This window comes from Thalassophryne amazonica, chromosome 20 (genome assembly GCF_902500255.1).
Source record: "Thalassophryne amazonica chromosome 20, fThaAma1.1, whole genome shotgun sequence".
Classification (NCBI taxonomy): Eukaryota; Metazoa; Chordata; class Actinopteri; order Batrachoidiformes; family Batrachoididae; genus Thalassophryne; species Thalassophryne amazonica.
Genome location: NC_047122.1, coordinates 25229612 through 25371249, shown reverse-complemented (window position 1 = coordinate 25371249; position 141638 = coordinate 25229612). Strand labels below are relative to the sequence as shown.

General features: G+C 41.1%; 1 protein-coding gene, 1 long non-coding RNA gene, 1 pseudogene and 8 gene segments (V, D, J or C); 1 reads left to right on the top strand and 10 right to left on the bottom strand.

The window, feature by feature from the left end:
- Nucleotides 1–38, bottom strand: part of LOC117502187 (zinc finger protein 2-like) — a 6818-nt gene extending 6780 nt beyond the window's left edge. Inside the window, exon 1 of the mRNA XM_034161231.1 lies at nt 1–38. This exon is cut by the window's left edge and continues 376 nt beyond it. The gene's annotated coding sequence lies outside the window, so the exon portion shown is untranslated.
- A 20286-nt stretch (nt 39–20324) lies between these two features.
- On the bottom strand, nt 20325–63651 carry LOC117501724. The segment is given in 4 exon segments: nt 20325–20690; nt 22159–22196; nt 63088–63406; nt 63489–63651. Coding segments are annotated over 4 exon segments (738 nt in total).
- LOC117501727 lies at nt 53003–69901 on the bottom strand. The segment is given in 4 exon segments: nt 53003–53437; nt 54697–54732; nt 69269–69589; nt 69672–69901. Coding segments are annotated over 4 exon segments (735 nt in total).
- On the top strand, nt 54699–63221 carry LOC117501735. The gene is made up of 3 exons (XR_004558074.1): nt 54699–54728; nt 62444–62451; nt 63090–63221. It is a non-coding gene; the product is annotated as an uncharacterized LOC117501735 (long non-coding RNA).
- LOC117501733 lies at nt 59194–59749 on the bottom strand. The segment is given in 2 exon segments: nt 59194–59501; nt 59647–59749. Coding segments are annotated over 2 exon segments (360 nt in total).
- Nucleotides 69902–71225: 1324 nt separating the features above from the next.
- Nucleotides 71226–71758, bottom strand: LOC117501732. The segment is given in 2 exon segments: nt 71226–71533; nt 71689–71758. Coding segments are annotated over 2 exon segments (360 nt in total).
- Nucleotides 71759–75255: 3497 nt separating this feature from the next.
- Nucleotides 75256–75997, bottom strand: LOC117501730. The segment is given in 2 exon segments: nt 75256–75676; nt 75759–75997. Coding segments are annotated over 2 exon segments (384 nt in total).
- Nucleotides 75998–77129: 1132 nt separating this feature from the next.
- On the bottom strand, nt 77130–93939 carry LOC117501729. The segment is given in 4 exon segments: nt 77130–77595; nt 78844–78881; nt 82634–82920; nt 93862–93939. Coding segments are annotated over 4 exon segments (706 nt in total).
- Nucleotides 88753–100460, bottom strand: LOC117501725 (annotated as a pseudogene).
- Nucleotides 100461–109291: 8831 nt separating this feature from the next.
- On the bottom strand, nt 109292–115062 carry LOC117501728. The segment is given in 4 exon segments: nt 109292–109751; nt 111297–111334; nt 114523–114817; nt 114962–115062. Coding segments are annotated over 4 exon segments (711 nt in total).
- A 25876-nt stretch (nt 115063–140938) lies between these two features.
- LOC117501734 lies at nt 140939–141445 on the bottom strand. The segment is given in 2 exon segments: nt 140939–141246; nt 141394–141445. Coding segments are annotated over 2 exon segments (360 nt in total).
- Nucleotides 141446–141638: the final 193 nt, after the last annotated feature.

The window sequence follows — 141638 nt, the reverse complement described above, 5'->3', positions numbered from 1 at the left end:
ACTACAGCATTTGTGACGAGGAAGTCTTTATTTTGATGCAGTATCGCCTCCTGATGGACAGGAGGAACCCGTGTGTGTATTTGTGGGCAGGAGACTGACATCAATCAGGAACCCCCCCCCCCCCCCCCCAAAAAAAAACATTAAAAATATATAATAAAATAATAACAAAACAATAAAATAATATTTTTAATTAATTAAATATTTGATATTAATTAATATGCCTACTGTACTCAGTTGAACAGGATTACACAGAACTTTGAAAGCACTAAAGAAGATGGATGTGTGATCGACATGACATTTCAACTATTACCATAAATAATAATAAGTCAGTTTTAATGAACTAATTTTGATGAGAACTGTCCACAGCAGTTCTCACATGACACTGTAGGAGCTGCAGTTTGCTGAACGAGGTGTTTCAGCAGAGATGATGAGAATTGAGCAGAAATACTGACATCATTCTTGAAACTCAGTGCACTCTGAATACAGCAGATAATGCCGCCACACACACACACCAGCAGGCACACTACGTGTTATTCACGTGAAATTCACATAACTCATGTACATGTCAATTACGTAAATATTTGGTAGAATATGTTAGTTGGGTTTGTTGTGACGTCATATTTACATGTTTTATGTATGCTGAATATAGGTGTTCAAAAACAGTTTTCACATAAAATGAACCCAACGTATATTTGATAATTTCATTTTGTTTTACAGATATACACTGAAAATTGAACTTAGTTTAGATAACATAACAGTATGGCAGCACGTTTTGTTTTCACATAATTGCAAAAGTAAAGAATTGTCAATCAAACATCCCTAACACAAGTACATAAATACACTCGATAAGTTACTGTTAAATACACATGCCAAAGAATTGGGTGTTGAGTGAACTACAGCTCTAACTTTTGAAATACAAGTTTATTTCTTCATCTTCATCTTCATCTTCTTCATTCAATGGCGGACGGCACCATCTTAAGGTGCATTTACGCCACCTACCGGGCTGGTGAGTGATCGCTATGATTTTACAAAATTCTCGCTCTTGGCAGGCAGCCACAGTCATGTTGCTTAGATGAATAATGCTTGCACGCAATGATACGAATTATGCCGATTATTCATCATAACACTTCACACTCATAGAATCTAAGCTGAAAACACGTGAACACTGTCATGAAAAATTTGTGGTAAGTTTTTTGCTTTACTCTATACGTAGAATTTACATATACAATCCCAATTCCAAATGAAGTTGGGACGTATGTAAAATGTAAATAAAAACAGTGTTGGGTTTGCACCCTGTTTTTAAAGAAATGAGAGGCACAAACACTGAAAAGAAACCAGTCAGAGAGAGAAAAATGTATATATTTTTTGCTCTGCGCAGAGGAGGAGAACAATGAAGCAGCTTGTAAGTGCTCAGCTACAAAGCTCTCCTAAAATCTCCTCCTCTGGCCCAGCCTTTTATTTAGTTCAACATGAGAAAAAAACAAACAAGGACAGTCGGGAGAGGTTACACATGAGTCATGTCTGCAAGAGGGTGATAGCAAAGCGAGGTAACAGCTGAAACCTTCCATTCCTGCAACATGAGCCTTGTGGCTCGTCAAAGCAGGATAAGGCAAAATGAAAAATAGTTTGCTCAATCATGAAGAATGCAGACAAGTCTTTCTTTCTAAAACCTCCTCTTCTCACAAAGAGGAAAAAATAATAAGCATAAACTATAAGAAAATAAATAATAATAATAATATAAGCATAAACTAAAGAAAATAAATGATAATAAGAGCATGAACTATATAAAATCCTTGACATAATCCTCCCTGTTTATCGTTTATTTACATAAGTTTGTCATGTCCAAAACACACTTCAATAGAAAATTTGTCCACTTTAACCACTTGTCTTATTACATTTTCAGCTAAAGCTTCATAGGTTAAGAGTGTGTTAACTCATCACGTCAACAGTTCAAGCTTGAACTGGAGTTGTGAGCTTTTCAATATTATCATAATTCTCAACACAGTCATTATAGTTTTCTCCACTAAGGTCTGACTGTTTCAATGCTTGATATTTTGGCATAGTTTGTTGGAAAGCCAGATTACACTGTACAAATGTATTTGACACCATTTTGCCAACCATTGTTTTGATACAAGGAATCACACAACACATGCAAAGTCCAATCAGAATTAGGACTATAATAACTGGTGTCACCATTTTCAATAGTAACTGCCACCATGGTCCTGAAGTCAACCAGGACCAGGGATTCCACCGGTTCACGGCTAGAGTGTCTTTATGCATTGCATCACAAAGTTTATTCAGCTCTTCCAATGCGTCCTGCACATCCACTGAATGAATGGAGTCTGGGATGAAAGTACAGCATGTTGTGTTCAGCAGAACACAAACTCCTCCCTGTGAACCAGTAAGCAAGTCGAAAACCATGCGATTTTGCATCACCATGGTACGTAAGGCATCTATTTCAGTGTTTTGAGCTGCTACTATTTTCTCAGTTACATTCATGAACAGACCCAATCGATAATTCAGAGTTTCAATCATTAATGAATTTTTTACCACTCCTATCCAGGGGAACAGTGAATGTGCTATTTTATCTCCTACAGACCACAATTTTTGGTCCTTTGGTACATCCGAGCCCCACATGTGATCATGTGGTAACACATCTGGGTATATCGATCTCCTCCGTCTGGTGCTGCCATTCTTCTCTGTGGAGGTCCTTGGCACTACCACATATGTATGGTCAGTCACCTGGGTAGGTGCACACACACCACCCCAATTTGGTGGGAGACTCATGTACAGTCTGGAACCACAAAGCCAATAGATGTCATCATACACCGGAGTACCATTTACAGGTGGTAGCAAAAACTTACTAACATAAGCACATGATTCATCCGTTCCCCATGGACAGGAGCCTGTATAATTACATCCCCGTCCAATGTGATGAAGATAAGTACCATCCACATATTATGTTTTGGTTAGGCTTAAATTATTTGATAAAACATACGTTTGGGTACACAGACGTTTCTTAATTTTACCTACAGTTTTATTCCCTGTCCCGTAAAAGCAAATCGGGAATGGCCGTTGTGATGACAATTTAACATGTGATGATATTTTTGCGTTTCCCTTCAGTCTAGTCAATGGAGCAGCACTTGGGCACGCTTGTACGTCCTCTGTTGAAATCCCTATCATATAAGTGGTTGCACTGAGGCAAGTGGTGTTACATCTTATCAGATTTGCTGAGAACTGCTGCCCCCGAAATACAGTTTGATTATGCATCCGTATGATAAGACATTCTGTCACCCTAGCAGGGTACGGTTTAGCCATCAGAGCTGGGTGTGTTGAGGATATAGGCATTTGCGAACAAACATAACAATTAGTAACATGTAATTCCATAGCCAATAAATGAACATATCTGTACCACATATTAGTATGGTATATATGAGGGTGTCCATCTGTCTCATTCACATTATGAATAAGCCTCTTCTGACGTTGCTTGCGTTGTTCTCTGGCTCGGTCCACAGTGAGCTGCAATTCTTGGGTCAACCACCAGGCCAGGAATCCGAGGAGCACGAAACACACTAAGATCACAATGCAACCGGCTGCCCTACCAACAGTCCGGCAGCGGCGGCGCTGAGCACGCCGCTCCGGGGTCTGCTGTAGTTCAGTCATGATTGCTAGGATACAGTGTTGTTAACCAACCTCACCTAATAGTGCAAGGATCTCCCTGCTTCACTGGCATTGAGACAATCTATTGCTAATTAAATAGACTCCCTTTGTAGCCAGACTTCTCCTTACACTGTGGAGGCAGCCAACACCCGCTGTATCTTACAGTGACTTAGATGTATCCACGTTGATCTCTCCGCTATCTTTACTGCAGTTGGTGTTGTTAACAGCACTTGGTATGGACCTTCCCAACGAGGACTGGACCAGTTCTTCCTCTTAATCACTCTGATGAACACCCAGTCTCCTGGCTGGACTACTGGAAGGCCGTCCTGTGGAAGATCAAAATTATTCAGCAGTAAATGTGTTTGAGTTATCTCTTTCTGTGTTAATGTCTTTTTCATAAAATCTGCTAATGTTTGTTCCTCATCTGCTGTTTTAGTATCCATGTCAAAAATTGGTAGACGATATGGTCGTCCATAAAGTATCTCAAATGGTGTTAAACCTGATGGTGTTGGTGTTATTCTCATATACAATTTTACTAGGTCCAAACATTCAATCCAGGTTCGTTTTGTCTCTTCCATACATTTCCTTAATCTTATTTTTATTGTGCCCTTTGTTCTTTCCACTAATCCTGCACTTTGTGGGTGGTAAGCACAATGATGTTTTAACTTAATTTTCATGTGTTCTCTTATGGGGTCTTATACTTCCCTGTGGGTTGTGTTTCAATCAGGTAACACAGGCTTTACAAAAAATTTTTGAGTATAACTTAAATCCATAGATAGTAAAGTATTGGCCTACCATATATACCATCCCCCCTGTTGACACATGCGTTAACCTATGCGTCGCAATTGCGGCTGCTTTGAATAAGCTTTTGGGTAGGATGGGTTTGTTATGTACACAATAAAGTCCTTTGGGGTTTGGGGTTGCCCCATTTTTCAACCACAAATGTCGTTCCTGCGCTGGTGCCTGTTTTTGCATATCCAATAAAAGGTCAGAATCTATTAATGGTTCATTGTCTGTCTGAGCTGTGTAAATAGAAGAAGTACCATATCGACCAGCTGCTGCTTCTTTCGCTATTTTGTCTGCGAGACAGTTTCCTCTGGAGACAAAATCTGTACCTCTGGTGTGGGCTGCGCATTTACATAATGCCAGGTGTGATGGTAATGTCACTGCTTCTAGCAAATTTGTGAGTAAGCCTGCATGTGTCACTGGTTTCCCTGTAGAGGTTATCATACCTCTTTGTTGCCATTGTTTTGCAAAGAACCAAATTGTTGAAAATGCATATTGACTATCTGTATAGACTGTCAGTTTCTGTCCTTTAGCCAAGATACAAGCTCTGGTTAATGCAATGAGTTCTGCAGCTTGGGCTGATTTAAAATGATCGATCTGTTTTGCTTCAATAACAGTATTTGGTAATTGAACAACAGCATAGCCTGTTAATGTCTGTCCTTTCTGATCTTTGAAACATGAGCCATCCACAAAGTAATGTAGTCCATCTGTAAATGGTTGTCTGTAAGTCTGGTTGAGGTAATTGTTGTTTCTGTGTGTCTGCCAAACAATCGTGCGGTTCACCATCTGTCTCAGTAGGTAGGAGTGTGGCGGGATTCAAGGTGTTGCATCTTTCAATGGTAATATATGGCTGAGACAATAGCATTGCTGTATAAGCTATCTGTCTAGCAGGCGATAAGAATGTATCCAAACGTTTGGAATAATAGCCAACTGGTTTATTTTTATTACCATGTTGTTGTAGCAAGACTGCACACATGAATCCCTGTTTTGTGTCCACCATGAGAGTGAATGGCTTGGCATAATTGGGCAGAGATAATACTGTGGAACTCACAAGTTCTTGTTTAAGAGCTGTAAACTGTTCTTCAGCTTCTTTATTCCACTGTATTTTGTCAGTCATATCCATTGGTATAGAGTGTATTAAATCCTGCAATTTCTGCACCTTCTCTGCATAACATGGAATCCAGGCTCTGCAATAATTACAGATACCTAAAAAAGTCATCATTTCCTTTTTCTGCTTCAGGTTTTAATGGATATTGTTTGATCCGTGGTCTCCAATCAGATCGTGGCTTAATTTTGACTGGCGGAATATTTTTCAACAGTCCTACATCTGTGGGTGCTTTCACCCAGAGATGAGGAGGCAGTTTGGCCAATAAAATCTCATCTTCCTGTGTCAACAACACAGATGTTGTTAAATTTCAATGGTCCAGATCTACTACATGTATCACCGGTGTCGTCCAAGCACTTACAAACATGTATTTCCGATACAAGCCTGTGGATGGACTGAAATCTCACACCGACACTGCATCTGCTTCGTGCCAATCAGTTGCTTCCTCAGCTATTTTAACAATTCCTCCAAGGTCCTTCCAGGACTGAGTGTCTGCCCTTGTCAGTGAAATATGCGGCACAGACTCAGGTTTTCCTCTGTACCATTTGTCTGCACTTTGGGTCAGCACTACACTACACACAGAGGTGGTTTTTCTGTCTGTGTATAGGTGTGCTACTGTCTGTAATTCTGATGGAATCTTCAGAAATCCTGCTCCATACCTTTCATCCTTTTGTGGAGTGAATAGCATAGTTATGTGTAGATCTTTTGGTGACATCATTACTACGTGTTCTCTGTTTTCACAGGTCATCAGACCTTCCTCCAATAATTGTTCAGTTTGTCTCAACTCCGACAGATCCAAAGAGTACTGCCAGGCCTGGGCCAAATTTGTATATACAGTAGCAGGCTGTCTCACAGCTCTCATACCACCTACTGTTGGCATGACTCCTATAGATAAGGCAGTCATCAAATCTCGTCCCAGTAAATTTACTGGACAATGGGGCGAATAAACCACAGAGACACAAGCAGTTTGGTTCGTTTCAGGATCTTCAAAATTGACAAACTTCAATATTTTCTCTGAATTCACCTGTCCATTTGCAGATTTTACCCAAACGACTTCTTTTGCTAATTTAGTTCCGGGAGGTCTGTCTGTTATCACTGTCCTACATGCTCCTGTGTCACAGAGAAAATCCATGTCCTGTCCATTTACCTTTAGAGTCACCCCAGGTCTTTCTTTCAGGAGTGGTAATGACCATGCTCCATGAATATCCACTGTGATTGTTATCTGTTTTTCTGGTAACTCATTAATGTTGTCACTTATTGGTGTGTTTGTTGTTACGTCCAGTATCTTAATCATATCATCTGAGTCAGTGGTCTCATTGTGCTTTCTAATCCATGCACTAATTTCTGGCTTCAAACCATTCAGGAGGGCTTGTTTCAGCTGATTTTGATATGCTCCCGCTTGATCATCATTATGCGGTATACCGCTGTTTGCACGGAAACCTGTCCCTAAACGCTGATTATAATCATCCACATCCTCATCTGCCTTTTGTTTACACGCATTTATTTTACCATAGTCCGCTTTCTGTTTAAACTTGTTTTTAACTCTGGTCATTAGATCGGTTATTTGAGCCTGTAACGCCACTGCCGAATCTTCCTCATTCCCGTATGGCAGGACCGTGCCGTCTGCAGCACGTCCTGTAAATGTCCCTCTCACGGCCGTCTCATTATCTTCAGGTTTTACAAACATTACTTTCCTCTCTGACTTTCCTTTCTCGTCTTTCTTCCTCTTTATGGCCTCTACTCTCATCTGTGCTTCACTGAGCCATACTTTTGCACTTTCTCTCTCTCCTTCTTTTCTTACTTTCCTGTTACCCTTTTTATTTGCTGCTGCTGCTGTAAGCTTTAACACCAAACCTTCACAATCTGGCATGACCAATTTACCTGAAAAGCCATATTTCTTTTTTCATTTAATTATGTACTTCAGATTTTCCGGATTGCATTTGTGCATGTATTTTTTGTCGCCCTGAAATAGGGGCTTATTTTCTGTGCATGTGTTTCCCATGTTGTTCACCTATTCCCCTTCACTCTGCAAAGTTCAGGTCAAGCTTCTACCCCGTGGGGCGGACCTTCCTTGGAATCCCCCTCTTTGCAGACTCGTCGGGAATATGTGAGTGTGGTGCATATGGACTTAAAATGACCTACTTTGCAGACAACGGCTCCACTTTTATCCCCTGATAAAATGGGATATCAAGCTGTCCGTGCTTCAGTCACTCACAGTCTCATTCTTTTATCATTACTAAGGAATACTCAGTCAAACAATACCACACATACAGTCCGACACTGTCACTCACACACACACACACACACACACACACACACACCACACACACACACACCACACACACACACACACACACACACACACCACACACACACACACACACACACACACACACACACACACACACACACACACACACACACACACACTCCCACAACCGCTCCAACTCTCACACATATACAAAATAAATTACAGATTACATCAATGATTGCAATTACAGACAAGCCCTCATCTAAAAAAAAATAAAATAAAAAATAATAATAATACATAAATAACACAACAAAATCCTTACAACAAAACAACAAAAACAGAATTTTCTCTCATTCATACCACAAACACACTTAGTTTCACTTTTGAAATAATCAATTAATTCGCATCTCTCTAACTGCTTCTCCTGAAATTTATTCTTACTCCTCCTGTATTTCTCAGCCTGATGGGGACTCTAACTCCTCCGTCACCTGTGCCGGCAGGACCGGAGACTCTAACTCCCTCCCCCGCACTTTATTCCGGATGGGGACTCTAACCCCTCCGCCACCTGTGCCGGCAGGACTGGAGACTCTAACGCCCTCCCCCGCACTTTATTCTGGATGGGGACTCGAACCCCTCCTCAACATATTTTCCTCACAGGCAGGCAGTAATTACTTACGTTAATTTGTTGCGCCCCTCATTTGGTTCGGAGGCATCGTCAATCTACTGCGGCGAGCGGAGGTGGACGTCTATAGTCACCGGCCCGACGGAGAATTCACTCCTCAGGACTTTCCTTCGATCCCTCTAGTGGAATCGGCCGTGCACAGTCTGCGGCGTGTCTCCCTCCGTTCGCTCGAGAAGATCTGTCGACGCCCCACGTTGGGCGCCAAGAAAAAACTGTTGGGTTTGCACCCTGTTTTTAAAGAAATGAGAGGCACAAACACTGAAAAGAAACCAGTCAGAGAGAGACAAATGTATATATTTTTTGCTCTGCGCAGAGGAGGAGAACAATGAAGCAGCTTGTAAGTGCTCAGCTACAAAGCTCTCCTAAAATCTCCTCCTCTGGCCCAGCCTTTTATTTAGTTCAACATGAGAAAAAAACAAACAAGGACAGTCGGGAGAGGTTACACATGAGTCATGTCTGCAAGAGGGTGATAGCAAAGCGAGGTAACAGCTGAAACCTTCCATTCCTGCAACATGAGCCTTGTGGCTCGTCAAAGCAGGATAAGGCAAAATGAAAAATAGTTTGCTCAATCATGAAGAATGCAGACAAGTCTTTCTTTCTAAAACCTCCTCTTCTCACAAAGAGGAAAAAATAATAAGCATAAACTATAAGAAAATAAATAATAATAATATAAGCATAAACTAAAGAAAATAAATAATAAGAGCATGAACTATATAAAATCCTTGACAACAGAATACAATGATTTGCAAATTCTCTTCAACACCACAAGAATGGGAAAGAATTCCACCTACAAAGCTTTGTTGTTAGAAGGAAAGGTGATGTAACACAGTGGTAAACATACCACTGTCCCAGCTTTTTTATATTATTATATACGAAAATATTATATTATTAAATGAAATATCATATTAATATTGCTAACGGTGGCTAACGCACTTTAGCAAGACAGCGCTGTGGCAAATAAACACTTCACGCCAAAGGCGATTTTCTTTATCTCATGCACAAAAAAGCGAGTATTTGTATGTACTTTATACATGTATGTGAATAAAAGTGTGGAAAGGTTTGTTGAAGTCCTGGTGGTTGGTGTAGTTCTATCTCATGGTCAGAAGGTGGCAGTAAAAGACCACGTAGCTCTGCAAAGTGCAGCTCTACAGAGAGCTATTCATTCATTCATTTAGTCACTCATTCATTAAGGGTCACGGTGGTGCTGGAGCCTATTCCAGCTGTCACGGAGCGATAAATGAGGACCCTGGACAGGACGCCACTCTGTTGCAGGGCTCATTTTGGTTTGAATTCATGAATCATATTTCTCAAAGCAGTTTGAGGAATACAACAGGTACATTACATTTTCAGAATGGGACAAATGCCATGTTGTCAAACTGTTTTTTTTTTTTTCCTCCTTCTTTCTGCATTAGTATGACAGCTGACGCTGTGGAATTGAAGTTTACATCAACTTCAGATTCAGTTTTCTTCAGGAATTGGTACGGTCCTCTAGTAAAGCAAAGGTGAAAAAGATCTAATTACAAACATGCAAAATTGCTGATGGCAGCGTACACTTGTAATATCTTTAAGAAGATGGAATTCTGTGCAAATATTTCATATTGACAGCCTGACAGAAGTTTCCTTGAAGCCTCATTTAACCATTCCAGCCAACTGCCATCTACTGGTGAAATAATGTATGGTACAATTGCAACAATACACTCAAAAAACCCAACATGGGTGTTGTTGCTTTTTATGTTACATGAACAAAAGTCTAACATGTAGCTTCTACGATATAGAATCAAGTTTTATGGGTGAACACATTCAAATCATGTCGTTTTAACATAACATGCAACAGCTTAAAATCTAACTTGCTCAGTTAACGTAATAAAATTATGGAAAGTATTTCCACCCAAGTCAAATGCGTTAACGTAGCAAGAAACAATTTTGCTGAGTGACCTAAATGTAAATTTGTTGGGTCAACATGATGAATTTGCGTTACTGTTACCTAATTACCATAAGGCAAACTAGATTTGTAAAGATAAATGGAAAAAAAAACAAAAAAAAACAGTGAGTCCCTTTGCCTGCGCGCTTGTTTGCACTTGCCTCAGCAAATCCAAAGTGGATCTGCATAAATTGTGCTGATCCAACCCAGCAAAGTTAAGCTGACATGTAACCGTACTATTTTAAAAGTAGTTGTAAGCACTTACAAGGCAGGGGTGGTGGCCAAGTGGTTTGTGCACTTGGTTTCAGTACAAAAGGTTCCTGGTTCAAATCCCACCCCTGCCACATTTCTCCATGTACATATAAGTATCACGTTATAACATGATAAATATCACATTATAACATGAAACTTTTCACGTAATTACATGATACTGAGCCAAATATATATTAGGGCTTGGCAGCTCAGAGCTTCCATACCACGTCGCCGTAGCAGGACAGTTCAACCATTCATAGATTGACACAAGCAGGAGCTGCAATAATGAATGTGTGAATTATTGCATGTGATAAATAATCAAATTAAACAAAGAGTTGATGCTTTCATGCCATTGTAGAATTTTTATTCAAAGAATTTACATTACATCAAAGCACGTAAATTATGTGAACTCAAGAGTCACATGATCAGCTGTAATGTCGCTTCTCATGGTTCAGATACATTAAAAAGTTACATTCCCACCCCTACATTCACACGCACACGCACACACACAAAAGGAATACCAATTGCTCAAAAGCAAATACATGCACACATGCAAATAAAACAAATCTGAACACTAAATGATGTAATAACACTAGCCTTTAAAATAAAGCCTTAAATTTGACATCAATTTGACAAGCCTTTTGAGAGGGCTTTATGACTCTTGATGCTGTGACGTCATAAAGAACGCCCAACAGGGCAAAGTCACAAAGGCTGCACAGCAGAGCAGATAAAGTCAGTTGGCGTTTTCCTTCCCTGGAGAGTAAACACACAAACAGAGACACAGAAGAATTAGTCATAATTCCAAAGAACCCGTTGATTTTTTGAGGCTACAACAGAAAATAAACATGGATGGACCACTGGAGAAGACGTTTCTGGACACTGTGAGCAGAATGATGAAACAGGGGGACACCCTCAGTGCTGCTGATGAAGTCCACATTAGAGTCCACAGAGATCAGGATGTGGACTGTCATTTGGAGGAGGTCCATAAAGTCCATGTGGGTCCAGAGAATTACCAAGACGAAGTGGAAATCATAAAGCAGGTGGAGCTGGAGTTTCACAGCAGCATGATGACCTGTGAGCTCCAGGCTGAAAAAGCTGGGAAGGCTGTGAACGAGCACTTCAACATCTTGAAGGACCAACTAATGAAGGTCCAGAGAAGCAAAGAACAGACATGAGCAGCCATGGAGGAGAGACAGGAGGCGATCATGGAAACTCGGAGAGCTGCGAATAAACGGATCCAGCAGCTGACTGATGAGATGGAAACTGATCTGATGGAAAAGGAGACGAAGGTAGAACAGCTGGAGCAACTGGTGGATGAGCTTCAGCAAAAAGCAGCTGAAGTTGAGTCAAAAAACAGGAGGTGGTGCAGGAGTAAGAGGCTGCTGATGACTGGAGGCTCCATCCTAGTTGGAGTAGTTCTGGGCTTCCTGGGTCCCCTAATGGTTGTCAGTGAGATGGTTTCTGAGTGTTCAACTCCACATTGTGTTTTTTTTTTAATTAAAGATCAAACTATTATGACTCATTGACTTTTTTTTTTCTTTCAAAAAAGCGACTGTGTAATCAATACAAACCATGACACATATCAATCCTGTGTGTGACTTTGCCACGTTTGTCTGCTACTGTAGGTTGAAGAGGATTTGCAAATATTGCATTCTGTTTTTATTTACATTCCACACAATGTCCCAACTTCATTGGAATTGGGGTTGTATCACGTGGGGATATGTAACTAGCTTATGATGCATCCTTTCTATGTATAGTTTACATACATGTGCCTGCTGGGACACACACACACATACACACACACACACACACACACACACACACACACACACACACACACACACGCTCAACTGCTTACTCCAATTCACATAGGTGGGGGGGCTGGAGCTAGTGTGCCTTAATTGAGAGAGTGGCGACATGAGGAGTTGAAAAAAACGTTCATGTGACTCATGGTGTCATCTTGGGTTCAAAATAATGTTCGCTGTTAATCTGTCTGCATGTAAATCCAGTTATTTTATTTATTTATTTGCTGAAAATTATGGGTTGTTGTGCATTTGGATGCACAAATAGACACAACAAGGGCTTGAAGATGTACAGATTCTCTTCAGATCCAAACAGAAGAAAAATTTGGGAAAATAAAGTCAGCTGTGTGGGATGGAAGCAACTTCATCAGCAAAGCTTTGAGAAGTAAATTTATTGTTCAGTCCCATGTACAGTAAAACTCACCTAAACTGTCATCGTATAAACCAGATATTCGCAGTCACTGGACAAATAAAGTCCCAAAGTTTTTGTATTGATTTCAATGTAATAAACACCGTATATATATATATATATGGATTTTGTACAATGGATTTTTTGCTCACATCGGATAAAATGTCCCATCTGATCGCAATGTATTCCCAATGTATAATTTCCATTAAACCCGGAGCAGTCTGGATGTGCACAGTAACAGAGATACAAATTAAAGTTTAGCGCTCTGACACTCGCTGATTTGAGTAAACTGTTTTTCATATTTCACTTCCCCCTTTCAGCTCAGTCACCATGACAACAGACAGAGTTTTACATTTAAGGAATGTAAATTAGCTTTTAAATTTGTTTGAATTTACAGTAAAAGTATTTTGGTTGTTTCTACTTTCAGATTTCTGGCTAAAGGAGAAACTGTGAACAGATGTGTCTTCCAAAATATGAGGTACTTTATTAAAACCCCAAAGAGAAATTGTTTATTTTAGCTATTTATTTATTAGTTTTATTTATTTATTGTGCCAGTATCACATAAAGAGAGAAATTGTTTATTTATTTTTATTATAATTTATTTATTCCAGCAGCATCACATAAAGATTTCACAAATTACAAAATGGAAAAGCTAAATTAGTCAGTTTGTTATGGAACCCCCCCCCCCCCCCCCCCCCCCCCCCCCCCCCCCCAAAAAAAAACAGAACCCATAAAAATTGTAATAAAATTTTGTACAATCATTCCCCAAAGTTTCAGTTATTTTGGTCGCTTTGCATAAAAGTCATGTTCTTTCCAAATTATGCTCCAAATGGTATGATTTGTTGGTGAAATAGGTCTCTAGGCAAAGTGTCTTTTCTATGGTTGACCAAGACATGTTGGGGAAGACGACTGGAACAATAGCTTCAAGCCATTTTCTGGACCTTTTTAGGATTTTTTTTTACAATTTTATGGGTTCTGTTTTTGTTTATGCATCAACCTGTAATACTTTAAATACACTTTATTTCATTTCAGATGAAAACCTCTTTGAAGCTTTTGTCATTTGAAGACATAAAGGATCAGAGGTTTCGATGAGTTTGAGTCCAGTCGACATTAATAAATCTAGACTCAACAGTTTCTTATAGTCAGTAGATTGAGCAAAACATAGGCAGCACCAAAATACGAGTGTGTTGTATGCAAATACTGAGTAAGACTCCCAGAGCAGATAATGTTGGCCTTCAAAATGACTCTTCCTATGGGTAAAGTTATGCAAGGTTTGTCCAGGATATATTTGGTGTATGGACAAAACTAAGGGAATGCCCATGTTTCACTTGGCTGCGGAAGGTGCTGTGCATCTGGCAAGTATTCACAGCGCTTCACGTTTTCCTAATTCCAAATGGGATGAAATTCATTTTTTACCTCAAAATTCTACACACAATACCTCATAAGGACAATGTGATTTTTTTTTCGTTTTTTTTGGAAATTTTTGCAAATTTATGAAAAAAAGAAAGAAACAAACAAACAAACAAAAAAAAAAAAACAGAAATCACATGTACATAAACATTCACACCATGAGAAACGAAATTCTCTCGTCTGATGAGACAAAGACTGAACTCTTTGGGGGGAATGCCAGGTGTCATGTTTGGAGGTAACAGTGAAGCATGTTGGTGGCAGCATCATGCTGTGAGGATGTTTTCAGCAGCAGGAACTGGGAGGCTAGTCAGGATTGAGGGAAAGATGAATACAGCAATGTACAGAGACATCCTGATATAAACATTACTCCAACATTTTGAATTTTTTGCTAAACCCTAATGTTGGGCCACTGTAAACCAGAAAATAGAACATTGCAGGAGTCCAATATACAACCCCTGGCAAAAATTATGGAATCACCGGCCTCGGAGGAGGTTCGTTCAGTTGTTTAATTTTGTAGAAAAAAAGCAGGACACAGACATGACACAAAACTAAAGTCATTTCAAATGGCAACTTTCAGGCTTTAAGATGTTATGTGTCGGACGCGGGCGGAGGACCGACCAGCGTTTGAAGTAAGACCCAGTATAAAATAAGCAGAGCACGGTACAAAGGATAACTGAATTTAATAACATAACAGTGATGTGCAGAATTACAAACAAATAAGTGCGCGGTCTGTCGAGGTGGAAAGACGGTGCGCTCCCAGCAGCACAAACGGTCCGGAGCCAGAACAGTTCGGACCCAAGGACCCTGCCGACACCCCCCAGGTGGCCGCGACAAACCGAGTCTGTGAAAGAAGAAACCATCATGTGAGTCCACACTCCACACACAGAGAGACCACTCAAAGGTGTACATAAACAGCAAACACTTCCTGGCTTAATCACTAATCAGCTTCCCACCCTGCAGGCATGGAACACCCAGTTCAATTCTCCACTGCAGTGGAAGCTGATTAAATGACTAACATAACAGCTCAATATAATAAGGTGTGAGGGACACCACATTTACTGACTGTACTCATGTTAGTCACAAAACCTAAAGTACCTCAGGAAGTGTGCTGACGAGCGTGAGACCTCACCCCCTCCTCTTTCACAGACCATGGCATCAAACCTGGACGGTCTCTGCATCCATGATGATGAGATGGCTCTCTAGACGACGATCTCACCCGTCTGGTCACAAGGTCGAGTCTCTGGCAAATACACACTGTGTACTCCAGACTTATACTCAACAAAAATATAAACACAACACTTTTGGTTTTGCTCCCATTTTGTATGAGATGAACTCAAAGATCTAAAACTTTTTCCACATACACAATATCACCATTTCCCTCAAATATTGTTCACAAACCAGTTGAAATCTGTGATAGTGAGCACTTCTCCTTTGCTGAGATAATCCATCCCATCTCACAGGTGTGCCATACCAAGATGCTGATTAGACACCATGATTAGTGCACAGGTGTGCCTTAGACTGCCCACAATAAAAGGCCACTCTGAAAGGTGCAGTTTTGTTTTATTGGGGGGGGATACCAGTCAGTATCTGGTGTGACCACCATTTGCCTCATGCAGTGCAACACATCTCCTTCGCATCATCCGTGAAGAGAACACCTCTCCAGTGTGCCAAACGCCAGCGAATGTGAGCATTTGACGAACTGGAGTCAGGTTGAGACCCCGATGAGGATGACGAGCATGCAGATGAGCTTCCCTGAGATGGTTTCTGACAGTTTGTGCAGATATTCTTTGGTTATGCAAACCGATTGTTTCAGCAGCTGTCCGAGTGGCTGGTCTCAGACGATCTTGGAGGTGAACATGCTGGATGTGGAGGTCCTGGGCTGGTGTGGTTACACGTGGTCTGTGGTTGTGAGGCTGGTTGGATGTACTGCCAAATTCTCTGAAACGCCTTTGGAGACGGCTTATGGTAGAGACATGAACATTCAATACACGAGCAACAGCTCTGGTTGACATTCCTGCTGTCAGCATGCCAACTGCACGCTCCCTCAAATCTTGCGACATCTGTGGCATTGTGCTGTGTGATAAAACTGCACCTTTCAGAGTGGCCTTTTATTGTGGGCAGTCTAAGGCACACCTGTGCACTAATCATGGTGTCTAATCAGCATCTTGATATGGCACACCTGTGAGGTGGGATGGATTATCTCAGCAAAGGAGAAGTGCTCACTATCACAGATTTAGACTGGTTTGTGAACAATATTGAGAGAAATGGTGATATTGTGTATGTGGAAAAAGTTTTAGATCTTTGAGTTCATCTCATACAAAATGGGAGCAAAACCAAAAGTGTTGCGTTTATATTTTTGTTAAGTGTAAATGCAACCATGCCCCAATCCATAAAGATGCACCACAGCTGTGAGTCCTGATGAGCTGCACATGACAAGCTTCAGGTGATCAGGGTGAGGTCCTGATAGCTCAGCCACACAGCCACTCAGTCCTGAACGCAAGCCACCTGGAAGGAAAAACAAAAGACAGAAAACAGAAGACAGAAACAAAAGGCAGCCAGGCACGCCAGCCATACAACATAAGAAACACTATAAGATATCAAGAAAAAAATTTGTGGCAGTCAGTAAAGGTTAATTTTTTAGACCATGCAGAGGGAAAAAATATGGGCTCACTCAGTTCTGAGGAATAACTTATGGAATCACCCTGTCAATTTTCATCCCCAAAACTAACACCTGCATCAAATCAGATCTGCTCGTTAGTCTGCATCTAAAAAGGAGTGATCACACCTTGGAGAGCTGTTCCACCAAGTGGACTGACATGAATCATGGCTACAACATGAGAGATGTCAATTGAAACAAAGGAGAGGATTATCAAACTCTTAAAAGAGGGTAAATCATCATGCAGTGTTGCAAAAGATGTTGGTTGTTCACAGTCAGTTGTGTCTAAACTCTGGACGAAATACAAACAACATGGGAAGGTTGTTAAAGGCAAACATACTGGTAGATCAAGGAAGACATCAAAGCGTCAAGACAGAAAACTTAAAGCAATATGTCTCAAAAATCGAAAATGCACAACAAAACAAATGAGGAACGAATGGGAGGAAACTGGAGTCAACGTCTGTGACCGAACTGTAAGAAACCGCCTAAAGGAAATGGGATTTACATACAGAAAAGCTAAACGAAAGCCATCATTAACACCTAAACAGAAAAAAACAAGGTTACAATGGGCTAAGGAAAACAATCATGGACTGTGGATGACTGGATGAAAGTCATATTCACTGATGAATCTCGAATCTGCATTGGGCAGATTATCCCATCAATTGAAAGGATGTTTGGGGATGATGAAATCATTTTTCAAGATGATAATACATCTTGCCATAGAGCGAAAACTGTGAAAACATTCCTTGCAAAAAGACACATAGGGTCAATGTCATGGCCTGCAAATAGTCCGGATCTTAATCCAATTGAAAATCTTTGGTGGAAGTTGAAGAAAATGGTCTATGACAAGGCTCCAACCTGCAAAGCTGATCTGGCAACAGCAATCAGAGAAAGTTGGAGCCAGATTGATGAAGAGTACTGTTTGTCACTCATTAAGTCCATGCCTCAGAGACTGCAAGCTGTTATAAAAGCCAGAGGTGGTGCAACAAAATACTAGTGATGTGTTGGAGTGTTCTTTTGTTTTTCATGATTCCATAATTTTTTCCTCAGAATTGAGTGATTCCATATTTTTTTCCCTCTGCTTGGTCTAAAAAAGTAACCGTTACTGACTGCCACAATTTTTTTTCCTGATTTCTTATAGTGTTTCTTAAAGCCAGAAAGTTGCCATTTGAAATGACTTTAGTTTTGTGTCATGTCTGTGATCTGCTTTTTTCTACAAAATTAAACAACTGAATAAACATCCTCCGAGGCCGGTGATTCCATAATTTTTGCCAGGAGTTGTACAATGTTTGAACCAATCCACATGAAAGCGCTCAGATGGATTTTTGATATTTCTTCCTGTTTTGCTGCAGGTGGTTGCCAGTTTGGGTGGGGATGGGTTAATTCACAAAAATCCACTGTCACTCCTGAATGAAATACTCTTTTGGAACCAAAATTGGTGGACATGTTTGCTATGGACATTGGCAAAAAGTGATGCCTTAACTGATCTGATGGGGTGGCGCTGCTGCTGTCCCCCTCCCAGACCAAAATCTAGTTTTAATTTAAGCAGTTTTTAGCTGTATGAGAATTACAAAAGTTCATCCAAAGTTAATTCAGAGAAGACTTCTGGTCCTGCTGATCTGGATCAGATCACTCTGCAGTGCGAAACCGGTAAACTGTTTTTTCATATTTCACTTCCCCCTCACAGCTTAGTCACCATGGCAACAGATCAGCATCACTACTAAACCATGACAACAGACAGGTTTCATTACTTAAAAATAAACCCTTCAAAGATTGGAAACTAACTTTTAAATTGCATTATTTGTTTAAATTGAGAGTAGGTTTTTTTTAACATTAAAATTTCTGGCTGAAGAAAAAAAATAGAATAGAAGGTACTTTATTAAAACTCCAAAGAGAAATTTCTTTATTCCAACAACATCAAATAAAGGTGTTCCACACAAATTCTACTCTATAAATACCTCTTAAGATTAAAATTTCTGGCTGAAGAAAAACATCTGAACAGATATGTTTGATCTTGACTCTTTTAGAATAGAAGGCACTTTATTAACACCCAAAACAGAAATTTCTTTATTCCAACAACATCAAATAAAGGTGTTCCACACAAAATTACAAAATCTACTCTATAAATACCTCTTAAAATCTCCCAAATACTCCTTTAAAAACCTGTCAAGATTGTTACTGAATCAATGAAAATGTTTTATGCTGATGTCATTTTTCATGTTTATAAATCAAATGACAAGATCAGATTTAGTTTTGTGATGAATTTAACATCACATTTACACCAACCACTCACACAAAAAAAATGTACCAACATCTTTGTTGCATTTTTAAAACACAACAAAACATTTTCAAATTTTATTTCAGGAATTTCATAAAAAATATAACTTGTTAGTTTGTCAAAATTAATAATAGTAATCACTTTCAAGGTGAACTTTATTTAGAATTAAAATACATTTAATCTCTTGCATTCAAATGTTTGACTGATGCTGTTTATGATTTAAACTCAATAAATATGTGAATATAGAATTTGTGGCAGCACATCTGACACTGGGACCTCTGTGAACATTTATTTTTTCAAATATTGAATAAAGGTTTTCCACACAAAAGTACACAATTTATTCCATAAATACCCCTTAAAACTCCAAAATACTCCTTAACAATTACTCAGTGTTGTTAGAAAATCAATTAAAATGTTGATTTATGCTGATGATATCATGGGTTGTGTTTATCATATTTAGATCAAAGTTTTATACAAAATTTTAAACTGATATCAAAAATCTATGTCCTTAGAAACATTAAAACATTGTCCCACATGTAGTCAGGAGGAAATTTCACAGCAACATTGTAGTTTAAGTTGCCTGTTTCCCCCCCCATTTCTGCTTTTTTAAAACACACTTAAACACAGTAAAGTCTAAAAGCCTAAAAGTTATATCATATTAAATAATTTTGATATCACTGTTTGATATATATAACACACACACAAAAAAATATTTTAAAATTTCATTTTAAAAAAGATATGTTTGTCATATTAAGTAATCACAAACAATTTCAACGTGAACTTTATTTAAAAATTAAATAGATTTAATTTCTTGTGTCTAAATGTTTGACTGATGCTGTTTATGATTTAAAATCTTAATAAATATGTAAATATAGAATTTGTGGCAGCACAGCTGACACTGGGGCCTTTGTGACCTCTTGGAGACACTAAAGAAGAAAAGTTGACCTCGTCTTGGCTGAAATGAACCGCTGTCACCACAAATAAGACAAATATTCAAAGAACAAAGCTGAAATGGTTTTGATGCTCTTTATTGTGTTGCAATGTTAAAATGTTCCACATAACGATGACTGAAAAAAACAAAACACACACATATTGTAGAATGAGTTCAGGATGAGGGTCAAACCAGTATCTGAGTCCCAGTGAGTGGGCTCAGGACTGGGAGCACTGGTCTCTCCTCAGTGTCTCTGACAGTGCAGTCTGGGAGCCCCGAGTGGCCTCACAGCTTACAGAGTTGACCTTCATCCACTGGTCTGCAGAAAGCCTCAGGGTGCTGCTCCAGCTGTAGAGGGCGCCGTCCTCCAGCACCGCGGGGCTCCTGGTCTCCTCCAATGAGATGCTGCTGCTGCCGTCCACCTTCCAGGCCAGAGTCCAGTCTGAGGGGAAGCCCTTGTTGGCCAGACACATGAGCGTGGCCGTCCCCTTTTGCACCTCCTCATCAGAGGGGGGCAGCACTGTCAGGGTGGGAGGGGCTGTGTCACCTAGGAGACAGCAAGGAGACAGTTGTCAATCAATCGTGTGAGTTTGTGTCAGATGGTTTTTCTGGTCCAACAGTCAGACTTTGTTTCACTTCCCTTTAAGACGTTTCAGGTGTAAATTAGGTGCACAGAGTCCAGACACGAGCTAAAATACAGCCAACGAGTTTATAAAAGCACCTGCAAGAATCAACCTCCTCACTGTGTCTGATTTTAAAATGTGAAGAAAAGCAGTTTGAACACATTGGAAGTTTTCTGAGTTTAATCCTAATCAGTCCACCTGGGGTCCAAGTGACCCAAAGGGGCACATTTATTGATAAATTTTATGAACCATCATACTTATTCAGCTGAAATTTAATATAACTGTCACTGATACAGTTATCTTCAGTTTCAGTTGTTTTCATCCAGTTAAATAAATAAATCAATAAATTCTGTGGGCTCCATCACAACTTTTTCTTATCATGCGACATTGAACCCCGGTTTGATATTTCAGAGTGTGTTCAGACTCCAAAGAATCATTTTGAGTTTAGTGTGAATTTTTCATAATGTCTAAACTGTTTTTATTGAATATATTGAAATGTTGTTTCACAAAAAAGAGATAACTTATCAAAATTCTCTGAAAATGAAATGTGGTTTACCAGCAAGATACTCATTTTTTAATAGCTGCAAAGTGACCTGTTATATCACAGATAACTGCAAGAACAGCATAAAGTTTAATGTATTAAAGACGGTTACATGATTACTGTGTCAAATGTAAAGAAATCAAATTTTAAATAACATCAAATCAGCAGTAAAGAAAACAGGCTAAACTGACCTCAACAACGTGTCAGGAAAAAAAATGTTAAAGAAAAAAATTTAAAATGTTAACATTTTAATATTTAAACAAGAATAAAATATTCAAAATAATAATGGTGTTTGAAAGATTTAAACTCATCACTGTATTCAAATTAAGTTCAAAATTCAAAGCAAATTATTCTGAAGTCTCATTTGGGGAAAAAATTGAATATTTTTTCTTCATTTAAGAAATCTGAAAATTTACATTTTAAGTATTTCAAATCAACATGTTCAATTTAAAATCTGCTGAAGCAAATCAGACACAGATTTAAATGTAACTAATGATAAAATCTTTATAATTTCTGCAGAAACTTACGTCCAACATGCAGTCTGGTTCCTCCACCGAACGTGAACCACAGTGATACAAACTGAAGAAGTCGTCGTACAAAAACCTCTGTGTGCACTCTGTGACTTTACCACACAAAACTAAAGCTACAAACCTTCCAACTCCAACTTTATAATTCTGAAAATAGGATTTATATTCTGGATCAAGCTGCTAAATTTGTATCTTTATTTGCAGAAAAATATTGAAAATATTTATGAAAATAATAAAAATATATTATTCTGTCTGTTCTTGACCTGATTAAGGAAAGGAAAGTTTGGGCATTAAAATGTAAAAGTCATCAAACTTTGTACTTACGTCCAACATGCAGTCTGGTTCCTCCACCGAACGTGAACCTCAGTGATACAAAGTGAAGAAGTGGTTGTACAAAAACCTCTGTGTGCACACAGACACAGTTCTGTCCTCAGTATCTTGTGAACTCCGTGAGCTCAGAGATGCCTCAGCGGTCACACAGTCCACCAGGTGCATGTTCTCAAACTTTATGCTGATGATACACTGATGTTTTTTTAATTTGATCTTTTCAGACTTCTTAAAGTCTGTTGATGACTCTGTGACTTTGGAAATAATAAACGAAAAACTCAAATAGGTTCTCAAATAGGTGCATTACACTCGGTGGTAATGCACATGTTCAAAACCCTCCGGGTGGGGTCAAGATGGGACACCTATCCGACAGCGGTCCATGTGCAGTCTGATGACCACCTGACCACAATTTACATATTCTGATGGCGGCAAAACGGGATCCAAAACGATTTGAGCGCATACAAGGGAATCTCAAGATGGATCTCGCACCGCAAAGCCTGCTGGTATGACCTGCACATGCCACGTATAATAATGCTCCCCCGGAGCGCAAAGGAACTGTTGAAATGTATGTGGCACGCTTCATCATGATAATAATTATGAATTATTATTATGTAAAGTGAATGTGAACAGCGGCTATCAAACCGAAAGCCTAATGCTACTGCGTGCACGTCGCTGCAAATCTGAACAGGCTGTTATATCCACAATAGACTTTACAGGACAGATATTTATCCATTCTTTCCCATGGGGGACTTAAATAATGTGAACTATTGTCTCCATCATAACACAGGCAGCTGCGTCTCTCCATGGTGCGCAGTAACATGTCATTGCACTCATCAGGCTTGGAGCTGAATGGATATCACGCTGTAATAAATGATCACTTCTAACTCTGGAGGAGATATGACATGGAACTTGTGCCAGGCTGTTACACCATTAATAAACATGAATCTTGTCTCCAACAGCAGTACAGGAGTGTTTCACAGCGCGGACATGGACATGAAGCCAGGACAGCAGACTGCAGTTAGAATCTTCTCACCCAAAAGAAAAACATTAATTCCATGTGATAATCCAACCACTGCGGTGTACAGAGTTGCGTTGAAGTGTGCAAACAAGAAAAAAGAAAGTTTCCTGGAAAGGTGCTCCATCTGAGGGACTGCATGGCCCAACTGGCAGCAAACTTTGAAGCAAAGCTGTCCAATGGCACCCACGCACGTGCACCCCACGCGCGCTTAGTGGCCCATGCAGCGTTATATGCACACACACACACACACACACACACACACACACACACACACACACACACACACACACACACACACACACACACACACACACACACACACACACACACACACACACACACAGCTGAGTGATAATTGCAGCCCCACGTGTATGTGCGGAGTGTCCGTGCGCCACGCGTTTGGAGCTCTTTGAACGAACGGAGGACAACTCTTGTTTCTTTCTTGCAATAAGAAAGGAGTCCCAGTTAATGACTTTAATCTGCACAAAAGTGACTCATGATTGACAATAAATGTGTGTCTGTCTGTGTGTGTATGTATATATATATCTCCTCCAGAGTTAGAACTTGATCATTTATTACAGCGTGAGATCTACTGAGCTCTGAGCATGACGAGTGCAATGACGTATTACTGCGCATCGCATGGTACCAAGTAAATTCAAATTTTATTAATTTGTATAGCTCCAATTCACGACGTGGTCACCTCAAGGTGCTTCACACAACACAAAAAAAAAAAACAGCGCAACATGAATCAAAAGATTAAAAAACCACAATAAAAGAATAAAAACATAAAAGATAAAAAGAATAAAAGAAAACATCCATCCATTTTCTTCTGCTTTATCCGGAGTCGGGTCGCGGGGGCAGCAGCTCAAGCAAAGCCGCCCAGACCTCCCGATCCACACACACCTCCTCCAGCTCCTCCGGGGGAACCCCAAGGCGTTCCCAAGCCAGCCGAGAGATGTAATCCCTCCAGCGTGTCGTGGGTCTTCCCCGGGGCCTCCTCCCAGGGGGCATCCGGAAAAGATGCCCGAGCCACCTCAACTGACTCCTTTCGACGTGGAGGAGCAGCGGCTCGACTCCGAGCTCCTCCCAATGCAATCCCACATGCAATCAAATAAAATACTAATGATAAAACAGGGTAAAAAAAAAAATGAGTCTTCAATCTGGATACCTTTCCAGATACCTTTGAAAACCATCAGCAGACCAATTAGCTTTAGACCGCGAACATATTTTTGCGTGCATAGTGAATAAAGGTTAACCATTAAAACATTTGTAAAGTCTGAAATCAAAGATTGTAGTGCCTGTCTGTTACATGTTTGGTAGTAGACAGACAGCCATGAATGGTAGAGCTCTATCCTCTGCAGGCAGAGAAGAGCTGACTACCAGAGAGAAAGGAAGAGGGAGAAAAGAAGAAAACAAAAAGATAATTTCTTGACACACCATACAGATCTGATGGTCATTTCACTGGAGTTTTGCACAGGCAGACAGTTTTGACTTATGGTTATAATTTTAAACAAACTAATTGAGGACAAGTTATTGAAATTAATGTCACATCTGTCATTTTACAAAGTAAAAATATCAGCTATATGTTTTAGTTTTAAAGTAATGTACTAATTGTGAAGGTTTTAGCATTTACATACCGCATTGCATTATGGGGACATTAATTTCCTGACGTCGGTGGTTGGCTGGTCGGTATAACATACAGTTACTGAAATGTGTGGTGGGTTTTACAAATAAATCTGTGTTTGTAAATATGTCATTTTTTTCATTTGTAAAAAAAGGCAATTTGAAAACTGAAAATTCTGTTTGCTAAGTGATTCATCACTTTTCGCGAATGTGTGGCTGCTTACACTACCATGAACACTACCATCTACTGGCGGTAGATGGCACTCACTTATTAGGTTTACATTTTAGCTGCCATGTTTAGTGGAACAACAACCCTGTCTATTACTGTGGCGGCGCATTAACTCCACGACTGTGGCTGAACTTGAAGGTAGACTGCCTGATATATTAGCTTCATGTTTGGAAAATGCCCAATCAGTAGACAGTCTTGTGAACAGTTTAAACTCAGCCCTCAAAACTACACTCAACATGAATGCACCACCTATATTAAAACCACGTCCCCCAAAACACAGTCGCCTTGGTTCAGTGATTACTTGCATGGCCTTAAGCATAAGGCCAGAGGTGTTATGGATAGACGCGGATTGAGGAGCGGTCCAGTATCTGACTGAACCCAGCATGAAATAATCAGAAGCAGTTCCAAAAAGAAAACATTTATTTTTCTCCCTTTGTGCTATACATGAAATACTAAATAATTTAAGTTCTGGTGAGGTGAAAAGGCGGCGCGCTCTCTCAGCGTCTCAACAGTCGGAGTCCGAACGTTCAGGACTCAGGAGTTCCGCCAACACCCCCCCCCCCAGGTGACTTTCCCAGACTGTACTCTGCGAAGGAGGAACAGAGATGAGATTATTCAACACTTATTACTACGAAATATTGTTTAGAGGCAAACTTATCAGCTACAAGTTTAGGTCTGGTTTCAAACTTAGTTCAAAGAGGCTGCTGCTCACAGCTAGTGGAGGATCATTAATCCGCACGCCACTGCCGTGAGGAGCACGCCAAACAATTTTCACCAATAATTACTTATAGCTGCATATAAACGCCAATTTACATTCACGGATAAACATTTCAGAATATTCACCTCTGTCGTGTGCTGACAATGTTTGCCTGTCACCCTTGTCCTCCTTCACAGGCGCAATGTCAGACTCTGAAACGGCCCTCAGTGTCCCCACACAGTCGTCACAAGGTCGTATTCTCCGGCAATCTTATCCAACTCACTGCTGGTTTAAATGTAGTTCTTCATCACTACATTGGTACCAGCTGGAAGTCCTCAGATCTGCACGTGAACATCACAGGTGTCGTGGATTGTCCTGATAGAGAGCCGCACGAGAATGCAACAGGTGCAGCCAATCATCGTAACAGAGGAGAGAGACTCTTCTGCAGCACATTTTCCTCAGAGAACAGCCCCAAATCACCTGGGAAGGAAAATAAACACAAAACAACCCAACCTTGTCCAGCCAACCCCCCCCCCCCCCCCCCCCCCCAACACACAACAAGAGGTCTAGAACAAAAATGGCGTAGTTCAAAATCAGAAGTATTCCACCTTGCATGGCATGATGCTATCTCAGACTGTAACCATGCACTACTGGCTACAAAGTGGACCTATTACTCTGATTTGATCAATAAAAACAAGCATAACTCAAAGTTCTTGTTTGACACGGTGGCAACACTTATTCATGAACAACCACCTGTGAGTCACTCTCCTTTTACAGCCCAATTTCTTAGATTAGTTCGAGAAGAAAATGGATGACATTAGGTTAAACATCCCAGCATGCCTTAATCCAGCCACTACATCTTGCTATTGAGGTAAGTGCCATTACTGAGGTTTTACCTAGATTTAAAGAATTTGATAATATCTCACTAGGTGTGCTGACGAAACTTGTAACATCTACTAAAAACACAACCTGGTTATTTGATCTTATACCAACAAAACTGTTTAAGGACCTGTCCCACTTTTGGGCCGACTGTGTTGGAAATTATTAATCTATTATTAATGTCTGGATCTGTTCCTAAATGTCTAAAATCTGCAGTGATTAAACCATTACTTAAGAAATTTAATCTTGACCCTAGTATATTGAAAAACTATAGGCCAATATCAAATCTATCATTTTGCTCTAAAATTTTGGAAAAAGTGGTTTCACAACAGCTCATGGACCACCTTAAGCCTGGTTCACATGGCAAGATTTTAAAATTATCTGTAGGCATCAATTTGACCATCTAACTCTTAGCCTAGGCTTGTGTGTCATAGATCACACTGACAAAGTGAGGAACCTTGGGGTAATTTTTGATCCCACGTTGTCTTTTGTCCTCCACATTAGAGCTATTACGAGAACTGCTTTCTTCCACCTGCAAAATATAGCGAAGATTCATCCCATCCTGTCTATGGCTGATGCTGAGACCCTGATTCATGCATTTGATTCTTCTACAACTCCTGGCAAAAATTATGGAATCACCGGCCTCGGAGGATGTTCATGCAGTTGTTTAATTTTGTAGAAAAAAAGCAGATCACAGACATGACACAAAACTAAAGTCATTTCAAATGGCAACTTTCTGGCTTTAAGAAACACTATAAGAAATCAGGAAAAAAAATTGTGGCAGTCAGTAACGGTTACTTTTTTAGACCAAGCAGAGGGAAAAAATATGGAATCACTCAATTCTGAGGAAAAAATTATGGAATCATGAAAAACAAAAGAACGCTCCAACACATCACTAGTATTTTGTTGCACCAGCTCTGGCTTTTATAACAGCTTGCAGTCTCTGAGGCATGGACTTAATGAGTGACAAACAGTACTCTTCATCAGTCTGGCTCCAACTTTCTCTGATTGCTGTTGCCAGATCAGCTTTGCAGGTTGGAGCCTTGTCATAGACCATTTTCTTCAACTTCCACCAAAGATTTTCAATTAGATTAAGATCCGGACTATTTGCAGGCCATGACATTGACCCTATGTGTCTTTTTGCAAGAAATGTTTTCACAGTTTTCGCTCTATGGCAAGATGCATTATCATCTTGAAAAATGATTTCATCATCCCCAAACATCCTTTCAATTAATGGGATAAGAAAAGTGTCCAAAATATCAACGTAAACTTGTGCATTTATTGATGATGTAATGACAGCCATCTCCCCAGTGCCTTTACCTGACATGTAGCCCCATATCATCAATGACTGTGGAAATTTACATGTTCTCTTCAGGCAGTCATCTTTATAAATCTCATTGGAACGGCACCAAACAAAAGTTCCAGCATCATCACCTTGCCCAATGCAGATTCGACATTCATCACTGAATCTGACTTTCATCCAGTCATCCACAGTCCACGATTGCTTTTCCTTAGCCCATTGTAACCTTGTTTTTTTCTGTTTAGGTGTTAATGATGGCTTTCGTTTAGCTTTTCTGTATGTAAATCCCATTTCCTTTAGGCGGTTTCTTACAGTTCGGTCACATTCGGTTCCTCATTTGTTTTGTTGTGCATTTTCAATTTTTGAGACATATTGCTTTAAGTTTTCTGTCTTGACACTTTGATGTCTTCCTTGGTCTACCAGTATGTTTGCCTTTAACAACCTTCCCATGTTGTTTGTATTTGGTCCAGAGTTTAGACACAGCTGACTGTGAACAACCAACATCTTTTGCAACACTGCCTGATGATTTACCCTCTTTTAAGAGTTTGATAATCCTCTCCTTTGTTTCAATTGACATCTCTCGTGTTGGAGCCATGATTCATGTCAGTCCACTTGGTGCAACAGCTCTCCAAGGTGTGATCACTCCTTTTTTTTAGATAATTGGCAAAGCTTCTGGGGAAACCTGGTCTTGTTAGGAGAGACGGCATCCATCCCACTTTGGATGGAGCAGCTCTCATTTCTAGAAATCTGGCCAATTTTATTAAACCCTCCAAACCGTGACTACCCAGGGTTGGGACCAGGAAGCAGAGTTGTAGTCTTACACACCTCTCTGCAGCTTCTCTCCCCCTGCCATCCCCCCAATACCCCATCCCCGTAGAGACGGTGCCTGCTCCCAGACCACCAATAACCAGTAAAAATCCATTTAAGCATAAAAATTCAAAAAGAAAAAATAATATAGCACCTTCAACTGCACCAGAGACTAAAACAGTTAAATGTGGTCTATTAAACATTAGATCTCTCTCTTCTAAGTCCCTGTTAGTAAATGATATAATAATTGATCAACATATTGATTTATTCTGCCTTACAGAAACCTGGTTACAGCAGGATGAATATGTTAGTTTAAATGAGTCAACACCCCCGAGTCACACTAACTGTCAGAACGCTCGTAGCACGGGCCGAGGGGGAGGATTAGCAGCAATCTTCCACTCCAGCTTATTAATTAATCAAAAACCCGGACAGAGCTTTAATTCATTTGAAAGCTTGACTCTTAGTCTTGTCCATCCAAATTGGAAGTCCTAAAAACCAGTTTTATTTGTTGTTATCTATCGTCCACCTGGTCGTTACTGTGAGTTTCTCTGTGAATTTTCGGACCTTTTGTCTGACTTAGTGCTTAGCTCAGATAAGATAATTATAGTGGTCGATTTTAACATCCACACAGATGCTGAGAATGACCGCCTCAACACTGCATTTAATCTATTGTTAGACTCGATTGGCTTTGCTCAAAATGTAAATGAGTCCACCCACCACTTTAATCATACCTTAGATCTTGTTCTGACTTATGATATGGAAATTGAAGACTTAACAGTATTCCCTGAAAACCCCCTTCTGTCTGATCATTTCTTAGTAACATTTACATTTACTCTGATGGACTACCCAGCAGTGGGGAATAAGTTTCATTACAGTAGAAGTTGTTCAGAAAGCACTGTAACTAGGTTTAAGGATATGATTCCTTCTTTATGTTCTCCAATGCCATATACCAACACTGGTCAGAGTAGCTACCTAAACTCTGTGAGTGAGATAGATTATCTCGTCAATAGTTTTATATCCTCACTGAGGACACCTTTGGATGCTGTAGCTCCTCTGAAAAAGAGAGCCTTAAATCAGAAGTGCCTGACTCCGTGGTATAACTCACAAACTCGCAGCTTAAAGCAGATAACCCGTACGTTGGAGAGGAAATGGCGTCTCACTAATTTAGAAGATCTTCACGTAGCCTGGAAAAAGAGTTTGTTGCTCTATAAAAAAGCCCTCCATAAAGCTAGGACATCTTACTACTCATCACTAATTAAAGAAAATAAGAACAACCCCAAGTTTCTTTTCAGCACTGTAGCCAGGCTGACTAAGATTCAGAGCTCTATTGAGCCGAGTATTCCTTTAACTTTAACTAGTAATGACTTCATGACTTTCTTTGCTAATAAAATTTTAACTATTAGAGAAAAAATTACTCATAACCATCCCAAAGACATATCGTTCTCTTTGGCTGCTTTCAGTGATGCCGGTATTTGGTTAGACTCTTTCTCTCCGATTGTTCTGTCTGAGTTATTTTCATTAGTTACTTCCTGCAAACCATCAACATGTCTATTAGCCCCCATTCCTACCAGGCTGCTCAAGGAAGCCCTATGACAGGGTTTTTCTCTTTATTGTCAATATATGTATTATCAAATATTAATGTCTTCACTTTGATGTACTCTCTGTAATCATGTCTTTGATTTCTGTTCTCTATTTTTCATATATGCATATATGCAGGTGTAAAAGCTTATGTATCATTATTCCTTTAAGTAATTACTTAGTGACAAAAGCAATCATATATGCTGAATGATTCAAATGCATTAAGACTGTCTAACAGTGAGCATATGACGTCTGACCATTCAGTGTGCAGGTCATCTATCTACAATGTCAGACTGGCTGGCTGGGGTCATGATTAACTTATCGCAGATATGTACTTTTGATTAATAGTTCATCCTTGGACAGGAACAGTGCAAACTGACATCGGCTCATATCAGAGTAAGACCAGACTTTCTGTCTTTTCATTGTTTTGTGATATCGTCATTCCTATATGCTGTATGTAACGATATTCAATAAAAAGGAGAGGCAAGGGGCGGGACCTTCAGGATGGATGACAGTTCTTTCTGAAGGAGCTTCTCGTTCCTCCTCTCCTGCAGGATAAAGAAATTCAGTCTCTCCTTGGTTATTATTTCTGTGTGTGTGTAAACTTTTCAGGTCTAACTTTGAAAAACTTTAACATCTTGGTCCTTCGAGCCGGATGCCAACAGACCGGAAACTCGTCAGCCCATGACGGAGAACGCCCGTGGAAGTCTGCAGCTGCAGCGCGGGAAATCAGTTCCTGCAGTTCCCTTTCTGGGTGTCAGGTCTCCTCCCTAATGGGTCGGCGCCTACCGGGGTGAAGGCATACGGACTGCAACAGAGTGTGATCACGGTGAGACTGTTTTTCTTTGAGTGAAAAATCCGTGCACGTAAGAGCGCGTGGCTGGGACCATCGCTGCAAGAGAAAAAAAAAAAACCCGTAATGTCTTTCTAAGTTCGTCTCTGGTCTTAACCACTGTAAAGTGTGAGGCTAAGGCCTGGCTGATAATAGCTGAAGCGCAGCGGTGTGAATGTGTTTGTGTGAATGTGTGTGTTTTTATGACTGAGGACGTGCACAACTGAAGCACGGGGGACCTGTCACCAGTATTAACCCACTGGCAGAAGTGAAGCCCTGTCTGTGAAGTAAGTTGTAAGCGTGCTATATGCACCACACCTGTTTGTGAACCTACAAGTCTGGAAAGAAGCCCTAAGCAAGGTCACCCACCTCTCAGAGGTCGAAGTGGTGACACTTTTCAGACTGATCGGTGACCAAACAGTGAAAAAAGAACAACAGCCTGTTCGTTTAGATCTCCCTATGAGATAACCCCACGAACAGCTAAAATGGGTAACTGCTGTTGTTCTCACAGCCAACATGACACACAGTCAAATGATGTTAGGTACATGAAGACAAAATATCCAGCATCACCTGAACACTTAAAAATGTGGCGAGAGACAGTTAATTTCTCGGGTAAAATTACAGTTAAATTCCACAACAAAGTCATTTGACACCATAAAAGAGAACACCAGTGATTTTACAAAAAGACAAGAGAGACGTGGAGTGAAAAATACACTACACCATGCTTTTGTACAAAACACAGCAGTTCTTAAACCTGCTGGAGAGGAAGAAGTGTATTTTGTAGGAAAGTGCAAAGGTCAGCGCTGCAGAGCAGCCAGAGGTAAATCCACATGTTGGAAGTGTGGAAATAAGGGACACTTTGCACGTGAATGTACACACTCGCAAAGATGAGTTCTCCGTTTTCAACATGAATTTTGTTTATGTACATAAGGTTGCAGAACCCTTTTTTCTTTCTAGCAGATTATAATTGTCAGTTTTTCTTACTTTTGTTCTGTTGTCGCTATATAGACTGATTGTATGTAATTATTGTGATAAAACTGTCAAGGTCACAGTTGTCGGCGCTCCAACATTTTAAAGTGTGGAGTTAAGAAACTGAGAAATAAGTGCACATTATTTTTGTACATGTATATGAGTGTGAGTTGGTGTCCAGGGTAAAAATAGAGTATTTTGAGGGAGAATTCTGAAATAGATCTGTTGATGAAATAGAACGTTTCAGCTTGGTTTGATGATAACTCAAAGACTATAAATACTATCGTCTTTCTACTTCCCATATTGAATGATTATGTAACTGGGATGAAGTGGTTAAAATATGGTTGATTCTTGTACACTGGATAAGGTGTAAAAGTTGATTAGTTTTGCCTATTTGATGGATTTTAAGCAAAGCTGATTAAAATTATATTTCATTAATGATTGGTTTATTGTTGTGTGATATATTTTTTGTGTGTTGTTTTGAAATGATTCTTTTCTGTCTGGAAAAAAAAAAGAGAGAAGAACATTCAGATTGACTGCTTCAATTGAACATTGCAGTATTTGGCTAATCTTGCCTCAGTAATTATGAATGAGCTCCTGTGGAACTGACCACTTAGATCAATGAGTTCCAGCGGGTATTCATAAACTCGTCTGGAAACAGGCTCATCTAGGCAATAAAGACTTTGGGTTATAAATCATTTCTATGAATCAGTTCCCCAGTATACATATTAAATACTGCTAAAAGATTGAAAAATTGTGATTGACTGATCCACTAATTTTTCTTTTGATGGCACATAACAGACAGAAGGGAGCAGTGGTTGTGGTAGATTCTCTGAGGACTATTAGGAAATTGATTGTGAGACCGTGATTGCATACCTGGTTCTTGACCTCCGGGTCCCAAACAACCTGACAGAAGGTTGGCGAAAGAAAAAAGAGAAAAAGTCTCCTATCAGTTCGCTGTACTTAATAGTTCCGTTGAGGTCTACGTGTCTACATGTGTGTAATATGCTGCGTGTAATGTAACACAGGTCTTCTTTGGACCTGTGGATTTTTTTTTTTTTTTTGGGGGGGGGGGGGTATTTGAGAAGAGTTGGCGTATTTTGCTTATTTGTTGTAAGCAGTTGTGATATTAAATAGATAGATAGATAGATAGTCTTTATTGTCATTGTTACTTTTTACAAAGTCACAACGAAATTGAAAGTGCTTTGGCTCGTGAGTTAAGAGTAATAAATAGTTTAAAAACATAAAAACATATTGCACTGACTATGAACAGGAATAAAACATCTAAAAAGAAAAAATATAAAACAAATTGCACTGTTTATGGACAGGAATGGTACGGTCACAGGTTGCACTGGGTGAAAAAGACTGCCACCAGATGTACTGCATACTGAACATACTATTTCACCTTGAAGAGTTAAGTTGTTGTATGGCTGGGGGGCCTGGCTGCCTTTTTGTTTCTGTCTTTTGTTTTTCCTTCCAGGTGGCTTGCATTTGGGACTGAGTGGCTGTGTAGCTGAGTTTATCAGGACCTCACCCTGATCACCTGCGGCTCGTCAGGACTCACAGCTGTGGTGCATCTACATGGATTGGAACATGGTGGCATTTAAGACTGGAGTACACAGTGTGTATTTGCCAGAGACTCGACCTTGTGACCAGACGGGTGAGATCGTCGTCTCGGGAGCCATCTCATCATCAGTGGATGCAGAGAACGTCCAGGTTTGATGCATGGTCTGTGAAAGAGGAGGGGGTGAGGTCTCACGCTCGTCAGCACACTTCCTGAGGTACGTTAGATTTTGTGACTAACATTTATACAGTCAGTAAATATGGTGTCCCTCACACCTTATTATATTGAGCTGTATGTTGGTCGTTTAAATCAGCTTCCGCTGCAGTGAGTTTGTGAACTGGATGTTCCATGCCTGCAGGGTGGGAAGCTGATTAGTAATTAAGCCAGGAAGTGTTTGCTGTTTGTACACCTTTGAGCGTTCTCTCTGTGTGTTGAGTGTGGACTCACATAATGATTCCTTCTTTCACAGACTCGGTTTGTCGCGGCCACCTGGGGGGTGTCGGCGGGGTCCTTGGGTCCGAACCAGTTCTGGCTCCGGACCGTTAGCGCTGCTGGGAGCGCACCGCAATCCACCACGCCAGACCGCGCACTTCTATATTTTTCACAGCACTGTTATGTTCATTAAACTCTGTTATCCCTTGTACCGTGCTCTGCTTATTTTATACTGGGTCCTTCAAACGCTGGTCGGTTCTCCGGGCTGCGTCCGACACATAACATAAGTGCCATGATTGCCTCTGGATAAAAACTATTTTTTAGAAGGTTTGTTCTGGTTTGTAATATTCTGTATCTCCTGCCTGATGGCATGAGCTGAAACTGACAATGTCCAGGGTGTGAGACGTCCTTTGAAATATCTATGCCTTCCTGCAGCATCTGGACGTGTAAATGTCTTCCAGTGTGGGGAGGGGGCAGCCTATGATCTTCTCTGCTGCCCTAATGACCCTATGTAGCACCTTCTTCTCTGAGGATGTGCAGCTGCCATACCAAACACACAGTCCATATGTGAGCACACTCTCTATGGAGCAGTGATAGAAGGCGAGAAGCAGATTCTGAGGAAGACTGTTCCTCCTGAGAATTCTCAAAAAGTACAGTCTCTGCTGCACCTTCTTCAGCAGCTCCTTGGTGTTGGCGCGCCATGTCAGGCTGTTCTCCAGCTCAATGCCGAGAAACCTGAACACCGGCACCCGCTCCACACAGACCCCCCCCGATAAAAAGTGGTTGGATGTCAGACTTGTTCCTTCTAAAGTCAACAACAAGCTCCTTTGTTTTTGTTGTGTTAAGGAGCAGGTTGTTGACTGAACACCACTCTGCCAGCCACTCCAATCAATCAATCAATCAATCAATTTTTTTTTATATAGCGCCAAATCACAACAAACAGTTGCCCCAAGGCGCTTTATATTGTAAGGCAAGGCCATACAATAATGATGTAAAACCCCAACGGTCAAAACGACCCCCTGTGAGCAAGCACTTGGCTACAGTGGGAAGGAAAAACTCCCTTTTAACAGGAAGAAACCTCCAGCAGAACCAGGCTCAGGGAGGGGCAGTCTTCTGTTGGGACTGGTTGGGGCTGAGGGAGAGAACCAGGAAAAAGACATGCTGTGGAGGGGAGCAGAGATCGATCACTAATGATTAAATGCAGAGTGGTGCATACAGAGCAAAAAGAGAAAGAAACAGTGCATCATGGGAACCCCCCAGCAGTCTACGTCTATAGCAGCATAACTAAGGGATGGTTCAGGGTCACCTGATCCAGCCCTAACTATAAGCTTTAGCAAAAAGGAAAGTTTTAAGCCTAATCTTAAAAGTAGAGAGGGTGTCTGTCTCCCTGATCTGAATTGGGAGCAGGTTCCACAGGAGAGGAGCCTGAAAGCTGAAGGCTCTGCCTCCCATTCTACTCTTACAAACCCTAGGAACTACAAGTAAGCCTGCAGTCTGAGAGTGAAGCGCTCTATTGGGGTGATATGGTACTACGAGGTCCCTAAGATAAGATGGGACCTGATTATTCAAAACCTTATAAGTAAGAAGAAGAATTTTAAATTCTATTCTAGAATTAACAGGAAGCCAATGAAGAGAGGCCAATATGGGTGAGATATGCTCTCTCCTTCTAGTCCCCGTCAGCACTCTAGCTGCAGCATTTTGAATTAACTGAAGGCTTTTTAGGGAACTTTTAGGACAACCTGATAATAATGAATTACAATAGTCCAGCCTAGAGGAAATAAATGCATGAATTAGTTTTTCAGCATCACTCTGAGACAAGACCTTTCTGATTTTAGAGATATTGCGTAAATGCAAAAAAGCAGTCCTACATATTTGTTTAATATGCGCTTTGAATGACATATCCTGATCAAAAATGACTCCAAGATTTCTCACAGTATTACTAGAGGTCAGGGTAATGCCATCCAGAGTAAGGATCTGGTTAGACACCATGTTTCTAAGATTTGTGGGGCCAAGTACAATAACTTCAGTTTTATCTGAGTTTAAAAGCAGGAAATTAGAGGTCATCCATGTCTTTATGTCTGTAAGACAATCCTGCAGTTTAGCTAATTGGTGTGTGTCGTCTGGCTTCATGGATAGATAAAGCTGGGTATCATCTGCGTAACAATGAAAATTTAAGCAATACCGTCTAATAATACTGCCTAAGGGATGCATATATAAAGTGAATAAAATTGGTCCTAGCACAGAACCTTGTGGAACTCCATAATTAACTTTAGTCTGTGAAGAAGATTCCCCATTTACATGAACAAATTGTAATCTATTAGACAAATATGATTCAAACCACCGCAGCGCAGTGCCTTTAATACCTATGGCATGCTCTAATCTCTGTAATAAAATTTTATGGTCAACAGTATCAAAAGCAGCACTGAGGTCTAACAGAACAAGCACAGAGATGAGTCCACTGTCCGAGGCCATAAGAAGATCATTTGTAACCTTCACTAATGCTGTTTCTGTACTATGATGAATTCTAAAACCTGACTGAAACTCTTCAAATAGACCATTCCTCTGCAGATGATCAGTTAGCTGTTTTACAACTACCCTTTCAAGAATTTTTGAGAGAAAAGGAAGGTTGGAGATTGGCCTATAATTAGCTAAGATAGCTGGGTCAAGTGATGGCTTTTTAAGTAATGGTTTAATTACTGCCACCTTAAAAGCCTGTGGTACATAGCCAACTAACAAAGATAGATTGATCATATTTAAGATCGACGCATTAAATAATGGTAGGGCTTCCTTGAGCAGCCTGGTAGGAATGGGGTCTAATAAACATGTTGATGGTTTGGATGAAGTAACTAATGAAAATAACTCAGACAGAACAATCGGAGAGAAAGAGTCTAACCAAATACCGGCATCACTGAAAGCAGCCAAAGATAACGATACGTCTTTGGGATGGTTATGAGTAATTTTTTCTCTAATAGTTAAAATTTTGTTAGCAAAGAAAGTCATGAACTCATTACTAGTTAAAGTTAATGGAATACTCAGCTCAATAGAGCTCTGACTCTTTGTCAGCCTGGCTACAGTGCTGAAAAGAAAGCTCGTCCCTGTAGGCTAGCTCTCCTATGTCGTCTGAGATGAGTCCGATTACTGTCGTGTCATGTGCAAACTTTATTATCTTATTACTAGGGTGGGTAGGGACACAGTCATAGGTTTAAAGAGTGTAGAGGAGCGGGCTAAGCAGACAGCCCTGTGGTGAGCCGGTGCTAAGACTAAGAGCAGTGGAGATGTTGGAACCCAGCCTGACCCTCTGGGAGCGGTCTGTCAAAAAGTCCAATATCCAGCTGCAGGTGAGTGGAGGGAGTCCAAGGTCTGCCAGTTTGGACACCAGACATTGTGGAAGGATGGTGTTAAACGCTGAGCTGAAATCCACAAAGAGCATTCTTGCGTAGCTCCCTCGTTGTTCCAAGTGGGTCAGCGCGGCATGAAGTGCTGTAGAAACAGCATCCTCCGTAGATCTCTTTGCTTTATAAGCAAATTGAAAAGGGTCCAAATCAGCTGGCAGGCAGGAAATGATATGACTCCGCACCAGTTTCTCAAAGCACTTCATATTAACTGGTGTTAGTGCCACTGGGCGGTAGTCATTCAGGGTGGTAATGCAAGGTTTCTTTGGTAATGGGACAATGATAGAGGACTTTAAACAGGAGGGGACAGTGGCCTGTGACAGGGACTGATTGAAAATCCTGGTAAAGATTCCAGCCAGTTGGTCCGCACAACCTTTCAGCACCCAACCCGCCACTCCATCAGGTCCTGCAGCTTTCCTCGGGTTCACCTTTCTCATCACCCGCCTCACCTCACACTCTTCTACCATGAGTGTGTGACTGCTGTGAGCAGGCGGCTGAGATGGAACTGATGTAGGTGTCACCTCAAAGCGGGCAAAGAAGATGTTAAGCTCCTCTGCCAGAGAAGATTCACCCTCGGCGGCCATGGAGTTGCTGGGTTTGTAGCTGGTGATGTGCTGGACACCCCGCCACACCTGTCTGGTATCGTTGCTCCTGATATAGTCCTCCATCTTCCTTCTGTATGCTGCCTTGGCCTTGCAGATACCTTTTTTCAGATTAGCTCTGGCGGTGCTGTAGAGTACCACGTCCCCAGACCTAAAGGCTGTGTTCCTGGCTGCCAACAGGCTCTGCACCTCCTTCTTCATCCAGGGCTTTCTGTTGGGATAAATCCTTATACGTCTGTCCCTGGTGACGCTGTCCGTGCAGAACCTGATGTAGTCCAGAACCACTGTAGTGTGGTTCTCCAGGTCCTGGTGGTTGAAAACCTCCCAGTCAATTCTCTGAAAGCAATCTTGCAGCTGGTAGGAGGCATCCTCAGGCCAAGTTGTAATAGTCCGGGTCATGGGCAGAGCTTGTTTCCGTAGGGGTGTGTATGCAGGGATAAGTAGCAGGGATGCATGATCAGATTGCCCAAGATGGGCTAATGATTTAGCCCTGTAAGACTGTCTGATGTTTGTATACAGTTTGTCCAATATATTTTCTCCTCTGGTTTTACACTTAATGTGCTGATGGAATTTGGGGAGAACTACTTTAAGATCTGCATGATTAAAGTCCCCAGAAATGATATGAACAGCCTCAGGGTATCTGTTCTGTTTGTCACTAATGCTGTCGTGCAAATGCCCCAGGGCAGAGTTAGCATTAGCGTCGGGTGCTACATACACGGCAGTAAGCAGCACGGCATTTAACTCCCGCGGGAGGTAGAAGGGTCTGCATTTAATCGTCATGAACTCCACATCTGGAGAGCAATGTCTAGTGACTACTGTAGAATTCGTGCACCAGCTGTTATTAACATAAATGCACAGCCCCCCTCCTCTTTTCTTTCCGGAGCTTTCTGACCTGTCTTGCCGGTATACTGTATAACCTGCTAACTCGATAGCCGTATCCGGTATAAGTGGATTTAACCACGTCTCCGTTAGCAGCAGAGTGCAGCAGTCCCGGATAGCCTTATCGGTTGCAATCAGCAGCTTCCACTCGTCCAATTTGTTTGTAAGAGACCATACATTTGAAAGAAAAATGCTTTGGAGCGATGGTCTATGTGGCCGCTTCCGTAGCCTCAGTAGCACACCACCCCGGCATCCCCTCTTCTGTTTGCGTTCACTACGCCGTCACCGGCTCCTCGATGCTGGGATCGTAATCCACGGAGAGCCCGGTGTCCGTGCAGTGTCATCCGGAATGTTGTGGACACGGAGAAACTCGTACGACACGCTTCCCTTAATCCGTTGTCCAATAGATAAAACATCCAGCCCGTTATAGATGTTTTTAACCGGGCAGGATGGAAAAACAAAACTCTGAGCCAAAGAACACAAAGCTGCTGCGACTACGCGCGCCGCCATATTGTGTTTTTGGTCTGGGGTGTTGGAGGAGGAGCGTGTGCACACAGCTCCTGAGGGAAGCTCTAAATGCTCACTTCCCTCCTCCTCCTCCTCCTCCTCCTCCCGCCGCTCCACACCTCCACAACTTGAGGGAGGATTTGAGAAACACTGCAGCAATGTTTTGTTGTGCTTTAACACATGAAATACAGTTGGTTTACATGTAATTGATACTAATGTTTTAAAAGTGCTTCTTACTGTTAAATTTAGAGATGTTGTTTATTTGATGTAATCATTTCCAGCTTTAATGTTGTTTTGCATTACATTGCATTGACCTTTCCAAATGCAAAGTTCTATTTTCTTTTTTTTTTTTTTTTGAAGTGTGATTTGTTTTGGGAACAAAGTGTAATTTATCACTCCAGCTTGAGAGCAGAGCAGAAGGTTGTACAGCGTGTGAACAGTAAAACTGGGCTCCTGTTAGACACATTAATGTTGGCGAGGGTAAATTGACAGCAATGTAGGAGCAACAAATCATGAGAACTCAATATTTTGACATATTGTGTGAATATATTGTGTCAATAATGTGAACTCGTAAGTGAGGCAACTAACCCCTGCTGCACATCAAACAAGAAGCGGCAGGCTTTCATAAGGCATTGATGACTGATGAAGTGCTTATTAATTATTATTTTTTTTGATACATGCAGATTAAGTTAGGCTTTAAAGGATAGAGATTGTTGGACAACTTTTCACTTTATTATTGTCCATTCTGACCCATAGTTACTCCTGCAAACCAAGTATTGTTTGAGTATCTGATTCTGTCATTATTTTTATCCTATTTATTGTTAGTGTTTAAGCATTGATTAATCCAACAGTTCTCTCTCTCTGGGATTAATAGAATAGAATAATCTATTCTGGGATAAATACCTAAAGGATACTTCAATTCACTTTCAGTGATCCTGTATGTTTAATGTTCTGTGCAATTAAAGCTGTTTTGACATGACACCCCTTAATGAGTGTTCCCCCACCCCTTGGAACCCCTGCCCAGTATGGAAGGCTGCGAGCCCATGATGGGTAAGATCCCATCTTAAACCCTGGGACAACCTAAGGCAGGCCCAGTCACGATTACTCGACCTTGTCTCTGTGACGCTCTGACTCACTAGGACATGAGGAGGTGGCACTGGGGTACTATGGTGGAATCAAATTTGTCCGTATGCCTACATGGTAAGGCGGTGTATTGATTTAATTGGAGTATTGGATCATTGTCAGGAATTGAATTGTCATATTAAGATCGGCCTGCATGTATTAATTGATGTTAATCAATGCTTATCATTCATCCAATCAATCAATTTTGAAATGGTTGGACTGGTTATTAATCATTTTGTGACATTTGGATTTCAGACATATGCAAAGCATTAATGCGGAGCATGTTTAATCTGTGCGAAGCACAATTCACAGGGTAATGAGACCAAAACAAGGGAAATTTCCAACACCTCAATCCCCGTTTCAAATGGATTTTATTGAATGTACCAACCAATGTGAAGGGAAAATATTGCCTAGTATTGATTGAAACATATAGCAAATGGGTAGAGGTGTTCCCTGTTAGACATGCAGATGCTCTAACAGTGGCGAAGATACTTTGTAGAGACATAATTCCAAGACATGGGCTACCCGAAACAATGTACAGTGATAATGGCACTCATTTTGCAAATGAAATCATCCAACAGTTGACAGAACATTTGGAAATAAATGCAAAAACACATTGTGCTAATCATCCTCAAAGTGCAGGTTTAGTGGGAAGAACAAATGGAACAATTAAAAGTGAGCTCAGGGATATGCATTGTGGAAGAAAAAAAAAATAAAACCTGGGTTTATTGTTTGTTTTTTTTTCTAATTTGGTGAAATTGTACATGCATATAATACCCAGCTCATGACTAGCTGCTAGCAAACTAGCGACTGGCCTTAAGTCATTCGAAATTTTGTATGGCAGGCCCTACAGAATACCAGATTTACAGAAGATAGCTGGGCCTGATAGCGAGGATGAGGAATTAATTGATTACATGAGACGAGTATTGTCCCATAAGAATGTTATACATTCTAACAGAATACCAGATGCTCCTATTTCTGTGCAGGACCCTGAGAGTCAGATCGAGATTGGCGACTGGGTGCTCATAAAGACCATTAAAAAGAAGAACTGGTCATCTCCAAGGTGGGAAGGTCTATTTCAAGTGCTGCTAACCACCCCCACTGCAGTGAAAATCGCAGAGAGGTCATCTTGGGTGCATCTATCCCACTGTAAAAGACAAAGATACCTGAAAGATCCCGAACAAGACAAGGGGAGCGACATGTAACAGTGTCGGCTGACGGCCTATGGGCCCAGTAACGGCTGGAAGCGCGTCACAACAAAGACAGAGCGTGACCAGGAGTGAACAAAGACAAAGACCAGAGATTGAAGCAGGTGCCAAGGTCCCAAGGCAGACGTACTACAAGCTTGAAATAAGAGCACTGACGTGACCGGAGCAGGAGAAAAGAAGCAAACAACATTGCATCTTGAGAACGGGAGACAATCCTGTTCTATTCCTGTGCACCTGTGTTTACAGAAACGTCAAGAACAGGGCACAGGACAGAGTACATAACACATTATTTTGATTCCATTTGCAACATGCTTTACACATACTGATGATAGCATAGATTATACACTACAGCTGGGGGAGAGCGGGACATAGCAACTGGTTGTTCAGAATATTGTTTTAATTATGGAGAGCTTTGCCGCCAGAGCAGGCTGCAAACTTCACACCCTGATGATGATTTTGACAATTATTGCTGTAATTGTGGCGTTTACTGTGTGGTGGTATGAAAACATATATGAACCCCGTTACAAGTCAGACCAGAAGAAAGTGAAACCACGAAGTTTTGAATGGATGTTTGATACGCCTCACAACCCATATCAAACAAACATGTGGTACAGATATGCTAAGTTTTTGGCTGACGGAGTGAAGGTGAACAACTGTTTTGTATGTTCCTTAATGCCTGTCTCTGCCATGCACCCACGTATAAAACCACTGCCGCTGTTGAATGTTAGTCTTTTGTTTCCACACGTGGTAGCATCAGCAGTGGATGCCATGGTACTCAATGACTCTGTTCATGAACATACAGGCTCTTACATCACAATCAAGGCACCAAAGAACATTTCATTAAAAAATTTCCTAGCAGCAGAAGGGTCACTGACAGTGCCTATTCATACTAATCTTTTCCTTGATCCCAGAGCTCAACTCATCTGTTATGCAAATGACCAGCCTTTGTTCTCTGGTCCAATTACTGATATGGGCAAGGTTGCTGAGCCATATTGTAAGGTGATATTGGGGCCATGCACTCACCTACCGGGTTGAAGCTTTAACCACACTCAAGCTCCCTATGGGGGCAAGTGTGTAGATTACTTCCAAGCACCGGACCCTACGGGGACTTATGCTCAGGTGAGCATGTACTGGTTGTGTGGCCATAATGCCTTCATAGCCCTCCCCGCAGGATGGACAGGCAGATGCGCTCCAATAACCACGGCTCAGTACTCCTACGTCGTAGCCGCTCACCCCTCGACCAGTCATCGCTTCAAGCGAGACTTGGCTCCCCATGACCCTATATGGGGAACGGATGTGCCTCAAGACGCCAAGCTGTGGTCTACAGACCAGAAGATCCTACTCTCACTCTTTCCTTGGGTGGGCATGGGCAAGGTGATGCTGCGTGTGGAGACACTAAATTATCGATTTAGTTACTTTGTGAACTCCACAGTTGAGGCTCTAAAAGGCATAAGGGCAGAGCTGACCGCTCTGCGGATCATGGAAATGCAGGATAGAATGGTTTTAGATCAATTAACCGCGGCTGCGGGTGGGGTATGCGCCATGGTGGGTGAAAGCTGTTACACTTTTATTCCTGACAATGATGACGATGGGGGTTCCATTGGCTTAGCTATTCAAAATTTGACATTGCTAGAACGCACTGTAGTTAAAGACTTTGTCCCAGACAATGGCTGGGCTACGTGGCTCTTTTCAGGATCATGGTACCACATCCTGTTGAGAATGATCACCCCACTCGCGATTTTTCTAGGCGTATTGAGTGTCATGATTTGTTGCGTGATCCTTATTGTACGGTCTTTGGTTCGTCAGATGATTTCTGCTACAGTAGATGGGTTGCTGTTGGACCGTGACTACATTTTCTTGTTGCAATCACATGATACTTCAAATGGCCTCGTTTAGACTGGGCATCTTGTGTACATTATTCTTCCTGAGTGTAAGGGTTTGATGCTTCTGCGCAAATGATCGGGCCACTGAAAGTCCACAGTCGGAGGTGGTGGTTTTGTGATATTGACAATGCAGACATTGAAATTTGATAAACAGGGAGGAAGAATGACAGGGTTTTTCTCTTTATTGTCGATATATGTATTATCAAATATTAATGTCTTCACTTTGATGTGCTCTCTGTAATCATGTCTTTGATTTCTGTTCTCTATTTTTCATATATGCATATATGCAGGTGAAAAAGCTTATGTATCATTATTCCTTTAAGTAATTACTTAGTGACAAAAGCAATCATATACGCTGAATGATTCAAATGTATTAAGACTGTCTAACAGTGAGCATATGATGTCTGACCATTCAATGTGCAGGTCATCTATCTACAATGTCAGACTGGCTGGCTGGGGTCATGATTAACTAATCGCAGATATGTACTTTTGATTAATAGTTCATCCTTGGACAGGAACAGTACAAACTGACATCGGCTCATATCAGAGTAAGACCAGACTTTCTGTCTTTTCATTGTTTTGTGATATCGTCATTCCTATATGCTGTATGTAACGATATTCAATAAAAAGGAGAGGCAAGGGGTGGGACCTTCAGGACAGACGACAGTTCTTTCTGAAGGAGCTTCTCGTTCCTCCTCTCCTGCAGGATAAAGAAATTCAGTCTCTCCTTGGTTATTATTTCTGTGTGTAAACTTTTCAGGTCTAACTTTGAAAAACTCTAACACCCTACCATTAATTAATGCTTCGATCTTAAATATGATCAATCTGTCTTTATTTGTTGGCTATGTACCACAGGCTTTTAAGGTGGCAGTAATTAAACCATTACTTAAAAAGCCATCACTTGACTCAGCTATCTTAGCTAATTATAGGCCAATCTCCAACCTTCCTTTTCTCTCAAAAATTCTTGAAAGGGTAGTTGTAAAACAGCTAACTGATCATCTACAGAGGAATGGTCTATTTGAAAAGTTTCAGTCAGGGTTTAGAATTCATCATAGTACAGAAACAGCATTAGTGAAGGTTACAAATGATCTTCTTATGGCCTCAGACAGTGGACTCATCTCTGTGCTTGTTCTGTTAGACCTCAGTGCTGCTAGACCTCAGTGCTGCTTTTGATACTGTTGACCATAAAATTTTATTACAGAGATTAGAGCATGTCATAGGTATTAAAGGCACTGCGCTGCGGTGGTTTGAATCATATTTATCTAATAGATTACAATTTGTTCATGTAAATGGGGAATCTTCTTCACATACTAAGGTTAATTATGGAGTTCCACAAGGTTCTGTGCTAGGACCAATTTTATTCACTTTATACATGCTTCCCATAGGCAGTATTTTAGACAGCATTGCTTAAATTTTCATTGTTACGCAGATGATACCCAGTTTTATCTTACCATGAAGCCAGAGGACACACACCAATTAGTTAAACTGCAGGATTGTCTTACAGACATAAAGACATGGATGACCTCTAATTTCCTGATAAAACAGAAGTTATTGTACTTGGCTCCACAAATCTTAGAAACATGGTGTCTAACCAGATCCTTACTCTGGATGGCATTACCCTGACCTCTAGTAATACTGTGAGAAATCTTGGAGTCATTTTTGATCAGGATATGTCATTCAGTGCGCATATTAAACAAATATGTAGTACTGCTTTTTTGCATTTGCGCAATATCTCTAAAATTAGAAAGTTCTTGTCTCAGAGTGATGCTGAAAAACTAATTCATGCATTTATTTCCTCTAGGCTGGACTATTGTAATTCATTATTATCAGGTTGTCCTAAAAGTTCTCTGAAAAGCCTTCAGTTAATTCAAAATGTTGCAGCTAGAGTACTGACGGGGACTAGAAGGAGAGAGCATATCTCACCCATATTGGCCTCTCTTCATTGGCTTCCTGTTAATTCTAGAACAGAATTTAAAATTCTTCTTCTTACTTATAAGGTTTTGAATAATCAGGTCCCATCTTATCTTAGGGACCTCATAGTACCATATCACCCCAATAGAGCGCTTCGCTCTCAGACTGCAGGCTTACTTGTAGTTCCTAGGGTTTGTAAGAGTAGAATGGGAGGCAGAGCCTTCAGCTTTCTGGCTCCTCTCCTCTGGAACCAGCTCCCAATTCGGATCAGGGAGACAGACACCCTCTCTACTTTTAAGATTAGGCTTAAAACTTTCCTTTTTGCTAAAGCTTATAGTTAGGGCTGGATCAGGTGACCCTGAACCATCCCTTAGTTATGCTGCTATAGACTTAGACTGCTGGGGGGTTCCCATGATGCACTGAGTGTTTCTTTCTCTTTTTGCTCTGTATGCACCACTCTGCATTTAATCATTAGTGATTGATCTCTGCTCCCCTCCACAGCATGTCTTTTTCCTGGTTCTCTCCCTCAGCCCCAACCAGCCCCAGCAGAAGACTGCCCCTCCCTGAGCCTGGTTCTGCTGGAGGTTTCTTCCTGTTAAAAGGGAGTTTTTCCTTCCCACTGTCGCCAAGTGCTTGCTCACAGGGGGTCGTTTTGACCGTTGGGGTTTTTCCATAATTATTGTATGGCTTTGCCTTACATTATAAAGCGCTTTGGGGCAACTGTTTGTTGTGATTTGGCACTATATAAATAAAATTTATTTGATTTGATTTGATTTTTAGATGCAGACTAATGAGCAGATCTGATTTGATACAGGTGTTAGTTTTGGGGATGAAAATTTACAGGGTGATTCCATAATTTATTCCTCAGAATTGAGTGAGTCCATATTTTTTTTCCCTCTGCTTGGTCTAAAAAAGTAATCGTTACTGATTACCACAATTTTTTTTCCTGATTTCTTATAGTGTTTCTTAAAGCCAGAAAGTTGCCATTTGAAATGACTTTAGTTTCGTGTCATGTCTGTGATCTGCTTTTTTTCTACAAAATTAAACAACTGAATGAACATCCTCCGAGGCCGGTGATTCCATAATTATTGCCAGGGGTTGTATACTGGACTCCTGCAATGTTCTTTTTTCTGGTTTACAGTGGCCCAACATTAGGGGTCTCCAATTGGTTCAAATTGCTGATGCCAGACTTTTGACAGGAAAAAGAAAGTTTGACCACATTACACCCATTACACGCCTCGCTTCACTGGCTTTGTGTCTTTGTGAGATCAGATTTTAATGTTCTGCTATCAACCCTCTGGGGTCTGAGGGCATTTTTTGGTCAGTTCACCCGCCTGGCATAAATGATTTATTATTGCTGTTAACAACTCTCCTTGCATCCCACAATCAACTTTTATGTCTCTTTTTTCAGGACAACCTGTTCTTTCATAATATATATGCTTTTGTTGTGTTTTATAGGTGTAATAAAGGTTTACAATCAAAAATAACAAAGACAAAAATAAAGCGAAAAATAATTTTCCTCACACATTTATTCAAAACACACAGCAAACTATAATAAACAACTGTTTTGACACTTTATAAAGGTAATTTGAGGTCTTGTGTGAAAGACTGTACAACAAAAAAGTTCAAACAATAAACACAGATGCACATTTTGAACAATATATACAAAATGGTCTATGCGTTTATGCTCCAGTCTGAGGAGCGGCCCCTCTCCCTCACCCCATTGATATGGCAAACAGTGCTTTACGCCAGAGGGAGAGAGCCACAGAGTAATCCAGTAACATTCAAATGCAAACTTGTAGAGCAATCCTGATAGTTACACACTATTTGTTTGAGCATGTGAGATTACCATTGCAAGGTTCTCCGTCTGCTTTCACTTTTGCTGTGCGTAATGGAGCAGGGCGCATTGGAAGAGTTAGAGGACTATTCAAACGGGCAAACTAGTAAGATATCACTCCTGAAAACGATCTTTGGTTTATCACGTGAGGTAAATCTGCCCTACAATTGGATTTTGGAAAACCATGTGATGGTGAACCAATTCCGATTGGACACTCACATTGCGCACGTCACCACACAGCTTCTATGAGGAGTACAAAGATGACCGACGGTGGATCGAAAGTCTGTGGAGCTAACTTTTCAGCAAAAAAAAAAAAAGTAAGTTTCTATCTCATATCATTAAAAGGTTATTTATAATATAGTAAAGCTTGGTCCCAGCCATCGTATACAACTGTGTCGGCCCCAGAGAGTTAACCTATAAAATTATTCAGGACTACAACCTCCCTACTTAGCTGACCTCATTAAACCATACGAACTGCCCAGGCTCTGTGTTCTCAGGGTGCAGGGCTGCTTTGTGTCCCTAGGGTGAATAAAAAGTCTGTGGGTCACAGAGCGTTCTCTTATCGTGCCCCTGTTCTGTGGAATGATGATCTGGTGATCACCTTAGTATTTCTTCTGCTTTTCTTGTGGCTTATTGCTGACAAATTATACCTTATTTGTTATCTTTCTGCCACCCGATTCTGTTTTTTCTCTCTGTCTGAGGTGCAGCTCCATCCAGAAGTGGGAGGAGGTGTCTTCTTCTGTAATGGTCATGAAATAGACAGGATCTGTGGACCCAAACCATCTCCCCCGCCTCCCCAGCCAGCTTCCCATCCTGAACACCAGCATGGACTCCCAAAATTTCCTGTATATTTGTGCTGTCAAGTATGTTGGTCGAATGCCCCAAGCAGAGGGTCACCCCTTTGAGTCTGGTCTGCTTGAGGTTTCTTTGTCAAATCGTCAGAGGGAGTTTTTCCTTACTACTGTTGCCTGTGTGCTTGCTCTAGGGGTTGGTAAGGTTCGACATTACTCGTGTGAAGCGCCTTGAGGCAGCTTTGCTGTGAGTTGGCATGATATAAATGAAATAAATAATATGAATAAAATAAGTCCCAATTACTGGACCCCAAGTGAACAGACCTACACGAAATGTGGAAAAGTACCAAGAGAACTCTTGCAGTTCCAGCACTCATTATTCTGAGGGAAACCAAACCTTTTAAGTCCGATAATGTTTGAATTTGCTAATAATGTCCACTACTAGCCAACTGAAGTTATGCACAACAATCTCCAAACCCTCTTGATCTCTTTCAATGCTCAAATTCTTTGGACATATGAACCTCAGATTTTCACTTTTGCCACATAAAGCATTTGAAGCCATTTTATTTGGGCCCTTGTAAGGTCCTGGCCCCATATTTGAGACCATTACATTGTTAAACAATCAAGAAACCAATTCTGTTAATTGGTTCAAAAACCTGCATTGATTTTCACATACACATGAGGGGAGGATCATCTCAAAATGACCCGTATTGCAGTGGTTAACACTCAGGAACAATAACAGGTAAGGTGCATCTGGGAAGTATTCATAGAGCTTAACTTTTTCAAGTTTTTTTTTTTTTTTTTTTTTTACATTAAATACTTATTCCAGAATACATTGAATTAATTTTTTTCCTCAAAATTGCACACACAATACTAAATAATGACAACGTGAAAGATTTTTTTCAGATTTGTTCAAATTTCTTATAATTAAAAATCTAAGAAATCACATGTACGTAAGTATATTCACAGCCTTTGCCATGAAGCTCAAAATTGAGCTCAGGTGCATCCTGTTTCCACTGATCATCCTGGAGATGTTTCTACAGCTTATTTGAAGTCCACCTGGCATAAATTCAGCTGACTGGACATGATTTAGAAAGGCACACACCTGTCTACATATAATAATACCCACAGTTGACAGTGCATGTCAGAGCACAAACCAAGCATGAAGTCAGAGGAATTGTTGGATTGGCAAAAGATTGGGACAAATCTGGGGAAGGGCACAGAAACATTTTTGCTGATTTGAAGGTCCCAATGAGCACAGTGAGTGGCCTCCATCATCTGAAAATGGAAGAAGTTTCGATCCATCAGGACTCTTCCTTGAGCTGGCCACCTGTCTAAACTGAGCAATCAGGGGAGATGGATCTTAGTCATAGAAGTGACTCCATGCAACACAGATGTGAAGCAGTTCTCAGAAACAGTGGTTATACAACTAAATATTAGTTCAGTGATTTACAAGAAAGATAAATCTTCAAGCATTTTTCAGTTTATATGGCAAATGTTTGAATTTACTTTTCCTTTTTCCACATATTCCAAAATGGATGAAATTTGTTTTTCCCCCTCTCAATTCTACACACAATACCCCATAATGACAGTGTGAAAAAAGTTTTTTGAGATTTTTGCAAATGTATTAAAAACAAACAAACAAAGAAACCACTTGTACATAAGTATTCACAGCCTTTGCCATGAAGATCAAAACTGAGCTCAGGTGTATCCTGTTTCCACTGATCATCCTTGAGATGTTTCTAGAGCTTAATTGTTCACTTCAGATCCACCAGGACTCTTCCTAAAGCTGGCCACCCATCTAAACTGAGTGATTGGGGAAGAAGGGCCTTAAGTCAGGAAGGGCTCGTAGCATGGGAACGTGTACAGATTCTGGGCACCATATGGTAGAAAATGAAGTACCTTGAAATATGTAATGTAATATACCATTTTAAAGGGTACTGTCTGGAGTTTTAACCTGTGAGGTTTCAGAGCTTAATACCTGCTGAGTATTTTTGATTCTTGGACCATACTTTGACTGGTCTACTTCCTTAAACCTAATACTTTTCCAGCGGTATGTCTGTATTTCTGGTCCATTACGAGATACACAAAAACGTGACATACAGCAACTGACAGAGATTTTCTGGAACTGTTTGGAACTGTTGTATACAAGAGTGGCCAGATTTAAGCCACTCCTTAGTAAAAGCAATATGGCAGCCCACCTGGAGTTTGCCAAAAGGCACCTGAAGGACAACATCCCTACAGTGAAGCATGTTGGTGGCAGAATCATGCTGTGGGGATGTTTGTCAGCAGCAGGAACTGGGAGACGAGTCAGGATTGAGAGACAACCATGGATGAAAACCTGCTCCAGAGTGCTCTTGACCTCAGACTGTCTTGCATATCTACAAGGAAGGGGTGGGGAGTGTTTGGAAACTACTTTCATAATGTATGAAATATGTATTGAATATGAATTCCATAATTTACTTGTGATTACTGTTTTAATTGATTAATGTTTTGTTAAATTTTACTGATTTATTCTTTGAGGCAGTTCATTTCATTTGAAATGGTATCATTTGCTATCAAATGGTATCAAGTCCTCACAGTGAGTTTTAAAGTCTTTGAGTTTGTGCAGAAGCTTCCAGCTGCAGCAGAAACTTCAGTTCCTCTTCAGTCTGAGGGAGGTTTTTGTACGATGCTTTTTCACTGTGTGAGCAGCTCGTACTTGCTGCTATCAAAAGCACCCAGACAGTAATAAACTGCAGCATCTTCAGCCTGGACTCCACTGATGGTCAGACTGAAGTCAGAGTTTGATCCACTGCCTGAAAAACGGTTTGGGGTCCCTGATGCTCGGGTGCTAGTATCATAAATGAGGAGTTTAGGAGTTTCTCCGTCTCTCTGTTGGTACCAGGATAACAAATAATATGATGAATAATAGTAAACATTGTGACTGGTTGTACATGTGATGGTGGTGGAGCCTCCTGGAGCAGATGTGACTGCTTCAGGTTGAGTCACTGTGACCTGGATTTTGGACTCTGAGGAGACAAAAACTGAAATCAGCCTCGTGGATTCATCAGCTTCATTTCAAACAGACGACTTTGGTTGTGTGGACTTTACCTGTGAAGCAGCAGCAGAGCAGAGTCCAGATGAGGACGGAGATCAGAGTCATGTTGGTGTTGATTGACAGCTGTCAGTCATCCAGTGTTCAGCTGTCAGGACTATAAAGTGTCTCAGAGCACTGGAGCGTGATGCTGCTGATGCAAAGTGGCTCCGACTGTCCAACAGCAACTTGATCACTTTGATGACGCTGCTGATCAGTGACTTGATCAGGGTATTGATTAAGTAAGTCGTAGTTCTAATATGGAAATTTGAAACTTTCTGTCAAAATTCAAATTTTTATTTTGCAGGCTGCAACTGATTTCACTTTTTAGTTTATTATTTCCAAACTCACAGATTCATCAACAGAATTGTTGAAGTCTACAAAGAGTTTTAAAAAAACTAAAAAGAAAAATCAAAGGATCATATGATGTTTTCAGTTTGATTTGATTCTGGTTGTGGTTCTCGACAGACCTTGTTCCTGCAGCAGCCTCAGGGTGGCGCTGCTGTTGTCCTCCTCCAAGACTAGAATCCAGTCTGACGTTTTTATCTGCCTGAAAATTTCAAAAGTTCATACAAAATTGATTCAGAAAAGACTTCTGGTCATGCTGATCTGGATCAGATGACTCAACAGTGGAAACTGTTGTTTCTTGTTTAATATTTCACTTCCCCCTCTCAGCTCAGTCACCATGGCAACAGATGTGCATCATTGCTGAACGACAACAAACAAGTTTCAGTCTGAAAGACAAAACATTTAAATAATGTAAATGAGCTGTTAATTATTCCATTGAATAGACAGGAAATGTGTTCTGTTGTTTCTACTTTCAGATTTCTGACTGAAGAAAAAAACTCTGAACTCTGAACAGCTTTCTTTCATCTTTACTCTTCCAGAATAGAAGATACTCTATTCAAACCCCAAAGAGAAATATCTGTATACCAAAATTACATAAAGGTGTTTCACACAAAATTACACAATTAGCTCTATAAATAGCTCTTAAAACTCCAAAATACTCTTTAAGGATTACTCGTTGTTATAGAATCAATTAAAATGTTGATTTATGCTGATGATATCATGTTTTGTGCTTATCAATCAAACTGAGATCAAAGTTTTGTACAAAATTTTTAAACAACTAAAATGAATAAGATATGACATTAACAACATTAAAAATTGTTGCACATTTAGTCATGAGTTAATTTCACATCACAATTATCCTTATTTTATGATATTAAGTTCAGATGCTTGTTCATTTTTAACATTTTTGCTTTTGTAAACACACTTAAACACAGTAAAGTGTGTAAAACCTACAAATTATATCATACTAAAGAATTTTGATATCTCTGATTGATATTTAACACACAAAACTATTTTAAAATTTCATTTAAAAAAGTCATAAGAATTAAATTTGTAAGTTCATAATATTAAGTAAATACAATCAATTTTAAAGTGAACTTTATTTAATAATTAAATAGATTTAATTCCTTGTGTCTAAATGTTTTAGCTCATGGTGTTTATGATTTAAATCTTAATAAATATGTGAATGTAGAATTTGTGGCAGCACAGCTGACATAGGGACCCCTGTGACTTCTTGGAGACACTAAAGAATAAAAGTTGACCTTGTTTTGGCTGAAATGAACCGCCATCACCACAAATTAGACAAATATTCAAAGAACAAAGCTGAAATGGTTTTGATGCTCTTTATTGTCTTGTAATGTTGAAATGTTCCACATAACGATGATTGAAAAAGACAAAACACACACATATTGTAGAGTGAGAGCAGGATGAGGGTCAAACCAGTATCAGAGTCCCAGTGAGTGGGCTCAGGACTGGGAGCACTGGTCTCTCCTCAGTGTCTCTGACAGTGCAGTCTGGGAGCCCCGAGTGGCCTCACAGCTCACAGAGTTGACCTTCATCCACTGGTCTGCAGAGAGCCTCAGGGTGCTGCTCCAGCTGTAGAGGGCGCCCTCCTCCAGCACCGCGGGGCTCCTGGTCTCCTCCCATGAGTTGCTGCTGCTGCCGTCCACCTTCCAGGCCAGAGTCCAGTCTGAGGGGAAGCCCTTGTTGGCCAGACACACGAGCGTGGCCGTCCCCTTTTGCACCTCCTCACCAGAGGGGGGCAGCACTGTCAGGGTGGGAGAGGTGCCAGCTAGGAGAAACCAAGGAGACAGCTGTCAATCAAACATGTTTGTGTCAGATGGTTTTTCTGCTCCAACCGTCAGACTTTGTTTCACTTCCCTTTAAGAAGTTTCAGGTGTAAATCAGACGCACAGAGTCCAGACATGAGCTAAAATACAGCCAACGAGTTTATAAAAGCATCTGCAAGAATCAACCTCCTCACTGTGTCTGATTTTAAAATGTGAAGAAAAGCAGTTTGAACACATGAGAAGTTTTCTGGTTTAATCCTAATCAGTCCACTTGTGGTCCAAGTGACCCATAGCGGTACATTTATTGTTAAATTTTCTGAACCATTTTACTCATTCAGCTGAAATTTAATAAAATTGTCACTGATACAGTTATCTTCAGTTTCACTTATTTTGAACCAGTTTGAGTAAATCCTGTGGATTCCCTCAAATTTTATTCTGATTGAGTGCCCTTTGACCTCAGTTTGATATAACGTGTTCAGACTCTCCCCCCAGCCCCCCCAAAAATTGTGCTTTTTTGTGAGTGTTTCACAACTGTCAGAGCAGCTTTTATTGAAAAAGTTATTGCAAGTGGAAAAAAAAAGAAATCAAAGTTCTTTGTTAGTCAAACTCTTGCCTTTTTTTTCTTCTTTTACAAATAGCTGCAAAGTGACCTGTTGTAGTTATATTTCAGATAACTGTAAGACCAACATAAAGTTAAAAGTATTAACGAACAATAAGTTCTGGTGGGTTTCACATGGACCCGGGATGCACAGATAAGTTTTGACATGTACGCTCAAGGAAAAAATCATTATTCCATCACTTTTAAAGAAATATAATTTTAGAAAGCATAAAATCAGCAGTTAACAAATCAGACTTTAATTTCAAAATTAAACATTCCTCAACAAAGTGTCAGAAAAAAAAAGTCAACAATTTAATATTTACACATGAATAAAATATTTAAAATTGAAAAGTGTTTGAAAATTTTAATCTCATCACTTTGGTCAAAGTAAGTAAAATATTAAAAGCCAGTCTTCTGAAATATAGAATTAAACTGTCATTTGTGATATTGAAAGTCTTCATAATTTTTTGTTCTACAAAAACAACTATGACAAAATGAATTTAATTTGTGCAAGTTTCACTTCAATGTAACAGAAAAACTGAAAACTTACATTTTAAGCACATAAAATCGAGATATTTTAAATTTAAAATCTACTGAAGCCAGTCAGACACAGTTTTAGGCAGAACAAATGATAAAACCTTTATAATTTGTGCAGCAACTTACATCCAACATGCAGTCTGGTTCCTCCACCAAACGTGAGCCACAGTGATACAAAGGGAAGAAGTCGTCATACAAAAACCTCTGTGTGCACTCTGTGACTTCACCACACAAAACTAAAGCTACAAACCTTCCAGTTCCAAATGTAAAAGTATTAAAATATGATTTATATTCTGCAACAAAAGGCTGCAATAATGAGATTGATTTTGTTTCACATTTCCATCCTTCTTTTGGAGAAAACTGTCCTATATATATATCTGAGGATTAAAATTTTATATATATATATTATTCCATCTGTTCTTGACGTTTTTAAGAAAAGGAAAGTTTGAGTATTAAAATGTAAAAGTCATCAAACTTTGTACTTACTTCCAACATGCAGTCTGGTTCCTCCACTGAATGTGTACCACAGTGATACAAAGTGAAGAAGTCGTCGTACAAAAACCTCTGTGTGCACACTGACACAGTTCTGTCCTCAGTGTCTTGTGAAGTCTGTGACCTAAGAGATGCCTCAGCGGTCACACAGTCCACCTGCTGCATGTTCTCAAACTTTATGCTGATGATAGACCGATTTTTCTGATTATTCTTTTCAAACACTTTACTTCTGCAAGTCTGGTGATGAGTCTCTGACTTTCCATTGCTTAAGAAATCTAGTCTTGACCCTTGTGTATTGAATAATTCTAGGCAAATATCAAATCTGCCATTCTGCTCTAAAATTCTGGAAAAAGTGGATTCATGGCATCTTGTGGACCATCTTACTGAGAATCATCTTTTTGAGCCACTTCAGTCGGCTTTTAGAAAACTTCACTTCACTTAGAGTGGTGAATGATTTTCTCTGTGCACTGGATTTGGACACCACAATGGTTTTGGTGCTTTTAGATCTTAGTGCTGTGTTTGATACTGTGGATCATCGTGTTTTACTTGATAGGATGAGAAATTACTTTGGGATTACTGGAAGTGTCCTTGCTTAGTTGACATCATACTTGTCCAGTGTTCTCATTGTGTTGTGTATAATCACACTACCTCTGGCCTTGGTGAAATGAAATTTGGGGTCCCACAGGAGTCTGTGTTAGGCCCCTTGCTTTTCTCACTTTATATAGCGTCCCTTGGGCATATTCTGTGGCATTATGGGATTGCCTTTCATTGCTATGCTGATGATACTCAGTTGTACGTGCAGATAACTGCTGGTAATCTTACCCATATAAAGTCCTTAGAAGATTTCCTTGTATCTGTGAGAAGTTGGTTGTCTAGTAACTTCCTACTCTTAAATTCTGATAAGCCTGAAATGATGGTTCTTGGTCCAGCCAGACATCTGCATCAATTTGACCAGCTGGCGCTTAGTTTTGGTTCATGTGTTATACATCATATGAACAAGATGAGGGATCATGGGTTCTTTTTGATCCTACGTTGTCCTTTGACCTCCACATTAGAGATATTACGAGGACTGCCTTCTTCCATCTGCGAAACATAGCGAGGATTCATCCCATCCTGTGTATGGCTGATGCTGAGACTCTGATACATGCATTTATCTCTTCCAGATCGGACTATTGTAATGCTTTATTTTCTGGTCTGCCGCTGTCCAGCATTAGGGGTCTACAGTTAGTGAAGAATGCTGCTGCCAGACTTTCGACACAAAGAAAAAAGTTTGACCACATTACATCCATTCTGGCGTCCCTTCACTGGCTTCCGGTTTCCGCCAAATCGGATTTTAAAGTCCTGTTGCTGGTCTATAAAATTGTTCATGGACTGGCTCCTTCCTACCTGGTGGACTTGATTAAGCCCTTCATACCTGCGTGGCCCTTGCGTTCGCAGGGCGCAGAGCTCCTGTGTGTTCCAAGGGTGAATAAGAAGTCTGTGGGCTTTAGAGCTTTCGTTTACCATGGCCCTACTCTCTGAAACGATCTACCTGCAGTTATAAGGCAGTCCGACACGGTGGAGATTTTTAAATCAAGACTGAAGACCCACTTTTTTAAACCGTCTTATCATTAATTTATTCTGTTTTTATGTTTGCCTTGTAATGTCTTTTTATTTTACTGTGTTTTACCTTTTTATTGTGGCCTTTTTGATTTTAATTTACTCTGTTATAAATTGTGTATTATGTGAAGTGCCTTTGAGCAACTCTGTCGTGAGATAGCGCTATAGCGTCGTGAGATGGCGCTATATAAATTAATAAATTGAAATTAAATTGAATTGACTTTGGAAATAATAAACTAAAAACACAAATAATTTCCAGTTTGTACGAATGAAAATTAGAACTTTGAGAGAAAGCAACAAATTTACACATCAAAACTTCAACTTACTTAATCAACACTGTGATCAAGTCATTGATCAGCAATGGATGACTGACAGCTGGGAACTGAAATGCTAGGTCTGACACCTCGCTGGCAGAGGAGCTGAACCACTTCTTTGCCCGCTTCGTAGCAGACAGACCAGCAGCAACTCCACACCCACCACTCTCCAACACTAGCATGCTAACACTTCAGGCACACGAAGTGAGACGTGTGCTGAAGGCGGTGAACCCCAGGAAGGCGGCCGGCCCCGATGGTGCACCTGGAAAGGTACTGAAAGCGTGTGCTGGCCAACTGGCTGGAGTTTTAAACTGCATCTTCAACCTGTCCCTGTCGCAGGCCATCATTCCACCCTGCCTCAAATCCTCCACCATCATTCCAGTCCCCAAGAAGTCAACAGTGGAGAGCATAAATGACTACAGGCCTGTTGCACTTACGCCTGTGGTCATGAAGTGCTTTGAAAGACTGGTCTCTCAGCACATCAGAGCCTGTCTGCCTCCCACTCTGGACCCCCACCAGTTTGCCTATAGGGCAAACTGCTCCACAGAGGACGCTATCACCACAGCTCTCCACACCGCGCTGAGCCACCTGGAGCACCAGGGGAGCTATGTGAGGATGCTCTTTGTGGACTTCAGCTCAGCCTTCAACCACATCATCCCGGAGATCCTGGTCCAGAAACTGACACATCTGGGCATCTCCACCCCCATCTGCCAGTGGATCATGGACTTCCTCACAGTCCGTGAAACTTGTCCCCCACCTTTCCTCCACCATCACACTCAGCACCGGTTCCCCTCAAGGCTGTGTACTGAGCCCCCTCCTGTTCACCCTTTACACACACGACTGCTCTCTGACCCATCCCACAAACAGCATCATAAAGTCTGCAGATGATACCACCGTGATCGGGCTCATTTCAGGGGGGAAATGAGACCGACTACAGAGACGAGGTCAATTGACTGACAGCTTGGTGTTCAACTAACAACCTGCCACTGAACACCACAAAAACAAAAGAAATAATCCTGGACTTCAGGAAGAACAGGGCTGACCCAGCCACACTCTACATCCAAGGAGACTGTGTGTAAAGGGTCAGCTCCATCAGGTTACTGGGAGTGCAGCTCTCTGGCAGCCTCTCCTGGACTGCCAACACCACAGTGGTGGTGAAGAAAGTCCAGCAGTGACTCCACTTCCTGAGGGTGCTCAGGAGAAACAATCTGGAGGAGAAGCTGCTGGTGTTGTTCTACAGAACCATCATCAAAAGCATCCTGATGTACGGTACCTCATCACAGCGTGGTACGGGGGTTTCTCAGCAGCAGACAGGAGAGCGCTGCAGAGGGTGATCAAAACAGCCCAGGGGATCACTGGCTGCTCTCTGCCCAGCCTGGAAGACATTGCCAGCTCTTGCTACCTCAGCAGAGCTGCCAGCATCAGCAAAGACACATCCCACCCCAGCAACCACCTGTTTGACCTACTACCCTCCGCCCGAAGGTATAGGTCAATCAAAACTAGGACAAACAGACTCAGGGACAGCTTTCTCCCCAGAGCGATCACTGCTCTGAACAAAAACAAATCACTCTAATCTGCACCTTCAAGTTTCTTGTGCAATATCTGTAAACCATGTGCAATATTCCCGTGCAATATGATTCCAGATTTGTATATAATTCTCATTTTACATTTTACTTGGTCCACATTTCATTTCATTTTATCTTATGTTTATATTAGTTGTACGTATACTCTGAATAATTTAGTGTTAAATTTCACTATCTTTTATTTGGCTAAAAATTACTCGCACCACGGAAAACACCTTCTTGGAGTTGCACTCAAATCTCGTAGTGCAAATTACAATGACAATAAAGGCGATTCTGATTCTGAAGAGGATTTGCAAATCATTGTATTCTGTTTTTATTTACATTTCACACAAAGTCCCAACTTCTTTGGAATTGAGGTTGTAGTTATTTTCACAACATTTAAAACTTTATCTTCTAAAGTAGATTTTTTAAAAGTTAGGTTAGTCACTGTGATTTCAGTAAATATTTTGTCAGCACACTGATTCATCTTTAAACCTTGGCTGACTAAAAATAATCTCTCAATAACCCTTGAATTTGAAGATCAAAATACAATAATTTCCTAATTTTGGTCTTCTTTGCAGTGTTTTATTTTCAGTGTGGTTGGTGACTGAGATCAGTTCCTCTCCAGCTGAGGGAGGTTTTTGTACGAAGTTAAATCACTGTGTGAACGGGAAGCTGTTACACTGCTGACAGTAATAAACGGCTGCATCTTCAATCTGGACTTCAGTGATTTTCAGACTGAAGTCAGTCCCAGACCCACTTCCACTGAAACGATCTGAAACTCCAGACTGACGGTTTGTAGCGTAATAAATCAGGAGTTTAGGAACTTTTCTGGGTTTCTGAAGGTACCAGTTGAGGCAACCACCAACACTTGAACTGGTTCTACATGTGATGGAGATGGTCTGTCCTGGACTGACAGACTGAGAGTCAGCAGACTGAGTCAGAATGATTTCCCCTGATGAACCTGAAAAACATGAAAGAGAAGAAAATCCAGCGTGGAGAAGATCAACATGAAACCTGAAGAACATCTTTTCATTCAATATTTTTTTCTGTATTTGTGCTCAAACTGGTTTTTGTCCTGAAGCAAAGTTTTCAGAGAAGACTCTCACCATGACCCAGAAGACCCAGAGAGCCCAGCAGGAGAACCAGGAACCTCATCATCACTGTGGACCTGAAAGACCTGGACAGAAACTGATCCCCACTGGACTCTTAACGGCTGGAAGCAGAGAGGCGGAACAGATATGCAAACACAAATGTACTGTTTCCTGCCGGCTAAATAGTGTTGCACGGTTCCTCACAAAATAAAACCACACTAACATCAGGCAGTGTTCTAGTCGAAGCCCAAACCCCCCAAACAAACGGAGATAAAAATGATAATGATCTTTCAAAACAGAAGTTACCACCCTTAAGAGACAAAGAGCACGACTTTTATATTCAGAATGTGATTTATTGTGAGAAAAATTCAAGAACAGCTGTTTTCAATACTACTAATAATAATCTCTGTTTTTCCCGGTTTCTCAGGAACAGAATCTGACTGGATCTTGAAGATTCAACCATGTCACTCCAGTGTTGGCTTCTCTTCACTGGCTGCCTTTGCACATCAGAGCAGATTTTAAAGTTCTACTGCTGACAGAAAAGATACTGAATGGTTGTATGTTGATATTTTTGCTGAGCTGGTCGAACCAAATGTGCCGGCACTTACACTTCAAAAACAAGGTCCACTATCTCCTGCAGGCCCCCAAATACCACATGTTGTGGAACAGTTCACCAACTTAGATTAGGCAGTTATGTTCATGTGAGATGTTTCAGAAGAGACTCAAGACTCATGTTCTCGACAGTGTGCACTCACTAAAGCTGTGATAATTTGTGTTTTAGGATATAAATTTAGCATCTATATGTTTATAAGTGAAGTGGCCACCGTGTAGGTGTGTGCTTGTGTGAGTAACTTCGATCACGGAGAAACTGTGGAGAGCTGATTTTTGCCGTTTGGTATGTGCATGTATTTTGGGTCATGGATGAACACCGCAAGTTGATACGACTAATATTTTTGGAGAAATTAGGGATATTAGGTAACAACAGTGAACAATGGCTGTTGATATAACCAATAATCAGTCCCTGATAACCAGACAAGCTCTGATTAAAGGAAATATCTCAAATTTGGCAGTTGTAAAACGTAACATCAACTAAATGTGCCAAATAATAAATACAATTATTAACAACGCTTTCTCATTTTAATTCACTGTACTTTCAGTTAAAACTATTATAGAAACTTTGCAGAATTTATGACCACCCTTGAAAAATGTCAGCTACTTATTTTATAAATACTACCCAATCGAGAACCCATGGATCCCCACAGACGAGTTAGTTTCATTGAATTTCTTTGTATCCATCTACTGCACTTTATTGTTTATTTTGTTTTTGTTGCTAAAGGTTTTGTGTAGCACTTTAAATTTTACTGTTGAAATGTGAATACAAATAGTTTTATTACAGAAAGGACTCAAACTACTTTGGAAATTTAACAGAAACCAAAACATTGTCGACCAAGACTTTAAACCCTCAAAGCCAAAATGTCAAAGAACAAGATCAAAGTCTGGAGAAAAAAATGCAGCTGAAGGCACCTGAAGGCTGAGAATCAAAACTCTACAATTTTGACACATAATCAGTTTTGACACATAATCAGGTGATTATGTGTCATACATTTACAATCATTCATGTAACCGTTAACAGTCTGACAGTTTCCCCAAAATTTAGAGAACAAAAACTAAATACTGTCAGAACAATTCAAATGTTTAAATGTTTATTGGAAAATGAACATCATTTAAGTGTAGCCATTAAAACAAAAGTCACCCTTCTGAAAATAAATTTTAAAAACAGCAGAAATAACTTAAAAGATGCCTTTGTCAGGGTCTCCAGGCCATCACAGACTGTCAGCTGCACCACCCTGTGAAGACAATACAGACTCTCTAAAGTAACCTGTGAGGGAAAATTATTCCACCTCCAGAAGAGCAAAAACTCAGTCGAAACACAGCTGATGTCCAGAAAACCCTGAGAAGAGTGAATATTTGGAAAGGAATAGACCCCAACAGCATACCATGATGGGTGCTCAGGTATTGCACTGACTAGCAGCTTTGTGTCTTCACTGACATCTTTCACACCTCACTGTGTCAGGCTGTTGTACTGACTGTTTCAAGTCCATCAAACCAGTGTCAAAAACAAAACGAAACAAAAAAACAAATCAAATTAACGATTCTCACTCCTATCACGGCAAAATGCTTTGAAAGGTGAGTAAAGGACACACTGTGTGCAAACTAGTGTGCCTTGATTAGAGAGAGTGGCAGCAACTCAGGACATGGTGCCATTTTGGTTCCAACTGCGCTGAACTACTGAATGGTAAATGGACTGCATTTATATAGCGCCTTTCCATCTGCATCAGATGCTCAAAGCGCTTTACAATAATGCTTCACATTCACCATGACATACAAGGTGCTCAGGACACACCTTAGTGATTTTCATTCAAACTGCTGAACTACTGAATGGTAAATGGACTGCATTTATATAGCGCTTTTACATCTGCATCACACTCTCAAAGCACTTTACAATAATGCCTCACATTCACCATCGCCATACAAGGCGCTCACTATACACTGGGAGAAATAGGGGATTAAAGACCTTGCCCAAGGGCCCTTAGTGATTTTCAAGTCAGGCTGGGATTTGAAAAGAGGATCTTCTGGTCTCAAGCCCAAAGCTTAACCACTAGACCATCACCTCCCCTATTTCTAAAATTGATTGTTTTATTTTTGATGTTAAGATGATCTGAAGATGATTCAGAATTCAGCTGCTTGAATTTTGTGTGGAATTGATCAAAGTGATGATTTTCCTCCTGGTTTCTTTCCAGGGCTGTTTCAGGTGAACGTGTCGGTGTGAACGCTGTGATCACAGGGGGTCGGCCTGCTGTGTGTTCAAAAGATCAGTGAGAAAACAGCAACTGCTCAAGTTTTTCCATATTGTTGAACATTCTGCCGGCTGAAGATCTGCAGCTGATTCAACTGACATTTTTAACTCTGGACATCAAACTTTTCTGTTCTTGGACAAATGTAATCAGTGATGATGGAAATTCTTATCTTGCTGTATGAAATATAAATTTTGAAAATTGTATTTCCTCATTTCTTTATTTTGTAATGTCTGTTTTATGTGATTTGGTGTTTTGTTGTTTTTACTGTTTCTGGAGCTCTTTGTATCATTTGAAAGAACAAAATAATTTTTTTTTTTTTTTTTTATAAAATTTTATAAATTTTTTATATTAATTTATTTTAATTAAGTTTGTCCTTCTAAAAATAATTTTCATGAACTTGAATTACAGCATTAAACATGTTTTTGTGTGTATTTTTCAACTTTGTGCTGTTTCTCTATAAAGTGTTTGATAAAAATGCTCACAGTGAGTTTTAAAGTCTTTGAGTTTGTGCAGAAGTTTCCAGCTGCAGCAGAAACTTCAGTTCCTGTTCAGTCTGACTGAGGGAGGTTTTTGTACGATGCTTTTTCACTGTGTGAACAGCTCGTACTTGCTGCTATCAAATTCACCCAGACAGTAATAAACTGCAGCATCTTCAGCCTGGACTCCACTGATGGTCAGACTGAAGTCAGAGTTTGATCCACTGCCTGAAAAACGGTTTGGGGTCCCTGATGCTCGGCTGCTGGCAGCATAAATGAGGAGTTTAGGAGTTTCTCCGTCTCTCTGTTGGTACCAGGATAAATAATGATATGATGAAGCATGGTAAACATTGTGACTGGTTGTACAAGTGATGGTGGTGGAGCCTCCTGGAGCAGATGTGACTGCTTCAGGTTGAGTCACTGTGACCTGGATTTTGGACTCTGAGGAGACAAAAATTGAAATCAGCCTCTGGGATTCATCAGCTTCATTTCAAACAGACGACTTTGGTTGTGTGGACTTTACCTGTGAAGCAGCGGCAGAGCAGAGTCCAGATGAGGACGGAGATCAGAGTCATGTTGGTGTTGATTGACAGCTGTCAGTCATCCAGTGTTCAGCTGTCAGGACTATAAAGTGTCTCAGAGCACTGGAGCGTGATGCTGCTGATGCAAAGTGGCTCCGACTGTCCAACAGCAACTTGATCACTTTGATGACCTTGTTTTTGCAGCAGCCTCAGGGTGGCGCTGCTGCTGTCTCCCTCCCAGACCAGAACCTTGTCTAACATGAAGCCGTTATTAGCTGCATGAGAATTACAGATGTTCATCCAAAATTAATTCAGAGAAGAATTCTGGTCCTGCTGATCTGGATCAGATGACTCTGCAGTGGGAAACCGTGAATAAAATGGTTTTTCATGTTTCACTTCCTCCACTCAGCTGCTGAACCACGACAACAGACAAGTTTCAGTGCTAAAGATAAAATATTTAGAGAATGTAAGTTAAACTTCAAATTTAAGTACATTGGTTTGAAGTGACTGTAAATGCCACTAATAATCTAAATAAAGAGAAATTTCTGCATTTCAGCAACATCACATCAATTTGTCCCATATTAATTATTTTATATTAAGTTTAGACACCAGATTTTTCTACATTTCCAGTTTTTTATACAACCTTAAAATAAAATTAGAGTCTATAAACCCTAAAAATAAAATCATATTTCTGTATTCTGAGAGAACAACCCCAATGTTAAATATTTAACAAACAACAAATTGCAAAAACCTTTACATAAAGATTTTCAACAAGTGCCCACATAAAACCAATTTTATCTTCATGAAGTGCTCTCATTATAACAGACTTTTTTGTTTTTGGAGAGCAACTGTTGTTGGTTGATTCCAATTTTTTTTATACCCAAAATTTCATTAAATTCTTTGTTAAAATTCAATGACTTTGTTTGCTTACGAAAAGATGTTATTTTTAAGAGAAAATAATTAAAACATAAATTTTGAAAAAAAATTATTTATTTTTAAATCGTTTTCACAACATTTAAAACTTTACCTATTTAAGAAGATTTATTTTAAGTTGTGATTAAGTGTGAGTTCAGTCAATTTTATGGCAGCACACTGGTGAATTTTTCAAACTTTAGTGACCAAAATAAACTCTCCTGAATTTCAAGATTGAAACATGATAATTTCCTAATTTTAGGTCTTGTTTGTAGTGTTTTATTTTCAGTGTGGTTGGTGACTGAGATCAGTTCCTCTCCAGCTGAGGGAGGTTTTTGTACGACGTTAAATCACTGTGTGAACGGGAAGCTGTTACTCTGCTGACAGTAATAAACTGCTGCATCTTCAGTCTGGACTTCATTGATTTTCAGACTGAAGTCAGTCCCAGATCCACTTCCACTGAAACGATCTGAAACTCCAGACTGACGGTTTGTAGCGTAATAAATCAGGAGTTTAGGAACTTCTCCGGGTTTCTGAAGGTACCAGTGGAGGTTGTTACTGATACTTGAACTGGATCTACATGTGATGGAGACGGTCTGTCTTGGACTGACAGACTGAGACTCAAGAGACTGAGTCAGGACGATTTCTCCTGATGAACCTGGAAAACATGAAAAGAGAAGAAGAGTGACTGAGACAAATCCAGTGTGGAGAAGATCAGCATAAAAGCTGAAGAGAATCTTTTCTTTCAATCTGTTTCTGTATTTGTGCTCAAACTGGTTTCATCTTGGAGCAAAGCTTTCAGAAGAGTCTCACCATGAATCAGAAGACCCACAGAGCCCAGCAGGAGAACCAGGAACCTCATCATCACTGTGGACCTGAAAGACCTGGACAGAAAGTGATCCCCACTGGACTCTTAACGGCTGGAAGCAGAGAGGCGGAACAGATATGCAAACACAAATGTGCTCTTTCCTGCTCATATCGATATAAAACAAAAACTGTGACAAAAAAAAAAACAAAACACCACAGATCACAGCACCTCCCCCCTCCCCAGAACACACCATGTGACACACATTAAGACCTTTAATGTGTTGTCCATGGGGATCCATGAGTTGTGGTTTGGGGAGTGTTTATAAAATAGGGAGCTGACATTTTTCAAGGGTGGTAATAAATTATGCAAAATTTCTATAATGAGTTGGAACGCTGTGTGAGTTGTTGACCCCCAAGACATGAATCTGCTACAAATCATGAATCTTCAGCAAACCATTAATGAAAATTCATGCATACCGTTAATATCTGTGAACCGTTAATAATTTTGCTCACAATAAAATATCACACAAAACATGATCACAGTTCTCGCAAAACAGAAGTCGCCAGTGGTTAATATCATTCATGATATATATTTTCTTTCACTTTAAGTAGTTTACGGATTTCAGTTTAAGGATCAATTACTTCAGGTTATTTTGAACGCAAATCCTATCTCTGCAAAAAAAAAAATTATATATATATATATATATATACGAGGTCTGTCCAAAAAAGTATCGGACCATTGGCTGGGAAAAAAAAACTGGCTTACCTGGAGGGTTGGAAACCTAATCACCCTCGAAGTACTCTCCTTGGGACTCCACACACTTCTCCCAGCGTTGTCGCCACTGTTGGAAGCATTCCAAAAACGCCTTTTTCGGGATGGCGCACAGCTCCGCCGTCATCGCAGCCATAATGTCCTCTCTTGTCTCAAATCGGGTTCCTTTTAATGGTATTTTAAGTTTTGGGAAGAGCCAAAAGTCACAAGGGGCCATGTCAGGGGAGTAAGGCACCACCGGAGTCTGGTTTTTGGTCAAATAAGTCTGAATTAAATGAGAGGAATGAGCTGGCGCGTTGTCGTGGTGGAGGCACCAATTTCCTCCGGCCCACAACTCCAGTCTCTTGCGCTGCACACTATCACGTAGACGACGGAGGACATCCCTGTAATACTCCTTTGTTACTGTTTGACCCTGTGGTGCGTACCACGGGAGTCAAAAAAAAAAACAGTCAGCATTACCTTGATGTTGCTGCGCACTTGGCGCGCCTTCTTCGGTCTTGGCGACGTGGAATGCTTCCACTGTGACGACTGAAATTTGGTTTCCGGGTCGTACCCGTACACCCAGGACTCATCTCCGGTGATTATGCTGTCCATAAAGCTGGGAGTCCAGTATGTCCTGTGAGACTTCCACACGGAGGTGCTTTTGCTCCGCCGTCAGCAACCTCGGCACGAACTACTTCGCCGCCACTCGTTTCATGCCCAAATCGTCCGTTATGATGGAATGTGCCGAAGTATTGCTAATGTGCACTTCCTCAGCAATTTCTTGGACAGTCAAGCGACGATCCCGCATAACCACAGCGTGCACTTTGGAAACGATCTCGTCATTTCGGCTCGTTGATGGCCGACCGGAGTGCGGCTCGCTCTCCACCATTACGCGCCCGTCTTTAAACCAGTTGTACCACTCCTTAATCCGTGTGCTGCTCATGGCTTCATCTCCGAAAGCTGTTTGGATTTTTCGAATAGTTTCTGCCTGGCTGTCGCCAAGTTTCTGGCAGAATTTAATGCAGTAACGCTGCTCCACGCGTTCGGCCATTTTCTCACAAGAAAAAAATCCGACGAGTGGGGTGGAGCGCTCCTCCCACAAGCTGTGCCCACAGGCGAATGACGTCACCGACAGGCGTGGGGAAACTCACGCATGCGCACGAGGGTTCAACCTTGGCTGATGCAATCACACGTGATTTAAATCCATATGGTTTTTGCAAAAAATAAAAAGGACCTATAGTTTACGGACAGACCTCGTATATATATTTTGGGGGGGGTGTCACTATGGTGAGGAGACAAGCCCTGAATGGGATCCTTCTTCTGGTGTTAAGCGCCAGTGTCCCGTAGAGATGAGGTGCGCTGCGCTATTGTGCATATCGCTGTACCCCGGACTTGAAGACGTTACCCGTCGAGATGAGGTGCCTCGTGCAACTGCACATGGGGAGATGATGTAACTCACTCGACGTGCAACTGAGCATGCGCATTTTGGTTTTTTTTTTTGTTTTTTTTTCCGTCAAAGTTTTTTTTTTTTTTATTAATTGTATTTAGTGTATTTATAGCCCAGTGAGTAAAACATTTTCTGTATTTTACGTTAGGAGCATAAATGTATGTATATGTATATTTTGCCTGTCGAAATAAGCTAACTCCAGGTTAAAAATACTTGTAATTTTATAGTGAGTGCAGGGGTGGTGGCCAAGTGGTTAATGCGCTTGGTTTCAGTTCAGAAGGTTCTGGGTTCACATCCCACCCCTGCCACATTTCTCCATGTGGAGTTGCGTCAGGAAGGGCATCCGGCGTCAAACCTGTGCCAATTCAACATGCAGATCCACCTTGGATTTGCTGTGGCGACCCCGAGTGCAAACAAGGGAGCAGCCGAAGGGACTTACTATCATTTTATAGTGAGTAGATTTCAGACATTACTACATTCGGATGAACAGTTTATACATTTACTTGCCCATTAAAATAAGCGAAGTTTGCAAGTAATTTTCTTCAGTGCACACATATGCAGTTACGCGAGGAACCTTATCTCGATGACGCACCTCATCTCGACAGAACACCGGCCCCGCTGGGTGTGACCTGCTCTGGGGACAGAGGCAGGAGGAGGATGATACACCTGTCAAATGCAGGTGTCTTAAGGTGAACTCAGGGGGGACAGAAACCTCCCGTGGAGCAGAAGGGCAGAAACTCACTTCCTCTTGATTTTCTTTGTGAGTACAGACTGTGAAAGTGGGGCCTCATGATCCTTCTGACATTTTGGGTTTTAAGCAAGAGGTGGTACCACAGGGATGATATAACTGGCTTGTGGCGGCCAAGCGTTCATAGCGACGTCGCTTTTGATCCTTCAGTGTTGACTCTTCCAGTTATCATGAAGCAGAATTCACCAAGCGTTGGATTGTTCACCCACTAATAATAGGGAACGTGAAAGGTCCCCCCCACTGCCACACAAATCATCATGCTAATGTGTCCCACGTTGTCCCGCTGGATGCCACACGATAGAAAATAATCATTTTGTAGCCAATAACACATTTGCTCTCAGAACTTGGCTGATGAAAGTGTCAATGTCCTGCACGTGAGTCGAGGGGCAGCGTGAAGCCTCGTGGTGCAATGAAAGTGAGAGGCGCGCCTTATCATATACACATTATTATTATTATTATTATTATTATTACTTCTATTTTATGATTGGATTTTAAAATGGATCACAGTAGAAATAAGTGTTTTTACTTTTTTGTGTCATCCATGTATTTTTAATGTATTTATGTACTTACATTGAACTTACTAAATAAAATCGCGTACTCATGCTTTAATATAAAGATGATTTACCGCTCCCTGCTGGAATGATGTGATAGTTCAGAATGAATTAATTAATTAATTCAGCACACAGAAGCAACAATACCTCAAAAATCTCATAAATAGGACAATGTTGGGCAGTTCAGCCCATGTAATTAGCAACATTAGCTCATATCTGCTTTGCTTATCTTGTAATTACTGTTTTAATTGATTTTTCCCTAAATTGTACTGATTTATTTCTTGTATCTATTCATGTAATTAGAAATGGTATCATTTGAATGTAAAGAAAAAAATCAGATTTTTAAATTTCTCCTTTTTAATTTTTTTCATGAACTTGAAGTGTTTCATTAAACATGTGAGTATTTTTCTAATTGTGCTGCTTCTCTATAAAGTGTTTGATAAAAATCCTCACAGTGAGTTTTAAAGTCTTTGAGTTTGTGCAGAAGTTTCCAGCTGCAGCAGAAACTTCAGTTCCTCTTCAGTCTGAGGGAGGTTTTTGTACGATGCTTTTTCACTGTGTGAACAGCTCGTACTTGCTGGAATCAAAAAGACCCAGACAGTAATAAACTGCAGCATCTTCAGCCTGGACTCCACTGATGGTCAGACTGAAGTCAGAGTTTGATCCACTGCCTGAAAAACGGTTTGGGGTCCCTGATGCTCGGGTGCTCGCACGATAAATGAGGAGTTTAGGAGTTTCTCCGTCTCTCTGTTGGTACCAGGATAAATAATGATATGATGAATCATGGTAAACATTGTGACTGGTTGTACATGTGATGGTGGTGGAGCCTCCTGGAGCAGATGTGACTGCTTCAGGTTGAGTCACTGTGACCTGGATTTTGGACTCTGAGGAGACAAAAACTGAAATCAGCCTCGTGGATTCATCAGCTTCATTTCAAACAGACGACTTTGGGTGTGTGGACTTTACCTGTGAAGCAGCAGCAGAGCAGAGTCCAGATGAGGACGGAGATCAGAGTCATGTTGGTGTTGATTGACAGCTGTCAGTCATCCAGTGTTCAGCTGTCAGGACTATAAAGTGTCTCAGAGCACTGGAGCGTGATGCTGCTGATGCAAAGTGGCTCCGACTGTCCAACAGCAACTTGATCACTTTGATGATGCTGCTGATCAATGACTTGATCAGAGTATTGATTAAGTAAGTCATAGTTCTGATGTGGAACTTTCTGTGAAGCTTTCTGTCAAAGTTTACAGACTGGAACTGATTTCAGTTTTTAGTTTATTATTTCCAGAGTCACAGATTCATCAACAGACTTGTTGAATTCTGTAAAGAGTTTTAAAAGATTAAACTGAAAATCAGCTGAACGATTTTCACTTCATGATGTTTGTCAGTTTCTTATCATTCTGGATGTGGTTCGGTGAACCAGAACATCAACATTCATAAGTGACCTGACCTTGTTTTTGCAGCAGCCTCAGGGTGGCGCTGCTGCTGTCTCCCTCCCAGACCAGAACCTTGTCTAACATGAAGCCGTTATTAGCTGCATGAGAATTACAGATGTTCATCCAAAATTAATTCAGAGAAGAATTCTGGTCCTGCTGATCTGGATCAGATGACTCTGCAGTGGGAAACCGTGAATAAAATGGTTTTTCATGTTTCACTTCCTCCTCTCAGCTGCTGAACCACGACAACAGACAAGTTTCAGTGCTAAAGATAAAATATTTAGAGAATGTAAGTTAAACTTCAAATTTAAGTACATTGGTTTGAAGTGACTGTAAATGCCACTAATAATCTAAATAAAGAGAAATTTCTGCATTTCAGCAACATCACATCAATTTGTCCCATATTAATTATTTTATATTAAGTTTAGACACCAGATTTTCTACATTTCCAGTTTTTTATACAACCTTAAAATAAAATTAGAGTCTATAAACCCTAAAAATAAAATCATATTTCTGAATTCTGAGAGAACAACCCCAATGTTAAATATTTAACAAACAACAAATTGCAAAAACCTTTACATAAAGATTTTCAACAAGTGCCCACATAAAAACAAATTTATCTTCATGAAGTGCTCTCATTATAACAGACTTTTTTGTTTTTGGAGAGCAACTGTTGTTGGTTGATTCCAATTTTTTTATACCCAAAATTTCATTAAATTCTTTGTTAAACTTCAATGAGTTTGTTTGCTTACGAAAAGATGTCATTTTTAAGAGAAAATAATTAAAACATAAATTTTGAAAAAATAATTATTTATTTTTAAATCATTGTTTTCACAACATTTAAAACTTTACCTATTTAAGAAGATTTATTTTAAGTTGTGATTAAGTGTGAGTTCAGTTAATTTTATGGCAGCACACTGGTGAATTTTTCAAACTTTAGTGACCAAAATAAACTCTCCTGAATTGGAAGATTGAAACATGATGAATTCCTAATTTTAGGTCTTGTTTGTAGTGTTTTATTTTCAGTGTGGTTGGTGACTGAGATCAGTTCCTCTCCAGCTGAGGGAGGTTTTTGTACAACGTTAAATCACTGTGTGAACGGGAAGCTGTTACTCTGCTGACAGTAATAAACTGCTGCATCTTCAGTCTGGACTTCAGTGATTTTCAGACTGAAGTCAGTCCCATACCCACTTCCACTGAAACGATCTGAAACTCCAGACTGACGGTTTGTAGCGTAATAAATCAGGAGTTTAGGAACTTCTCCAGGTTTCTGAAGGTACCAGTGGAGGTAGTTACTAACACTTGAACTAGTTCTACATGTGATGGAGATGGTCTGTCTTGGACTGACAGACTGAGACTCAGAAGACTGAGTCAGGACGATTTCTCCTGATGAACCTGGAAAACATGAAAAGAGAAGAAGAGTGACTGAGACAAATCCAGTGTGGAGAAGATCAGTATAAAAGCTGAAGAGAAGCTTTTCTTTCAATCTGTTTCTGTATTTGTGCTCAAACTGGTTTCATCTTGGAGCAAAGTTTTCAGAAGAGTCTCACCATGAACCAGAAGACCCACAGAGCCCAGCAGGAGAACCAGGAACCTCATCATCACTGTGGACCTGAAAGACCTGGACAGAAACTGGTCCCCACTGGACTCTTAACGGCTGGAGGCAGAGAGGTGGAACAGATATGCAAACACAAATGTACTGTTTCCTGTTCATATCGATATAAAACAAAAACTGTGACAAAAAAAACAAAAAAAAAACACCACAGATCACAGCACCTCCCCCCTCCCCAGAACACACCATGTGACACACATTAAGACCTTTAATGTGTTGTCCATGGGGATCCATGAGTTGTGGTTTGGGGAGTGTTTATAAAATAGGGAGCTGACATTTTTCAAGGGTGGTAATAAATTATGCAAAATTTCTATAATGAGTTGGAACGCTGTGTGAGTTGTTGACCCCCAAGACATGAATCTGCTACAAATCATGAATCTTCAGCAAACCATTAATGAAAATTCATGCAAACCGTTAATATCTGTGAACCGTTAATAATTTTGCTCACAATAAAATATCACACAAAACATGATCACAGTTCTCACAAAACGGAAGTCGCCAGTGGTTAATATCATTCATGATATATATTTTCTTTTACTTTAAGTAGTTTACGGATTTCAGTTTAAGGATCAATTACTTCAGGTTATTTTGAACGCAAATCCTATCTCTGCAAAAAAAAAAAAAAATAAATGGAGTCCAGCATGTCCTGTGAGACTTCCACACGGAGGTGCTTTTGCTCCGCCGTCAGCAACCTCTGCACGAACTTCGCCGCCACTCGTTTCATGCCCAAATCGTCCGTTATGATGGAATGTGCCGAAGTCTTGCTAATGTGCACTTCCTCAGCAATTTCTCGGACAGTCAAGCGACGATCCCGCATAACCACAGCGTGCACTTTGGAAACGATCTCGTCATTTCGGCTCGTTGATGGCCGACCGGAGCGCGGCTCGCTCTCCACCGTTACGCGCCCGTCTTTAAACCGGTTGTACCACTCCTTAATCCGTGTGCTGCTCATGGCTTCATCTCCGAAAGCTGTTTGGATTTTTCGAATAGTTTCTGCCTGGCTGTCGCCAAGTTTCTGGCAGAATTTAATGCAGTAACGCTGCTCCACGCGTTCGGCCATTTTCTCACAAGAAAAAAATCCGACGAGGGGGGTGGAGCGCTCCTCCCACAAGCTGTGCCCACAGGCGAATGACATCACCGACAGGCGTGGGGAAACTCACGCATGCGCACGAGGGTTCAACCTTGGCTGATGCAATCATACATGATTCAAATCCATATGGTTTTTGCAAAAAATAAAAAGGACCTATAGTTTACGGACAGACCTCGTATATATATTTTGGGGGGGTGTCACTATGGTGAGGAGACAAGCCCTGAATGGGCTCCTTCTTCTGGTGTTAAGCGCCAGTGTCCCGTAGAGATGAGGTGCGCTGCGCTATTGTGCATCCGCACATCGCTGTACCCCGGACTTGAAGACGTTACCCGTCGAGATGAGGTGCCTCACGCAACTGCACATGGGGAGATGATGTAATTCACTCGACGTGCAACTGCGCATGCGCATTTTGTTTTTTTTCCGTCAAAGTTTTTTTTTTTTATTAATTGTATTTAGTGTATTTATAGCCCAGTGAGTAAAACATTTTCTGTATTTTACGTTAGGAGCATAAATGTAATAATTTTATAGTGAGTGCAGGGGTGGTGGCCAAGTGGTTAATGCGCTTGGTTTCATTTCAGAAGGTTCTGGGTTCACATCCCACCCCTGCCACATTTCTCCATGTGGAGTTGCGTCAGGAAGGGCATCCGGTGTAAAACTTGTGCCAATTCAACATGCAGATCCACCTTGGATTTGCTGTGGCGACCCCGAGTGCAAACAAGGGAGCAGCCGAAGGGACTTACTATCATTTTATAGTGAGTAAATTTTAGACATTACTACATTCGGATGAACAGTTTATACATTTACTTGCCCATTAAAATAAGCGAACTTTGTCAAGTAATTTTCTTCAGTGCACACATATGCAGTTACGCGAGGAACCTTATCTCGACGACGCACCTCATCTCGACAGAACACCGGCCCCGCTGGGTGTGACCTGCTCTGGGGACAGTGGCAGGAGGAGGATGATACACCTGTCAAATGCAGGTGTCTTAAGGTGAACTCAGGGGGGACAGAAACCTCCCGTGGAGCAGGAGGGCAGAAACTCACTTCATCTTGATTTTCTTTGCGAGTACAGACTGTGAAAGTGGGGCCTCATGATCCTTCTTATGTTTTGTGTTTTAAGCAGAGGTGTCAGAAAAGGTACCACAGGGATGATATAACTGGCTTGTGGCGGCCAAGCGTTCATAGCGACGTCACTTTTTGATCCTTTGATGTCGACTCTTCCAGTTATCATGAAGCAGAATTCACCAGGCGTTGGATTGTTCACCCACTAATAATAGGGGACGTGAAAGGTCCCCCCCACTGCCACACAGTTTGTCATGCTAATGTGTCCCACGTTGTCCCGCTGGATGCCACACGATAGAAAATAATAATTTTGTAGCCAATAAGGCATTTGCTCTCAGAACTTGGCTGATGAAAGTGTCAATGTCCTGCACTTGAGTCGAGGGGCAGCGTGAAGCCTCGTGGTGCAATGAAAGTGAGAGGCGCGCCGTCATAATCCCACAGATATTTGCACCATTGACTCCTCAGCCAAGCACATACGACAAATTGGGAAGTAATTCACGTTTTTTGACCTGTGTTCACGTTTCAGGATATTTTTTTTTAGTATTCACATTTTTCAATTCACAGTTTGTGGATAATTCATGTTTTGTTTAGGGAGTCAACAGAGTCCAGAATGTTTTTTGAACCTTAGACCTTTAACCTCAACATAAGAACTCAACTTTTTTTGAAGTTAATTTGAATTTTGTTTATGTTAATTTACTCTGTTAATGTTTTAGGTTCTTGTTATCATATACACATTATTATTATTATTATTATTATTATTATTATTATTATTATTATTATTATTATTATTTCTATTTTATGATTGGATTTTAAAATGGACCACAATAGAAATAAGTGTTTTTACTTTTTTGTGTCATCCATGTATTTTTAATGTATTTATGTACTTACATTGAACTTACTAAATAAAATCGCGTACTCATGCTTTAATATAAAGATGATTTACCGCTCCCTGCTGGAATGATGTGATAGTTCAGAATGAATTAATTAATTTATTCAGCACACAGAAGCAACAATAACTCAAAAATCTCATAATTAGGACAATGTTGGGCAGTTCAGCCCATGTAATTAGCAACATTAGCTCATATCTGCTTTGCTTATCTTGTAATTACTGTTTTAATTGATTTTTCCCTAAATTTTTACTGATTTATTTCTTGTATCTATTCATTTAATTAGAAATGGTATCATTTGAATGTAAAAAAAAAAAAAAAAAAAAAAAAAATCAGATTTTTAATTTCTCCTTTTTACATTTTTTTTCATGAACTTGAAGTGTTTCATTAAACATGGGAGCATTTTTCAAATTGTGCTGTTTCTCTATAAAGTGTTTGATAAAAATCCTCACAGTGAGTTTTAAAGTCTTTGAGTTTGTGCAGAAGCTTCCAGCTGCAGCAGAAACTTCAGTTCCTGTTCAGTCTGACTGAGGGAGGTTTTTGTACGATGCTTTTTCACTGTGTGAGCAGCTCGTACTTGCTGCTATCAAAAACACCCAGACTGTAATAAACTGCAGCATCTTCAGCCTGGACTCCACTGATGGTCAGACTGAAGTCAGAGTTTGATCCACTGCCTGAAAAACGGTTTGGGGTCCCTGATGCTCGGCTGCTCGCAAGATAAATGAGCAGTTTAGGAGTTTCTCCGTCTCTCTGTTGGTACCAGGATAATCCAAAACCTGATGAATCATGGTAAACATTGTGACTGGTTGTACATGTGATGGTGGTGGAGCCTCCTGGAGCAGATGTGACTGCTTCAGGTTGAGTCACTGTGACCTGGATTCTGGACTCTGAAGAGACAAAAACTGAAATCAGCCTCATGGATTCATCAGCTTCATTTCAAACAGACGACTTTGGTTGTGTGGACTTTACCTGTGAAGCAGCAGCAGAGCAGAGTCCAGATGAGGACGGAGATCAGAGTCATGTTGGTGTTGATTGACAGCTGTCAGTCATCCAGTGTTCAGCTGTCAGGACTATAAAGTGTCTCAGAGCACTGGAGCGTGATGCTGCTGATGCAAAGTGGCTCCAACTGTCCAACAGCAACTTGATCACTTTGATGACGCTGCTGATCAATGACTTGATCAGAGTATTGATTAAGTAAGTCGTAGTTCTAATATTTGTTGCTTTCTGTCAAAGTTCTAATTTTCATTTTACAGACGGGAACTGATTTCAGTTTTTAGTTTATTATTTCCAAAGTCACAGATTCATTAACAGACTTGTTGAAGTCTGCAAAGAGTTTTAAAAGATTAAAAAGAAAAATCAATGGATCACACAATGGTTTCAGTTTGATTTTGATTCTGGTTGTGGTTCTTTACAGATCCACCTCCAAGACCAGAAACCCTCTCAGGGCAGTCACCATGGCAACAGATGTGCATCATTGCTGAACCACGACAACAAACAAGTTTCAGTCTGAAAGACAAAACATTTAAATCATGTAAATGAGCTGTTAATTATTTCTTTGAATAGACTTCTTTGATCTTGACTCTTCCAGAATAGAAGATACTCTATTAAAACCCCAAAGAGAAATATCTGTATTCCAACATCACATAAAGGTGTTTCACACAATTTAGTCTATAAATAGCTCTTAAAACTCCTAAATACTCTTTAAGGATTACTCATTGTTGTTATAGAATCAATTAAAATGTTGATTTATGCTGATGATATCATGCTTTGTGCTTATCAGTCAAATTGAGATCAAAGTTTTGTACAAAATTTTTTAAAAACTAAAATGAATAAGATATGACATTAACAAAATTACCACATTTAGTCATGAGTTAATTTCACATCACGATTATCCTTATTTTATGATATTAATTTTAGATGCTTGTTTTTATTATTTTTGCTTTTGTAAACACACTTAAACACAGTAAAGTTCATAAAACCTACAAATTATATCATATTAAAGAATTTTGATATCACTGATATTTAACACACACAAAAAAATTAACATTTAATTAAAAAAGGCATAAGAATTAAATTTGTAAGTTTATAATATTAAGCAATTACAATCATTTTAATTTAATAATTAAATAGATTTAATTCCTTTTGTCTAAATGTTTGGCTCATGGTCTTTATGATTTAAATCTTAATAAATATGTGAATATAGAATTTGTGGCAGCACAGCTGACATAGGGACCTCTGTGACTTCTTGGAGACACTAAAGAAGAAAAGTTGACCTTGTTTTGGCTGAAATGAACCGCCGTCACCACAAATTAGACAATTATTCAAAGAATAAAGCTGAAATGATTTTGATGCTCTTTATTGTCTTGTAATGTTGAAACGTTCCACATAACGATGATTGAAAAAGACAAAACACACACATATTGTAGAGTGAGAGCAGGATGAGGGTCAAACCAGTATCAGAGTCCCAGTGAGTGGGCTCAGGACTGGGAGCACTGGTCTCTCCTCAGTGTCTCTGACAGTGCAGTCTGGGAGCCCCGAGTGGCCTCACAGCTCACAGAGTTGACCTTCATCCACTGGTCTGCAGAGAGCCTCAGGGTGCTGCTCCAGCTGTAGAGGGCGCCCTCCTCCAGCACCGCGGGGCTCCTGGTCTCCTCCAATGAGATGCTGCCGCTGCCGTCCACCTTCCAGGCCAGAGTCCAGTCTGAGGGGAAGCCCTTGTTGGCCAGACACATGAGCGTGGCCGTCCCCTTTTGTACCTCCTCACCAGAGGGGGGCAGCACTGTCAGAGTGGGAGGGGTTGTGTCACCTAGGAGACAGCAAGGAGACAGCTGTCAATCAAACATGTTTGTGTCAGATGGTTTTTCTGCTCCAACAGTCAGACTTTGTTTCACTTCCCTTTAAGAAGTTTCAGGTGTAAATCAGATGCACAGAGTCCAGACACGAGCTAAAATACAGCCAACGAGTTTATAAAAGCATCTGCAAGAATCAACCTCCTCACTGTGTCTGATTTTAAAATGTGAAGAAAAGCAGTTTGAACACATGAGAAGTTTTCTGGTTTAATCCTAATCAGTCCACTTGGGGTCCAAGTGACCCACAACGGTACATTTATTGTTAAATTTTCTGAACCATTTTACTCATTCAGCTGAAATTTAATGTCACTGATACAGTTATCTTCAGTTTCACTTATTTTGATCTCGTTTGAGTAAATCCTATGGATTTCCTCAAATTTTATTCTGATTGAGTGCCCTTTGACCTCAGTTTGATATAACGGCATGTGTTCAGACTCCCCCCCCCCCCCCCCCAAAAAAAACTTTGTGTCAGTGTTTCACAACTGTCAAAGCAGCTTTTATTGGAAAAGTTATTGCAAATGAAAAAAAAGATTAAAGTTCTTTGTAAGTCAAATTCTTCCCCCCTTTTTTTTTTTACAAATAGCTGAAAAGTGACCTGTTGTAGTTATATTTCAGATAACTGCAAGAACAGCATAAAGTTAAAAGTATTAAAGAACAAGAAGTTCTGGTGGGTTTCACATGGACCCGGGATGCACAGATAAGTTTTTGACATGTACGATCAAGGATTAAATCATTATTCTGTCACTTTTAAAGAATTATAATTTTAGAAAGCATAAAATCAGCAGTTAACAAATCACACTTTCATTTCAAAATTAAACATTCCTCACCAAAGTGTCAGAAAAAAGTCAACAATTTAATATTTACACATGAATAAAATATTTAAAATTGAAAAGTGTTTGAAAATTTTAATCTCATCACTTTGGTCAAAATAAGTAAAATATTAAAAGCCAGTCTTCTGAAATATAGAATTAAACTATCATTTGTGAAATTGAAAGTCTTCATAATTTTTTGTTCTACATTTAACAACTATGACAAAATGAATTTAATTTGTGCAAGTTTCACTTTAATGTAACAGAAAATCTGAAAACTTACATTTTAAGTACATAAAATCGAGATATTTTAAATTTAAAATCTGCTGAAGCCAGTCAGACACAGTTTTAGGCGGAACAAATGATAAAACCTTTATAATTTGTGCAGCAACTTACGTCCAACATGCAGTCTGGTTCCTCCACCGAACGTGAGCCACAGTGATACAAAGGGAAGAAGTCGTCGTACAAAAACCTCTGTGTGCACTCTGTGACTTCACCACACAAAACTAAAGCTACAAACCTTCCAGTTCCAAATGTAAAAGTATGAAAATATGATTTACCTTCTGAAACAAACGGCTGCAATAATTAGATTGATTTTGTTTAAAATTCACATGGTGCTGTTGGAGAAAACTGTTTTATATATCTATGAGGATTAAAATTTTATATATATATATATATATATATATATATATATATATATATATATATATATATATATATATATACATATCTGTTCTTAACATTTTTAAGAAAAGGAAAGTTTGAGTATTAAAATGTAAAAGTCATCAAACTTTGTACTTACTTCCAACATGCAGTCTGGTTCCTCCACCAAACGTATACCACAGTGACACAAAGTGAAGAAGTCATTGTACAAAAACCTCTGTGTGCACACAGACACAGTTTTGTCCTCAGTGTCTCGTGAAGTCTGTGACCTCAGAGATGCCTCAGCGGTCACACAGTCCACCTGCTGCATGTTCTCACACTTTATGCTGATGATAGACTGATTTTTCTGATTGTTCTTTTAAAACACTTTGCAGACTTCTGCAAGTCTGGTGATGAGTCTTTGACTTTCCATTGCTTAAGAAATCTAGTCTTGACCCAGGTGTATTGAATAATTATAGGCTGATATCAAATCTGTAATTCTGCTCTAAAATTCTGGAAAAAGTGGTTTCACGGCAGCTTGTGGACCATCTTACTGAGAATGATCTTTTTGAGCCACTGTAGTCGGCTTTTAGAAAACATCACTCCACAGAGACAGTGCTTATTAGAGTGGTGAATGATTTTCTGCGTACAGTGGAATCGGACACCACGGTGGTTTTGGTGCTTTTAGATCTTAGTGCTGTGTTTGATACTGTGGATTGTCGTGTTGTAATTGATAGGCTGGAAAATTACTTTGGGATTACTGGAAGTGCCCTTGCTTGGTTGAAGTCATACTTGTCCAGTCGTTCTCATTGTGTTGTGTATAATAACACTACCTCTGGCCTTGGCGAAATGAAATTTGGGGTTCCACAGGGGTCTGTGTTAGGCCCCTTGCTTTTTCACTTTATATAGCATCCCTTGGGCATATTCTGCGGCATTATGGGATTGCCTTTCATTGCAATGCTGATGATACTCTATTGTACATGCTGATAACTGCTGGTAATCTTACCCATATAAAATCCTTAGAGATTGCCTTGCATCTGTGAGAAATTCGTTGTCTATTAACTTGCTACTCTTAAATTCTGATAAGACTGAAATGGTGGTTCTTGGCCCAGCCAGACATCGGCATCAATTTGACCAGTTGGCGCTTAGTTTGGGTTTGTGTGTTATACATCATACGGACAAGATGAGAAATCTTGGGGTACTTTTTGATCCTACATTATCCTTTGACATCCACATTAGAGATATTACAAGGACTGCCTTCTTCCATCTGTGAAACATAGCGAGGATTCGTTCCATCCTGTCTATGGCTGATGTTGAGACTTTGATACATGCATTTATCTCTTCCAGATTGGACTATTGTAATGCTTTATTTTCTGGTCTGCCGCTGTCCAGCATTAGGGGTCTACAGTTAGTGCAGAATGCTGCTGCCAGAGTTTTGACACAAAGTAGAAAGTTTGACCACATTACACCCATTCTGGCGTCCCTTCATTGGCTTCCGGTTTCTGACAGATCGGAAGCTGCAGCAGAAACTTCAGTTCCTGTTCAGTCTGACTGAGGAAGGTTTTTGTACGATGCTTTTTCACTGTGTGAGCAGCTCGTACTTGCTGGAATCAAAATCACCCAGACAGTAATAAACTGCAGCATCTTCAGCCTGGACTCCACTGATGGTCAGACTGAAGTCAGAGTTTGATCCACTGCCTGAAAAACGGTTTGGGGTCCCTGATGCTCGGGTGTTCGCACCATAAATGAGGAGTTTAGGAGTTTCTCCGTCTCTCTGTTGGTACCAGGATAAATAATGATATGATGAATCATGGTAAACATTGTGACTGGTTGTACATGTGATGGTGGTGGAGCCTCCTGGAGCAGATGTGACTGCTTCAGGTTGAGTCACTGTGACCTGGATTTTGGACTCTGAGGAGACAAAAACTGAAATCAGCCTTGTGGATTCATCAGCTTCATTTCAAACATACGACTTTGGTTGTGTGGACTTTACCTGTGAAGCAGCAGCAGAGCAGAGTCCAGATGAGGACGGAGATCAGAGTCATGTTGGTGTTGATTGACAGCTGTCAGTCATCCAGTATTCAGCTGTCTGGACTATAAAGTGTCTCAGAGCACTGGAGCGTGATGCTGCTGATGCAAAGTGGCTCCAACTGTCCAACAGCAACTTGATCACTTTGATGACGCTGCTGATCAATGACTTGATCAGAGTATTGATTAAGTAAGTCATAGTTCTGATGTGGAACTTTCTGTGAAGCTTTCTGTCAAAGTTTACAGACTGGAACTAATTTCAGTTTTTAGTTTATTATTTCCAGAGTCACAGATTCATCAACAGACTTGTTGAATTCTGTAAAGAGTTTTAAAAGATTAAACTGAAAAATCAGCTGAACGATTTTCACTTCATGATGTTTGTCAGTTTCTTATCATTCTGGATGTGGTTCGGTGAACCAGAACATCAACATTCATAAGTGACCTGACCTTGTTTTTGCAGCAGCCTCAGGGTGGCGCTGCTGCTGTCTCCCTCCCAGACCAGAACCTTGTCTAACATGAAGCCGTTATTAGCTGCATGAGAACTACAGATGTTCATCCAAAATTAATTCAGAGAAGAATTCTGGTCCTGCTGATCTGGATCAGATGACTCTGCAGTGGGAAACCGTGAATAAAATGGTTTTTCATGTTTCACTTCCTCCACTCAGGTGCTGAACCACGACAACAGACAAGTTTCAGTGCTAAAGATAAAATATTTAGAGAATGTAAGTTAAACTTCAAATTTAAGTACATTGGTTTGAAGTGACTGTAAATGCCACTAATAATCTAAATAAAGAGAAATTTCTGCATTTCAGCAACATCACATCAATTTGTCCCATATTAATTATTTTATATTAAGTTTAGACACCAGATTTTTCTACATTTCTAGTTTTTTATACAACCTTAAAATAAAATTAGAGTCTATAAACCCTAAAAATAAAATCATATTTCTGAATTCTGAGAGAACAACCCCAATGTTAAATATTTAACAAACAATAAATTGCAAAAACCTTTACATAAAGATTTTCAACAAGTGCCCACATAAAAACAAATTTATCTTCATGAAGTGCTCTCATTATAACAGACTTTTTTGTTTTTGGAGAGCAACTGTTGTTGGTTGATTCCAATTTTTTTTATACCCAAAATTTCATTAAATTCTTTGTTAAACTTCAATGAGTTTGTTTGCTTACGAAAAGATGTCATTTTTAAGAAATTTTTAACAAATTTTGAAAAAAAAAATATTTTTAAATCATTGTTTTCACACCATTTAAAACTTTACCTATTTAAGAAGATTTATTTTAAGTTGTGAATAACTGTGAGTTCAGTAAATTTTATGGCAGCACACTGGTGAATTTTTCAAACTTTAGTGACCAAAATAAACTCTCCTGAATTTCAAGATTGATAATTTCCTAATTTTGGTCTTGTTTGTAGTGTCGTATTTTCAGTGTGGTTGGTGACTGAGATCAGTTCCTCTCCAGCTGAGGGACGTTTTTGTATGACGTTAAATCACTGTGTGAACGGGAAGCTGTTACTCTGCTGACAGTAATAAACTGCTGCATCTTCAGTCTGGACTTCAGTGATTTTCAGAGTGAAGTCAGTCCCAGATCCACTTCCACTGAAACGATCTGAAACTCCAGACTGACGGTTTGTAGCGTAATAAATTAGCAGTTTAGGAACTTCTCTGAAGGTACCAGTGGAGGTTGTTACTGATAGTTGAACTGGTTCTACATGTGATGGAGAAGGTCTGTCCTGGACTGACAGACTGAGACTCAGAAGACTGAGTCAGGACGATTTCTCCTGATGAACCTGGAAAACATGAAAAGAGAAGAAGAGTGACTGAGACAAATCCAGTGTGGAGAAGATCAGCATAAAACCTGAAGAGAATCTTTTCTTTCAATCTGTTTCAGCATTTGTGCTCAAACTGGTTTCATTGCTGTGTGGGCCGCCAGAAGAGGAGGTACTGCTGGCCCACCACCAGAGGGCGCCCTGCCTGAAGTGCGGGCTTCAGGCACGAGAGGGCGCTGCCGCCACGGACACAACCGGGAGTGACAGCTGTCACCCATCATTTCATCACTCCATAAAAGCCGGACGTCATCTCCACCTCGCTGCCGAGATATCAACTACCTGTGAAGGTAATTCTCTGCTAAACTGAAAACATTGACTAACAGTCTGAACTTCTTTGCAGCCGTTTTCCTGTAAGTGTTTCCTTATCTGTGGGATTGGCGTTTGGTGTGATCAGCGACGGCTTCGCTTCACCCCCAACCAGATAAGTGGTTGACAGGAGCTGCACGTGTGTGTGATTAGAGGTGGAGGTGACTTTCCACCTTCTGACTGTTTTTGTTACTGGGTGTGTGCACACACTCACATCTCACTGTTTGTGCTCCTCGCCAGCAGTACCAGATCCGACAGTCGGGGACGGTGATCACCTGGGAATTCGGGACTTGGCGGCTCCAGTATTCTCCGGGTTCTGTGGCGGTGGAAATCGTGTGGTTCCGGCTCTTATCAGGACAGACGTCTTCTATCCTCGAGCCTGCCCACATGTCACCTTGGTGTATTGACTGCTGTCAGATTCTGTGATTGTCTGTATCATCGTTGTGCACATTCACAACATTAAATTGTTACCTTTTGGCTCATCTATTGATCGTTCATTTGCGCCCCCTGTTGTGGGTCCGTGTCACTACACTTTCCCCAACATTCATCCTGGAATAAAGTTTTCATAAGAGACTCATCATAAACCAGAAGACCCACAGAGCCCAGTAGGAGAACCAGGAACCTCATCATCACTGTTGACCTGAAAGACCTGGACAGAAAGTGATTCCCACTGGACTCTTAACGGCTGGAAGCAGAGAGGTGGAACAGATATGCAAACACGAGACATGGGGTCAAATACTCTGTATTTAAATACAAATACTTTAGATTTTCATGTTCCAAATACAAATACTTTATATTTTGAGTATTTTAAATACAAATACTTTCTATGAACTATAAACAAATCAACACAAAAACTGATAAACTGGTGACAAATTATTGTGAAAATAGCATGACCAAATACTATTGATAAGTAAAGGATTGAATGTTTTATCACAAATTCACTATTATATCACAGGCAATAATCAAACTATCACTATATATATTCTGTTTCCATCAATATTGCATCCTTTATATCCACCATATCACAAAACAATAAAATGTCATATCTTCTCGTCTCAGCATATTTTATTATTGTATCTCAATCACAATAACACGGAGCTTATAGTTTTCTGGTGTGTCTCAACACGGTGTCACTGAGATTCCCAAGATTGAAAAGTATTTGTAAAAGTATTTGGAAATACTTGGGATCGGCAATGTATTTGAAATACAAATACAAATACTTTGAATTCAAAATCAGAAAATACAAATACTCCAAAAAAAATGTATTTAAGTATTTTCATTTGGCCCCATGTCTGGCAAACACAAATGTGATGTTTCCTGCTCATATCGATATAAAACAAAAACTGTGCAATTATGCAAAGTTTCTATAATGAGTTGGAACGCTGTGAGTTGTTGACCCCCAAGACGTGAATCTGGTACAAATCATGAATCTTCAGCAAACCATTAATGAAACTTGATGCAAATCGTGAATATCCGCAAACCTTTAATAATTTTGCTCACAATAAAATATCACACAAAACATGATCGCAGCTCTCACAAAACGGAAGTTGCCAGTGGTTAATATCATTCATGATATATATTTTCTTTCACTTTAAGTAGTTTGCGGATTTCAGTTTCAGGATCAATTACTTCAGGTTATCTTGAACGCAAATCCTACGGTGAGGAGACAAGCCCTGAATGGGCTCCTTCTTCTGGTGTTAAGCGCCGGTGTCCCGTCGAGATGAGGTGCGTCGCGATACCGCACATGGGGAGATGATGTAACTCGCTTGACGTGCAACTGCGCATGCACATTTAGTTTTTTTTAAGTTTTTTTTTTTTGTTTTTTTGTCAAAGGTTTTTTTTTATTAATTGTATTCAGTGTATTTATAGCCTAGTAAGTAAAACATTTTGTGTATTATACGTTAGGAGCATAAATGTATGTATATGTATATTTTGCCTGTCGAAATAAGCTAACTGCAGGTTAAAAATAGTTATCGTTTTATAGTGAGTAGATTTTATACATTACTACGTTCGGATGAACAATTTATACATTTACTTGCCCATCAAAATAAGCGAACTATGTCAAGTAATTTTTTTCAGTGCACACATATGCAGTTAGGAAACTCATCTCGACAGAACACCGGCCCCGCTGGGTGTGACCTGCTCTGGGGACAGTGGCAGGAGGAGGATGATACACCTGTCAAATGCAGGTGTCTTAAGGTGAACTCAGGGGGGACAGAAACCTCCCGTGGAGCAGAAGGGCAGAAACTCACTTCATCTTGATTTTCTTTGTGAGTACAGACTGTGAAAGTGGGGCCTCATGATCCTTCTGACATTTTGGGTTTTAAGCAAGAGGTGGTACCACAGGGATGATATAACTGGCTTGTGGCGGCCAAGCGTTCATAGCGACGTCGCTTTTTGATCCTTTGATGTCGACTCTTCCAGTTATCATGAAGCAGAATTCACCAGGCGTTGGATTGTTCACCCACTAATAATAGGGAACGTGAAAGGTCCCCCCCACTACCACACAGTTCATCATGCTAATGTGTCCCACGTTGTCCCGCTGGATGCCACACGATAGAAAATAATAATTTTGTAGCCAATAACACATTTGCTCTCAGAACTTGGCTGATGAAAGTGTCAATGTCCTGCACGTGAGTCGAGGGGCAGCGTGAAGCCTCGTGGTGCAATGAAAGTGAGAGGCGCGCCGTCATAATCCCACAGATATTTGCACCATTGACTCCTCAGCCAAGCACATACGACAAATTGGGAAGTAATTCACGTTTTTTGACTTTTTGTGAGACCTGTGTTCACGTTTCAGGATATTTTTTTTTAGTATTCACATTTTGCAATTCACAGTTTGTGTATAATTCATGTTTTGTTTAAGGGGTCAACAGAGTCCAGAATGTTTTTTGAACCTTAGACCTTTAACCTCAACAGAAGAACTCAACTTTTTTTCAAGTTAATTTGTATTTTTTTATGTTTGTTTTAGGTTCTTCTTATCATATACACATTATTATTATTATTATTATTATTATTATTATTATTATTATTATTATTATTATTATTATTATTATTATTATTATTATTATGACTTCTATTTTGTCATTGGATTTTAAAATGGACCACAATGGAAATAAGTGTTTTTACTTTTTTGTGTCATCCATGTATTTTTAAGTATTTATGTACTTACATTGAAATTACTAAATAAAATCACGTACTCACGCTTTAATATAAAGATGATTTACCGCTCCCTGCTGGAATGATGTGATAGTTCAGAATGAATTAATTAATTTATTCAGCACACAGAAGCAACAATAACTCAAAAATCTCATAAATAGGACAATGTTGGGCAGTTCAGCCCATGTAATTAGCAACATTAGCTCATATCTGCTTTGCTTATCTTGTAGTTACTGTTTAATTGATTTTCCCTAAATTTTACTGATTTATTTCTTGTATCTATTCATTTAATTAGAAATGGTATCATTTGAATGTAAAAAAAAGAAAAAAAAAAAAGAAAAAAATCAGATTTTTCATGAACTTGAAGTGTTTCATTAAACATGGGAGCATTTTTCAAATTGTGCTGTTTCTCTATAAAGTGTTTGATAAAAATCCTCACAGTGAGTTTTAAAGTCTTTGAGTTTGTGCAGAAGCTTCCAGCTGCAGCAGAAACTTCAGTTCCTCTTCAGTCTGACTGAGGGAGGTTTTTGTACGATGCTTTTTCACTGTGTGAGCAGCTCGTACTTGCTGCTATCAAATTCACCCAGACAGTAATAAACTGCAGCATCTTCAGCCTGGACTCCACTGATGGTCAGACTGAAGTCAGAGTTTGATCCACTGCCTGAAAAACGGTTTGGGGTCCCTGATGCTCGGCTGCTCGCAAGATAAATGAGCAGTTTAGGAGTTTCTCCGTCTCTCTGTTGGTGCCAGGATAATCCAAAACCTGATGAATCATGGTAAACATTGTGACTGGTTGTACATGTGATGGTGGTGGAGCCTCCTGGAGCAGATGTGACTGCTTCAGGTTGAGTCACTGTGACCTGGATTTTGGACTCTGAAGAGACAAAAACTGAAATCAGCCTCATGGATTCATCAGCTTCATTTCAAACAGACGACTTTGGTTGTGTGGACTTTACCTGTGAAGCAGCAGCAGAGCAGAGTCCAGATGAGGACGGAGATCAGAGTCATGTTGGTGTTGATTGACAGCTGTCAGTCATCCAGTGTTCAGCTGTCAGGACTATAAAGTGTCTCAGAGCACTGGAGCGTGATGCTGCTGATGCAAAGTGGCTCCAACTGTCCAACAGCAACTTGATCACTTTGATGACGCTGCTGATCAATGACTTGATCAGGGTATTGATTAAGTAAGTCGTAGTTCTAATATTTGTTGCTTTCTGTCAAAGTTCTAATTTTCATTTTACAGACGGGAACTGATTTCAGTTTTTAGTTTATTATTTCCAAAGTCACAGATTCATTAACAGACTTGTTGAAGTCTGCAAAGAGTTTTAAAAAGATTAAAAAGAAAAATCAATGGATCACACAATGGTTTCAGTTTGATTTTGATTCTGGTTGTGGTTCTTTACAGATCCACCTCCAAGACCAGAAACCCTCTCAGGGCAGTCACCATGGCAACAGATGTGCATCATTGCTGAACCACGACAACAAACAAGTTTCAGTCTGAAAGACAAAACATTTAAATCATGTAAATGAGCTGTTAATTATTTCTTTGAATAGACTTCTTTGATCTTGACTCTTCCAGAATAGAAGATACTCTATTAAAACCCCAAAGAGAAATATCTGTATTCCAACATCACATAAAGGTGTTTCACACAATTTAGTCTATAAATAGCTCTTAAAACTCCTAAATACTCTTTAAGGATTACTCATTGTTGTTTATAGAATCAATTAAAATGTTGATTTATGCTGATGATATCATGCTTTGTGCGTATCAGTCAAATTGAGATCAAAGTTTGTACAAAATTTTTTAAAAACTAAAATGAATAAGATATGACATTAACAAAATTACCACATTTAGTCATGAGTTAATTTCACATCACGATTATCCTTATTTTATGATATTAATTTTAGATGCTTGTTTTTTATTATTTTTGCTTTTGTAAACACACTTAAACACAGTAAAGTTCGTAAAACCTACAAATTATATCATATTAAAGAATTTTGATATCACTGATATTTAACACACAAAAAAATTAACATTTAATTAAAAAAGGCATAAGAATTAAATTTGTAAGTTTATAATATTAAGCAATTACAATCATTTTAATTTAATAATTAAATAGATTTAATTCCTTTTGTCTAAATGTTTGGCTCATGGGTCTTTATGATTTAAATCTTAATAAATATGTGAATATAGAATTTGTGGCAGCACAGCTGACATAGGGACCTCTGTGACTTCTTGGAGACACTAAAGAAGAAAAGTTGACCTTGTTTTGGCTGAAATGAACCGCCGTCACCACAAATTAGACAATTATTCAAAGAATAAAGCTGAAATGATTTTGATGCTCTTTATTGTCTTGTAATGTTGAAACGTTCCACATAACGATGATTGAAAAAGACAAAACACACACATATTGTAGAGTGAGAGCAGGATGAGGGTCAAACCAGTATCAGAGTCCCAGTGAGTGGGCTCAGGACTGGGAGCACTGGTCTCTCCTCAGTGTCTCTGACAGTGCAGTCTGGGAGCCCCGAGTGGCCTCACAGCTCACAGAGTTGACCTTCATCCACTGGTCTGCAGAGAGCCTCAGGGTGCTGCTCCAGCTGTAGAGGGCGCCCTCCTCCAGCACCGCGGGGCTCCTGGTCTCCTCCAATGAGATGCTGCCGCTGCCGTCCACCTTCCAGGCCAGAGTCCAGTCTGAGGGGAAGCCCTTGTTGGCCAGACACATGAGCGTGGCCGTCCCCTTTTGTACCTCCTCACCAGAAGGGGGCAGCACTGTCAGAGTGGGAGGGGTTGTGTCACCTAGGAGACAGCAAGGAGACAGCTGTCAATCAAACATGTTTGTGTCAGATGGTTTTTCTGCTCCAACAGTCAGATTTTGTTTCACTTCCCTTTAAGAAGTTTCAGGTGTAAATCAGATGCACAGAGTCCAGACACGAGCTAAAATACAGCCAACGAGTTTATAAAAGCATCTGCAAGAATCAACCTCCTCACTGTGTCTGATTTTAAAATGTGAAGAAAAGCAGTTTGAACACATGAGAAGTTTTCTGGTTTAATCCTAATCAGTCCACTTGGGGTCCAAGTGACCCACAACGGTACATTTATTGTTAAATTTTCTGAACCATTTTACTCATTCAGCTGAAATTTAATGTCACTGATACAGTTATCTTCAGTTTCACTTATTTTGATCTCGTTTGAGTAAATTTTATTCTGATTGAGTGCCCTTTGACCTCAGTTTGATATAACGGCATGTGTTCAGACTCCCCCCCCCCCCCCAAAAAAAAACTTTGTGTCAGTGTTTCACAACTGTCAAAGCAGCTTTTATTGAAAAAGTTATTGCAAATGAAAAAAAAGATTAAAGTTCTTTGTAAGTCAAATTCTTCCCCCCTTTTTTTTTTTTACAAATAGCTGAAAAGTGACCTGTTGTAGTTATATTTCAGATAACTGCAAGAACAGCATAAAGTTAAAAGTATTAAAGAACAAGAAGTTCTGGTGGGTTTCACATGGACCCGGGATGCACAGATAAGTTTTTGACATGTACGATCAAGGATTAAATCATTATTCTGTCACTTTTAAAGAATTATAATTTTAGAAAGCATAAAATCAGCAGTTAACAAATCACACTTTCATTTCAAAATTAAACATTCCTCACCAAAGTGTCAGAAAAAAGTCAACAATTTAATATTACACATGAATAAAATATTTAAAATTGAAAAGTGTTTGAAAATTTTAATCTCATCACTTTGGTCAAAATAAGTAAAATATTAAAAGCCAGTCTTCTGAAATATAGAATTAAACTGTCATTTGTGAAATTGAAAGTCTTCATAATTTTTTGTTCTACATTTAACAACTATGACAAAATGAATTTAATTTGTGCAAGTTTCACTTTAATGTAACAGAAAATCTGAAAACTTACATTTTAAGTACATAAAATCGAGATATTTTAAATTTAAACTCTGCTGAAGCCAGTCAGACACAGTTTTAGGCGGAACAAATGATAAAACCTTTATAATTTGTGCAGCAACTTACGTCCAACATGCAGTCTGGTTCCTCCACCGAACGTGAGCCACAGTGATACAAAGGGAAGAAGTCGTCGTACAAAAACCTCTGTGTGCACTCTGTGACTTCACCACACAAAACTAAAGCTACAAACCTTCCAGTTCCAAATGTAAAAGTATGAAAATATGATTTACCTTCTGAAACAAACGGCTGCAATAATTAGATTGATTTTGTTTAAAATTCACATGGTGCTGTTGGAGAAAACTGTTTTATATATCTATGAGGATTAAAATTTTATATATATACATATATATATATATATATATCTGTTCTTAACATTTTTAAGAAAAGGAAAGTTTGAGTATTAAAATGTAAAAGTCATCAAACTTTGTACTTACTTCCAACATGCAGTCTGGTTCCTCCACCAAACGTATACCACAGTGACACAAAGTGAAGAAGTCATTGTACAAAAACCTCTGTGTGCACACAGACACAGTTTTGTCCTCAGTGTCTCATGAAGTCTGTGACCTCAGAGATGCCTCAGCGGTCACACAGTCCACCTGCTGCATGTTCTCACACTTTATGCTGATGATAGACTGATTTTTCTGATTGTTCTTTTAAAACACTTTGCAGACTTCTGCAAGTCTGGTGATGAGTCTTTGACTTTCCATTGCTTAAGAAATCTAGTCTTGACCCAGGTGTATTGAATAATTATAGGCTGATATCAAATCTGTAATTCTGCTCTAAAATTCTGGGAAAAGTGGTTTCACGGCAGCTTGTGGACCATCTTACTGAGAATGATCTTTTTGAGCCACTGTAGTCGGCTTTTAGAAACATCACTCCACAGAGACAGTGCTTATTAGAGTGGTGAATGATTTCTGCGTACAGTGGAATCGGACACCACGGTGGTTTTGGTGCTTTTAGATCTTAGTGCTGTGTTTGATACTGTGGATTGTCGTGTTGTAATTGATAGGCTGGAAAATTACTTTGGGATTACTGGAAGTGCCCTTGCTTGGTGAAGTCATACTTGTCCAGTCGTTCTCATTGTGTGTGTATAATAACACTACCTCTGGCCTTGGCAAAATGAAATTTGGGGTTCCACAGGGGGTCTGTGTTAGGCCCCTTGCTTTTTCACTTATATAGCATCCCTTGGGCATATTCTGCGGCATTATGGATTGCCTTTCATTGCAATGCTGATGATACTCTATTGTACATGCTGATAACTGCTGGTAATCTTACCCATATAAAATCCTTAGAGATTGCCTTGCATCTGTGAGAAATTCGTTGTCTATTAACTTCCTACTCTTAAATTCTGATAAGACTGAAATGGTGTTCTTGGCCCAGCCAGACATCGCATCAATTTGACCAGTTGGCGCTTAGTTTGGTTTGGTGTTTATACATCATACGGACAAGATGAGAAATCTTGGGGTACTTTTGATCCTACATTATCCTTTGACCTCCACATTAGAGATATTACAAGGACTGCCTTCTTCCATCTGTGAAACATAGCGAGGATCGTCCATCCTGTCTATGGCTGATGTTGAGACTTTGATACATGCATTTATCTCTTCCAGATTGGACTATTGTAATGCTTTATTTTCTGGTCTGCCGCTGTCCAGCATTAGGAGTCTACAGTTAGTGCAGAATGCTGCTGCCAGAGTTTTGACACAAAGTAGAAAGTTTGACCACATTACACCCATTCTGGCATCCCTTCATTGGCTTCCGGTTTCTGACAGATCGGATTTTAAAGTCCTGTTGCTGGTCTATAAAACTGTTCATGGACTGACAATTTCCTACCTGGCGGACTTGGTCACGCCCTATGCACCAGTGCGGATTTTGCGTTCGCAGGGCGCATGGCTTCTGCGTGTTCCAAGGGTGAATAAGAAGTCTGTGGGGTATAGAGCATTCTCTTACCGTGGCCCTACTCTCTGGAACGATCTACCTGCAGCTATAAGGCAGTCCAACACGGTGGAGATTTTTAAATCAAGACTGAAGACCCACTTTTTAAAATTGTCTTATCATTAATTTATTCTGTTTTTATGCTTGCCTTGTAATGTCTTTTATTTTACTGTGTTTTACCTTTTATCGTGCCCTGTTTGATTTGAATTTACCCTGTTGTTATAAATTGTGTGTTATGTGAAGCGCCTTGGGGCGACTCTGTCGTGAGATGGCGCTATATAGATTAATAAATTGAAATTAATTGAATTGAATTGACTATGGAAATAATAAACTAAAAACACAAATAATTTCCAGTTTGTAAAATGAAAATTAGAACGTTGACAGAAAGCAATAAATTTACACATCAGAACTACAACTTACTTAATCAGTACTGTGATCAAGTCATTGATCAGCAGCATCAAAGTTATCAAGTTGCTGTTGAGACATCAGAGCCACTTTGCATCAGCAGCATCACGCTCCAGTGCTCTGAGACACTTTATAGTCCTGACAGCTGAACACTACATGACTGACAGCTGTCAGTCAACACCAACATGACTCTGGTCCTCAGTTCCCAAATACTTATTGAGTGTTGTTAGAAGGAAAGGTGATGTAACACAGTGGTAAACATACCACTGTCCCAGCTTTTTTTGAAGCATACTGCAGGCATCCATTTCAAAATGAGCAAATATTTGCACAAAAAAGTCTATCAGTTTGAACATAAAATACCTTGTCTTTGTGGTGTATTCAATTGAATATAGGTTGAAGAGAATTTGCAAATCATTGTATTCTGTTATTATTTACATTTCACACAAAGTCTCAACTTCACTGGAATTTAAAAGTTAGGTTAGTCACTGTGAGTTCAGTAAATATTTTGTCAGCACACTGATTCATCTTCAAACCTTTGCTGACCAAAAATATCTCTCAATAACCTGTGAATCGGAAGATCAAAATACAATAATTTCCTATTTTTGGTGTTGTTTGCAGAGTTTTATTTCAGTGGGTTGGTGACTGAGATCAGTTCCTCTCCAGCTGAGGGCGGTTTTTGTAAGATGTTAAATCACTGTGTGAACGGGAAGCTGTTACTCTGCTGACAGTAATAAACTCCTGCATCTTCAATCTGGACATCAGTGATTTTCAGACTGAAGTTCAGTCCCAGATCCACTTCCACTGAAACGATCTGAAACTCAGACTGACGGTTTGGTAGCGTAATAAATCAGGAGTTTAGGAACTTTTCCGAGTTTCTGAAGGTACCAGTGGAGGTAGTTACTAACACTTGAACTGGTTCTACATGTGATCGAGATGGTCTGTCCTGGATTGACAGACTGAGAGTCAGCAGACTGAGTCAGAACAATTTCCCTGATGAACCTGAAAAACATGAAAGAGAAGAAAATCCAGCGTGGAGAAGATCAACATGAAACCTGAAGAAAATCTTTTCATTCACTGTGTTTCTGTATTTGTGCTCAAACTGTTTTTTGTCCTGAAGCAAAGTTTTCAGAGAAGACTCTCACCATGACCCAGAAGACCCAGAGAGCCCAGCAGGAGAACCAGGAACCTCATCATCACTGTGGACCTGAAAGACCTGGACAGAAACTGATCCCCACTGGACTCTTAACGGTGGAAGCAGAGAGGCGGAAACAGATATGCAAACACAAATGTGCTGTTTCCTGCCGGTTAAATAATGTTGCACAGTTCCTTCAAATCACAAAATAAAACCACACTAACATCAGTGTCCTAGTCGAGGCCCAAACCCCCCCCAAAAAATTGACTTAAAATGACAATGATCATTCAAAACAGAATTTCCCACCTTTAAGAGACAAAGAGCACAATTTTATATCCAGACCGTGATATATTCTGAGAAAAAAAAAAAATTAAAGTTCTGTTGCTGACAGAGAACTGCTGTATGTCGATATTTTGTGCTGAGCTGGTCGAGCCAAATGTGTTGTGTGGGCCGCCAGAAGAGGTACTGCTGGCCCACCACCAGAGGGCGCCCTGCCTGAAGTGCGGGCTTCAGGCACGAGAGGGCGCTGCCGCCAGGACTCAGCCGGGAGTGACAGCTGTTACTCATTACTTCCTGACAGCTGTCACTCATTCTTCATCATCTCACTCCATAAAACCCAGACGTCATCTCCACCTCATCACTGAGATATCATACTTCATTGGAGGTAATACCCTCAGCCTTTTTGTGGTATTGTGTAAATCTGTTTATTGTGAGTGTTTGCAGGAGTACCGTCCTTTTTGTGGAGGCTGTGCAAGACGGCACTCTTTTTCCTCTGAAGGTATCGCTGCAAAATATTGAGTGAGAGGTGGAGGTGGCATTCCCACCGCTGTTGTTACTGGGTGTACACACACCCACACTTGACTGTCTTTGTTCTTCGCCAGCAGTACCAGATCCGACAGTCGGGGACGGTGATCACCTGGGAATTTGGGAGTTGGCGGCTCCAGTATTCACCAGGTTCTGTGGCGGCGGAAATCGTGTGGTTCCGGCTCTTCTCAGGACAGACGTCTTCTATCCTCGAGCCTCCCCACACGTCACCTTTGTGGATTGACTGTAATGATATTCTGAGATTGTCTGTATGTTCGTTGTGCAGAATTCACAACATTAAATTGTTACCTTTTGGCTCATCTATTGACCGTTCTTTTGCGCCCCCTGTTGTGGGTCCGTGTCACTACACTTTCCCAACAAAATGTGCCTGTACATACACTTCAATCACAAGGTGATTGTGTCACGTGGTTTCTATCCAAAATAATACGTTTACAATCATTCATGCAACCATTAACAGTCTGACACTGTTTCCCCCAATATTTAACATTAAATATTTGAAAGAGCAAAAATTAAATACTTTCACAATAATTCAAATATTTTAAATACTTATTGAAAATAAACATCATTTAAGTGCAGCCATTAAAACAAAAGTCAAACTTTTGAAAATAAATTTTAAAAACAGCAGAAATAACTTAAAAGATGCATGTGTCAGGGTATCCAGGCCATCACAGACTGTATAGCTGCTCCACCACCCTGTGAAGACAATACAGACTCTCTGAAGGCACTAATATATATTTAGAGAGGTTGGAGGCACTCAACAAGACACCTGTGAGAAAACTATTCCACCTCCAGATGAGCAACCACTCAGTCTGAACACAGTTGATGTCCAGAAGACCCTGAGAAGAATGAATATTTGGAAAAGAATACACCCCGACAGCATACCATGATGGGTGCTGAGGCATTGCGTTGACTAGCTCCTTTGGGTCTTCACTGACATCTTTCACACCTCACTGTGTCAGGCTGTTGCACTGACTGTTTCAAGTCCATCATACCGGTACCAAACAAGAACAAATGGAGATTTCTAACATCCACCAATCTGGATCCAAATCACTTCCAAAATTCAGTGGAGTCTTCAATTCCCTAATATGTATTTGTGGTTCAAATTTAGGGATAGATCGATAATCAGCTCGGCGAATATTTGCTTGCTAAGTATCGAATATGCCAATTATTGGCATCGGCCCAGCCGATTATCGGTCCCCAAGATTATCAGTCTACTCCTACAGAGCACCCAGAGAGATTTTTGGCCAATGCCGATTATCAGACCAACAGATTATTGGTCTATCCCTACAGACCTTTTCTCACAGACCTGTCTTACAGATACGTAAGTTTTGCGTGGTGTAAGTTATTTGTAAAATGGAGGTATACGAGGGTAGGCTGAAAAGTTCTCAGACTCACTATAATGCAGTTAATGCAATACTCCTTCATGGGGAGCCTTAGAACCTTTCAGCCTACCCTCGTATACCTCCATTTTACAAATACAGCTCAATAGTTAATAATGTGCTTCATCCAGGCTCCTTGGCGCTGAATCATTGTGGCTACTCGCACACTGAAGTTTGTAATGACTCTGTCCAACATGTCATGGGGGGATTCTCCTGATCTCTGTTCAAATGTTATCCTTGAGTGCATCAATAGTTTGGGGATTGTTAGCATAGACACTGTCTTTTAGGTATCCCCACAGAAAATAATCCAAGGGGGACAGGTCTGGAGAATGTGCAGGCCAAGGGTGGTCTATACGATGGGAGATGAGCCTGTCTCCAGGGAAGTAACAATGGTGGTATTCGATTGAAGCATTGGAGCAATGTGGTGTTGCTCCATCCTGCTGATAAATTACAGTGTTCATGTCCACTCCCTGCTTCCACCTCAGTGCCGGGATGAATTTTCTTCTCATTAGTTCACTGTATCGCTCTGTGTTCACAGTGACTGGATGTCCACAGCATCCTCAAACCAGTATGGCCCAATAATGCCATTATGACCCAATGCCACCAAACGTCACTTTCTCCACACTAAGTGACAATATTGATGTTCATGAGGCTGAGCCTGAGCCTTAAGCACATATTTGTTTGTTCACGTTACCATTAAGGTGGAAATTTGCCTTGTCTCTGGAAAAAAATGAAGTCCAAGAATCAGGATGAGCTTCGATTCGCTGACTGATGGTTTGCCCAAGGCAGGTCTCTCAGCCTTATTTGAATCCGTCTGAAATTGTAAATCTTTATCTATATAGTAAACAGGTGAAGATTGATAGAGTTGTTCAGAGTTGGGCCTGAAAAGAACAACTCAGTTAACAACAGAAAATAATCACGCAGGAGACACTGAATTTTCTTTTCTGATCAGGAGAGAGCAAACATGCGTCAACCTCCGCTAACGAACGTCCCGTCAGCTCTGAAGAACCCCGCCCATCTGCCTCCCATATTTATTTAGAATGAAGTTACATACAAGCATATGGAAGGCAAAATACCAAAACACGTTAGCGACACAAAGTCTGGTCTCACATCGATATGAAATGTTATGGCTTTAAGCCTCCAGTCTGATGAAGTAAACATGCGTAACCCTGAAACTAGGTCACACCACTCCCTGCTCAAGGCTGGACTGTTAATTAGAGACGCACATCTGCGCTTAGCAAAAACATAGCTTTAGCAAAACAGTCTGCACATTCACTAACCCAAAGAGCAAATGTTCACTTTCTCGTGTGAGCAGTTTTAATGATTACTTGAACCAGTTCAGTGTATATGATTGCTTGACAATGAGTGATTAATTAAAAGAATAATGTACATGAACTCTCACACATGCATATACTTGTATGTATATATGAAAATAGAGAACAGAATCAAAGCCAAGATCAAAGACAGTACATCAAGTAAAGGCATTAACAATCAAGTAAAGACATTGATATTTGGATAATATTGCTAATATATGGAAAACCCTGTCAAAGATCTGGTGCTTTATGTGCATAACTGAACTCCTTGAAAGATCTGTTCTGGGACAAACGTCTGTGGATTTCCTTGGAGACTGCTGCAAGTGTTGTCTCAGTCACAATGTGATTGTCTGCCCTGACTGACCGTGGCCGGCCACCGCGACCTTTAATGTTATCTGCACACTTCCAGTCTCTTGAATTGTCTGGACGGTGCTTTATTGTGAGTTTTGTTTGAGCGTTTCTCCCCAGAAACTCCTCCGAAATTTTCGTTGAGTTTGGACAAGCGATTTTGTTGCGAAATAGGTCTCTAGAATCTTGGTCCTCTCCTGCACGGAATATCTTGTTGCTTGATCCATTGAAGCTGGGAATTAAAACTTTGGAGCAATACCTATGATTTACCTGAAAAACAGAAACCTGGATTCATTTTCTTAGAAATGATAGCGATAATAAAAGGGTTACATCTTTTTGTATGTAGAACTGCTATTAGCACTATTTTTTCAGGCCACATTTGCTTTACCCGGCAATACATTTTTGTTCTGATGTACGTAATATCTGACAATAAAGGAAGTCTAAGTTCAATTTAAAGTGATCGTGATTGAAATTAACTTTGAGTTTTCAAATGTTTATTGAAAAACGAACATCAATATTTCAGTGTACTCGTAGTGTAAAAAAAATGAAACTTTTGAAAATAAATTTTAAAAACAGTAGAAATAATGTAAAGCAATTTTTTTCTCCCAAGTTACAGTTAACCCGAATTGGAAAACATTTTCATGGTCAAAGTCCTGTTCAAAGTGACTTTTCATAAATTAAAATATAATACAAAATATAGGGCAAAAGGGTGTGTCAATATTAAAAAGAATCAAATATCCACTAAATCTGCAATATGGATCAGATGTGGATTCAGTGAGAGTGCCAGTTTGCACATCATCGTTGTAAATGAGAAGGTTTGAGCCACTTTTGATTGGGATATAAGGCAAAATGTACACCAAATGGACTTTTCAATAGTAAATTCAAATGTTCACAAAATCCACAATCACATAAGATCCATATCAAACTTTGTCAGGTGATAGTGAGTGGCAGTCTGCACCTCACGTTCAAATATGAGAGTGATTGGGGCACGTTTGATTAGGATATAATGTAAAATATACATTAAACTGGGTTTCAATGTTAAATTTAAATGGTCACAAAAATTGTAATCTGAATCAAACTTTGTCAGTCGATAACATCCAACATAACACCCTCAAATATGTAAAAAATTTGATCTTTTTTGACAGAGGTATGAATTTTTGAAAATTCTTTCAATGTTAAAGATAGGGATTTTTCCAATTTTTCAAGATTTTTCCTGATTTTGCCCTTTGACCTGGAAAATTGAAACACATCTTGCCTATTAGGATATGAAACTTCAGTTAAAAATTTCATAACAATATAAGAAAAATTGTGGGCTCCAGGCTGTTCACAAACAGACAAACAGGGATGAGATAACATAAACTGGCTGAGGGAACAAGTTAATGTACAAAATAAAATTAAAAGTGACATCAGATATTATTTTGTTTTTGTTGAGATTTAGAGTTTTGCTTCTTCTGTTTGTTTGATCAGCAATCAGCTCGATCCCATCTGTGATGGATGCTGAGTGTAGATTTATAACTGAGTGTAATTTTATAATTATTATTAATTATAAAATTGATTGTTTTATTTTTAATGTAAAGATGATCTGAAGATGATTCAGAATTCAGCTGCTTGAATTTTGTGTGGATTTGATCAAAGTGATGATTTTCCTCTTGGTTTCTTTCCAGGGCTGTTTCAGGTGAACATGTCGGTGTGAAGGCTGTGATCACAGGGGGTCGGCCTGCTGTGTGTTCAAAAGATCAGTGAGAAAACAGCAACTGCTCAAGTTTTTCCATATTGTTGAACATTCTGCCGGCTGAAGATCTGCAGCTGATTCAACTGACATTTTTAACTCTGGACATCAAACTTTTCTGTTCTTGGACAAATGTAATCAGTGATTCTGGAAATTCTGATTTTAATGTATGAAAATTTAATTAATGTTTGAAAATTGTATTTCCTCATTTCTTTATTTTGTAATGACTGTTTTATGTGATTTGGTGTTTTGTTGATTTTTACTGTTGCTGAAGCTCTTTGTATCATTTAAAAGAACAAAATAATTTATTTTTATTAAGTTCGTCCTTCTAAAAATAATTTTCATGAACTTGAATTACAGCATTAAACATGGTTTTATGTGTATTTTTCAACTCTGTGCTGTTTCTCTATAAGGTGTTTGATAAAAATGCTCACAGTGAGTTTTAAAGTCTTTGAGTTTGTGCAGAAGCTTCCAGCGCAGCAGAAACTTCAGTTTCCTCTTCAGTCTGACTGAGGGAGGTTTTTGTACGATGCTTTTTCACTGTGTGAACAGCTCGTACTTGCTGGAATCAAGAAGACCCAGACAGTAATAAACTGCAGCATCTTCAGCCTGGACTCCACTGATGGTCAGACTGAAGTCAGAGTTTGATCCACTGCCTGAAAAACGGTTTGGGGTCCCTGATGCTCGGCTGCTGGCAGCATAAATGAGGAGTTTAGGAGTTTCTCCGTCTCTCTGTTGGTACCAGGATAAATAAGTATATGATGGAATCATGGTAAACATTGTGGACTGGTTGTACAAGTGATGGTGGTGGAGCCTCCTGGAGCAGATGTGACTGCTTCAGGTTGAGTCACTGTGACCTGGATTTTGGACTCTGAGGAGACAAAAACTGAAATCAGCCTCTGGATTCATCAGCTTCATTTCAAACAGGACGACTTTGGTTGTGTGGACTTTACCTGTGAAGCAGCAGCAGAGCAGAGTCCAGATGAGGACGGAGATCAGAGTCATGTTGGTGTTTGATGCAGCTGTCAGTCATCCAGTGTTCAAGCTGTCGGACTAATAAGTGTCTCAGAGCACTGGAGCGTGATGCTGGCTGATGCAAAGTGGCTCCGACTGTCCAACAGCAACTTGATCACTTTGATAATGCTACGTTTACACATAACGACAAGTCACGAATGCCACGAAGTACACATGGCCGCTGATCACGAATGTAGTATCGGGGCAGAGGCGTCAGGTGTCCTTCAGGAACTGCTGCAACCTGTTACCACACGTTACGATTAATGGCACATGTGTTATGTGTCGACGCGGGTTGAGGAACGGACCTGCGTCTGACTGAACCCAGCGCTAAAATAACCAGAAAGTGATTCCAATAACAAAACAATTTATTTTCCCCCTTTTGTGCAATACTCGGTGTACAAACATAAAGCGCATCTGTCTGGCGGAGTGAAGGACGGCGCGCTCTCCAGCACCCAAAGGGATCGAAGCCCGGCGCCTCTGGACCCACGTTCACCCGCCAAACACCCCCCAGGTGGACACGACAAACCGACTCTGTGAAGGATAGAAAAGGTGAGGTAAGTCAGCAGCTACAACTAATATCCTTCAAAGGCACACACTATCAGCAACACATTCAGGTCTGAACTTAAGCTTATGTAAATGAGCAGCCTCTCACAACAGGTGGAGGACCATCTGTCCGCACGCCACGGCCATGAGAAGCAAGCTGCACGACTCTCATCAATATTCACATATACTGCGTAACAAAATACCAAATTACTGTTAACAATTATTCAGACAATCAAATCACCTCTGATGTGTGCTGACAGCATGTGTCCCTCACCCGTCCTCCTTCACAGGCACGATGTGTCAAACCCAGGCGGTCCTCAGCGTCTCACAAACGAACATCACAAGGTCAAGTTCCCGGCAATTCTGCTCGAATCACACATGGCTTAAATGCAGAACGCCATCTCATTATCTGCTTCAGATGAAAGTCTTTAAGGTTGCACGTGAGCATCATCCACAGGTGCTGCATATCACGTTGATGAGGGTGAAGGACTCTTCTGCCAGCACCTTCTCCACAGACAATAAATCAGTTTGCATACCACCTGGAGAGCAAAGAAAAGAAAAGAACACCAAAATGTCCAGCCAAACCCCCCCAACACACAACAAACATGTTGCCGGAGAATTATCAGGAACCATTACGTACAGTCAAGAATAGTGTTCCGCGTTGTTACGTGCTATCGCGTGCTATTGTTAAGTTCTGTCACGTTGTGAACGAGGTGAATTGTCTCCACACACACACCCATATTCATCCAACCGAATTCAGATCGCTCCAGTTTTTCAGAAGAACTTTGTGACTGCATGCTTAGTTGGGCTCTGTGCCATGGAGTGGCGCAGAGAGGAGGAAAAGGACAGCGCCAGATGTGTGACTTCATGCGGCTCTCGTCTGGCGCATTTCCCCAAACATCAGGCACATGCAGCAGGTGGAACACCTGCAGGAGCACGCTGAAGAGCACTGAAATTTGACTTTAGCCGACTTGGTGTCCAGTAATCAAACAATGTTGTGCAGCGCAGGGTTTAATTGTGCGCGCACTTCTTCCTCCGCCGAACTGGAGGAGGTGCAGAGATGTCTGGCTGCACGTGAGTCTCCTCTCGCTCCTCTGGTTCCTTTGGCTCAGACTCGTTCTCCCGCTCATCGGTTACAGCAGGTGGAACACCTGCAGGAGTGTCCTGAGGAGCTTCAGCAGGAACTGTGGACCGACATTTGAAGCCGACTTTAATTGTGCGCACGTGACAGAAAACTGATTTTTCGTGGCACGCAGTGAAATGTGACGCCGCATCAAGTCATGTCAAAACTTGACAGTTTCCGTGTCACTTCGTAATAACGCGTGACAGTTTGGGCTCCAAGAACCATCACAGGAACCACTACGAACGTTGTCACGTTCTATTAAGGATCAATACTCATCAAGACGGATCAACACGCTCAGTTGCGACCTCCACGACGTGAGACGAAATGAGGGTGGTGTGTGACATGGAAGATTTTTTGACAGGCAAAAACATGCTCCACGAATATTAAGAATATCACGCACCAAGATGCACTATTAAGAAACCTATTCAGATGAGGTAAGTCACATTAAGATTGTCAGGAATGTGTCACGAATGACAGAAAAATGACATTCGTAACGCGTCTTGGTTATGTGTAAACGCACCTTAAGAGATAAAGATAAAACTTTACTGATCTCACAGAGGAGAAATTCACGTTATGTCAGCGCTTAAAAAAACACACACAAGGTGGGCGCAAGTAGAGGAAAATGTTCATCAAACAGCGTGTGCAAGGATAAACAATAATAATACTTGTAAAAGTACAAGACATAAGAAATGAGGTAGATATAGTACTATATATATATATATATATATATATACTATATCTATATATATATATAATATATATATATATATATATATAATACGAGGTCTATTAGAAAGTATCCGACCTTATATTTTTTCAAAACCATATGGATTGAATCACGTGTGATTACATCAGACATGCTTGAAACCCTCGTGGGCATGCAAGAGTTTTTTCACGCCTGTCGGTTACGTCATTCGCCTGTGGGCAGTCTTTGAGTGAGGAGTCGTCCACCCGCTCGTCGATTTTTTTCATTGTTTAGGAATGGCTCAGAGACTGTTGCTTTGTTTGATAAAACATTTTTCAAAACTGTAAGGCACAACTGAGTGGACACCATTCAATAAATTCAGCTGGTTTTCGGTAAAAATTTTAACGGCTGATGAGAGATTTTGGTCTGGTAGTGTCGCTTTAAGGACGGTCCACGGCGCCTGATGGCGATCTGCGCTTCGAGGCGGCAGCGTCTCGCCGTTTCAAGTTGAAAACTTCCACATTTCAGGCTCTGTTGACGCAGTAAGTCGTCAGAGAACAGAGAACTTTCAGAAGAAGTCGGCATGAGGAGTTATTCGGACATTCCATTGTTAACGGTCATTTTGTAATGAAAGAACGTGCGGGCAGAGTCGCATGTCGGGCTGGACCCGACCGCGGGGGGGTCGCGGCAGGAAAAACACCTCCGTTGGAAATCTTAGCGGGCAAGTTGGAACATGCCCAAGCTGTTAAACAATTTCTCAGTTACTCACTTGTTGAAAGCCATTAAAAGCCGCCTGAATTCTACAAATGGTTTTCAACACGGAGGTGTTTTTCCTGTCGCGGCGCACACAGATTTGCCGAGTCGTCATGGAAACGACTCGGCGAATTGCGCGTACGTCTTTCATTAAAAAATGTCCTTAACAGTGGAATGTCCGCATAAATTCCTCATGCCGGCCTCTTCTGAATCTTCTCTGTTCTCTCACGATAGCCTGGGTGAATTAAGCCTTAAATTAGCATGGTTTCAGCTCGAAACAGGCCGACGACAGCGCCTGGAAGCGCTGCAGGACGTCCGCTCCGGGGAAGTCTTACACCGACAGAAACACCCCATAATCTCTCATCAGCCGTTAAACTTTTCACAGAAAACCAGCTTAATTTCTCGAATAGTGTCCACTCGGATATTCCTCACAGGTCCAAAAAAAATTTTGATAAAGCACACGCGGCCGTCTCGTAGCAGCGTGTGAAACAAAGGAATTCAGCCGATGGCGGTGCGGGGACCACATCTCACTCAAGGCCTGCCCACAGGGAAATGACGTCACCGACACGCGTGAAAAAACTCACGCGTATGCGCACGAGGGTTCAAGCATGATTGTGTCATCGCATGTCATTCAAATCCATATAGTTAAAAAAATAAATCAAAGGGTCGGTTTATTATCTAAGAGACCTCGTATATATCATATAATATATATTATATATATATATATATATGTGCGTGTGTGTGTGTGTGGTGTGTGTGTGTATATATATATATATATATATATATATATATATATATATATAGATATATACATATGGTATGTGTATCTACTCTACTCTTTTCTACTCTCTATTTTAACTTTCCTTTTTAGATATTTGGATATACGTTTGTTTACTGGCATAGTTCCACCTTAGAACTGGAATATAATATATAAGATATACTTTACTGAATTTTCATATGCATATATATATAAACATGATTGGGATTGAAAAGGAGATAGGAGCATCTTGTTGTGTGTTGGGGGGTTTGGCTGGACGTTTTGGTACTGCCTTTCTTTTATAATTCTCTCCAGGTGGTGTGCGGGCTGCTCTCTGAGGAGAAGGTGCTGACGGAAGCGTCCTTCACCCTCATCAGGACTATTGGCTGCACCTGTGGATGACTCTCACATGCAGACCTAAAGACTTTCAGCTGAAGCAGATTATGAGATGGAGCACTGCATTTAAGCCATGAGTGATCAGGGCAGAATTGCCGGGAACTCGACCTTGTGACGACCGTTTTGTGAGACGCTGAGGACCGCGCCAGGTTTTGACACATCGTGCCTGTGAAGGAGGACGGGTGAGGGACACATGCTGTCAGCACACTTCAGAGGTGATTATTGCTGGAATGATTGATAATAGTAACTTGGCGTCTTTACGCAGCTATACTTGAACGTTGGTGATAATTGTATGGTTTGCTCCTCACCACGGATCATCATGGATTGATGATCCTCCACCTGTTGTGAGAAGCTGCTCTTTTAAATTAAGCCTAAATTCAGACCTGAACGTGTTGCTGATGATGTGTGCCTCTGGATGGTGTGTTTGTGTAGCAGTGTTGACTTACCTCACCTTTTCTGTCCTTCACAGAGCCAGTTCTTGTCATAACCACCTGGGAGGTGTCGGTGGAGTTCCTGAGTCCAGAACTGTCGGGCTCCGATCCGTTTGGGCGCTGGAGAGCGTGCCGTCCTTCACCTCGCCAGGCCGTTGAACATTTATGTTTGCACTTGTTTTATTGCACAGGAGGGAAAATAAATTTGTTCTTTGAGACCGCTTCTGGTTATTTAGCGCTGGGTTCAGTCAGACGCTGGCTCGGTTCTTTAACCCGCATCCACACATAACACATCTTCTTTACAATATGTGAAATGGAGTTTAGATGTGATAAGGTGACATTAGTGCAGGGATTTGTAAATGAGTTGTTATTGCACATGATTTGTGGAAATAGTAATATTGCACTTGATTTGTGGACATATTATTTCATGTGGTTATTTCACAGTGTTATTGTACAGTCTGACAGCAGCAGGGAGGAATGACCTGCGGTATCGTTCCATCTTGCAGTGAGGGTGCCTCTGTGACTGAACGAGCTGGTCAGCTCTACTACAGTCTGGTGCAGAGGGTGAGAGGAGTTGTCCATGATGGATTTAAACTTGGTTAACACCCTCCTCTCAGCCACCTCCTCCAGAGAGTCCAGAGGACAGCCCAGGACAGAGCTGGACTTCCTGACCAGCTTATTCAGTCTCTTTCTCTCCCACTCTGTGCTGCCCGGGGCCCAACAGACGACAGCATAGATGAGAGCTGAGGCTACAACAGAGTCGTAGAAGGTCTTAAGCAGAGGCCGGCTCTCTCCAAAGGATCTCAGTCTCCTCAGGAGGTGGAGGTGACTCTGGGCTTTTTTGTACAGGACGTCAGTGTTGTGAGTCCAGTCCAGTTTGCTGTTGAGGTGAACACCCATGTATTTGAAACTGTCCACAGTCTTTATGTCCTCCCCCTGGATGTTCACCGGTGGATGAGGTGGTGGTTTTCTCCTGAAGTCGATCACCATCTCCTTCGTCTTACTGGTGTTGAGACACAAGTGGTTGCGCTCACACCAGTCCACAAAGTCTGTGATGACCGACCGGTACTCCAGCTCGTTCCCCTCAGACACACGACCCACAATGGCAGAATCATCAGAGAACTTCTGGAGGTGGCAGCTGTCTGTGTTGTAGGTGAAGTCCGAGGTGTAGAGGGTGAAGAGGAAAGGTGAGAGGACAGTGCCCTGGGGGCCCCCGGTGCTGCACCTTACCACCTCAGACTGACAGCCGCACAGCCGCACATACTGCAGGCGGTCAGTGAGGTAGTCGATGGTCCAGGTGGTGAGATGTCCATCCACACCTGCCTCCTCCAGCTTCCCGCGCAGCAGCGCAGGTCTGATGGTGTTGAAAGCGCTGGAGAAATCAAAGAACATGACTCTCACAGCGCTCCCGCCGGTCTCCGGGTGGGTAAGCACTCACTGCAGTAGGTAGATGACAGCGGCATCTACCCCGATGTTGGGCCTGCAGGCGAACTGCAGTGGGTCCAGGGTGTCACTCACCACGGTGTGGAGGTGAGACAGGATGAGCCATTTCATGGTCTTCATGAGGTGGGAGATGAGGACCTCACAGAGCTCATCTGCACAGGTCCTCAGCAGCCTCGGGGGGATCCCATCAGGTCCTGCTGCTTTCCTCTGCTTCAGCCACAGGAGCTAACCTCTCACCTCAGTCGGAGTTACAGTGAGGCGGAGAGGGGGAGGGGGGAGCTGAGGTGTGAGTTGAGGTGGGCTGGTGCTGAATACAGTTGCAGGGGAGGAGGGACGAGGTCCGGGGTGCAGTGGAGGTGACCAGGGGGTAGAAGGTGGGGGTCAGATGGACTGGAGGGCCGGGAGCAGGCAGGGGGGCAGGCGTGGAGGAGCCAAAACGGTTAAAGTAGCTGTTTAACTCCTCTGCGAACTGAGAATCCCCATCTGCTGTCCTGCTGGCACCCTGCCCAAATCTGGAGGCAGTCTTGAGGCATCTTCACACGTCTCTGACATTGTGCCGGGCCAGCTGCTCCTCAATCTTCCCTCCATACAGCTTCTTGGCTGCACGGATCTTCCACAGAGTTCCTGTTAAACTCTATGCTGCTCCTCTTTGTCTCCCGAGTTGAAAGCCCTCTTCTTCTGGTTCATCAGGACCTTCAGCTCGGGGGTCACCCAGGGGTGGTTGTTGGGAAAACACCGTACCCTCCGGGTGAGCACAGTGCTCTCCACACAGAAGTTCATGTCTTCAGTGACACACTGGGTCAGGCCGTTGATGTCTTCACCATAAGAGTTTTGAAACATGCTCCAGTCTGTGGTTCTGAAACAGTCCCTCAGCCTCTCAGTGGCCTCTTTAGTCCAGAGTTTCACTGCCCTTTTCTGCACTGGCTCTCTTTTCACGCTGGGTGTGTATTGGGGGAGCAGGTAGATGAGACTGTGATCCGAGCGTCCGAGCGGGGGAAGAGGGGGGTGGAGGTGTAAGCGTCCTCCACATTGGCATAAAAGAGGTCCAGTATTCTATTGTCCCTGATTTTACACGTGACGTACTGGGTTAACGTGGAGAGGGTGGCAGAGAGGGAGGCGTGATTAACGTTCCCAGTGATGAGGAGGAGGGCGCGGGGGTGTTGCGTCTGCAGCCGCGTCACTGTACTGTGAATCTACTCACAGGCAGCAGCGGCGTCCGCAGAGGGAGGAATATACACGCAGAGCGTAATCACACTTCCAAACTCACGTCGGAGATAGTACGGCCTCATGCTCACCGCGAGTAGCCCCACTTCTGAGAAGCAGATCTGCTCCTTCACGTGAATATGAGCTGCGCTGCACCATCTCTCATTCACATAAATGGCGAGCCCCCCTCCTCTCTTTTTTCTGCTCTCCGCCAGCATCCTGTCCGTGCGGATAAGTGTGAAGCTGTCCATGTTAATTAAAGAGTCCGGTACATGTTCATCCAACCACGTCTTAATTCAGAGAAGAATTCTGGTCCTGCTGATCTGGACTATAAAGTGTCTCAGAGCACTGGAGCATGATGCTGCTGATGCAAAGTTGCTCCGACTGTCCAACAGCAACTTGATCACTTTGATGACGCTGCTGATCAATGACTTGATCAGAGTATTGATTAAGTAAGTCGTAGTTCTGATGTGGAACTTTCTGTGAAGCTTTCTGTCAAAGTTTACAGACTGGAACTGATTTCAGTTTTTAGTTTATTATTTCCAGAGTCACAGATTCATCAACAGACTTGTTGAATTCTGTAAAGAGTTTTAAAAGATTAAACGGAAAAATCAGCTGAACGATTTTCACTTCATGATGTTTGTCAGTTTCTTATCATTCTGGATGTGGTTCTGTGAACCAGAACATCAACCTTCATAAGTGACCCAACCTTGTTTTTGCAGCAGGCTCAGGGTGGCGCTGCTGCTGTCTCCCTCCCAGACCAGAACCTTGTCTAACATGAAGCCGTTATTAGCTGCATGAGAATTACAGATGTTCATCCAAAATTAATTCAGAGAAGAATTCTGGTCCGGCTGATCTGGATCAGATGACTCTGCAGTGGAAAACTGTGAACAAAACTGTTTTTTCACATTTCACTTCCTTCTCTCACTTCAGACACCATGGCAACAGATGAGCATCACTGCTGAACCACGACAGCAGTCAAGTTTCAGTCCGAAAGCTAAAATATTTAAAAAATGCAAATAAAATTTTACATTGAATCACATTTGTTTGAATTGACAGTAAATGCCTCTAATGCTCTAAATAAAGAGAATTTTTTTTTTTATTTGAGCAACCTCATGTCAAGTTGTACCACACAAAATGATACAAGTTACTCTATAAATAACTCTTAAAACTTCAAAATTGTCTTTAAAAATTAGTCAAATTTGTTGCTGGATAAAGGAAAATGTTGCTTTACGCTGATGATGTCATGATTTGTGTTCATAAATCAAATTATACTGTTATTAACATTGGACACCATTTTTCTCCATTTCTATTTTTTTATACAAATTAAAATAGCAGTAAAGTCTATAAACCCTAAAAATAAAATCATATTTCAGAATTCTGAGAGAACAACCCCAATGTTAATATTTAACAAACATAAAATAATTATAAAATTGTATTTCAGGAACGTGATGAACATACGGTGAGGAAAATAAGCATTTGAACAAAGATTAAATGGTTTTGATGCTCTTTATTGTGTTGTAATGTTGAAACATTCCACATAACGATGACTGAAAAAGACAAAACACACACATATTGTAGAGTGAGAGCAGGATGAGGGTCAAACCAGTATCTGAGTCCCAGTGAGTGGGCTCAGGACTGGGAGCACTGGTCTCTCCTCAGTGTCTCTGACAGTGCAGTCTGGGAACCCCGAGTGGCCTCACAGCTCACAGAGTTGACCTTCATCCACTGGTCTGCAGAGAGCCTCAGGGTGCTGCTCCAGCTGTAGAGGGCGCCCTCCTCCAGCACCGTGGGGCTCCTGGTCTCCTCCCATGAGTTGCTGCTGCTGCCGTCCACCTTCCAGGCCAGAGTCCAGTCTGAAGGGAAGCCCTTGTTGGCCAGACACACGAGCGTGGCCGTCCCCTTTTGCACCTCCTCACCAGAGGGGGGCAGCACTGTCAGGGTGGGAGAGGTGCCAGCTAGGAGAAACCAAGGAGACAGCTGTCAATCAAACATGTTTGAGTTTGTGTCAGATGGTTTTTCTGCTCCAACAGTCAGACTTTGTTTCACTTCCCTTTAAGAAGTTTCAGGTGTAAATGAGACGCACAGAGTCCAGACACGAGCTAAAATACAGCCAACGAGTTTATAAAAGCATCTGCAAGAATCAACCTCCTCACTGTGTCTGATTTTAAAATGTGAAGAAAAGCAGTTTGAACACATAGAGAAGTTTTCTGGTTTAATCCTAATCAGTCCACTTGGGGTCCAAGTGACCCACAGCGGTACATTTATTGATAAACTTTATGAACTGTCACACTTATTCAGCTGAGATTTAATATAACTGTCACTGATAAAGTTATCTTCAGTGTTACTAAATTTGATCCATTTTGATTAAATCTTGTGGGCTCCATTAACACAATGGTATCTGCTCAGACTCCATAGAAAAAAATATGAGCTTTGTGCCATTATTTAATTACTGAAATGTCAGAGCCATTTTTATTGGAAAAGGTTATTGAATATGTTGACAAGTTGTGTGCAGGAAACACTGAAATTATCAAAAGTCTTTGAAACATGAAATGCTTTTCAAGCCAGATACTCCTCTTTTTTCACAATAGTTGCAAAGTGACCTGTTGTAGTTATATTACAGATTATTGCAAGAATCGCACAAAGTTAAAAGGACAAGATGTACAGATAGGTTTTTTGACATGTATTAATGAGGATTAAATTATTATTCTGTCACAGTTAAAGAAATATAATTTCAAAAAGCATAAAATCAGCAGTTAAGAAAATAGGCTATGAATTTAAAATTAAACCTTCCTCAACAAAGCGTCAGAAAAATGTTAAGACTTTAATATATACATATGGACAAAATATTAAAAATATAACTGTTTTATAACAGAAAAATTTAATCCCATGACTTTGGTCAAAATAAGTAAAATATTAAATGTAATCAAAGCAGTTAATTCTGAAATATATTTATTTGCTCTACATTTAACGACGACAACACCAAAATGAATTTAATGAATGTTGTTTTTCACTTAAATGTAACAGAAAATCAGAATATTTATATTTTAAGTCTTTAAAATCAGCACATTTTAAATGTATAATCTGCTGAAGTAAATCAGATTCAGCTTGAAAAGTAACTGATGGTAAAATCTTTATAATTTGTGCAGAAACTTACATCCAACATGCAGTCTGGTTCCTCCTCCAAACGTGAGCCACAGTGACACAAAGTGAAGAAGTTGTCGTACAAAAACCTCTGTGTGCACTCTGTGACTTCACGACACAAAACTAAAGCTACAAACCTTCCAGTTTCAACTTAAAATACCTGAAAATATGATTTATATTCTGGAACAAACTGCTGCAATAAGGAGACTGATTTTATATAAATTTGCATTTTGGAGCTGTATAAACTACAACTGTAAATTGTTGTATGTATCTATGAGGATTATATATATATATATATATATATATATTCCATCTGTTCTTGAAATTTTTCAAAAACGGTCATCAAACTTTGTACTTACATCCAACATGCAGTCTGGTTCCTCCACCGAATGTGAGCCACAGTGATACAAAGTGAAGGAGTTGTCGTACAAAAACCTCTGTGTGCACACGGACACAGTTCTGTCCTCAGTGTCTGGTGAAGTCTGTGACCTCAGAGACGCCTCAGCAGTCACACAGTACACCTGCTGCATGTTCTCACACTTTATGCTGATGATACACTGATTTTTATTTTGAATCTTTGAAACACTGCAGATTTCTGAAAGTCTGTTGATGACTATGACTTTGAGAATAATAAACTACAAACTGAAATCAGTTCCTGTCTGTAAAATGAAAATTACAACTTCGACACAAAGCTTCAAATTTCCACATCAGAACTAATCAAGAAATTGTGGATGAGCCTGGACATGCCAGAACATGTCCTGTGAGGCTTCATCACGGTGTTGCTTTGCGCCATGCGGCTCCACCTCGACACACGGAATTCCTCCGCTCCACTTTCCATGACAAAAACTCCTGTAACAATGGAATGTGCCATTCATTTCCAAACTGGACGCTGCGTTTTATCCAGGACGTCCTCTGACTAGCACAGGAATTGCGGACATCAGCACTTTTTCGACACATTGAGACAGACGTGCGGAGGAATTCCGCGCGTCGTGGTGGAGCCGCGTGGCGCAAAGCAATGCCGTGATGAAGCCTCACAGGACATGTTCTGGCATGTCCAGGCTCATCCACAATTTCTCGGTTAGTCACACAAATGAAAACCCACCGACAGCCGTCTGAAAGCCATCTCAAAGCCGCACTGTGAGACCAACACGGAGATGGTTTTGTGCCGCGCCATGAACAGCACGGTGGCGCATCCGTCCGCTTTTCTTTCCATGAAAAAAACTCCTTTAACAGTGGAATGTGCCGAAAAAGTGCTGATGTCCACGTCTCCTGCCATTTTTGTGTAAGTCAGACGATGTCCCGGATCAACAAAGCCTTCATGTTGGAAATGATCTGGTTGATTCAGCCTGTCGATTGGCGCTCGGAGCGTGCCGCGCTCTCAGCAGCTGTGGGCAGTCTTTGAACCGGCTGGAGCACTCCTTAATCTGTGTAATCCCCATAAAATTGTCCCTGAAAGCCAACAGAATTTTCTGAATGATGTCCACCTGGAGGTCTCTCACAGTTTCTGGAAAAAATTGATGGAGCAAAGCTCCAAATTGTTCAGTCATTTATTCGCAATAAAAATCTGACGAGAGGGGTGGATCACTGCTCACACAAAGCCTGCTCACAGGCGAGTGATTCAACCAACAGGTGTGAAAAAACTCACGCATGCGCATGAAGGTTCAAGCTTGGCTGATGCAATCACACGTGATTCAAATCCATATGGTTTTTGAAAAAAATAAAATGGTCCGATACTTTTCTAACAGACCTCGTATGATTTTTTTTTTTTTTTAATAATTTATTTGTATGTTACTTCTGCAAATAAGTATCTGAACACCTACCAACCAGCAAGAATTCTGGCTCACACAGACCTAGCAAACAACCTCCTTCCCTCAGTAAGAGCACTGAAGATGGGTCATGGCTGGGTCTTCCAGCATGACAATGACCCCAAACACACAGCCAGGGCAACTAAGGAGGGGCTCCGTAAGAAGCATTTCAATGTCCTGGACTGGCCTGGCCAGTCTCCAGACCTGAACTCAATAGAAAATCTTTGGAGGGAGCTGAAACTCCAAACCTGAAAGATGTGGAGACGATCTGTATGGAGGAGTGGACCAAAATCCCTGCTGCAGTGTGTGAAAACCTGGTGAAAAACTACAGGAAATGTTTGACCTCTGTAATTGCAAACAAAGGCTACTGTACCAAATATTAATATTGATTTTCATAGGTGTTCAAATACTTATTTGCAGCAGTAACATACAAATAAAATATTAAATAATCATACATTGTGATTTCCGGATTTTTTTTTTTTTTTTTTTTTTTTAGATTGTCTCTCACAGTGGACATGCACCTAAGATGAAAATTTCAGACCCCTCCATGATTGTGGGAGAACTTGCAAAATCGCAGGGTGTTCAAATACTTATTTTCCTCACTGTATCTACTTAAGCTGAAAAAACTTACAAAAATCTGTGCATATTGTTAAATCACTTTTTCTCATTGAGACAGCAGTTCTTTTTTAGAGTGTGGAGAACCTCCTAAACTTTTCATTTCTCGTGGTAGCATCCGCGCATCAGGGACCACAAACTGTTTTTCAGGCACTGGATCAAACTCTGATTTCAGTCTGACCATCAGTGGAGTCCAGGCTGAAGATGCTGCAGTTTATTACTGTCTGGGTGAATTTGAAGGTAGCAAGTACAACCGGTTCACACATGGAAAAAGCATCGTACAAAAACCTCCCTCAATCAGACTGAACAGTAATAATAATAGTAATGATATAGTAATAATAACAGAAACTGAAGTTTCTGCTGCAGCGGAAAGCTTCTATACAAACAAGACTTTATTGACACAGTCACAACATTTCCATTTTTCCTCTCAACTCACTTACATGGTTTAATTTAAAGAAATAGATCATTATATCATCAGCATAATGTAAAATAAAATAACCTGATGTGAAGATATAGACTGAATCAGTTTGAAAAGATTTGGTTCTAGAAGCAAAGAAATCCATCAGATTGAGAGTTTTAGGAGTTGAAGAACAAAGAACAAAAACACTTTACTGTACTGATTAGCTCAATTGTTACCTTTACATATATGATGTAAAAAATATATTTTTATAACTGACCACAGTCCTCATGAAAACAAAAAATTTCTGTTCCTAAAATACACTTATTATAACAGACTTTTCTGTTTTTGGACAGCAATTATTTTCACCCAAAATTAAATTAATTTGTAAAACTTCAGTGAGGTTTTTCTGCTGACGTAAAGATTTAATTTTTAAGAGAAAACAATTACAAACTTAAATTATGAAAATAAATACTTGTTTTTAAATAATTGCTTTGGCAACATTTAAAACTTTACCCTTTTCAGTTGATTTTTTAAAAAAAAGTAATGATTAGCTATGACATCAGTAAATATTATGGCAGCACAATGATTATTTTTAAAAGTTTAGTGACCAAAATAAACTCTCTTGAATTTGAGGATTGAAACATGATAATTTCCTAATTTTAGGTCTTGTTTGTAGAGCTTTATTTTCAATGTGGTTGGGTGACTGAGATCAGTTCCTCTCCAGCTGAGGGAGGTTTTTGTACGACGTTAAATCACTGTGTGAACGGGAAGCTGTTACGCTGCTGACAGTAATAAACTCCTGCATCTTCAGTCTGGACTTCAGTGATTTTCAGAGTGAAGTCAGTCCCATACCCACTTCCAATGAAACGATCTGAAACTCCAGACTGACGGTTTGTGGCACCATAAATCAGGAGTTTTGGAACTTCTCCGGGTTTCTGAAGGTACCAGTGGAGGTAGTTACTAACACTTGAACTGGTTCTACATGTGATGGAGACGGTCTGTCTTAGACTGACAGACTGAGACTCAGGAGACTGAGTCAGGACGATTTCTCCTGATGAACCTGGAAAACGTGAAAAGATAAGAGACAAATTCAGCGTGGAAAAGATCAACATGAACCCTGAAGAGAATCTTTTCTTTCAATCTGTTTCAGTATTTGTGCTCAAACTGGTTTCATCCTGGAACAAAGTTTTCAGAAGAGTCTCACCATGAACCAGAAGACCCAGAGAGCCCAGCAGGAGAACCAGGAACCTCATCATCACTGTGGACCTGAAAGACCTGGACAGAAAGTGATCCCCACTGGACTCTTAACGGCTGGAAGCAGAGAGGCGGAACAGATATGCAAACACAAATGTGCTGTTTCCTGCTCATATCGATATAAAACAAAAACTGTGACAAAAAAACAAAACAAAAAAAAAAAACACCACAGATCACAGCACCTCCCCCCTCCCCAGAACACACCATGTGACACACATTAAGGCCTTTAATTACACACTAATGTGTTGTCCATGGGGATCCATGAGTTTTGGATTGGGGAGGGAGTGTTTATAAAATAGGGAGCTGACATTTTTCAAGGGTGGTAATATATTATGCAAAGTTTCTGTAATGAGTTAGAACGCTGTGTGAGTTGTTGACCCCAAGACATGAATCTGCTACAACTCATGAATCATCTGCAAACCATTAATGAAAATTTATGCATACCGTTAATATCTGTGAACCGTTAATAATTTTGTTGCCAATAAAATATCACACAAAATGTGAACAGAAGTCGCCAATAGTGAATATCATTCATGATATATATTTTCTTTCACTTTAAATAGTTTACGGATTTCAGTTTAAGGATCAGTTACTTCAGGTAATCTTCAACGCAAACCCTATCGCTGCAAAAAAATAAAAATAAATAAATAAATGGGGGGGGGGGGTCGTGCCACTATGGTGAGGCGGAGATGAGCCCGGGATGGGCTCCATTCTGGTGTTAAACCCTGGCCCCTCTATCCGTGACCCGTTCCAGGGACACTGGCAGGAGGAGTCTGGTACACCTGTCAAACACAGGTGTCTTAAGGCAAAGTCAGGGGGGACAGAAACCTTCCGTGGACCAGAAGGGCAGAAGCTCGCTTAATCTTGATTACAGACCGTGAAAGTGGGGCCTCATGATCCTTCTGACTTTTTGGGTTTTAAGCAGGAGGTGTCAGAAAAGGTACCACAAGGGTTACATAACTGGCTTGTGGCGGCCAAGCGTTCATAGCGATGTCACTTTTTGATCCTTTGATGTCGACTCTTCCAATCATCATGAAGCAGAATTCACCAAGCGTTGGACTGTTCACCCACTAATAATAGGGAACGTGAAAGATCCCCCCACTACAAGTACTGCACAGTTCGTCATGCTAATGTGTCCCGCTTTGTCCCACTGGATGCCACACGATAGAAAATAATCATTTTGTAGCCAATCACGCATTTGCTCTTGTCAAGGTTTGAGTTTTGCTTGTTGTTGTTTCATTTTGTTCTTTTGTTCTGTTTATTATTTTTGCATTTCGTTGGGTTTGGTTGGTTTCTTCTCTTGCTGGGGTTTTACTGCTTGGGTCTGCCTGTCTTTCTTTCTCTTGTCTCTCTCTCCCTTGGATCTTGGTAATGGGTGTTTCTCTCTCTCTGGCCACACCCTAGTTCTGGTGCTTTTCATGCACACCTGTTCCTCATTTGCTGATTGCCACCTGGGGTTATATAAGCTCACTGAGGTTGTTTGTCTCTCACCAGTTTGTCATGCCCTGTGCCTTCATTCCAGCTCTGTTCCTGGGTTTCGTAGTCCTGCCTGCCTCTTTGTGTATACCTGACGTCCAGCCTGTTGCTTCGACCACGCCTGTTTGCCTAATGTTTTTTGTACTGCTGCTTTTAATGGGCTGCTTACTCGTGTACCGACCACCGCTATCCTCCATAGTAAAACCTTCTAAAAACCAGAGCTGTTTGTCTGAGCCATGCATTTGTGTCCTGCACAGTGGCGGTGCCAAGGGGGGGCTTGGGGGGGGCTTAAACTCCCCAATAATGAGCCTAGCTCCCCCTCAACCCCCCACACCCCACCCCAGTAATTCTGCCAATAATGTGAATAGAGACTGACATATTTGTGGATCTCAACTGCAGTTTTGCTCTGAGAATGTCTCAATATTGCGTAACTGAGAAATGTGATGAATGTGTGTTCGGTGAGCCACTGAGATCCAAATAGATTGTATACAAACTTCATAAAGAATCACTTTTTTAATATTGTTTACAACTTAGTTTCTCAGGCTATATATTTTACTTACTTTTATCGAATGGTTATGACCTCGGTGTTAAATTGGCAATAAATCTTTGATATAGACGATTTGTGTAAGGTTGATTCCATGCATTGTCCTGAGCACCATTTCAATGAATTCAGTTTGTTTTCCTTCAACCCCTGGCAAAAGTTATGGAATCACCGGCCTCGGAGGATGTTCATTCTGTTGTTTAATTTTGTAGAAAAAAAGCAGATCACAGACATGACACAAAACTAAAGTCATTTCAAATGGCAACTTTCTGGCTTTAAGAAACACTATAAGAAATCAAGAAAAAAAGATTGTGGCAGTCAGTAACGGTTACTTTTTTAGACCAAGCAAAGGAAAAAAATATGGACTAACTCAATTCTGAGGAATAAATTATGGAATCACCCTGTAAATTTCCATCCCCAAAACTAACACCTGCATCAAATCACATCTGCTCGTTGACATTGACCCTATGTCATGAAATTGACCCTATGTGTCTTTTTGCCAGGAATGTTTTCACAGTTTTTGCTCTATGGCAAGATGCATTATCTTCTTGAAAAATGATTTCACCATCCTCAAACATCAGAAAAGTGTCCAAAATATCAACGTAAACCTGTTCATTTATTGATGATGTAATGACAGCCATCTCCCCAGTGCCTTTACCTGACATGCAGCCCCATATCATCAATGACTGTGGAAATTTACATGTTCTCTTCAGGCAGTCATCTTTATAAATCTCATTGGAACGGCACCAAACAAAAGTTCCAGCATCATCACCTTGCCCAATGCAGATTCGAGAGTCATCACTGAATATGACTTTCATCCAGTCATCCACAGTCCACGATTGCTTTTCCTTAGCCCATTGTAACCTTGTTTTTTTTCTGTTTAGGTGTTAATGATGGCTTTCGTTTAGCTTTTCTGTATGTAAATCCCATTTCCTTTAGGCGGATTCTTACAGTTCGGTCACAGACGTTGACTCCAGTTTCCTCCCATTCGTTCCTCATTTGTTTTGTTGTGCATTTTCGATTTTTGAGACATATTGCTTTAAGTTTTCTGTCTTGATGCTTTGATGTCTTCCTTGGTCTACCAGTATGTTTGCCTTTAACAACCTTCCCATGTTGTTTGTATTTGGTCCAGAGTTTAGACACAGCTGACTGTGAACAACCAACATCTTTTGCAACATTGCGTGATGATTTACCCTCTTTTAAGAGTTTGATAATCCTCTCCTTTGTTTCAATTGACATCTCTCGTGTTGCAGCCATGATTCATGTCAGTCCACTTGGTGCAACAGCTCTCCAAGGTGTGATCACTCCTTTTTAGATGCAGACTAACAAGCAGATGTGATTTGATACAGGTGTTAGTTTTGGGGATGAAAATTTACAGGGTGATTCCATAATTTATTCCTCAGAATTGAGTGAGTCCATATTTTTTTCCTCTGCTTGGTCTAAAAAAGTAACCATTACTGACTGCCACAATCTTTTTTTCTTGATTTCTTATAGTGTTTCTTAAAGCCAGAAAGTTTCCATTTGAAATTACTTTAGTTTTGTGTCATGTCTGTGATCTGCTTTTTTTCTACAAAATTAAACAACTGAATGAACATCCTCCGAGGCCGGTGATTCTATAATTTTTGCCAGGGGTTGTATGCGCAAGTTTACTGAACTTGCAATCATTCTAACTGATGTGTGTGTGCATTGATACCACATTTTTGAGGAGCATGGGTGACTAACACATATACCTTGGTATTTATTAAACAATTTACTATATATTGTTCATTTCTATGACATTTTGTGGAGCCCCTCCAATTTTTACACCAGCCCCCCTCAGCCTGGCGCCGCCACTGGTTCTGCAGTTCCAGACCATCCAGCCTGATAGCTCTTGGAACTTGGCTGATGAAAGTGTCAAGGTCTCACACGTGAGTTTGCACCATTGGATCCTCAGGCAAACACATACACCAAGTTGTGAAGTAATTCACATTTTGTGAGACCTGCATTTACGTTTCAGGAGATATTTTTTTCAGTATTCACGTTTTGCAATTCACGGTTTACGGATCATTTATGATTTACTTTGGGGGTTAACAGAGTCCAGAATGTTTTTCGAACCTTAGACCTTTAACCTCAACAGTTTTTATAAGAAGAACTCAATTTTTTATCCAGTTAATTATGTATTTTTATGTTACTTTACTGTGTTAATGTATTCGGTTCTTGTTATCATATACACACTACTAATACAAGAGCAATCAGAGATTTCTGATGTCCTCCAATCTGGATCGGGATCACCTCCAAAATTCAGTGGAGTCTCCCATGCCCTATCTATGGTGCAAATTGGTGAAGTAGTTTGATGTAATCCTTCAAAGCCTATATAAAGGGACATCCAGATCCAGAATCCGGATCTGGATCTGGATCACCTCCAACACTGAGTGGAGTCTTCCATGCTCTAATATCTATCTGTGGTGCAAATTTGGTGAGAATCCATAAAATAAAGTATCCATAAAGTTTTTACGTAATCCTTCAAAGCGTATATAAAGTGAATCTTGATCCAGAATCCGGATCACCTCCAAAATTCAATGGAGTCTTTTATGGCCTAATATCTATATGTGGTGAAAATTTGATGAGAATCTGTGAAGCCGTTTTTATATAATCCTTCAAATCCTATGTAAAGTGAAATCTTGATCCAGAATCTGGATCCGGATCCAGATCACCTCCACAGTTTAATGGACTGTTCCATGGCCATTCAGTAGTTTTGACGTAATCCTGCATACAGACAGACAGAGAAATAAACACTGATGATTTTGTTATGTCCTTGGCGGACATAATTATTTTTATTGTTATATTTCATTATTACTTCTATTTTGGCATTTGATTTTTTATTGGAACCACAGAATCTAGTCTCTGCTGTTTGCAGACGATGTGGTTCTGTTGGCTTCGTCAAATCAGGACCTTCAGCGTGCTGGGGCGGTTTGCAGCCGAGTGTGAAGCGTCCCGGATGAAAATCAGCACCTCCAAATCCGAGGCCATGGTCCTCGACCAGAAAAAGGTGCTTTGCCCTCTTTAGGTCGGTGGAGTGTCCTTGCCTCAAGTGGAGGAGTTTAAGTATCTCGGGGTCTTGTTCACGAGTGAGGGACGGATGGAGCGTGAGATCGATAGATGGATCGGTGCAGCATCTGCAGTGATGCAGTCACTGTATCGGACCGTCGTGGTGAAGAGAGAGCTGAGTAGGGGGGCAGATTTACAGATTGATCTACGTTCCGATCCTCACCTATGGTCATGAGATTTGGCTCATGACCAAAAGAACGAGATTGCGAGTACAAGCGGCCGAGATGAGTTTCCTCTGCAGGGTGGCTGGGCGCTCCCTTAGAGATAGGGTGAGGAGCTCGGTCACTCGGGAGGAGCTCGGAGTCGAGCCGCTGCTCCTCCACGTCGAAAGGAGTCAGTTGAGGTGGCTCGGGCATCTTTTCTGGATGCCCCCTGGACGCCTCGCTGGAGAGGTGTTCCGGGCACGTCCCACTGGGAGGAGGTCCTGGGGAAGACCCAGGACACGCTGGAGGGACTACATCTCTCGGTTGGCTTGGGAACGCCTTGGGGTTCCCCCGGAGGAGCTGGGGGAGGTGTGTGTGGATCAGGAGGTCTGGGCGGCTTTGCTTGAGCTGCTGTCCCCGCGACCCGACTCAGGATAAAGCGGAAGAAAATGGATGGATGGATTTCTTGTAGAAATTCATTTAATTTGAAATGGTATCATTTGAATGTTAAAACTGTTTAAGATTTTTAAATTTGTCCTTTTTTAAATACATTTCATGAACTTGAATTGCTCCATTAAACATGTTTTTATTAGTTTTATTTATTATTAGTATTTTTCAACTCTGTGCTGCGTCTCTATAAAGTGTTTGATAAAAATCCTCACAGTGAGTTTTAAAGTCTTTGAGTTTGTGCAGAAGCTTCCAGCTGCAGCAGAAACTTCAGTTCCTGTTCAGTCTGACTGAGGGAGGTTTTTGTACGATGCTTTTTCACTGTGTGAACAGCTCGTACTTGCTGCTATCAAAAGCACCCAGACAGTAATAAACTGCAGCATCTTCAGCCTGGACTCCACTGATGGTCAGACTGAAGTCAGAGTTTGAACCACTGCCTGAAAAACGGTTTGGGGTCCCTGATGCTCGAGTGTTACCATAATAAATGAGGAGTTTAGGAGTTTCTCCGTCTCTCTGTTGGTACCAGGATAACAAATAATATGATGAATAACAGTAAACATTGTGACTGGTTGTACATGTGATGGTGGTGGAGCCTCCTGGAGCAGATGTGACTGCTTCAGGTTGAGTCACTTTGACCTGGATTTTGGACTCTGAGGAGACAAAAACTGAAATCAGCCTCGTGGATTCATCAGCTTCATTTCAAACAGACGACTTTGGTTGTGTGGACTTTACCTGTGAAGCAGCAGCAGAGCAGAGTCCAGATGAGGACGGAGATCAGAGTCATGTTGGTGTTGATTGACAGCTGTCAGTCATCCAGTGTTCAGCTGTCAGGACTATAAAGTGTCTCAGACCACTGGAGCGTGATGCTGCTGATGCAAAGTGGCTCCGACTGTCCAACAGCAACTTGATCACTTTGATGATGCTGCTGATCAGTGACTTGATCAGAGTATTGATTAAGTAAGTCAAAGTTCTAATATGGAAATTTGAATCTTTCTGTCAAAGTTCTAATTAGGGAGTAACCCTGTTGTGCCTGACCTGATCGTCAGTAAAACTCAATTTACGACCATAATCCAGCATGAATGTCTGTAAATCATCAGACACAAGGGGGTTATTCCCATTCTAATCCAAATCCATGGTTTGCACAGTTTATTTTTCTGTAGGTATTTTGGTCAGCGAGGTTTAATGTAGCAACAGCATCTTCAGCATCGCTCCACCAGTGGTCAGGGCGCGTACTAATACATCAAATGTGAAACGGTCGAATATTTTGCCACGTCAACCTGATATGTTATGGTCTGAAATCTCACACATTAACCAGTCAGATTAGCAAAAAATAAAATAAAATAAATGTAATTGGATTAGAATTTTCATTTTACAGACTGGAAGTGATTTTAGTTTTTAGTTTACTATTTCCAAAATCACAGATTCATTAACAGACTTGTTGAAGTGTGCAAAGTGTTTTAAAAGATTAAAAAGAAAAATCAATGGATCACATGATGTTTTTGGTTTCATTTGATTCTGGTTGTGTTTCTTTGCAGAACCAGAACACCCACCCACTCTGACCAGACTATGGTCCTGCATCAGCCTCAGGGTAGCGTCACTGCTGTCCCCCTCCAGAATCCAGTCTAAGGTGAAGTGTTTTTAGCTGCATGAGAATTACAAAAGTTCTCCCAAAGTTGGTTCAGAAAAGACTTCTGTTGCCTGCTGATTTGGATCAGATGACTCTGCAGTCAAAAACCTCTCATGAAACTGTTGATTTTTATTTAATATTTCATTTCCCCCTCTAAGCTCGGTCACTATGGCAACAGATGTGCATCACTGCTGAACCACGCCAACAAAGTTTCAGTCCTAAAGACAAAACATTTAAAGAATGTAAATTAGTTGTTAATTATTCATTTGAATTTACAGGAAATGTATTTTGTTGTTTCTACATTCAGATTTCTGTCTAAAGAATAAACTTTGAACGTCTTTGATCTTGACTTTATTTAAACCCCAAAGAGAAATTTCTTTATTCCAACATCACATAAAGGTGTTTTACACAAAATTACCCAGTTTGCTCAATAAATTGCTCCTAAAACTCCAAAATACTCTTTAACGATTACTCAGTGTGGTTGAATCAATGAAAATGTTGATTTGTGCTGATGATATCAGGATTTATGTTTATAAATCATATTGAGATCAAAGTTTTATACAAAATTTCAAACAACTGATATCAGTAATATATGACATTAGCACCATTAAAACATTGTCCCATATGTAGTCATGAATTAATTTCACATCACCATTGTAGTTATTTTATCATATTAAGTTCAGATGCCTGTTTTTCTCCATTTCTTTTTTTTCAACACACTTAAGAAAAACAGTCCAATCCAATCCACTTTATTTATAAAGCACATTTAAACAGACTCGAGTCTCCAAAGTGCTGCACAGCAAAAGCATAGACACGCAAAATAGTAATAATAACAATAATAACAGTAAAATAGATAAGATAAAATAATACATAAATAAATAAAACCATGATAAAACAATAAATTTCAATAAAATAGAAATAAAATAAGACACAAGGACCGTACAATTCACGCGATGTTAAAAGCCAAGGAATAAAAGTGGGCCTTAAGACGGGACTTAATACACTCCACAGTGGGAGCAGATCAGACATGTAGGGGCAGAGCCTTCCAGAGTCTGGGACCGACCACGGAGAAGGCTCTGTCCCCTCGAGTTTTAAGTCTCGTCCTAGGTGTTGTGTGGGCCGCTGAAGAGGAGGTACTGCTGGCCCACCACCACAAGAGGGCGCCCTGCCTGGAGTGCGGGCTCCAGGCACCAGAGGGCACTGCCGCCTTACGGGAGCAGCCAGGGTGACAGCTGCCTCCCATCACTGGACACAGCTGTTCCACTCAACACAGAGGTATATCAGCAGAACGGCGTCTCCACCTCAGTGCCGAGATATCGCCTTGAGATTAAGTACCGAATCTGACGAGCGGAGACAGTGGCCACCTGGGAATTCGGGACTTGGCGGTTCCAGTACTTCTGGGGTTCGGTGGCAGAGGAGATCTGGGTGGTTCCTGTTCGACTAGGATGGACGTCTCCTACCTTCGAGCCTGCCCACACGACACCAGCAGATTTCGGCTTACAACTCCAAATTATTAATTGTTGTATTGGTTGTGCTCTTTTCACAACAGTAAAACTTGTTATTCACCTTTCTCCATTGTCCGTTCATTGCGCCCCCTGTTGTGGGTATGTGTACCTACACTTTCACAACAGGATATCTCGGCCAGCGTCATGGATCCCGAGGGGCGTCAACCGGCTGTTGAACGGCCAATGGAAGAACAGGGCGCGTCGGCGGCTTCGGGAGGGGTAATCGGTGAGTTGCAGCGGATCCTCACCGCTTTCACCACTCGGATCGATTTAATGACCGAGCAGCAGGTTCTCCTAAACCGCAGGGTGGAGGCTCTCGCCGCACAAGTGGAAGCGCGCCCTCCGGGCGCCGCTGCGGCTCTCCCTCCCGAGGACCCTGCGCGTGAGAGTGACGTTCCACTGGTCGTTCAACGGTCCCTTCCTCCGTCCCCAGAAGCTTACATAAGCCCTCCAGAACCGTACGGAGGCTGTGTGGAGACGTGCGCGGATTTTTTGATGCAATGTTCGCTCGTCTTCGCACAGCGTCCCGTGATGTACGCGACTGACGCTAGCAAAGTAGCTTATGTAATAAACCTGCTTCGCGGGGAGGCACGCGCTTGGGCTACAGCGCTCTGGGAGCAGAACTCACGGCTCCTTCATACATACGATGGGTTTGTGCGGGAGCTCAGAACGGTGTTCGATCATCCCAATAGAGGAGAGACCGCTTCAACCACGCTACTGTCAATGAGACAGGGGCGTCGGAGCGCAGCTGCCTATGCAGTCGCCTTCCGCATCGCGGCGGCGAGATCCGGCTGGAATAGCACTGCCCTCCACGCCGCCTTTGTAAACGGACTGTCACTGGTCCTAAAAGAGCACCTGGTGGTGAAGGACGAACCGCGGGACTTAGATGGGCTCATCGATCTAGTTATACGACTCGACAACCGGCTAGAAGAACGCCGTCGGGAACGAGGCGAAGGGCGCGGCCAGGCACGCGTCGTCCCTCTCCCTTCCGGTTCCGACCGAGCTCCGCCCTCCCCACGCTCCTCTGTTCCTGCGCTCCGTGCGCCTACGGCTCCCCCTGCTGACGAAGCTATGGACACGAGCAGGGCAACATTTAGGGCACCTGGAGCACAAAGGAGGCGGGCCTACGGAGCTTGTTTTGTTTGTGGCTCGAGTGAGCATCTTGCAAACGACTGCCCCGAGCGGTTAAACTCCAACGCCCGCCCCTAGAGACTGGGCCAGGGGTGGGCCGAAACATTCACGTGGGACACACCCACATTGCCACACGACTCCCAGTCACGATCATGTATGAGGATTCAACCCTGAAGGCCCCAGCACTGGTGGACACGGGCTCTGAAGGGAATCTGCTAGACAGCAGATGGGCCAGGGAGATAGGGCTCCCTCTGGTGGCTCTTACCTCGCCTGTACAGGTTCGGGCACTAGATGGCTCCCTACTCCCACCGATCACACATAAGACACCTCCAGTAACTCTGGTGGTGTCAGGTAACCACCGGGAGGTGATCGAGTTCTTTGTGACTCAGGCCACCTCCCGTGTGGTTCTGGGTTTTCCCTGGATGCTAAAGCACAATCCCCGGATTGATTGGCCGTTCGGGGTAGTGGTACAGTGGAGCGAGACCTGCCATCGGGAGTGTCTAGGTTCCTCGGTTCCTCCCGGCTCCCACGCTAAGGAGGAGGTCCGAGTCCCGCCCAATCTGAAGGCGGTGCCGGCGGAGTACCATGACCTCGCTGACGTGTTCAGCAAGGATCTGGCTCTCACGCTTCCTCCCCACCGCCCGTATGATTGTGCCATTGATTTGGTTCCAGGCAGTGAGTTCCCGTCCAGTAGGCTGTACAACCTCTCACGGCCGGAACGCGAATCAATGGAGACCTACATCCGGGACTCATTAGCTGCCGGGTTGATCCGGAATTCCACCTCCCCGATGGGTGCTGGTTTCTTTTTTGTGGGTAAAAAAGATGGCGGGCTTCGTCCATGCATTGATTACAGGGGGTTGAACGAAATCACGGTTCGCAACCGATACCCGTTGCCCTTGTTGGATTCAGTGTTCACCCCCTTGCATGGAGCCAGAATCTTCACCAAGCTTGATCTTAGGAATGCGTATCATTTGGTTCGGATCCGGAAGGGAGACGAATGGAAGACGGCATTTAACACCCCGTTAGGTCATTTTGAGTACCTGGTCATGCCGTTCGGTCTCACTAATGCTCCCGCGACTTTCCAAGCGTTGGTAAACAATGTCTTGCGGGACTTCCTGCACCGGTTCGTCTTCGTGTATCTGGACGATATACTCATCTTTTCCCCGGATCCTGAGACTCATGTCCGGCATGTCCGTCAGGTCCTACAGCGGTTGTTGGAGAACCGCCTGTTTGTGAAGGGCGAGAAGTGTGAGTTCCACCGCACTTCTTTGTCCTTCTTGGGGTTCATCATCTCCTCTAACTCCGTCGCCCCTGATCCGGCCAAGGTTGCGGCGGTGAGAGACTGGCCCCAACCCACAAGCCGTAGGAAGCTGCAACAGTTCCTCGGCTTTGCAAATTTCTATAGGAGGTTCATTAAGGGCTACAGTCAGGTAGTTAGCCCCCTGACAGCCCTGACCTCACCAAAAGTCCCCTTCACCTGGTCGGATCGGTGCGAAGCCGCGTTCAAGGAGTTGAAACGGCGCTTCTCGTCTGCACCAGTTCTGGTGCAGCCCGATCCTAGCCGCCAGTTAGTGGTTGAAGTGGACGCCTCGGACTCAGGGATAGGAGCGGTGCTCTCCCAGAGCGGGAAGACCGATAAGGTCCTTCACCCGTGTGCCTATTTTTCCCGCAGGTTGACCCCCGCCGAACGGAACTATGACGTCGGCAATCGAGAACTCCTTGCGGTGAAAGAGGCCCTCGAAGAGTGGAGACATCTGTTGGAGGGAACAGCCGTGCCATTCACGGTTTTCACTGACCATCGGAACCTGGAGTACATCAGAACCGCCAAGCGGCTGAACCCCAGGCAAGCCCGCTGGTCACTGTTCTTTGGCCGTTTTGACTTCCGGATTACCTACCGTCCCGGGACCAAGAATCAAAGATCGGATGCATTGTCCCGGGTACACGAAGACGAAGTCAAAACGGAACCGTCGGATCCCCCGGATCCCATCATCCCGGAGTCTGCTATCGTGGCCGCCCTCACCTGGGACGTGGAGAAGACCGTCCGGGAGGCCCTGACCCGTGACCCGGACCCCGGAACCGGACCAAAGAACAGACTCTACGTCCCACCGGAAGCCAGAGCTGCAGTACTGGACTTCTGTCACGGTTCTAAGCTCTCCTGTCACCCTGGGGTGCAAAGGACCGTGGCAGTCGTCCGGCAGCGCTTCTGGTGGGCGTCCCTGGAGGCCGACGTCCGGGACTACGTCCAGGCCTGCACCACCTGCGCCAGGGGCAAGGCCGACCACCGAAGGACCTCAGGGTTGCTACAGCCGCTGCCCGTCCCACATCGCCCCTGGTCCCACATCGGCCTGGACTTTGTCACGGGTCTCCCGCCGTCCCAGGGAAACACTGTCGTCTTCACGATAGTGGACCGTTTCTCCAAGGCGGCCCACTTCGTGGCCCTCCCGAAGCTACCAACGGCCCAGGAGACCGCGGACCTCTTGGTCCACCACGTCGTCCGTCTGCACGGGATACCATCAGACATCGTCTCCGATCGCGGTCCCCAGTTTACCTCGCACGTTTGGAGGAGCTTCTGCCGGGAACTGGGGGCCACGGTCAGCCTCTCGTCCGGGTATCACCCCCAGACCAACGGGCAGGCAGAGCGGGCCAATCAGGAACTGGAGCAGACACTACGCTGTGTGACAGCCGCGCACCCGAAAGCCTGGAGTACCCACCTGGCCTGGATCGAGTACGCCCACAACAGTCAAGTGTCATCAGCCACCGGCCTCTCCCCTTTTGAGGTGTGCTTGGGGTATCAGCCCCCCCTGTTTCCGGTGGTTGAGGGAGAGGTCGGTGTGCCCTCGGTCCAGGCCCACCTACGGAAGTGCCGTCGGGTGTGGCGTGCCGCCCGCTCTGCTTTATTGAAGGCCCGGACGAGGGCGAAGAAACATGCAGACCGGCGGCGGGCCCCGGCCCCCAAGTATCGTCCTGGGCAGGAGGTATGGTTGTCCACCAAAGACATTCCTCTGCAAGTGGACTCCCCAAAACTCCAGGACAGATACATCGGACCCTTCAGAATCCTTAAAGTCATCAACCCCGCCGCAGTGAGGCTCCAGCTCCCGGCCTCGCTGCGGATCCATCCAGTTTTTCACGTGTCACGGATCAAGCCCCATCACACCTCACCCCTCTGCACCCCGGGTCCGGCACCACCTCCTGCCCGGATCATCGACGGGGAACCGGCTTGGACTGTGCGCCGGCTCCTCGACGTCCGTCGAATGGGCCGGGGTTTTCAGTATCTGGTGGACTGGGAGGGGTACGGTCCCGAGGAACGCTCCTGGGTGAAGAAGGGCTTCATCCTGGACCCGGCCCTCCTGGCCGACTTCTACCGTCGCCATCCGGACAAGCCCAGTCGTGCGCCAGGAGGCGCCCGTTGAGGGGGGGGTCCTGTTGTGTGGGCCGCTGAAGAGGAGGTACTGCTGGCCCACCACCACAAGAGGGCGCCCTGCCTGGAGTGCGGGCTCCAGGCACCAGAGGGCGCTGCCGCCTTACGGGAGCAGCCAGGGTGACAGCTGCCTCCCATCACTGGACACAGCTGTTCCACTCAACACAGAGGTATATCAGCAGAACGGCGTCTCCACCTCAGTGCCGAGATATCGCCTTGAGATTAAGTACCGGATCCGACGAGCGGAGGCAGTGGCCACCTGGGAATTCGGGACTTGGCGGTTCCAGTACTTCTGGGGTTCGGTGGCAGAGGAGATCTGGGTGGTTCCGGTTCGACTAGGACGGACGTCTCCTACCTTCGAGCCTGCCCACACGACACCAGCAGATTTCGGCTTACACCTCCAAATTATTAATTGTTGTATTGGTTGTGCTCTTTTCACAACAGTAAAACTTGTTATTCACCTTTCTCCATTGTCCGTTCATTGCGCCCCCTGTTGTGGGTCCATGTACCTACACTTTCACAACACTAGGCACCATGAGCTGGGACTGGCCCTCGGACCTCAGAGCTCGTGCTGGAGTCTAAACCTGGAGGCAGTTGATGATATATTGCGGGGCCAGTCCATTCAGAGCTTTAAAAACAAACAAAAGTATCTTAAAATCAATTCTGAAACGTACAGGGAGCCAGTGCAGAGAAGCCAAAATTGGGGTAATGTGCTCACGCTTTCTGGCCCCTGTTAAAATTCGAGTCGCTGAATTCTGGACTAACTGCAGTTGGGAAAGTGCGTTATGGCTAATTCCGGAATAAAGTGCATTGCAGTAGTCTAAACGAGAAGAAATAAAAGCATGCATGACTTGTTCAAACAAATTAAAAGGGATAAAAGGTTTCACTTTTGATAAAAGACGAAGGTACAAAAAGCTCGATTTTAAAACCACGTTAACCTGTTTATCAAGTTTAAGATCGCTGTCTATAGTGACACCAAGGCTGGTGACTTTGCACAAAACTTTGGAGAGGTCCCAAGTCAAAGCGGGAATTGCCAGAATTATTTCAGTTTTTCCCTCATTAAGTTTTAAATAATTCTGTGCTAACCAAGCCTTGACATCACCGAGACAGTCGAGAAGGGGTGTCAGGGGGCAGTGGTTATTTTTGAGATTCGGTATGTAAATTTGGCAGTCATCAGCATAAAAATGGTATCACATGCCATGTTTTCTAAATATCTCCCCGAGTGGGAGGAGATACAGAGCAAAAGGAATTGGGCCTAAGATAGAACCCTGGGGGACACCGCACTGCAGGGGAGCAGAAGAGGAGCAGGAGTCCCCCAGCCTCACGGAGAAGGACCTCCCACTCAAGTAAGACTCAAACCACTTCAAAGCAATCCCCCTGACACCCACACAGGTTTCCAAGCGAGATAAAAGAGTTGCATGGTCCACTGTGTCAAAAGCAGCAGTCAGGTCTAAAAGCACTAAATTAGCAGAGCTTCCCGCATCAGCTATTATTCTTGTATGTAATCATTCATTGCAAAGCATTCAGGAGCAGACAGAGAGAACAGTTTCCCCAAGGAGGACTAGTACAGGGAAGTAGGAAGTAGCTCAATGGCACAGTCTTAAGGTGGATGTGGAGGTAGTGATTTAGCTTTAGTCTTACTGAAAAACTCCATGAGGTCGTGATAACACAATGGAACTCCGGTGAGATCAGGATTAAATGCAGAAACAGTATCAGTGGACCCACACAGGCGGGTCCCCAAGAACTAATTTGTCCCTTAGACCAGTCAAACTGTGGGCTGTGTTTCTTTAACCAGGGGTGCCCCAAGATTGCTGAATAAGTCATCTTATCAAACACATGAAAACTTATCATCTCAGAATGATTCTCTTCCTATTCGCTGAACTGACTGTGCGTGGTGGGTGATTTGACCAAGCTCATGGCCATCCAGAGCACGCACCACCAGTGGGCGTGAGAGATGGTATAATCTAAGGTGCAAGGACCTGGCAAGAGAGCATAGCAACAAATTAGCATCTGAGCCCGAGATGAAATTAGCAGAGATTACATTCTGAGGAGTATCAGAAGAGATGGAGCTTTGACTCACCCATAGTACTGGTTTAAACCGTGCGGGGGCACCGCTGGAGTGGCAATCTGTGACAACATGCCCTGCCTGCCCAGAGTAAAAACACAGACCCTGGTTTTACAGTGCTGCCGTTCCTCCGTAGATAGCTGAGTGCAACCCAGCTGCATGAGTTCCTCTGAGGAATTGTGAGGAGAGCTGGAGCCGAGATGAAATGGAACAGTGGGTCGAGCAGGAGGCGTAGCACAACACTGAATCGGAAGGTGAGAGTCCCACCGAGGTCGGTCTACCAAACGGCTGTTGGTGTGGATGGTGAGAGCAATGAGCTCACCCAGATCTTCAGGGAGATCAATGGCAATGAGCTGGTTCTGGATTTGGTTGGACAGGCCCTGGAAGAACACATCCTGGAGCACGGCCAGGTTCCACTCGCTCTTTGAAGCCAGGATGCGGAAGTTGATGGCGTAGTCGTGACTCTGCTGCCTTGCCTCAGCTGCATCAAGGAACGGGTGGCCTTGCGCCCTGGTGATGTATGCTGAAACACTTGCAGGAGAGCGTTCTTGAAAGCCTGAAGAGAGTCGCACGAAGGTGACTGCCTGCTCCACTCTGCCTATGCCCACGCTGCAGCCTGGCCGGTCAGGTGAGTTATTATGAATGCTATCATCGTCAGTTGCACAGATACATGAGTAAGATTCACTATGTACTGTTTAGGATTAAATTATTCTGTAAAATTGAAAGAAAAATATATTTTTAAAAAATCGTCTGTTAAAAAAATCGTCTGTTAAAAACAATCTTTCATTCTAAAATCAAACGGACATCAACAATGAAAAAAAGAAAAATTTAAACTCAACAACTGAATATTTACAAATGAAAACCATTAGAAATACAATATTGTTTAAACATTTGCATCTCAATACTTTAACCAAAATAAATTCAAAATTCAAAGCACTTTCTTATGAAATATGTAATTAACTCATATGAGAAAGAAAATGCTGCATGTATGTTTTCTGCATTTAACAACAAGCACCTCAAAATGAATTAAAATTTTGGGCAACCTTCACTTCATTGTAACAGAAAATCTGACAATTTACATTTTAAGCATTTAAAATCAACACCTTTCTCCAGGTTACACTGGAATTGCATCAGGAAGGGCAGGGGGCAGCGGGGGCAGCGGGAGCAGCCGAACGGACAACAAACATCCATCCATCCATCCATCCATTTTCTTCCACTTTATCCGGAGTCGGGTCGTGGGGGCAGCAGCTCAAGCAAAGCCACCCAGACCTCCTGATCCACACACACCTCCCCCAGCTCCTGGTGGTCGGGCCTTAGCCCATGGGGCCCGACCGGGCTCAGCCCGAAAGAGCGACGTGGGCCCACCCTCCTGTGGGTTCACCACCTGCAGAGGGGGCCATGGGGGTCGGGTGCAGAGAGGATTGGGTGGCGGTCGGGGGGGGTGGCCTAGCAGCCCGGTCCGTGCTCACAGCCCCTGGCTGTTGGGATGTGGACAACAAACATCAACAACAAAATCAACACCTTTCTTTTTCGATCTGCTGAACCCAATCAGACTCACTGTTTTAAATGTAAATGATGATAAAATATTCATCATTTGTACAGAAACTTAGAACATGCAGTCTGGTGCCTCCTCCGAACAAGTGCCACAGTGATACAAAGCGAAGAATTTGTCGTACAAAAACCTCTGTGTGCACACAGACACGGTTCTGTCCTCCGTGTCTTGTGAAGTCTGTGACCTCAGAGATGCCTCAGCGGTCACACAGTCCACCTGCTGCATGTTCTCACACTTTATGCTGATGATACACTGATTTTTCTTTTGAATCTTTAAAACAACTGTCAGATTTCTGAAAGTCTGTTGATGACTCTTTGACTTTGGAAATAATAAACTTAAAACTCAAATCAGTTCCAGTCTGTAAAATGAAAATTTGAACTTTAACAAAAAGTCACAAATTTCCACATCAGAACTACAACTTATTTCATCAATACTCTGATCAAGTCATTGATCAGGACCCCTTCACACATAGTACGAATAAGTACAAATCAGGGCAAATCACGGCGGAACAGCACGTACAAGCAAACCACAAAAACACTGAGGCGATGGGCAGGTGTAAACAAACCCACTGCGACACCAGCACAGCGGGAACACAGAGTGAGGGGTTGGTAAGGTTAGACCTTACTTGTGTGAAGCGCCTCGAGGCAACTTTGTTGTGATTTGGCGCTATATAAATGAAATACATTGAAATTGAAATTGAGCAGCTAGAGCATGTGTAAGCACATTGCGCAGCTGCTGTGAAAAAAAAGAAGAAAAATACATACCACCCACTGGATTCGAACATGCAGTTTACAAAAGCTCTGATTGCCAGCAAGAAAATTTACCACGACCATCACTGTCCTGTAAATGGTGCAAAGAAATGCCTGAAATCAACATTGACATGGACAAGGTGTGCTGTTTGCAGCCGCTGCAGCCCCGTGCAAAGGTGAAAGATGTTTTATGTATTTCCACATGAGGACAGCAGGCAGAGACACGGTCCTCATGGAGGAATGTTGTAAGTTCATGTCCTTCAAAACAGGGTACGTGTTCTCCAGCTGGGACATCCAGGAGCAGAGATCTCAACAGCAGCGGCTGTGGGTGGACACGCACCCTGTCCGTTCAGTGCCCAGACCAACATGTCTCTGTGTTATGTGGTTATTCATTTTCGTTAATTGTTATGTAATTGCATATGTAGGTATTGTTGTAATTATTTATATACTTGTCCTGGTGGTGGTTTCTGTGTTTTTAATGTGTGCACTGAGCTGTCATCCAGCTGTCAGTGTGCTGCGATCAGTTGACAGACCCCTCCCCATGCTGTGTGCGCTCAGACCTGGCTGTCCGGCCCCCATGTGATCAGGTCTGTACATACATATTAGCATTTTATGCAAGGGGGGGCAACACACACGCACACGTGCGAGACACATGCACCACGTGTGTTGCTTTTTGCAATGCCACACTCATGGGAGCACTTAGATCAATTTCACATCCAGCTCGAAAGTGATCGTCTGCTCACTATTTTCTTGCTGAGAGCGAGAATGGCCACACGTTTTCTAGGTGTCAGGCGAGCGGTGTTCGATGTTCGTGTGTGACACCTGGAATTTGGCCGACAACTGCCGCAAGAGGGATCGAATGGGCCACCCAGACCTGCGACTCATCGGAGGCTGCCATTAACATCAGCAGTCGGCCTGCCGTCCCCGCGGGGAAGCTGGGACATTGCAGGCTAGGCTAAGCCAGCCTGGTTTTGGCTAACAGCTAAATGCTAACAGCTTAAATAAGACCAGTGAAAATGAGGCCAAAGAAAGCAACCGTGACGGAGGATTTGGACAAAATTAAGAAGGTTGTGAATATTCTCAAGGAGGATGTTTGTGCCGTAAAAAACTCAACAGATGGAGATCCTGGCATTAGTAAAGGAAGTTAAGGACCTGCGTAGCATTATCAAGGAGAAGGACAAACGTATTGCATCTCTGGAAAGGAGAGTGAATGATATGGAGCAGTACACGCGAATGGATGATGTTATCGTATCTGGGCTCTACATCAGACCCAGATCGTATGCTTGGGCAGCAGCCTCTGGTAACGGGGTGAGCCCAATGATCAAGACGAATGCTCCTCAGAGCAACAAGTTGCTGCTTTCCTGCAAACAAAGGAGATTGATCTGGATATTAACACTATTGAAGCATGTCATCCGCTACCCAGGAAGAATACGTCAGACAAACCCACAGTCATCATGAGGTTTGTCAACAGGACAAAGCAACTCTGCTCAAACAAGGATATAAACTTAAAGGATCCAATGTCTACTTAAATGAACATCTCACCAAACATAACGCAGATATAGCAAAGAAGGAAAGATACTTGAGAAAACAACAAAAAATTAAAAACACATGGACAACAAACTGTAAAGTATTCATCAAGTTGAACGGGTCCCCAGAAGAAGTCAGAGTGTTGCTGATCAGAAGCATGGAGGAATTGGCAAAATATGAATAAAACATGGTAAGTGAACACAACTAACTTTCATAATGACTTACAAACATACATACATTCATCGGTGCTTCTGTACAGTAATTGTATAACTGAGATGATACGGGGTTATGAGAGTTTGGAATTGCAGCCTTTCAGTATACTGAGCATCATATACAGGATCTGAAATATGAGATAGATCTGGACAATCATTTCTATTCCTTCATAAATAGTAACTGTCAGTATTACAAAGAGGAACAATACACCTGCATTACAAGTGATGGGAAATTATCAATAATCCACTTTAACAGTAGGAGTCTGTACAAAAATTTAGGGAGTATCAAAGATTATTTAAAACAGTTTTGTCAACTTTTTAGTATAATTGCCATAATGGAAACTTGGCTTGCAGAGGGTGATGATACAAACTACGAATTGGAGGGTTATGAATTCAATCATCTGAATAGACAAAATAGAGGAGGAGTGGCTTTGTATGTTGACAAAAGGCTTAACTACAAAATTAAAGATCAAATGAATATGGCTGTGGAAAATCATTTGGAATCCATTACAATCAAAATATGTATGAAAAAGGTAAAAATATAATTATTAGCTGCATATAGAGCTCCTGGCTCTAAAACTGAAGAGTTTCAAAACTGGACAGAGAAGTTTTTTTTCACAGATGTGTAATAAAGGATTATTTGTCTGATTGATCTTTTAAACCCATATCAGCATCAAGTGAAAGAGGATTTCATTAATATTATGTACAGTTTTAATTTATATCCAAAAATTACTAGACCTTCAAAAATAACTTCACATTCAGCTACTCTCATTGATAATATACTTACAAATGATATCATTAAGAAAACATTAAGTGGCTTATTAATTAATTAATCAATGATATTAGCGATCATTTACCATTTTTATAGTAACTGATAAATTTCAATTTTAAAAAAATGTATGGAGAAAATACAATATTGTAAGCGCCTGCAATCTGAAGAAGCTATCACTGCCTTAAAAAATGTTTTACTTTTACAGGATTGGAATCCCATCTACAAGAAGCAAGATGCGAATTCAGCATATTCTGAATTTGAAAACATATTTCTCAATATATACAACAAAAAAATGTCCAGTTATACAGTATAGTAAAAATAACAAATACAAAGCTGACCCAAAGCACTTTCTTCTGAAATATGGAATTCATTCATATGAAAAACAAAATGCCACATTTCTGTTTTCTACATTTAACAACACCTCAAAATGAATTTAAATTTTGGGCAAACTTCACGTCAGTGTAACAGAAAATATGGCAATTTATATTTTAAGCATTTAAAATCAAGACCTTTCTCCAGGTTACACTGGAGTCAGGAAGGGCATCCGGCATGGATAGCAAAAGGTCTTCAAAAGGCTTGTAAGAAGAAAAATATGCTATACAGAGAATTCATTAAGAGTAAATCAAGAGAGGCAGAGATTAAATATAAGGACTATTAACAACTATTATGTGAAACTGTAAAAAAATCATACTTTGAAAAAAAAACAATAATAAAACAACATAAAGCAAACATGGAAAATACTGAATAGAATTATAGCAAATAAACCCAAATCAAATAACTGGCCAACATACACAGCGAAATCACCAGTGTTACATTAACACTGACCATTACATTAACACGTGAGCATATGATCCCACTCTGACCAGAGTAGGACTATATGTTCACTGGCAGTGTTAATTTCACAGTTAGTTTTACACTGGTGATTTTACTGTGTACTTATAACAACAAAGATGAATATAACATGAGCCAAGTAGTGAATAGCTTCAATAAATTCTTTGCTAATGCTGGGCCAGATCTGGCAGCTGAAATTTCACACAGCCCATGGGAAAATCACCAATTAATCGTCAGAAATGAACAGAACGTTTCTTGGCCCTGTAGATGAAAGGGAAATTATTACTGTAGTTAGCACATGTAAAAGTAACATGTCAACTGATCATAATGATGTACATATGTCCTTAGTAAATCAAATAATTACTGAAATTGTAAAAACATTATCATATATTTTTAATAAATCATTTCAAACTGGAATTGTACCAAATGGTACGAAAGTGACAAAAGTGATACCTTTGTTTAAATCTGGCAGCAAACATCTTTTTTTTTAATTACAGGCATGTGTCTCTTGTCACAATTTTCAAAGATATTGGAAAAGCTTAACAATAGCAGACTGGATACATTTATAGAATGACATGACTTGCTTGATGAAAGTCAGTATGGTTTTAGAGTGACAAGGTCCACTGCACTGGCATTGCTCGATTCAATAGAAGAGATCAATAAACATGTGGATCAAAGGGAAATAGTAATAGGTTTATTTATTGTCCTAAGGAAGGCTTTTGACACAATTGATCACAACATATTATTTCAAAAGATGGAACTGTATAGAGTATCAGAAGGGTTGCTTTGAACTGGATTAAAAGTTACTTACAAAACCGGAAACAGTTTGTTAAACCTGGGGATTACTCTTCTTCATATCTGGACATCGTTTGTGGGCTTCCCAAGGGTTCTGTGTTGGGACCAAAATTATTTTATACAACGAGTTATGCAAAGTTTCGGATGTGTTAAAAGCAGTTCTCTTTGCAGATGACACAAACCTGTTTTGTTCAGGAGAAAATCTGCAACAATTATTATCTGATTTAGGAACTGAAATGATGAAGTTAAAGAGATGGTTTGATATTAACAAATTATCATTAAATTTGTCTAAAACTAAAATAATGTTGTTTGGAAATTATAAAAAAGACATGCAAACTCAGTTAAATATTCAAGGGTAAACATACGAGAGAATAAGTTGTTAGGTATCATTATCGATGAAAGAATTAATTGGAAAGCTCATATTCAACATAATCAAAAGAAAGTACCGAAAAGTACTGCAGTATTAAATAAGGCAAAGCACATTCTGGATTGTAAAACACTACATACTCTGTATTGCACATTGATTGCACCCGACCTGACTTATTATGCTGAAGTCTGGGGCAACAGCTATAAAACTACATTGCAACTATTAGTCATTCTTCAAAAAAGAGCATTAAGAACAAACCACAAAGCAGGGTATCGTGATCACACCAACCCCTTGTTCATTAAATCTAAAATATTAAAGCTCTATGATATGATTGTGTTCAAGACTGCTCAATTAATATACAAAGTAAAAAATAAGCAACTGCCCTTCAGAATTCAAGATTTTTTTTTTTTTTTTTTTTACGGCGAGAGAAGGAATATATCATTTAAGGGGCTTGTATCATTTTAAAATTGCTGGCACTCGGACGACCAGGAAAGGCTTCTGTGTCTCCAAAAGATGGAATAATCTAACTGAGGAACTCAAACAATGTCCAAATATTAATCGGTTTAAATATCTATATAAAGAAATGTGTTCTCTGGATATGTATCTGATGAAGTAAGTTGAGTTTTTTTTAGTTTTGTGTCACTAGACTCCAAATGTCTGTTGTTGCTAACATTCAGATTATGTCCTTTGAGTTAGAATGATTAATGTGACTGAAAAAGGAGAGTGGGAATTAATAGGTTTTTACTTGTCACCACTCCTATTCAGACTGGATTGGACTGGATGGACTGGCGCGAGGTATTGTTGGAATGTTGTATACATTATGTCCAAATTAACTATTCATTCATTTATTTATATAGGGTCATGTAGGTCACCTGATGGTCACATGTGACTTTGTTTATATTTATTCTTGACATGCATTCGCACAAAGGTGATCATTCAGTGCTTATGCACCACCTCTGGTGGTCAGGAAGGATGAAATAGAAGTGAAGTTTCTGCTGCAGCTGTAAGTTTCTGGACACACTTAAAGACTTTCAGAACACACAGACAGTTACAGCATTTCTTTCATGGTTTAATTTAAAAATATATATAATCAAACATCATCATATCATCAGCATAAAGTAAAATAAAATAACCTGACCTTCAGCTATAAAATCATTAAATTCATAGTTTAATGATTTTAGAACATGTAAAAACATTAAAGTCATAGTTTAATGTTTTTAGAACATGTAAAAGCATCAAATTCATAGTTTTTGGAGTTTATAATTTAAGAATTGATAAGAAAATTATGCTTTTTCACAAGGCCAAAATTACTTTATAAATACACACATACAAAAAAACAAACTCATATCAATGAAATATAGTCAATTTAAGAATATTTTCTCTTTTTGGAGAACTTTAATTTGTTGTTTATTATATATTTAGAAACTCAAATAAATTGTAAGTTGTTATTCAATCATAAAACTATCAGGATTTAAGAATAAACAGCACCAACAGGGCATTGTACTTATTAGCTAAAATATTGCATTTACACGTTTAAAAAATAATAAATATAATTACCTCCGCCAAGGAGGTTATGTTTTCGGTCGAGTTTGTTTGTTTGTTTGTCTGTCTGTCTGTCTGTTTGTCAGCAGGATAACTCAAAACATTTTGAACAGATTTTGATGAAATTTTGTGAAGTGGTTGGAAATGACAAGAGGAACAAGTGATTAAATTTTAGTGGTGATCCAGATCACGATCCGGATCTAGGAATTTTTTAAAGGATTCTTCACCATTGCAGGATGGGGGAATTTTGACATTCTAGTTTCTAACTCCACAAAACCAAGGCAGAAAGGCTTGAAAAAAATTAGGGTGTAACATAGTTAAATGTTCTATCAAACAACAAAGTTTGGTGATGATCGGATCTGGATTCCGGATCTACTGATCCAGAATATGCAAAAATATAGGGAAAATACAAAATGTGTCAGTGTGAGGTGACAAATGAAGCTAGAGATGCACAACTAACACCAAATTGTAGCTGAATCTGTACTGATTCAGTAAGGTGTCATCAGATTTGATGTAGCTTCAAATGTTATGGAGCGAGATCCAGAAGAAAACCGCCATTACCGAAAAATCGTTTTTATACAATAACTTTTGAACTAATAAAGACATAAAAGTGATTCCAAGTTCTAGTGGTATGTTTTCTTGGTCAAGGATGTCAAATATAAAGGAAAGAAAAGTGTATGTATCATAGTTTTGGTTGTAACACTGAATTGTTGAATAGATCACTGTGCCAAGGAGGGAATCTCTTTAGGGTCAGTGACCCTATGGCCTTGTTAGTAATCGATGTCAAATACAACACACTGCAAAGAGGAAATCCCTCATGACAAACTATACAGGGCTGGGGAGCAAAATGAATTTATTAGATGAAGGACTATCATTTGGCATTATTTTATTTTAGTGGCAATGAATATTACTATCCAGATTACTTCACTTAGCAAAACGAAAGTGATGAGTCAGCAGTAAACACAGCAGTGGTTAAGTTCTGGTTCAGTGCACATCACTGAACAAAGTACACAAGGTGCAAAACCCACTCCCAGGTGTTGATGAATCACACCTAGGATCCAGAAAACCCAGAGGCTGACATCAGCACGTTACTGTCGCATATATTATGCTTCGGTGCACTTCACTGAATATATAGAAGGTGCACTTCATTATGTAGCACATGCAACACTTAAAAAATAGTTCTATTTCAGAATTTACTGTTATTTATTTAGAGAAGTGTTTCATAAATGTTAAAAAAATTCATATATTTGCAGTTTAGTTGAATAATAAATTGAATTTAGTCTCTTATTTGTTTTTGTCTATAAGCACATGTAATATCAATATCAGTGCTCAGATGAGAGTAGCTTTTGGGAAAGGTGCAAGTTGCAATAAACTGTGATGCCAAGCGCTAAGGATACATGCTATCCAGTCACAGCAGATGAAACTTTTTTTACTACTGAGCAAACATCATTGTTAGACTTTTTTAGGTTCAATGATTCCACAGCGTGTAGATGTTATGGCGTCAGTGACCCCATGGCCTTGGCGGAGGTTTGCACTCTCTGAGTGCTTCTAGTTTATAAATGTGACTACAATCCACAGTCGTTGAAATACACTCATTTTAAGAGATTTCTGGTTTTGGAAAGAAACTGGTATACTCAAAGGTATCTTCATGTACTGTCTAATATAAGGAATCAAAACTTGGTTAAGGCTCCTTCTGCATGAATTATTTCATCAGTGTGATGTGGCATGGAGGCGTGTCAAGATTGTTACTTTTTAAAATAATTTGTAATTTATAAAATATTAATGATAATTTCTGCTGAGGTAAAGAACTAATAAATGTCTAAACTATTATTAAAATTAAATTATGATGCCAAAAAAATATAAATTTTTAAAATAGGTATTTTCACAGTATGTAAAACTCTGTCTTCTTAAGTATTTTTTTAAGTAATAATAAACTCTAAGTTCAGTAAATACTGCAGCAGCACACTGATTAAATTTAATCCTTCAGTGACCAAAGTAATCTCTCAGTCAACCTTGAATATATAATAAGAACACAATAATTTCCTATTTTAGGTCTCGTTTGTAGTGTTTTATTTTCAGTGTGGTTGGTGACTGAGATCAGTTTCTCTCCAGCTGAGGGAAGTTTTTTTATGACGTTAAATCACTGTGTGAACGGGAAGCTGTTACTCTGCTGACAGTAATAAACTCCTGCATCTTCAGTCTGGACTTCAGTGATTTTCAGACTGAAGTCAGTCCCAGATCCACTTCCACTGAAACGATCTCAAACTCCAGACTGACGGTTTGTAGCGTAATAAATCAGGAGTTTAGGAACTTCTCCAGGTTTCTGAAGGTACCAGTTGAGGTTGTTACTAACACTTGAACTGGATCTACATGTGATGGAGACGGTCTGTCCTGGACTGACAGAGTGAGAGTCAGCAGACTGAGTCAGGACAATTTCTCCTGATGAACCTGGAAAACATGAAAAGACAAGAAGAGTGACTGAGACAAATCCAGTGTGGAGAAGATCACCTGAAGAGAATCTTTTCTTTCAATGTGTTTCAACATTTGTGCTCAAACTGGTTTCATCCTGGAGCAAAGTTTTCAGAAGAGTCTCACCATGAGCCAGAAGACCTAGAGAGCCGAGCAGGAGAACCAGGAACCTCATCATCACTGTGGACCTGAAAGACCTGGGCAGAAACTGATCCCCACTGGACTCTTAATGGCTGGCACAGATATGCAAACACAAATGTGCTGTTTCCTGCTCATATCGATATAAAACAAAAACTGTGACAAAAAAAAAACACCACAGATCACACCGCCTCCCCCTCCCCAAAACACACCATGTGACACACATTAAGGCC